The 144179-nt window shown below is 45.5% G+C and overlaps 2 protein-coding genes across 2 annotated transcripts in view; both read right to left on the reverse strand.

The window, feature by feature from the left end:
• The window catches only part of LOC115081094 (vomeronasal type-2 receptor 26-like), a 94426-nt gene extending 71676 nt beyond the window's left edge, over positions 1 to 22750 (reverse strand). The window contains exon 1 of the mRNA XM_029585605.1: positions 22596 to 22750. Within this exon, the coding sequence (XP_029441465.1) occupies positions 22596 to 22750 (155 nt within the window). The remainder of the gene's footprint in view (positions 1 to 22595) is intronic.
• A 15385-nt stretch (positions 22751 to 38135) lies between these two features.
• LOC115081095 (vomeronasal type-2 receptor 26-like) lies at positions 38136 to 107141 on the reverse strand. Its single transcript, XM_029585606.1, has 6 exons — positions 107131 to 107141; positions 106445 to 106736; positions 102247 to 103041; positions 77724 to 77951; positions 59159 to 59285; positions 38136 to 39049 (listed from the first exon to the last, which is right to left on the reverse strand). Exons 1-6 carry the CDS (start codon positions 107139 to 107141, stop codon positions 38136 to 38138), a joined length of 2367 nt encoding a protein of 788 aa, XP_029441466.1.
• Between the last annotated feature and the right edge of the window lie 37038 nt (positions 107142 to 144179).

Consider the following 144179-nt stretch of genomic DNA (forward strand, 5'->3'; position numbering starts at 1 on the left):
AAGGGAGAGAGACCCAGGCTTCCTACTTACAGGTATGGAGGAAAGGGTAGTCGGGGATGGCAATAGGCAAGGCTCAAGAGTAGGGATGTGAATCGGGTGCCCAATCGTTTTCACGTTCGGGTTTGTCTGATCGGGTATAAATATCGGTTTCCGCCAATCGGGAAGTTAGTTTTCGTCAAAAATTGTTTTTTTTTAGTGTGCACTAGCGGGAGTTAGTGCGTGCTGCGGCCGAGTTAGTGGGCACTAATGATGAGTTAGTGCGCACTATCCTGCGCATGCTCAAAACCGTTCCCCGCAGCCATTTTGTTACTTCACCACACACTAGCTTTTACAGGAGCCCTGGAGCAGAGCCAGAGAGCTGAGAAGTAGCAGACAGCAGACGCCGAGGAAAAGAAAAGAGTGAGTGAGCATCACATCAGAGACTGAGAGTGAGACTAGCATTGCATAAATTTAACCACTGTAAAATTACTAATACTATAAGCTTTTTTTTTTTTAGTTTTTCTATAGTATATTAATGTTTCGAAGCTCAGGTTGCAAGTTTCTTTATTAAATGTTAGTTTCACTAAAGTAGCATAAATATTATAAAATAGATATTAAATGGACAAGTACTTTATTTCATTTTATGTAAAGTTTCTTTAGAGGAAAAGAAAAAGTTTAATACACAAGTACTTCATTTTATTATGTGCTACTCTGTTATGGGAGTCTCAGTTTTAGTGGACTCTTGGGCCGACCTGCTGGAGACTGAGAAAGGTGGTCAATGTCTCTAGTGATAGCAGGCCGGGAGGCAGATGTTCGGGCAGGACGTAGATGCTCTTCACCCTGGAAGCTGGTACTCCCCCGGGAGGAGCCCGTAGGGGCCCGGCCGTTGGGACTTAGGCCGGTTGTGGATCAGGACAGGTAACTGGAACCAGACTAGAACAGTAGAGACACTGTAACTGAGCTCGGGTTCTGGAACCAGGCAGGATCTGTGGCAGGACTCGGGTACTGGAACCAGGCAGGAACTGTAGCAAGACTCGGGTACTGGAACCAGGCAGGAACTGTAGCAGGTAAACAGGAACCAGGCAGGCACTGTAGCAGGCAAGCAGGAACCAGGCAGGCACTGAAGCAGGCAAGCAGGAACCAAGCAGGTACTGTAGCAGGCAGGCAGGAACCAAGCAGGTACTGTAGCAGGCAGGCTGGAACCGAGCAGGTAGTGTAGCAGGCAGGCAGGAACCAAGCAGGTACTGTAGCAGGAACCAAGCAGGTACTGTAGCAGGCAGGCAGGAACCAAGCAGGTAGTGTAGCAGGCAGGCAGGAACCAAGCAGGTACTGTAGCAGGAACCAAGCAGGTACTGTAGCAGGCAGGCAGGAACCAAGCAGGTACTGTAGCAGGCAGGCTGGAACCGAGCAGGTAGTGTAGCAGGAACCAAGCAGGTACTGTAGCAGGCAGGCTGGAACCGAGCAGGTAGTGTAGCAGGAACCAAGCAGGTACTGTAGCAGGCAGGCTGGAACCGAGCAGGTAGTGTAGCAGGAACCAAGCAGGTACTGTAGCAGGCAGGCTGGAACCGAGCAGGTACCGTAGCAGGAACCAAGCAGGTACTGTAGCAGGCAGGCTGGAACCGAGCAGGTAGTGTAGCTGGAACCGAGCAGGTAGTGTAGCAGGAATGGAGTGACGAAGCAAAGCGAGTCACTCCGGGGCACAACACAACAGGGAACCAGGAGGCAAACCCGTTGCAAGGCCAAGACTGGATGGCCGCGGCCGGCTTATGAAAGCCACGACATCTGACGTCAGGATTTGGGTGGGAGTCACCACTGGCAGGAAACGGCCTAGAAAAGCGCCCAAGTGGCGCGCGCGTGCCTAGGAGCAGGGCGTCCATGGGAGATCTCGCAGCAGCGCAGCCCCAGCGGGGACGCCGCCAAACAGACCACAAACTAGGCCTTTGGAAGCGGGAGCAGGTCCGGAAGACAGGAGGTAAGGGCCTGGCCCCGGTGCTCGCGGCCAGAACCGCAACAACTCTAGTGAAAAAGAAAAGTTTAACACAGGAACTGCAGTGCAAACTTGGGCACAGTTTTCTCTGTGTGGCCCATCTGAGCTTCTGAATAGACAGCTGTCCTTCAGAGACGGGGAACTGCTCAGCCCTTCACACACCCTCCCCTCTCCCATATACCAGCCAGTGAATGGTGTGGGGAGGGATGTGAAGGTTGTGACAGCCCCCTGCATTTGAGCTTCTGAAGACAGCTGTCCTAAAGCACATACTTTTTCTTTCATCTTTTTTATTTTCTCATTGTAGATGGATCGTAGATGGATCATAGGGATAGGGAATCAGATTCCCCCCCACCGTCCTCCTCCAAGGCAGCTTACAGGTCCAGAAAGCCCTGCTTTACTCAGGCTGATGTGGACCTCCTAGCCCAGCTATGCCTCCTGAATAAAGAGAATCTCTACACCCGCCCAGGCTGCAGACCTAACCCGCAAAGGGAGTCTGCAGCCTGGGTGTCCCTTCAGGAGGAGTTCTGCCGGAAAGCCACTTACCCTCGGGAGATTGAAGATCTGAAGAAGAAAGGTGAGAGATAATAATGTTATCACTAGTGGTATATTAATATTATTTATATTTATCATTTGAAATGGTGGTATTTGGGAATTTGGAATGACACATTGAAAGATAGCTAAATATAAAAAAAATTGTATTTTTTTTAATTACTGTTGCCCCCTTCCTTCCCCCCCTGTAAATAGTCACCCATTTTATACCTCCCCGCACCCTAGCCCTTTGTAATTAACTCCTCTTACCCCGCCCCTTTTTGTTAACTATTGCCTCGGGCTCCCTGTTAGAGCCCTCTCTACTCTTGTTTTTGCTGGTTTATCCCCCCCACTTCCCCGTTCTATGTATTTTCTACCTGCTGTTACAATGTAAACCGACATGATGTGTATTTTAATGTCGGTATAGAAAATCTGTTAAATAAATAAATAATAAATAAATATTGCATAAAAAATAACCTAGTAGGTCAAGGCAAAACTTGGGCATGTTGTGTTTGTAATTAATTTATTAATCAATCAATGCTATTCTTTTTCCTTTATCCCTCTAATTCTCAGGTCGTCACCTTAGACTTCACGAGGGTGAGTAACTTCAAGAAGTCCGCAGAACCTTGTCCGTCCCTTGCCTGGTAGGTTTCAGAATACTACACAAGTACACAAATATTTTCTCAATTAATTGTAATGGAATTTGTGTTTAATAATGTTTGTGTCTGATCTCATTCCTCTTTTTAAATTTTAACTGTTGTTCTCTGAATTTTGATCTGTCTTGTACAGAACCACACGGCGGCAGGGACGAGGCGGGGCTTCCTGGGTCCAGCAGCAGCTACCACTGGAGGAGGACACAGGCAACAGCCAAACCAGTGGGCCAGGTAACATTATGATTATTATCAGATAAATGAGCCCTGACTGACGTGCCAAAAATGGGACTGAGGGGAAGAGGTGACAGTGAGGGAAGGGGTTTTCAGTGAGAGTGGAGGGAGGCAGTGGGAGAAAGAGGGTGAGTGAGGACAAAGAAGTGTAGAAGACAGTGCTGTGTCCATTTGTCCAAAAATGAACCTAAAAATGTAGCCCGTTTTCATGGGCTTAACGGCTTGTAATATATGGGCCACAGGGCCAGTAAGTCTAAGTACGTAATAGTAGTAGTACACTAGTATATCTGTCTGAGGCTGAAAAACAAAATTGTTGTATTGTTATGTTATATTATATTTTGTAATTAATAATTATCTAGAATGCTATCCCCTCCACTCTCCCCCTCTCTCCTCTCCGATGTTATAGAATAATAAGAATGTAGGCTCATTTTTCTAAAATCCTGTAATTTAGTAAAGTAAGGGGTAGATTTTATTTTAATATTATAATATAAACTTTCTGGCGCACGTACAATATTGAATATTTCAAATATATGTATTATGTTATGTATTGTTCTATTATATCTCATGTTGAATTTTTGGACATTTATTTACAGGGCAAGAGGATGCAGCAGCGGCAGCAGCAGCACCACCAGCAGCAACAAGTGTGCAAGCTGCAGCCGGGCCCAGCAGCACCACCACCACCACCACTGCTTTTGCTTTACTCCCTGCAGGATCTCCTAGCTGTGCATGCACAGCACACTGTGCACAGTTTACCAGCTGGAGGAGATCCTGCAGGGAGTAAATCACCTCAGGGCTAAATTGGATGCTCATTGCGAGGATGTGGAGAGGAGGCTGTCAGCCCTGGAGGAGGCCTTTCAGGAGCACAGGGCACAGGCATCTCCTCCTCACGAGATGCCTCGTGCGGAGGAGATGTTCCAGAGCAGGATCCTCCTCCCAGGTTGCCATCCTCCTCTCCACATGACCCTGGAATGGGTCCTTCGCAATGAGCATCCAATTTAGCCCTGACCGTGGCTAACCTCCCCCCCCCCCTTTTTTATTTTGAATATTTTCTGCATTTAATATTTATATATTTTTTTTTAATTATTAGATAAATATATACTTTGTGAAAAAATATTTGTTTGTTTTAATTTTAGAAATATTAGTGGACTCAGATTTGTTCTAATGTGGCAAATGCCCAGTTTATTTGATTACATTCATAGATGTCTTTCTATATTATTTATTACTATACTAGCGGTACCCGGCCACACGTTGCAGTGGCAGAGTCAGGTTCTTTACCCTCCCTCCCCCTTCCTCTTGCTCATTTATCTCAGTCACTCATCCTTCCACCTTGGTCACTCATCCCCCTTCCTTCCCCTGTCCCCACTCCAACTCACTCCCCTCACACTCACCTCTCCCCTCATTCTCCCTCCCCCGACACTCACCTCCCCCCTCATTCTCCCTCCCCTCACTGTCACCTCCCCCCGCCTACTGCCTACCCTTCAGATCAGAAAACCTTTGTCTTTCTATTTCTGTGGGAACCCCCCACCCCAACCCCCCCCAATCCCAACCCTTTAAATCAAATAATAACCCCCACCCTCCTGCCCCCTCCCAAGACCTGGGAAATTAAAATTGTTGGTGCTACATGTGGTCTGTCCCTGGGCGTCTGTGCGCGTTATGTAGCCAAATAGGGAGTGCCTAACCAAATTTGCACTTCCAAATTTGTTTTGTGGTCTGGGGAGGGCTATTTTGGTGCGTTCCCGAGATCGTGCAAGTTTAGTGTATGTATTTGTGTGTGAACCTCCCCCTTCCCCCAAAAAACAACCCTATGAGAAAAGTTCTCTTAAACTAACCACCCCACACTCTCCTGCCCCCCCTCCCCCAGCCCTGCGAAAAACAGTAGCTCCCCCCCAGCCCCCCCAGAGTCGCTGATTTATTTATTTATTTATTTATTTATTTAAAGATTTTTTTTTATATACCGGGGCACGTTAAAACATCACCCCGGTTCACATTGTAACATAACATAGCAACAAGCTTTACAATAGTTTAATGACAAGCAAACAGGAAGTAGTCTTTGGATAAGTCAATTAAAGAAAGGTGATTAAATATTAACTCTTAAAATGAGAGAAGAAGAAGAAGTTTAACTATCAACGTGATAAAAGGATATAAGCAGTGAACGCTTGGGATAAGGATGTCAGCAGGGATGAAGTGGGAGGAGGGTGGGAGGCGGGGGAACAGGGATGTAGGAGGAGGCGAGGATGAGAGGGGTGGGTCTGAGGTAGTTATATAAAGGTGTGTCAGTGTGAATGAAACCTGCCCCCCCTCGTGACCCCTCCCCAAGATGTTCGCAATAAATTCATTACCACCCCCCACCCTCCAGACCCCCCGAGACCTGATAAAAATGTCGGTGGAGCGGGCGTTCAGGAGTGGTCCGGGAGCAATGTATTGGCGTTGGTCCATCCGGCTGAGAGCACTGAAACGGGTTCAGACGACCCTTTGCCCTTACTATGTCAGTGGGGTGGAGCAATGGCAGCGGTAGGTCCTCTGACATAGTAAGGGCAAAGGGCCGCCGGCTTCCAGTCCTGAAAATGGTGCCGAGGGGCCCTCGCCCTTACTATGTCACATGGGCTACTGCCGCCATTGTTGTCCCCGAGTGGCATAGTAAGGGAAAGGGCCATCGGCGCCATGTTGATTGCTGGCAGCCAACGGCCGTAGTGCAGGAGATGTGTCCCAGACCGGTCCTGGCCCCCCGCTGGAGCCTCCCAGACTTCTGTCAGGTTTTGTTTGTGTGTTGTGAGGGCCTGGGAAGTAAATACATTTGGCATGTGTGTGGGGGGTGTGAGGAGGGTGGTTTTGTGTGTGTTGGGAGGGTGGGAAGTAAATCAATTTGGCATGTGTGTGGGGGGCGTGAGGAGGGTGGTGGGTGTATTTTATCTGTAAAGGAAATAGTTATCTTCCGGCGAAAAAGTGTGCAAATGTGTTAAAATGGAAGTGAAACGTGGACCTGGACTGGCAAAATGATTAGTGTAGCGTGTGTTAGTGTAAGGTATAACAGATGGCGCTTACGTCCAGCAGATGTCGCTGTCGCTGTTTTCTCAAAAAAAATTTAAACCTATTTTACCTGTCACAGGTGTGACATATCTGTAATGTAAGTACAGAAGAACCTTCCTGTATGCGAAATGAAGGTTGTGTTCAAATTTGAAAGCAATCAGTTCAGTGGTTTCTGAGATTAGCGATTTTGTCCAAACTATTTAACATTTTTATTTATATAGACTACTTAAACAAGTTAGCCGAATACACACGATATTCAGCTAGGTTAGCTAGATATATCAGCCCCTCCCTGGAACATCCCCGAAACATCCTTTTTTATCTGGCTAAATTTTATTTATTTATTTTATTTAAACATTTTTTTATACTGTCGTTCAGTTGTATTCCATCACAACGGTTTACAGTGAGGCACATAATATCTTTGGTTACTTGTGTAGATTATTTATTTATTTATTTATTTACGGGTTTTTTATATACCGGGGCACGTAAGTAACATCACCTCGGTTTACATTCAAACATTAATTCAGCATAGTGCTTTACAATATAACATTATAACTGAAAGAATACAAATCCATGTAAAACTTTGTATAATGAAAATAAATATCAGAATATGAGTGTCTGTGGGACTAAACTAGAATGCAAAGCAAAGGACTCAGTTCAAGAATAGTAGGCTTTTTCGTATAACCAGGTTTTTAAGTTTTGTTTAAATATTTTGTAGCAAAATTCTTGGCGTAATTCTGATGGTATGGTGTTCCATATTCTGGATCCAGCAATGATGAATGAACGTTCTTTTGTAGTGGAAAGATTAGTCAGGTTGGGTGCAGGGATCTTCAGTTTAGCTAAATGCTGGAATCTGGTTGGGCGGATTGATGTTTTGAATTGTAGGTGATCAGTGAACCAGTTCATATCTCTGTTGTGGATGGCTTTATGACTCAGCGTCAAGGATTTATATATTATTCTGGATGCCACGGGTAGCCAGTGTAATGATTGAAGTGCTGGAGTGATGTGCTCATGGCGGCTTGTGTCAGTGATGATGCGGGCAGCTGCGTTTTGTAAAATTTGCAAGGGTTGAATTGTAGTTTTAGGAAGACCTAGTAGCAATGCATTGCAGTAATCAATCTTTGATAATATAGTCGCCTGTAATACAGTGCGAAAGTCGTATTGGTATAAAAGAGGTTTAATACATTTTAGTGTATGTAGCTTAAAGAAACCACTTTTAACTGTATCCGCGATGAATTTTTTAAACGTGAAATTGCTGTCAATGATGACGCCAGGCTGCGTACTTGCTGAGTAATAGCAGGCATGTCATGTGAAAGACCAGCATAGCTCAGGGATGCATTTTTGGATGGTGAAACAATGATAAGCTCGGTTTTATTGGTATTAATAGCCAATTGATTGTCCATGAGAATTGTTTTAATTTCTAATAAGGCTGCATTCCAAGAGTTCAAGGCATTTGTGATAGTGCTGGTGATTGGTATGAGTATCTGAATATCATCCGCGTAGATGAAGTATTGAAGACGAAGTTTTGATAGTAGCCGGCATAGTGGTGTAAGGTAAATATTAAATAATGTAGAGGAAAGAGATGATCCTTGGGGAACTCCTTGAGAGAGATTTCTTGTCTTGGATTCACTTAGTCCACTTTTGACACTGTATGTTCTGTTGCTCAAGAATGACTGGAACCATAGTAGTGCTGAGCCCGAAATACCTATTTCAGAGAGGCGGATTATGAGGGTATTGTGATTAACCGTGTCGAAAGCTGCTGATATATCAAGTAGGGCGATGAGATATGATTTACCAGCGTCTAGAGCTTTTAGAAGCACTTCTGAAAGTGATATCAGAAGTTGTTTCCGTGCTGTGGTACTTTAGAACCCAAACTGGGAAGGGAAAAGTAGATGATGTTCATCTAGGTAGTCAGTTAGTTGTTTGTTGATGACTTTTTCCATAATTTTTGAGAGGAAGGGTAGGTTTGAGACTGGACGATAGTTAGCTGGATCAGATGAATCAAGGTTTGGTTTTTTTTATCATAGGAGTTATGATAGCATGTTTGAGTACAGAAGGAACTATGCCTGTGGTGATTGATTTGTTGAGAATCTTTGCAATGGGTTTTGCTATTGTTGAACGTATTAAGAGAAGAATCTTGGTGGGCATAATGGGGCGGATTTTCAGAGCCCTGCTCGCCTAAATCCGCCCAAAACCGGGCGGATTTAGGCGAGCAGGGCCCTGCGCGCCGGGAAGCCTATTTTACATAGGCCTACCGGCGCGCGCAGAGCCCCGGGACTCACGTAAGTCCCGGGGTTCTCTGAGGGGGCGTGTCGGGGGCGTGTCGGGGGCATGTCGGGGGCGGGCCCGGTCGTCGCGGCGTTTCGGGGGCGTGTCGGCAGCGTTTTGGGGGCAGGTACGGGGGCGTGGCTATGGCCCGGGGCGGTCCGGGGGCGTGGCCGCGCCCTCCGTACCCGCCCCCAGGTCGGCCCGGCGCGCAAGAGGCCCGCTGGCGCGCGGGGATTTACGCCTCCCTCCGGGAGGCGTAAATCCCCCAACAAAGGTAAGGGGGGGGTTTAGACAGGGCCGGGCAGGTGGGTTAGGTAGGGGAAGGGAGGGGAAGGTGAGGGGAGGGCAAAGGAAAGTTCCCTCCGAGGCCGCTCCGATTTCGGAGCGGCCTTGGAGGGAACGGGGGTAGGCTGCGCGGCTCGGCGCGCGCCGGCTATACAAAATCCATAGCCTTGCGCGCGCCGATCCAGGTTTTTAGCAGATACGCGCGGCTCCGCGCGTATCTACTAAAATCCAGCGTACTTTTGTTTGCGCCTGGAGCGCAAACAAAAGTAGGCTATTCGCGCTCCTTTTAAAATCCGCCCCATTGTCTGTGGGGTGGAAAGCTGGTTTCATTTTCTTTAGAATTGACTCAACTTCAATACCAGTAGTAATCTCAAGATTAATAAGCTTAGATTCGGATTTATTTTGCATGGCAGATGTAGCTTGGTTGGTGTGAGAATCGACGGTATAGGTAGAGGAATTGTTGATGTAGTTGAGTTGAAATTAATGTTTGAATTCGGTGTAATATGAGACTTGAATCGCATTAAAATAGATTGTATTTTGTTATAAAAGAATGTAGCTAGTTCTTCACATTTAGAATCATCGTTATTGTTTTGGTTAGTGTGAACTGGAGCTTAGTACTGTCACTAGGTTAACAAAGTTTCATAAAAAAAATACTATTTGTCTAGTGATATAAATCTTGTCCTTTTCTACATTTATCAGTCTTAGATACGTATATAGCTCTACCGTAATGTATATTTTGTTTTTAAAGACACACATAATGCACAATACAGGATGCTGCTGCTGATGGTCTGCTGCCAAATTTCATATTCCACTAGTCTCCGTTCTCTTTGTAGAAGGCTTGTTTGAAAAGCCAGGTTTTTAAACTCTTTTTGAAAGTTTGAAATCTCTCTGAAGTCTAGTTTCTAAGGGCATGGTGTTCCATAGTATTGGTCCAGCTAATGATAAAGCCCTATCTCTTACTTGGGTGAGTCTGGCTGTTTTAATGGACAGAATGGTTAGGAGTGCTTTGTTGGCAGATCTCAGGTTTCTATGTGGGGCATAAACACGTAGGGCTGTGTTCAGCCATTCTGCTTTTTCGTCATGAATCAATTTGTGATTGTGCAAAGTGTTTTATATTGAACTCTGTATTCAATTGGAAGCCAGTGTAATTCTACTAAGGTTTCCGTAATGTGATCATTTTTTCTTTTACCATGTGGCACAGTTTTTCTTTTACCCTTGTGGCACAGTTTTACAGTATTTGTAGTGGTCTTATTGTTGTGTATGGTAGTCCTAAGGAAAGGGCATTACAATAGTCGGTGCTAGCAAACATTAGTGCTTGTAAGACTGTTCTGAAGTTTGTCATTGTTAGTAAAGGTTTTAATTTCCTGAGTACCATAAGTTTGGCGTATCCTTCTTTGACTTTTAAGGATATGTGTGTTTGAGACTAAGTTCCGTATCTATTATTACACTGAGGTTCCGTACTTTTTCAGCTAATTCTATTCTGATTATTCAGCAGTATTGGGGTTTGGATGATCGTTAAGTTTTTACGTTCTAAATGTAAACATTCAGTTTTCTCTACGTTGATGACTAGTTCCATTTGGTTTAGTAACTGATGATGTCTAGGTACATGTTTGCTAGTTTTAGTGTTTTTTCTATTGTGTCTTCAATGGGAAGTAGTAGTTGAATGTCATCTGCATAAATGTAGTGTATGATTCCCAGGCCCACTAGGAGGTAGCATAGCGCAGCAGATAAATATTAAACAGGGTTGCATATAGAGCTGATCCCTGTGGTACTCCTGTTTTTAGGTTTACTTTTTCTGATAATACGTTATTTATAGCCAGATATCATTTTATCCACCTATCTGTCTATAATTTAGCCAGATAAGAGGCTGAATATGCCACATGTGCCATTTAGAAGGATAACTTCTCAGTTATCTATGTAAATGGATTTTAAATATGGACCTTCCGATGCATAAAAAATATATAATACTAGCGGAATACCCGTGCTTCGCTACGATGGAGTAGTTGATAGAAACGCATGAGTTTATTTTATGCAAGTTGCAAAGTAATTGTTTTGAGTGAGTGAGGGCGTTGGAGTTTATATCTATAGATGTAATGTACGATGAACTATTGCATGATTGGCATGTCATATCCTGCATTACGGAGTGCTATTCATATCCCATTCCGACGTGACCCTGGCGGGGTGTTGCGTTAGATGGCAGTATGGAATGAACCATCAAATGTAGGACAGTGTGAAGCAGTTAGGTTTTCCAAGGACATGATAGGGAGTGCCGGTGCCAAGTTTCAGCTTTGTAGGTACTCGGCAAGGGGAGAATTAGTGATGATATCCCATTCCGACGTGACCCTGGGGGGTGTTGAGTTAGATGGCGGTATGGAACGAACCATCAAATGTAGGACAGTGAGAAGCAGTTAGTTTTTCTAAAGACATGATAGGGAGTGCCGGTGCCAAGTTTCAGCTTTGTAGGTACTCGGCAAGTGGGAGAATTAGTGATGATATCCCATTCCGACGTGACCCTGGCGGGGTGTTACGTTAGAAGGCGGTATGGAATGAACTGTTTAAAACAGGCCTAGCGCGTAAATCTGGAGGACTTACGCATGTAACCCTTTTAAAAGCCGGTCCTATATTTAAAATGATCTGGAAAGGAATACGATGAGTGAGGTAATCAAATTTGCAGATGATACAAAATTACTCAGAGTAGTTAAATCACAAGCAGGAGGACCTTGTGAGACTGGAAGACTGGGAATCCCTATGGCAGATGAAATTTAATGTAGACAAGTGCAAGGTGTTGCATATAACTAATGCTGTAATTACATGATGTTAGGTTCCATATTAGGAGTTACCTCCAAGACAAAGATCTAGACATCATAGTGGATAATGCATTGAAATCCATGGCTCAGTGTGCTGCTGCAGTCAGAAAGCAAACAGACGGTTAGGAACTATTAAGAAGGGAATAGTAAATAAAACGGAAAATGTCATAATGCTTCTGTATCGCTCCATGGTACAGTTCTGGCCACTGAATCCCAAAAAAGATATAGTTGTACTAAAGAAGGTACAGAGAAGGGTGACCAAAATGATATAGGGGATGGAACAGGTCCCCTATGAGGAAAGGCTAAAGAGGTTAAGGCTGTTCAACTTGGAGAAGGGATGGCTGAGGGAGTATATGATAGAGGTCTTTAAAATTATGAGAGGTCTAGAACGGGTAGATGTGAATCAGTTATTTACTGTTTTGGATAATAGAAGGACTAGGGGTTCAGTCCATGAAGTTAGCAAGTAGCACATTTAAAACTAATTGGAGAAAATTATTTTTCGCTCAGTGCACAATTAAGCTCTGGAATTTGTTGCCAGAGGATGTGGTTAGTGCAGTTAGTGTAGCTGGGTTTAAAAAAGGTTTGTATAAGTTCTTTGAGGAGAAGTCCATTAACTGCTATTACTGGCATCAGTAGCATGGGATCTACTTAGTGTGTGGGTACTTTCCAGGTACTTGTAGCCTGGAATGGCCACTGTTGGAAACAGGATGCTGGGCTTGATGGACCCTTGGTCTGACCCAGTTTGGCAATTTCTTATGTTGTGTGGTGGGTGTGGCGCCCCTAGTGGCAGGTCCTTGGGGTGACTTCAGGCTTGGAGGCTTCCTCTCAAGGACGGCTGCAGCAGGTTCCTTTGTAGCCAAGTCAACACTGAAGTTTCTCCTGCGAGTAATGCTGACAGTGTAACCCTTAGGCAAGGAAGCTATTGGTTAAAGTTACTTATATAGGAAGGCCCTCATAAAGCTAGGGGATTGAGACTGATCTGTACTCATTCCCTACTGGAGGTCGGAGTCACCTTCCCGGCATAGCACCCATTTGCCATAACTTAAAATAAGATATTACACCCAGGCAGTAGCTTCATATAAGGCTCTGAAGTTTATTGAAACCAACTTCACAGAAGAGAAGTCACACACAACATATAAGCATTGCCTGAAGTACATTTCCCCCAATCAATGTGACCTTGGGTGTCCCCCCCTTTTAAACCAAGGATTTGTTAACATAAAACAGCCAGCTCCTTCCCTGTGCTCTACCAGGCTTTCCTTCAACATACCTGCAGGCAAAGCTGGTTTAATACAACCGTAACTCCTAATTCTCCCAGCTATAAAGTAGTACTGAAAACCCCATTAAAAGAGAGACTCCCTAGGCCAGCTACGTGGCCCTAATTACAATTCTCCACAGCTGCCATAGTTTACTACAACAACCCTTTTTCCCCAGGTACTAGCTCATGGAGCTGTTAACTCCCTAAGCATTTCCTTTTCTTCATAACGATTCCTACTTGGTTCCCAACCCAACAAATAAGTGCTCTCAATATTTAAATAAAACATTCTACCTTTGCTTCTTCAGTAAGAGACCTAGGCGCTCTAATTAACCCATAACAGTGCTAGAGACTCTTATTCAACAAACTGCTGCCCCGAAGTGAAAAAGGAAAGAGATTTCTTAGAGCTGACTTAGCTTTAGAATAAAGGTGGGCCTGGGCACTGTTCTCCTTCTGCCTCAGCCTCTCCAACCTCCTCGCCTTCCATTCAGCTCTCCTGAATTGCCTCTCCTTTTCTGGAGGGTTCTTCTCTTTATGTGAGATAGACTACCCCACCCTAGGAAGACACCGCCTCTTTGTTTCCCTGCCCCCAACCCTTCCTGGGGCTGACTACCAGGGCATCTGGGAAATGTAGTTTCCTTCTACTTCCTGCAACATAACCTTCACACCTATTTCCCTCCCCTTTCCCACTTCTCCTGTTCAAGGTTCATGAGCTCCGGCATCCTTGCAGCTAGTCACGCATACCACCTGTGACTTTGCTTCAGTCCTCCTTTGCGTACCCTGCGGGATGCAGGGTTGCATCAGTTGGTGTTCATTGTTTTGTGGGGGGGGCGTCTAGTTCGCCTTCCTCCCCGATTCGTTTTGTTCTGGGCTGAAATAGTCATAACCTTCACACCTTAAGGAAAACACCCAAAGTTTTACAGCACAGAGACTCACCTCTGGCTCAAATCACCACAGTTGTTATGTTCCTATGTTTACAATATCCATTGGGGGAAATCTTATGAAGAGGGAACTTTTGTCGAGTGCCCAAGCACATTTCTATAAAGGAGGCTGGGGGAATGTGCTGGAGCAGCTCATCACCCCCAAATAGGAAAGGTTCTGGGGAAGGAAGGAGGATTGTGTCAGCCCTAGAAAATGGTTCACATATCGGAAGGATTGTCTGTCTGAACTGGAGTGGGCTGTGCTGGGCAAAACTGGTCTTGTTTTCTAGCCAGCCAAGGAAGTTCTTTTGAACTATGCTTGAATTTCTGTGCTGGGCTACATTGACCTGGTTTTCTAGCCAGTCAAGGAAGCACAAGTGTAACTGAAGACCTTTGGACAAAGGACTAATTAAGCAAAAAGCAGCAGCCATGAAAAGCAGTGTTAAAAATTGGAAGCACAGCTGAATAGAGATGTGAATCGGGTGCAGGAATCGGTTCCGGTTTTGGGATCGTGGACCCGTGGGAAATTCCGTTTCCCACAGGTCCAGATGGCTTTTGTTTTTGGCTGTCCCAAGCCAAAAAAAACCACCCCAACCCTTTAAATCTAATTATTTAGAATCCCCCCTCCTGACCCCCCCAAAACTTTCCTAAAGTACCTGGTGGTCCATCAGGGTCCCGGGGGCGATCTCCGCTCTCAGAACTTCGGCTGCCAGTAAACAAAATGGCGCCGGTGACCCTTTGCCCTTACCATGTGACAGGGGCAAAGGGCCACTATTCCACTATTCCATTATTCACATGGTAGGAGCAATGGATGGCCGGCGCCATCTTAAAAAATGGTGCGGGCCATCCAGTGTGTGTAAGGGAGCTTGAGAAGAGAGCCTGTGTGTATGTGAGGGAGCCTTGGGTGTGAGAACCATTTTGTAAGGGAGAGCATTTGTGATTGAGGAAGCGTCTATGTGTGTGAGCCTGTGCGAGATAGCATGTGAGAGTGAGAACCTGCATGTGTGTAAGAGAGCTTCAGAGAGAAAGAATGCATGTGTGTGAGGAAGCATTTGAGAGAGAGCATGTGAGAGTGAGAGTGTGTGTGTGTGTGAGGGAGCCTGTGAGAGCATTATGTGTGTGTGTGAGGGAGCCTATGAGAGGGCATGTGGGCGTGAGAAAGCCTGATTGTGTGTGAGTGGCCTGCTCATGAGAGAAAGCCTGTGAGTGAGAGCCAGTGTGTGTGTGTGTGTGTGTGTGTGTGCATTATGTATTTATTTAGAGGTTGTATATACCATCGTTCCAAGTGAAAATCACACTCTACCATATGGATTCTGCCTATTCAGGCTTGAGAAAGCTGTGAAAAAGGAGGTCCTGTATGTATGCATGAGGGAGGCTGTAGGAGTGAGAGATGATTTGTGAGAGAGATGATTTAGTACTGTGGAAGCCTCTGTGTGTGCATTTGTGTGATAGAATCTGTGAAACTGAAAGCATTGTGTGAGTGAGGGAGTCTGCAAGAATGAAAGCATTGTGTATGTGTGTGTGTGTGCATGTGATGGAGTCTGTGAGTAAGAGCTTGTGTGTGTGTATGTGAGGAAGCCTGTGAGAGTGACAGTCTGTATATGTGTGAAAGAGAGGGAGTATGTGTGTATGAGGAAACCTGTGGGAGTAACAGCTTGTGTGTTAGGCACACCGGCCGCGGCAGATCCGTGGCTCGGCCCCCTCACCTCTTTCAAAGTAATCCAGTGGCTGGTCCCTCGTCTCTGGCAGCTGTGGGCCACCGGCTCCGTCCTTAGGCCTCCCCTGTACTTCCGGCACTGCTACAGCTTCTGGTGTTCTTGTGTCAGGCCTCTCCGCGTGGCCCGCGGGGAGACGCCATTCTAATCACGCGTGCACAGCTAAACCATAAATAGGGCCCGCGTCGGGAACTTAGCCGTGACCCCAGATGATGACGTCAGCGAGCTCCGGTATATAAGCCCGGGCTCCACTTCTTCAGATTGGCTTTGCAACAGGTCCCCTCACTAGTCGAGTGCTCGTTGCTTCGTCTGTTCCTGGTTCCTGATCCTGAGTATCTTAATTCCTGTTTCCTCGTTCCTGTGTTCCTGTTCCTCCTTCTCCCCTTCAGATTGCTGACCTGGTTTGACCTCTGCTTTGCCCGACTACTCCGTTGCCTCTCTCCAGCCTCAGACCTCTGCATTGCCTCTCTCCAGCCCCAGACCTCTGCATTGCCTGACTACTCCATTGCCTCTCTCCAGCCCTGGATTTCTGCTTCGTCTGACCATCCATTTGATTCTCTCCTCATCTAGACCTTTGCCTTGCTTGCCACCGCTTCCAGAATTCTGCCAGCCCTGCACCCAGCTTGCTCAACGATGCCTCTTCAGCCCTTGTCCTGGACGTGGCTTATTCAGTCTTCGGCCTGCTCTTGCTCGGGCGCCCCCAGTCAGACTGTGTTCCTATTGGCGCCCGGTCTCCGGGACTCCGCCTTGTCCAGTACAGGCTGATACCTATATCTGCTGCTGCCTCTGGGCTGACCTCGATCCACCCATTGACAACCACCGACGGAAGCCACCAAAGTCCAGCCGGCCCCAGCACCCAAAGGCTCAACCCGCGGGGAACGAGGTCTGGTATTGGTGAAGCACCAGCCGGCCTCTGACCATCAGCCCTCTCTGCCTGCCAACAGTGGAGACCCATAGGATCCCTCCTATGGGTAGCGTCAACCCCACCGCAGTTGAAGGGTCTACTTCTGGCGCAACAGATTGCAAAGGTCATGGACTCAGCGGAGCCGCATGCCCTCCAGGCTATTCCTGGCCTGGCCTTAAAGGTACAAGAACAGAACAGTTTCTCAAGGCTCTGGCCTCTTCCCTCGAGCATCTGCATACATGGCTAGATGCCATGTTCAGCAACCCAGTTCCAGCGACGGCTTCCTCTTCGCCACAGCCGTCTACTTCCTCCTCCAGCGCCTTACTGGCCCTGCCAGTGCCGCCCTCATTTCAACGGTGACTCCAAACTGTGCAGAGGGTTTATTAACCAGTGCTACACATGCAGTTTGCTCTTCAGCCTCCATCTTTCAGGATGAAATAACCAAGGTCACCTTCATCTTGTCTTGACTAGAAGGAAAGGTGCTGGCGTTGGCTTCTCCCTTGTGGGAGCGATCGGACATACTCCTACGGGAACTGTCTCGGTTCGTGGCCGTGTTCCGGCGAACCTTTGATGATCTGGGCGGCATGGCCGTGGCAAGTACTAGTCTATTACACCTTCGACAAGGCCAAAGAAGCCTCTTCGACTACACCATCGAATTACGGACTTTAGCATCTGAAAACTCACTTGGCAGGAAGACTGCCTGCGAACTATCTACCTGGATAGGCTCTCCCCCGCAACTAAAGGATGAATTGGCAGCATGAGAGCTCCCTTCCTCTCTCGAGGATCTTATTGATCTAACTGGCTGAATTGACCATCGTCTTCAAGAGCATCATGGGAGAATCGGATGTCCAAGAAACCCCCTCGGTTCCGTTCCTACTCGCCAGCTGCTACCAACTCTACTACTGGTGGGAATTCTGCTGTGGCTAAGACCGACAAACCCATGCAATTGGGTCGTGGGCTCTGTTCTGGAAGAGAGCCTCTGGCGGAGACAAACAGTCCTGTGCCTGTACTGCAGAGCACCCGGCCATCACCTACAGACTTGCCCAGTCCATCCGGGAAACTCCCTGGCCTAAGTTCAGTTGGGATCCTGAACTTTGGCGCAACACATCCGGCCCCTTAAATATTCGTGCCTGTTACCATAGTCTGGGACTCTCGATCGTTTCCTGTCCTTTCTTGGTAGATTTCGGAGCAGGTGGTAATTTTATCCTTAAAGACTTAGTTCAACTCATGGGTATCAATACCCATCCTCTCGAAACGTCCTTGTGCATTGCTTCAATCTATGGAGAACCGTTACCCGGTCGAATCGCCTACCACCCAGGAAAAAGATCTAGGCATCATAGTAGATAATACTTTAAAATTGTCAGCTCAATGTGCTGCAGCACACGTCCTAACTGCCTAGGTTCTTCTGTAGTTCCTTCAGAGAAAGATGAAGTATGGGGAACTGGAGAAGAAGAAGAGTGTGGAGGACAAGGAACTGTCATATGCCTGCTCAAACCCAGAGTCTCACGAGCCCTTTCTTGCAGATGGCGGTTAATCTTAGTTGCTAGTTCAATGATGGAGTTCAATGAAGAAGGGAGTTCCTGAGCTGCCAGCTTGTCCTTAATTTTAGCGGATAGTCCTTCAAGAAAGATGGTCCAAAGAATGCGTTCCTCCCAATGGAGTTCAGAGGCTAAAGTTCTGAATTCAATCGTGTAGTCACACACCTACTAATCATGTAATGCGTATAGGAAGGCACCTGAGAACCACTTTTTAATTTAGCTCTAGAATTCCAGGGTCAGTAAAACAGTCCCCAAGCAGAGAAGATATAAATTCATTGCCTCCAAAGACAGATGTGTTGCAGTTGTTTGTGTGTGAAATCATTTTAAATATCCTCGTCTCTCCGGCTTTCAAACTGTTTTATTTGACCTTTTTTCTGCCTCTTCCCTGGATACTTCCTTTCCAGACTATGAACTCTGTGGTGCATCTTTCTCTGGCTCTCTCGTGGTCTCTTCTGTCTGGCTTTCTATTTCTCATCTTTTTTTTTATCCTTTTCCTTCTCTCTAGATCACATCTTGTGCGTTTGATCGCTTTCACTGCTTATGCTTCACTTTGCCTTGTTTTCCCTTTTTCTTTCACTCTGTATCATCTCAGCTTCCTGCAATGAAACCAGGGGCATTGTGAGAGAGGGTGAGGAAATGAGGCTTTCTGATTGGCTGAATCTTCTGCTGTTCACCATGGGGGAAGCTCTAGCCACTGGATGCAAGCTGGAACTCCAGAAGATGACCCCCTTCACCATGGATGAAGACTTTGTCCTGGAGGGTGGTAAAGTTGGCTCATGCTGGTGAGGTTTACCCATTCCTTGACTTCAGAGAATCCCCTAAACCAGCACTCTGTGAGGGGTAAGACACTCCCGCTGAGAAATGTATGTGTTATGAAATGAGTCAATTAGTGGACCCTTGGGCCGGCTGATTGGAGACAGACCCCAAATAGATGATAAGGAGCCAAGGAGGCGGAGCTAAGCTTGGAGCGAACTGGCGAGGTCTTCACCCTGGAAACCCGAGGCCCCCCCAGGAGAAGCCCGTAGGGGTCCGGGTCGCTGGGACATTAGGAGATCCGGCGAAGTCCGAGGGTCGTTGGCTGGCTGAAGACAGGAGAATCGTGGAGAAGTCCACAGGTCGTGGCTGGCTGAAGACAGGAGAATCGTGATGAGAAGTCGAAGGTCGTGGACTGGCTGAAGACAAGGAGAGTCGTGAAGAAGACCAAGGGTCGCGGCTGGCTGAAGACAAGGAGAATCGTGAAGAAGACCCAAGGGTCGCGGCTTGGCTGAAGACAAGGAGAATCGTGAAAGAAGACCAAGGGTCTTGGCTGACTGCAGAGGAACACGCCGGAACCGGAGGCCGGAAGCTGAGCACGGCTGGACCAAGCAGGTACCGGAGCTGGAAGCAAGGCACGGCTGTGAGCAAACAGAGACCTGGCTGGAAGCAAGGCATGGCTGGGGAACAAGCAGGAACCAGAGCTGGAGCAAGGCACGGCTGGAACAAGCAGGAAACCAGAGCTGGAGCACGGCACGGCTGGACAAGCAGTAACCAGAGCTGGAGCCACGGCACGGCTGGACAAGCAGGGAACCAGAGCTGGAAGCAACTAAGCACTCAAGAGAGCGACCTCGTTGCAAAGGCAAGGTAGGAGAGACAGACGCAGGTTTAATAGGGGAGCCGGCGTCTGACGTCAAAAACGGGGCGGTTCAGCACATCCGGGTGCTGACCTACAAAAGCCGTCCCCTCGCGCGCGTTCCCCCGGCAGGGGGAGAAGTCAGGCACGGACCTCAGCGGCGTCTCCACATGAGGAGAGCCGCTGCCACGCGGTCGAGTCGGGCCCAGGAGCGGCGAATCGCGGCGGGCATGGGGGAACCGGAGACAAGGTAAGGACCCGGTCGCTAGCCTAGCGACCAGGACCGCAACAGTACCCCCCCCCCCTTTACGCCCCCTCTTCAGAGGACCAGACCTGTCAGGATGGTCTAAATGAAACTGCTGCAGGAGGTTTTTTGTCCAAGATATTGCGGGGCAGGCTCCCACGTATTGTCCTCGTTCCCGCCAACCCTCCCATGCCAGCAAGTACTTCCCAACGCCTGTTGGCAAATCGAGCATCCAGGACCTCTCGTACCTGAAATGTGGGATCCTCAGCTGTGGGAGTGGAACCATCTTTGAGTGGTTTGGGATGAAACCTGGAAAGAATCACTGGTTTTAACAAGGAGACGTGGAAGACATCATGGATGCGGAGAGTGGTAGGAAGGCGTAGACGATAGGACACTAACCCTATCCTTTCGGCTACACGAAAAGGGCCACAGAACTTGGGTGATAGCTTCTTGGAAGGTTGTCGTAAATGAATGTTTTTTGTACTCAACCAAACACGATCGCCAGGGAGAAACGAAAGAGCAGGTTTCCGGTGTCGATCATAGTAGCGCTTGGCAGTGCGTGCGACCTTCTGAAGTCGAAGTTGCGTAGAGGTCCAAAGTTTACCCCAGTTGATCAGCGGTTAACTGGGCGGCTGGAGAAGAGATGGGGTACCGATAAGGGCAGTGGTGGTTTAAGCTGCTTGCCATACACAATTTGGAAGGGTGACTCTCCTGTCGCCGTATGTACCTGATTGTTGTAGGCAAACTCTGCCCAAGGGTAGAAGATCCACCCAATGTCTTGTTTGTGGTTGATAAATGCTCGCAAGAACAATTTTAAGGAGCGATTCATGCGCTCTGTTTGGCCGTACTTTGCGGGTGGAAAGCGGGGTAGAGAAACTTAACTGGATCTTAAATTTTTTGCACAAAGCCCTCCAATATCTGGCCATGAATTGAGGGCCTCTATCTGACACAATGTCCTGAGGCAAGCCATGGATGCGAAACACATGATGCTTGAACAGAGAAGCCAACTCAGTAGCAGAAGGTAGTTTGGGTAAAGGCACGAAGTGAGCCATTTTAGAAAAGCGGTCAACCGTGACCCATACCACAGTCTTGCCTTGAGAAGGCGGCAGTTCAACCACAAAGTCCATGGCTATATGTGTCCACGGTTCCGTAGGCACCGGTAATGGTTGTAATAACCCTCTCTGAGGGCCAGTTAGTGGTTTTTGCAAAGCGCAGGTGGGGCAAGAGTTAACATAGAGCGAGACGTCTCGTCGAAGCCCTGGCCACCAATAGAAGCGCTTCATGAGGTCCAAAGTTCTGTGTCTGCCGGCATGTCCTCCGGATAATGAGTCATGCCCCCAAGACAAGACTTTTTTCCTGAGCCTTTTCGGGACCAGAGTTTTATTTATAGAGTCAAGTGAAGTGGTAGTTAGCTGGACGCATGCAGGATCCAGGATAGGTTGTGGCGAATCCTCCTCCTCCTCTAGCTGAGTGGTGCGAGACAGGGCATCGGCACGAATATTCTTTTCTGCTGGTCGATACTTGAGAACAAAATTGAAACGACTGAAGAAGAGTGACCATCTCGCTTGTCGTGGATTCAGTCGTTGGGCTTGAGCTAAATACAGTAAATTCTTATGGTCAGTGTACACAGTCACCGGGTGGTTGGCTCCTTCCAGCCACTGTCTCCATTCTTCGAAGGCTAACTTGATGGCTAAAAGTTCTTTGTCCCCGATGCCATAGTTACATTCGGCAGGCGAGAACTTTTTGGAGAAGTAGGAACATGGCATTAACTTGCCGGAGGTATCGTGTTGGCTGAGGACTGCTCCGACCGCCAAGTTAGAGGCATCGACCTCCACATAAGAACATAAGAAAACATAAGAAAATGCCATACTGGGTCAGACCAAGGGTCCATCAAGCCCAGCATCCTGTTTCCAACAGTGGCCAATCCAGGCCAGAAGAACCTGGCAAGTAGTCTATGCACAATGAAGGGGCGTCGTGGATCCGGATGACGTAAGCACGACGCCGCTAAGAATGCCTGTTTTAGTTCCTCGAAAGCACTGGCGGCGGTAGGAGGCCAATCGTGAGTGTTGGCTCCTTTGCGGGTAAGCGCGGTGAGAGGAGCTACCATTCGGGAATAGTGGGGTATAAAGTGTCTGTAAAAGTTGGCAAAGCCAAGGAAGCGTGGAGGGCCTTCAAGCCAGACGGACGAGGCCAATCGATAATAGCTGCAACTTTCCTGGGTCCATCTGGAAGCCAGACGAGGAAACAATGTACCCTAAGAACGGCAGGGTCTCGCATTCGAACTGGCATTTCTCAAGTTTGGCATACAAGTGATTGTCTCTAAGGGCTTGTAACACCCTCTTGACGTGTTGACGATGCGTAGAGAGATCTTGAGAATATATCAAGACGTCATCGAGGTATACTATGACAAAAGAATGAAGCATTTCCCGGAGTACCTCATTCATAAGGTTCTGGAAGACAGCAGGGGCATTACATAGGCCAAAAGGCATCACCAAATACTCGTAATGCCCATCACGAGTATTGAATGCTGTCTTCCACTCGTCCCCCGGACGAATAGAACCAGATTGTAAGCCCCACGTAGATCCAGCTTTGTGAACACCTTTGCTCCTTGTAATCAATCAAGTAGTTCCGGGATCAGAGGCAGGGGATACCGATCCTTCCTTGTGATGGAGTTCAACCCTCGATAGTCTATGCAAGGCCTGAGGGAGCCGTCCTTTTTACCCACGAAAAAGAAGCCGGCTCCTGCTGGGGAGTGGGAAGGGCGAAGGAAGCCCTTAGCGAGGTTCTCCGTAATGTAGTCTGACATAGCACGAGTTTCTGGTAATGAAAGAGGGTAGACCCTACCCCGCGGGGGAGTAGAACCTGGGAGTAGGTCAATGGCACAGTCAAAGGGCCGATGGCACGGAAGGAGTTCTGCCTTTTGCTTAGAGAAGACATCAGAGAATTCCTGGTACTGTAGAGGAAGTTCCAGAGCTGTGTGAGAGAGCAGTACCTCTGGCTTCGGAAGGGGGTCCAGGCAGTTTTTGATGCAGTAAGGACTCCAGTGAGCAATTTGGAGTGTATCCCAGTGGATCACTGGAGCGTGCTGCTGCAGCCAGGGGAGTCCCAAGACCACGGGATGCACTGATTTCTCGAGTAGCAGAAAAGAGATTGTCTCAGTGTGAAGTGTACCAGTTCGGAAGGTGAGTGGCATCGTGGTTTCAGAGATGTAACCGGGTGGTAAAGGGGTTCCACGAATGGACGTCACTCGTAGCGGGGGTACCCGACGCTTTGTAGATAGTCCCAACTGGTGTACTAATTCTTCCAGGATAAAGTTCCCACCGGCTCCAGAATCAATAAAAGCCAGGGTCCGGAAGGAGCCTCCGGGGTACTCCAACGTGACAGGAACCGTACATTGAGGAGCAGGATTAATACAGCCTAGGGGAATCTCCTCCCTTCTCTCTAGACTCGACCGTTTTCCCGGTCTCTCAGGACATTGACCCAGGAAATGGCCCTTGGTACCGCAATACAAGCAGAGCCCAGAGTGCGGCGTCGCTTCTTTTCATCTTCGGTCAAAGGTGCTCGCCCAAGCTGCATGGGCTCTTCCGAAGAATTGCTGGCAGTGGACTGTGTCTTGTGAGGCGCTGTTAGAGATCGGGAAAATGAAGGTGCCAGTGAAACCGGCCGACGGGGAACTCGACCTTCCTTGGCCCGTTGTTGCAAGCGTCGGTCAATCCTCCCTGCCAGATCGATTACTTCATTCAAGGTGGAGGGAATATCCCGGGCCATCAGTTCGTCCTTGATACGCGCTGCGAGTCCCTCCAGGAAAATCCCTCGCAAGCAGTCATCCTGCCAGCCGAGTTCCATTGCCAAGGTGCGGAATTCTATTGCGTAATCCGCCAGAGAACGGGGCCCTTGTCTTAGCTGTAGTATCTCTGTGGTAGCTGTAGTCGTACGGGCAGGTTCATCGAAAGTCTGTTTGAAATGAGCCACAAAATCTTGCAAATTATTAAGCATGGTGTCCTGGTGTTCCCACAAGGGCGAGGCCCATAGCATGGCCTTCCCATCCAGCAGTGACAAAATATATGCCACCTTGACGGCATCAGAGGGGAACTGTCCAGGTAATAACGTGAAATGGATGAAACATTGGTTCAGGAAAGCTCTACAAGACATAGCGTCCCCGGAGTAACGAGTGGGCACCGGAAGTTGAGTTTGCACAGTAGGCTGCGGCACAGGCGGAGGTGGAAGTTGTACCACCTCCAGCGGGTTAGCGTCCAGACGGCTTGCTAGCCTATCCACTGTAGCAGCCAATACCTCCAGGCATTGCTGCTGTTGCTGAATTCGTTGGGCCATTCCGGGAATGGCCTGCATGGGCGAAGCGTCCGCCGGGTCCATGGCCTTTGCAAACTGTTATGAAATGAGTCAATTAGTGGACCCTTGGGCCGGCTGATTGGAGACAGACCCCAATAGATGATAAGGAGCCGGGAGGCGGAGCTAAGCTGGAGCGAACTGGCAAAGTCTTCACCCTGGAAACCCGAGGCCCCCCCAGGAGAAGCCCATAGGGGTCCGGGTCGCTGGGACTTAGGAGATCCGGCGAAGTCCGAGGGTCGTGGTTGGCTGAAGACAGGAGAATCGTGGAGAAGTCCAAAGGTCATGGCTGGCTGAAGACAGGAGAATCGTGAAGAAGTCCGAAGGTCATGGCTGGCTGAAGACAAGGAGAGTCGTGAAGAAGACCAAGGGTCGCGGCTGGCTGAAGACAAGGAGAATCGTGAAGAAGACCAAGGGTCTTGGCTGACTGCAGAGGAACACGCCGGAACCGGAGCCGGAAGCTGAGCACGGCTGGACCAAGCAGGTACCGGAGCTGGAAGCAAGGCACGGCTGGAACAAGCAGGAACCGGAGCTGGAAGCAAGGCACGGCTGGAACAAGCAGAGACCTGGGCTGGAAGCAAGGCACGGCTGGAACAAGCAGGAACCAGAGCTGGAGCAAGGCACGGCTGGAACAAGCAGGAACCAGAGCTGGAGCACGGCAAGGCTGGACAAGCAGGAACCAGAGCTGGAGCACAGCACGGCTGGAAAAGCAGGAACCAGAGCTGGAAGCAACTAAGCACTCAAGAGAGCGACCTCGTTGCAAAGGCAAGGTAGGAGAGACAGACGCCGGTTTAAATAGGGAGCCGGCGTCTGACGTCAAAAGCGGGGCGGTTCAGCACTTCCGGGTGCTGGACCTACAAAAGCCGTCCGCGCGCGCGTTCCCCAGCGGGGGGAGGAGTCAGGCACGGGCCTCAGCGGCGTCTCCACGTGGGGAGAGCCGCTGCCACGCGGTCGAGTCGGGCCCAGGAGCGGCGAATCGCGGCAGGCATGGGGGAACCGGAGACAAGGTAAGGACCCGGTCGCTAGCCTAGCGACCGGGACCGCAACAGTATGTTTTTAGTTTAATTGCTAATCAGGAAAGAAACTAGGATATATTAGTTGGTAATAAACTGGGGACCAAGGTCCAAATCCAAGCAGCATGTTAGTATGAATGTCTTCTGGTGACTTTTAATTTGGTTTCTCTTTATGTCTCCAGATGTGGCAACATTTGGCACAACCATTTAATTCCTTGAATGTGATATATCATTTCTTTCTAGTAATATCCCCAAATTAAATCATTGCCTATCCATGCTTGTATAAAATATCTGAAACATCATCTACATTTTGTGTGGGTAAATTTGTCATGGAAAAAATGTGCGTAGACCTGAAAATGAGATCCATGTGCATTATTTGCCTATCTGGCCCTGTGGAATGCTTCCCTAAATGGGACAAATGGTTCTCATGCTGTGAAGCGCCACTCATACTCAGCCAGATAGAGAGAGGACAGTTATCAGACAACTGATTTATGTGGGTGAATTGCTATTTACCTATGCAAATAGCTTTGAAAATTGTCCTCATGCAGTAAAGGCATATGATAGCAGAAAGTCTAGCTGCCTCACTTAAAAGAGTTACAAGCCAAGAACTTCCTGAAAAAAACTACATGCTGAGTTCCAAAATTTGGTTGCCAGTTTTCACTAGTTGTCCCTAGGTGGCTAACTTAGGGGGTCATTTTCAAAAGCGATCGCACGCGATCATTAAATGGGGGTGGAGTCAGGGCGAAGTCGGCCCCAGAAGAGGAGTAGTCAGGGCGGCACAGGGGCCGACGCCGCGGACACATCGCTGGCGGCAAAAGGTAAGGACCCTTATCGCCGCCAGTTTCGCTCAGTGGTGCGATGGCTGCCGGCTTTCGCAGGCCCGCCCCCCCCCCACTTTGCCCCCCCCCCCCCCGCCCCCCATTATCGCTAGATTTGCTAAGGTCTGCGACCTTAGAGAATCCAGGCCTTAGGGACCTAAATGTGACTGAATAAATAGTAGGCCTGAATATAGGGGCCTCAATTTTAGGCTCCTAATGTTCAGAGCATTTTCAGCCATAAATTCAAGGTGTCTAAGTTCCACTAAAAATGTTGCCTAGATTTAGATGCCTAGGCCAATGTACACAGACTTCTTTTTCAAAATCAACCCCCACATTGTCTTAAGTATCCAAGAGGGTTATAGACAGATGTATGCTAAGGACTATTTAGGGAAGATGGAACTGGTAGGGCAATGAATAAAATTGATCAAGGTTCAATTTAGTTTACAATCAAAGAGAAACAGTTTTATGAACTGTGTAGGTGATATGGCACTGCATTAGACTACTTTTGGAGCCATTGAAAGGCATCTCTCTCAGAACTATCTAAAAAGTAATGAGACAGGACGTTTGTTGTCAGTTGTTTCAGTTGAGTGGACTGAAATCAACACAAGAGTATCTAGGCATTCGGAATGCCACTAAAGATGATTCGTAATCATTATTATCCTCTGTAAAAATAATTGGATAATGCAAATGGGATTGTTGGTAGGTTATAATTCCTTTCATCAGACTGGCACAGGAATTTAGTTAGTTACTTACATAGTTGGATTTTTAAATTGCCTTTCCAAAATGATGCTCAAAGCAGGTAACAAGACAAAACATTAAATCTCATTTAACAAATAAAAACAAAATGACAGGATTAAAACACACAATGAGAAGACAAATAAAAGAACAATATGTATTCTGAAAAACTAGTAAAATGGGACAATGAACCAATAAAATAGCAAAAGAATAGGCTCAGATAAATCTATTGCACTGAGCCTGGTGGTGAACAAATGAATGGAATTGCTGCTAAAACAGACTTTTAGCCCATAATGCAGTTTCTGGAATAGAGTGGATTGCAAGATCCAAGGAACTCTGCCTCTCCCAGAGGTAGGTCTTGTCAGATGAATCTGATCAGGTTCTTCGACTGGGTGACCGGAGAGTTTGATCAGGAGAGATTTGGGTCTTCGAATGCCATGGGCATTCTCGGGGGGGGGGGGGGGGGGGGGCAGGCACTAGAGAGTGTTGTATTGGGGGGGGATCCCCTTGGATGCCCCTGCCAGATTGATAGTATTTTTAATAAATTTCAGGTATTTAAAAGTCTGTATCATATCCCCTCCATCTCTCCCCTCCCCCAGTCTCTCTTCTTCTCTTGGGTAAACATATTTAGATCCTTAAGTCTCATCTCATATGTCTTTTGGTGCAGACCCTCTACCATTTTGATTTCCTTTCTCTGGACTCTGTTTATGTGATGTTTATGTTACTCAGTATATTTGTATGTATGTTTTATTTGATGTTGTCTGATTTATTTTATGTATGTATCATTTGGAACCCACCCTGGAGGGTGCGGGTAAGAAATATTTTAAATAAATACATATACTATCCTATCTTTTTTGAGACATGGCCTCCAGAATTAAACCACCAGTGACCTTTCCAGGGGCATTATCATCTGCCTTTTCCTGTTGATTATGCCTCTTTCTGTGTAGCATAGCATCCCTCTGGCCCTAGTCACTGCCTTGTCTCATTGTTTCTCTAACTTCAGCTCATCAAACTGTTGCGTCCATCGGTCACAGATGGCAGCGACTGCTCTGCCTTACCTCTTTCTCTCTCCTTGGGCAAGATGGCTGCCTCTGGTGCCGAGTGCCGAGGGTCTCGGTGTTTCCAAACCAGCATGGGCATACCAGTCCACCTTGCTCACTCCCATGGCCTCCTAGGGGGCGAGCGCACACACCTCCTACGTTCAAATACACGTCATGGCGGGAACTTCAGGGGCGGCCCCACCGCATGACGTCAGTACCTCTGGGTATGTCTAGCCTCCCCTTCCACTACCACCTTGAGTTAGCAAATACTTCAGTTAAGCTACTCTGACTGCTCTAAGCTGCATGCTTAGATACTGCTTTCACTCCAAGGGCCTTGCTCCAGTAGAAGCTCTAGACACCCGCTCCTCGGGGGTCTCTCACTTCCAACTACCCTTCGGGGTCCTCACTAAGACAATCGCTCCTCGGGGGTCTTTCTCTCTTCTACATTTCAGGATATCAGACTATCGGGTACTCGCTCCTCAAGGGCCTATCTGCCTTATATCCTGCACCACGGACCTTCGGTCCCACCATTCCACCACCAGGAAGAAGCCTTCATTCCTGTGAGTACCTCTATGATCCGGTGCTCCAGCTCCACCCACCAACTGCGGCATTACCTGCACTGCGGACTCCCGCCTATCGTGAACATCTGGGTGAGACTATACATGTGAGCCTGTTGAACATACTGGCACTTCGTGGATCAGTGCCTTACCTTCCTGCTTCTAACATCTATCTACAGCAGTACAATAAAGACTCTATCCATTCTATGTCTGCGGTATGACTGGCAAGAGATATTCAATTTCTCCTATTTTGAATACCATACTCTTCCACCATCCCATCCCACCTTCCTGTGTCCAACATCAATTCTAACTTCTGCATCTTGTCTCTAAAGATATTCTCAAACTGGCTACAGGAAGGGATTCATACTAGTTAATCAGTCCTCTAATTCCCCAACAAATTGTCCACCACTCTAAAGAATCCCCTCATTTTATTATCTGCTCGCTATGTATGCCCTGAAAGGGCATCTTTATTCTTCCTAATAACCATCTGTATTTATTTGCTTCAGTTCTCTGATCTCACATCTCTGTACTGGAGAAGGCTTTCATGTGTAATAATTCAGATGGACTGAATCAAATCACGGTGAATCTAGAAGATGTGGTAGACCTGATTGACAAACTGAAGAGTAGTAAATCACCTGGACCGGATGGTATACACCCCAGAGTTCTGAAGGAACTAAAAAAATGAAATTTCAGACCTATTAGTAAAATTTTGTAACCTATCATTAAAATCATCCATTGTACCTGAAGACTGGAGGATAGCAAATGTAACCCCAATATTTAAAAAGGGCTCCAGGGGCGATCCGGGAAACTACAGACCGGTTAGCCTGACTTCAGTGCCAGGAAAAATAGTGGAAAATGTTCTAAACATCAAAAACACAGAACATATAGAAAGACATGGTTTAATGGAACAAAGTCAGCATGGCTTTACCCAAGGCAAGCAAGCCTTGCCTCACAAATCTGCTTCACTTTTTTGAAGCAGTTAATAAACATGTGGATAAAGGTGAACCGGTAGATGTAGTATACTTGGATTTTCAGAAGGCGTTTGACAAAGTTCTTCATGAGAGGCTTCTAGGAAAAGTAAAAAGTCATGGAATAAGTGGCGATGTCCTTTCATGGATTGCAAATTGGCTAAAAGACCGGAAACAGAGAGTAGGATTAAATGGACAATTTTCTCAGTGGAATGGAGTGGGCAGTGGAATGCCTCAGGGATCTGTATTGGGACCCTTAATTTTCAATATATTTATAAATGATCTGGAAAGAAATACGACGAGTGAGAATCAAATTTGCAGATGATACAAAATTGTTCAGAGTAGTTAAATCACAAGCAGATTGTGATAAATTGCAGGAAGACCTTGTGAGACTGGAAAATTGGGCATCAAAATGTCAGATGAAATTTAATGTGGATAAGTGCAAGGTGATGGCATATAGGGAAAAATAGCCCATGCTATAGTTACACAATGTTAGGTTCCATATTAGGTGCTACAACCCAAGAAAGAGATCTAGGCATCATAGTGGATAACACATTGAAATAGTCGGTTCAGTGTGCTGTGGCAATCAAAAAAGCAAACAGAATGTTGGGAATTATTAGAAAGGGAATGGTGAATAAAACGGAAAATGTCATAATGCCTCTGTATCGCTCCATGGTGAGACCGCACCTTGAATACTGTGTACAATTCTGGTCACCGCATCTCAAAAAAGATATAATTGCGATGGAGAAGGTACAGAGAAGGGCTACCAAAATGATAAGGGGAATGGAACAGCTTCCCTATGAGGAAAGACTAAAGAGGTTAGGACTTTTCAGCTTGGAGAAGAGATGGCTGAGGGGGGATATGATAGAGGTGTTTAAGATCATGAGAGGTCTAGAACGGGTAGATGTGAATCGGTTATTTACTCTTTCGGATAATAGAAAGACTAGGGGGCACTCCATGAAGTTAGTATGTGGCACATTTAAAACTAATCGGAGAAAGTTCTTTTTTATTCAATGCACAATTAAACTCTGGAATTTGTTGCCAGAGGATGTGGTTAGTGCAGTTAGTATAGCTGTGTTTAAAAAAGGATTGGATAAGTTCTTGGAGGAGAAGTCCATTACCTGCTATTAAGTTCACTTAGAGAATAGCCACTGCCATTAGCAATGGTAACATGGAATAGACTTAGTTTTTGGGTACTTGCCAGGTTCTTATGGCCTGGATTGGTCACTGTTGGAAACAGGATGCTGGGCTCGATGGACCCTTGGTCTGACTCAGTATGGCATGTTCTTATGTTCTAATTTTCTAACCTCACACCACTTCTGACTTAGTTCATCATCAAATGAAAGCTAAGTGCAACGGGAATTCTTAAATGTATTCATTGCTTAAAAACAGCAAGCACTTTATCATAAAAGTTATTTTATAAAAGGAAAGTTATTGCCTGCTAAGAGGTTTAGTATAACAGTGTTTTGTAGTTGGATTGTACAATATTTTATAAGAAGGAATGTTCAAGGTCTATAAATAAGAACAATTAGATGGTTCACAAAATAATATAAAAGATCAGTGGTTTCTAACATTTTTTTAGAAAAGTGCAAAATCAATATTACAGAAACATAGTTGAATAAATAAATGTAACAGTAGATTTCCCATAAAATCAAAAATAGGTTTTTCTGACTAATGATTTTGCCCTCTACCAAATCGATAATTGAACAATTGTTGATTTGGTATCTGAAGTCTTTTCCTCCTTTACAAAATGTGCTTTTTAAATAACAATCCAAGAATAATTTATTAGTGGATGTGGTTTAGATATTGGGGTGTGATTAATTGGATAATTAAATACTAGAGATTAAATACTAGACGGCCTACGCACTAAGGACCTGATTTTCAAAAGCATTTACATACTTAAAAATGGGTTTTACACATGTAAATGTACTTTACCCATGGAAGTGGGTTTTTGAAAATTGCTAAAATATCTGCCATTGAGTTGCACATATGATTTGCCCGCATAAGTGCATTTTATGCAGGTAAATGGCTTTTGAAAATTGCTACAATAGCAGTTGCATTTGCACATGTAAATCCTTTTGAAAATTACCCCCTAAAGACTCAAGTGCATGCTAAGGCCATTAAAGGAGTCATAATCAAACCTTCCGGCTGGATTTTAAAACACCCCCGCGCGTAAAAAAAACGGGAGCTATGCGCACAAGAGCCAGGCATCTGTGAAGGGGCAGTCCCGGGGGGGGGGGGGGGGGAAGCTTGGGCCGGGGTTGTGAGTGGGGCCGGGCGGGGTAGCGCCATTCCTCGCTGTCCTGGAGCCTCGTGCACCGGCCAGCTGTCGGCGCATGCGAGTTACTTCGGGTCGGACCCTGAAGTAACTTGCCGATTAAAAGGTTAAAAAAAAAAAAAGGGGGGGTTTTAGAGGGTGGGGAGGAGAGGGGAAGGGGAAGGGAGGTTAGGGTAGCGGGTAGGAAAGTTCCCTCTTAGTCCACTCCTTAATTGGAGAGGTCTGGGAGGGAACTGGGGAAGGCCACAATGCATCATCGCGCAAAAGTTGCCAAATTCTACCCCCCCTTGCGCGCGCCGCCCCCTATTTTATAACACGTGCGCACCAGCGTGCGGGTCCATGTGTGCATGCCGGATACCTCGCACACATGGACGCGCACGCATATTTTTTTTTTTAATCTACCCCTTTGTATGCAGGTAAATGCATATTTATCTGCACCCAAAAGATGTTATAATGTCACCCCCATCCTCAGTGCTTTAGCCTCCCAGGCCCGTTTTCATCCATGCAAGCTGTCTGCTGGCACAAGTTCAAAACCAACAATGTTAAAGCTCTTTTTGACCTGTCGCTCTTGCTTCTTGCTGGCTGTGTCACAGAGCAAACACCTGGTGGGCAGCAGCACCACAGCCAATCCAATCCGATCCGGAGGGAAAACAAGTTCTGACTCTCTGCAGTGCCTGCTCCACTCCTGTCTCCTGCATGGGCTCCCTGTTGCTCTAAGGACAGGAGAAGGGTGGCACTAAAGGAAAAATATGAGGGGAGAGGAGGTAATGAATGATGAGGGGTAACAATGCGGGATGAATGCAGAAGGAGGGAGATGAGGAGGGCTGAATGTTTGGGGATATGAAAAGGAGAAATGAATGTTTGGCAGTGAATCTTAGGGATTGGGGAAGAGATGAGGAGTGAATGAGTGGGGATGATGGGAAGACAGTGAATGTTAGGGGTCGGGGAGTGAAAAGGACTGAATGCTATGAAGGAAAGGCAATGACCCGGGCCTAGTGGATTCAAACCTCCTCCAGGAGAGGCTTCTGTTCCATCAGTCTCTTTTGACAGTGGTGATACTCAAGAGCCTGCAAATGTGACTATTGTAGATGTCTGGAGGATCTTGGCTAAGCTGGAAAAAACTCTGTCTCATAATTTTGCTTCTGAATCTAGGTCCAGATTAACTGAGCATGGGAATCATTTAAAGTAACTTGAAAACTCAATAGCCTCAGGGCAGGTGAATCACATATTAAGGAAAGTCTGTATATCCAGAATCAGACTGAGATGTTAGACAATCAGATGAGATCCAAGGGGCCACTTTGACATTCAACGTGAGACGTGTGAAGATTTGATAGAGGAAACTCACTCAAAGATGAGATTTTGGCAATGTTCTCTCCACCTAGCTTGATGTTACGCAGGTAGAGAGTCCATCAAGCTAGGTTGAGAGAACCTTGCACAAATATCATCTTGGAGTGAGTTTCCTCACTCCGTAGGTCATCAAATCTTCACAAGAGACCTCTGTTCCAGGGGCGGATTGAGGGAAAATAGTGGCCCGGGGGATTTTTCTCCATACTGGCCCATGGGTACCCAATTACATATACAATATAATTTACATATTTAATTTACATATATATGTACACACCCCTATATTTCAGCATGGTCCTCCCGTATCACAGTACTATTTGCCAAAACTCAAAGAATAACAACCCCACCTATGAAAAAGAATACCACAAATATTACACCAGAATCTAAAATATCAATACACCTCCTATCAGGAAAACAGAACAGGCCAAGCTACTACAGATCCCTACAGAGAAACCACATGCTAAAAGAATGCTTCCTCTCAGTCTTTGCATGCAGAACACAAACTCTCACCAAATACACAATAAAGCCACATAAAGTATAAATGGAAATGTGCAGACAAAAACTAAACTGTAAAACATATCATGCCAGACTCTATACAGTGCAACAATGAAAAACAAAAATGTCACCATTCCTCATGAAACAATCAATAAAATCAAGATATATAAATCATGAATCATAATTATAAAATCATACTAATAAAATAATTTCAAAACAGCTGATGAATAGAATATCCAATAATTAAAGACTCAAGGAAATTTTGAAACCTTTTCCAAACACCAATAAAATATTTCAAACAGCAGACACATCACATACTACCCAATAATTAAAATGGTAATCAAGAAAAATGAACTTAAAAAGCCACCTTTACTTACCCTCTCCAGCAGTTCTCCTACTCCTTTCCCTTGCAGGCGATGCCAGAAGCAGCAGTAGCTGCTGAAGCTGTCCTCGTGGTCCTCTTTCTTAGGGACCACAACCAATCTCTTCTCTCTCTCTCTCACACACACACATACCAGTCATACCCTCAAGACCAGTTTCTGTCTCTCATACACCAATCATCTCCCCAACCAGTCTCTCTCTCTCTCTCTCTCACTCACTCACACACACACACACACAAGCACTCACGAACACACACATACCAGTCATCTCCCTGATCAGTCTCACACATACACATGTCACCTCTCTGGCCAGTCTCTCTCAATCACACAATGCTCTCGCTCTCTCTTACTTACACAAAGGCTTTCAATCACACACATGCTCTCTCTATTTCACTTCCACACAAGCTCTCAATTACACACATGTTCTATCTCACAGCCACAAGCCAGCCAAAAACATGCTCCTCTCTTGCACACACACAGAAGCACCCTCCCTGTCTCACATACACATTACACTCACAGAAGCACCTTGCTTTCAGACTTGCAGCATTTTTCACTTTTACTAAAGGTGAAAGTGATGATCCCAACCATTAAATAAGAAAACCACATTCCTATCAGAAGGCGAAATGACACCCTTCCTTCAGGTTCTAATCTGTCCTCCCAAGGGGCAGCTACCCACACAGTACAGCTTCTCTTGTTTTACGCTTCCAGGCAATAAAGCAAGTGTCTTTCTTCAAACTATCAGTCGTATGATTATTCATGTGGGAGATTATGGAACCAAAAGACATCCTTAGTCAACTTCCCTTTTAAATGGGAAGATTACAGTCTTAGTCATTTAAAAATATACATTTTCTAAAGGCTTAAAAAAAATAGCAAAACCATTTCAGATTGGAACTATTCTAGTCTTCATGCTTAAATTATGCTAAAAAAAAACAAAACAAAAAAAACCTGGCATCAGTATCTTAAATTTGTGATTTTGTTGAGATGAACATTTTAAATATTTTAATTTTTTTTTTGCTTTAGTATTTGTCTCTACCCACTTTGCTAAATTTTATTTTCTAGAAGAGGGATGCTTAACATTCAGTAATTTAATCTTTCATCCAACTTTTCAAAATTTGCACTACCAGCACAAAATTTTTTTTTTTAACTGGCAGATTCCTCTCTCACATACACACCGTATACACACATACAGAAGCACCATTCCTTTCTCATACACACACACACAAGCATCGTTCCTTTCTCACATAAATACAGAAGCACCCTTCCGATCCAAGGTTCAACAGCTGGTCTCCGGCGGCGGTTAGCAGACCGGTGTTCACTTCTTCGGCCCCCGCCGGCCTCGATTTTAATTTCTTCAGCCCTCTTGGTCTCCGGCGGGGGCTGAAGAAATTAAAATCGAGGCCGGCGGGGGCTGAAGAAAAGAAGATAGGCGCTGCCCAGCCAGCCCCCGCTTGAGGCTGGCTGGGAGGCGCCCATCTTCTTTGCTTCGGCCTCCGCCGCCGCCGCCGACCTCAATTTTAATTTATTCGGCCCCCGTCGGCCTTTGGGGGCCGGCTGTCTCCGGCGGAGGCCGAAGAAATTAAAATCAAAGCCGGCGGAGGCCGAAGAAAAGAAGATGGGCGCCGCCCAGTCAGCCCCCGCTTGAGGCTGGCTGGGAGGTGCCCATCTTCTTTTCTTCGGCCCCCGCCGGCCTTGATTTTAATTTCTCCGGTGGGGGCTCGCTTGGAGGTTCCCATCTTCATTTCTTCGGCCCGCGCCGGCCTCGATTTGTATTTCTTCGGCCCCTGCCGGCTTGGCCTCCGGCAGGGGCTGGCTGGAAGGCGCTGAGGCTGGGCTGAAGAAGATCCACGCGGTCGAGACCACGTGACCAGGTAGACCGGCCCACCGGGGGATGCCCGATCCCCCTGCACTAATGCCTAAACCTCACCTCGAGTTACTAGGTGGGCCACCCATAGGGATATAAATACCTATCTAGGGAGAGGACATTATAGATAGTTTTTCTCTCTCTCTCTCTTTCTCTCTCACAACAATGGTCCCCCAGTGGTTGAATGCAAGAAATACACAGGTATGGCACTTATTATAAAGTCTGAAAATGTTATTGTAATATGAACTAACTTAGCTCTTTGCGTAGGTAATTAGCACAAATTGCTATAAACTGGATATTAGCATAAAACACACCACTTTTACTATCGCATGTGATACTTATCGCATTTTGATAACTCCAGGCCAAAGTTTGAACCTTTGGTTAGTGTTTGTCCTTTAGCTCCTGCCCTTCCTAAAGTAAGGTGGAAATAGGGACCCCCAGAGAGGTGACCACCAAGAGTAGCCAGCCTGGGAGCTAGTAGGCCCAGAGTCCCTCCCAATAGGGGTGAGACCCTGTAAGGACTCTTCCTGTCAAGGGGAGCCCGAGTAACTCCTCCCTAGGAACTAACTAGGAGGTAGAAGTGAGAATGGACCAGGAGGTGAAATGCAGAAGAGGCAATCCCTTGCTCTTAGGGAATGATACTGGGGAAATGAAAATTGTTTCTACAATGCTGTTGTCCAAAGAACCTGCACTAGTAGGACAGTTATGCAGAATCTGGAGGGAAAGTCAAAGTGTGAGTAGAATGGGAAGTTATATTTGATCCCCTTTAGATGTGAATTTTGTTATGGGTATGTTACAGAGAGAATCCGATTGTTTAAACAGGGTTGAGACCGAGGTATAATATAAACAGAATTGTAGAATTCAGAATGAACCTTAAGGTTGGTCCATAGTAAAAATAGAAAATAAAGTTTTTCCTTTGGAAGTTTTATGTCTGCTACACTTATTTAGCCCTTACTGGGTGAGGCATAGGCTCAGAGTTCATGAAGGGGAATTGATCAGTATCCTTCCTGTCCATGCAAGCTGTTGAATATTAAGGTCCACTTCACCATTTGCAGGACAAAACGCCAGAACCCAACATACAAATTTGGAAGGGAAGACCCTCAATCGAGATGGAAACCCCTTTGAAACAGAAGGTGATATTATATGTTCTTACTTTACAGCACATTTCTTGCACCCCCTCCGATGTAAGGAATTTTCCTATGGAAATGAGCTTGCCATCCATACTAAAGGCTACACGTGCCAGCTCTGTGGCTGCTCAATCACCCAAAACAAAAGAGAGCAATTTGCCTCCTTTGAGATCTCTTCCATGGCCCTTCTTCCCTCAGCTGCCATGATACCTGGAGACTGAAAAGGTGATGTGAGAAGCAGATCCAATGGCAGAGATACTCAGGCAGCCATAGCACTCATGGAGCTGGCATCTATGCAAAAGGTAATTGGGTCCCCAACTGGCTCCATTGATGTTTGACAGGTTGATAAAATCATGTCTTTAACTCATTGCCTAAGAAAACAAATACTATGAGGCCATACATTTAAAGGGAGTAAGACCAAAACTGGATAGGTCTGATCAACAGAGAGTAAATAAGCAGATCAATATTCTAATGTCCCAACTCTTCATATGATTCATAAATAGTAAAGGCCGAATTTTCAAACGGTCGTGCACATAAAAATCGGGACTTGCACGCTTGGCTGGCCCGCGTGCATTTTCAAAAGGGCCCAGCCACGCACATAAGTCCCGATACATGCACAAGTGCCAGGCCCTGAAAAAGGGACAGGCTGGAGAGCATTGTCTCGGTGAGGAGGGGTGGGACAGGGTGGGACAGAGGCTGGCTGGGACAGCGGCCATTAGCCGCTGTCCCGGGAAAGCACGTGCCGGCAGCCAGCTGGTGCGCACAAACTACTTCTGATCAGGAGGAGCAGTAAGTCGAAAAAAAAAATTTCGGGTAGGTAGGTAGGGGTTAGGGGTTGGGCTGGAGAGGGGAAAGGGAAGGAAAGTTAGGAAGGGGGGTAGGGAAATTCCCTCCGCGGACTGGGAGGGAACTGGGGAAGGCCCGATTGTGTCACCACACGTAATTTACTGAATTTCACCCCCCCTGCGCGAGCCGCCCGCACATGCACGCGCATGTTATAAAATCGACACGTCCATGTGCACATGCCGGGAACCACATGCACATGGAAGAGTGTTCCTTTTAAAATCTACCCAAATTGTTTAATCTGTATTTTTGCATGTATGTACTGAATGTAAATATGTTTGCATTGTATGAGAAGTGAAATGTAACTGCAGCAAAATTCACAAATTATTTTGGTTATTATAGGATTACTTGGTTTTCCTTTATGAAAATATTGCTATTATCATTTCTAAGACACTTCAGTCATTGCATATTTTGTCAGGTACTTCTTATTGTTTCTATCAGGCCTCAGCAGAATGATATAGCATTTGGGGATAAAGATGCAGCCCAGAAGTCCAGCGCCAGAAGCCTGGATAGCAAATATCTCCACCACCACCATGTACTTGCCCCTGGTGCTCAGGTACGTTGGGATGAAGGACACCCAAACACTGCAGAACACCAGCATGCTGAAGGTGATGTACTTGGCCTCATTGAAGCTGTCAGGCAGATTTCTTGCTAGGAAAGCCACAATGAAGCTGACACCAGCCAGAAGTCCCAGATAACCCAGAACACAGTAAAAAGCAATTATTGACCCTTCATTACATTCAATTAGAATTGCTCCAGTTTCTGAATGCATATTAAGATATGGGAATGGGGGAGCAGTGCCCAACCAGGAAAGACACAGAACAGTCTGAATAAGGGAAAAGGAAAGGACAATAGAGTTTGAGACCCTGGAACCCATCCATTTCCGGAGCTTGCTTCCAGGCTTGGTGGCTTGGAAGGCCATGACCACTGTGATGGTTTTTGCCAGGATGGAGGAGAGAGAGATGGAGAAAGTGATCCCAAAGACAGTCTGTCGGAGAATGCAGGTTATGTCCTTAGGATGTCCAATGAATATGAATGAGCAGAGGAAACAGAGCATGAGGCAAACAAGGAGAATGTAGCTGAGTTCCCGGTTGTTGGCTTTCACTATGGGAGTGTCTCGGTAATTAATGAAGATTCCCAGAATAGCACCAGTGATGAGAAAAAAGAAAATGCTAATGACAGTCAACGCTATCCCCAAAGGCTCCTCATAGGACAGGAAGGTTATCACTTTTGGGATGCAGGCATCTCTCTTCTCATTGGGCCACTGATCCTCTGGGCACTTCCAACAGGTGTCCATGTCTGAGAAGAAAGAATATTGCTTCAGTATCTCATAGAATGCATTAGGTTTAGAGCAGTTTGAAACCAAGCTTTCCATATTTATGGATAATTTTTCTCCGTAGCATTGCCTGTACCAGAATGTGCAGTGTTGTAGTATCTTAATGAGGAATCTTGGGATATAATATTTTCATGTTCATCAGTCATGGCTGATAGACATTTATTTCTCAGAGGATTTTTTTAATCCATTTCACTACATTAAAACTTAGAAGAGCATTGGAAAGATATACATTCAATAAATAAATAAAAATAAATATTGGAAGGATTGGCAGAGTTGCCTGCTTACCTCAGCCATTTGCCCACATATATTTTTTTATTTGTCCAGTTTCTAGATATGAGCAACCCACTCACATACCTGGTGCTGGGCAGGGAAGAGGAAAAGCTTAATTCTATATGCATGAAGAGCTAAGATACAGTATATGAATAGAAAGAACTCTTAGGGGTAGATTTTAAAAAATTGCGCGATCGCGAACAAAAGTACGCTGGATTTTATAAGATACACGCATAGCCGCGCGTATCTTATAAAATCCGGGGTCGGCGTGCGCAAGGGGGTGCACATTTGTGCAACCTGCGCGCGCCGAGCCCAGCGCGCGCTGCCTGTTCCCTCCGAGGCCGCTCCGAAATCAGAGCGGCCTCGGAGGGAACTTTCCTTCTCCCTCCTCCCACCTTCCCCTCCCTTCCCCTACCTAACCCACCCCCCCGGCCCTATCTAAACCCCCCCCTACCTTTGCGCGCGCCGGTCGGCAGCCCCGCTCCGTGTTCCAGTCCCTGGGGCTGGTCTGGAGGCTGCGACCATGCCCCCGGAACACCCCCGGGCCGAAACCACGCCCACATCGCCGCCCCCGAAACGCCGCGACATGCGCGGCGCCACCCCCAAAACGCGGCGTCACTCCGGCCACACCCCGCCACGCCCCTTTTAGAAAGCCCCGGGACTTACGCGCGTCCCGGGGCTTTACGCGCGCCAGCGGCCTATGCAAAATAGGTGCGCCGGCGCGCGAGTGCCCTGCGCGCGTAAATCCGGAAGGATTTACGCGCACAGGGCTTTTAAAATCCGCCCCATAGACTTTAGCTGTGAAAATGTCCTCTTGATCAGGACTAAGCTGGCATATTGTTCCTTGTCAGATAGAGGAAGTGTTTAAAGCCATGGATCCACTCATAGCCCACAACTTTCACTGGCTTTTTCTGTTATGAAACAAAAACCAGGAATAACAGTCCTGTATCTCTGCTTTAGCTGCCAGCCCTTTATTATCTTCCTTGTTGCTGCTAAGATATTCACTGAGGTATGGTTCTTGTCCATCACCTGGGTGTGCAGAGCAGCCCTCCTGTACCCTGCTGCTCTGTCCATGCTTGAGCTGCTGTCTGCCCCTGCCTCAGACACAGAAAAAGCAGCGAGGGCCTACTGAGCTGCGATGATAACATGGGGGAAACAGTGCGTGGAATAGGAAGTAAGAGAGATAGAGAAAAGGAACGAGAGGTTTAATAAAATTAGGCAGGAAAGAGAAGGGTAGGAGGAGCTAAACATAAAAGGGGGGGTTAACGGTCAGGTTCAAATTTGGGTAATTTGATAGGGTAGAGAGGGTGAAGTAGGTTAGGAAGGCAGCAGAAGCAGAAAGCGGCGAGTGGGAGAGGAAGCTAACCAGCTTGTTGTCCCACGGCCAGTGATTCCGTGGTAAAAATGCGGAAAGGTGGAGATAAAGGAGGCAGAGGGGGCAGAGGAGGCCCCAGTAGAGCGCTCGGAAAAAAGCAGGGTTGAGGTGCAGCGGTCGGAGCCTTACTGCATAGGGAGGAGCTGGAAGGTGAGGCCATACAACCGCCCCCGGTAGTGGGAGTCAATTCGGGCCTGAGTCTAGCTGCGGAGTCAGGAGAGAGCGGCTCAGAAGCGGAAAGTAGCGATGAGAGGATGGATAGGGAGGAAGAGGCCCCCTCGAGCGCCACGGGGCAGTTAGAGTTATCACTGTATGCGTTGGGCTCAGACGTGGAATCGCCATACAAGCGGGCGATAGTGGAGGGTAGGCAGGTTGGGGCGGCGAGCAGCAAGACACGGCGGGAGATAGTCGAATATGTTGCAGCAGTGGGGCTGACTCCAGGGGGGCCAAAGTGGCACTCGAATGGAGGCGTTAAGGGGAGAGGAGATACGGAGGCGGATGGAGCATGCCAATATCGCCGATCCGGAAGGAGGGGACTCACCAGTTCTGGACCGCGACATCGGATACCCGGGTTGGATGAAGAGCGACTGGATCATGCGAGAAGGAGAAGAGAAGGAGTCGAGGTGCGGCAGAGGATGGCAGTCGGGAGCACAGAGGAAGTGAGCGAGACGGAGAGCACGAGGTCCAAATGTGCGGTGAGTGCAGCAGGAGGCCCACAGAGCGTGCGCGCGAGGTTGGTGCGCGCCTTGAGGGCATGGGAGCGAGAGCGAAGGAATACCCAGTGGGAAAAAGAGGTTTTGGGGAGGGATCAAGGGGAATGGCAGCATGCCAGCGAACTCACGGCAGGGGCAGGGAGTGAGGTGGGCAAGTTGGCAAGATGAAGGGAAGGGTAGGGAAACGTTCCCACAAGCGCAGCAGACAGGGGACATGATGCGCGTGCGATGTGCAGCTAGAGATGAGCGGATGGGTGCTGCGGTCAGTATGTTTATTGTTTCAGATGAAGAGGAGCAGATCGATTCAGGGACCTCGCAGAGAGCAAAGCGGAGAAGCAGGCAGGCCGAAGGGGCCTATGGAGCTGGGACGGCATGCGACGGGACCAAGGCACCGAGTCCCAGAGGAGGAGATGTTACCATGGGGCCTAGACAAGGAGAAGGTAAAGAGCACACAAGTAAGGCAAGTAAAAGGCAGAAAAGGAAGGGTAAGAGAGCAAGGTCAACATCAGATAGTTCGAGTACTGACAGTAGCTCAGAATCAGAGTCTGAGTCTGCGTCCAGCAAGGATAGTCGGGTATTCCGGCGCAGAGAGGTTGGGCCATCCCAGGACATGGGACACCCCGCGTTGGCATCGCTCACGGAACTGTGGGAGTGCCCAGTAAGTTGAAGAGAAGAATAAGAAAAAGGAGATATGTTAATATCTTTCAATTGCTTGAAGGTAGAAGGGGTGGAAAAGGTAGGAAGAAGAAGGGTAACAAGAAAAGGAGAGCTATGGAGCCTGGTCTCAAGGTGGCCAAGAATATAGTGAATTGGGTGAGGGGGTTTTTTTCCGTCTAGCCAGTTGTAGTGGGTCATTATCAACCAGATTTGCATGGGGCACTGTTGTCATACGGTGACAGCATTTTAGGAGCGTTTAAAGATTATGAAGGTTGGGCGAGACTCAACTATGATGAGAAATTCAGGGAAAAAATGGCGGGCAACAGGTTTATGTCTGGGGGCACTCAGGACATTAACCTGTGGCTGACCCAAATGACCAACAAGGGGGGAAGGCAAGGGAAGGAAGCCAGCGGGGGGAGGGCTGGCCCGGAGGCAGGGACAGAAGGACAGAGTAGCTCTGTAGGAGGAGATAAGCATATAGTCAAAGGAGGGTCAGCGAATAAAGATAGCAAAGGTACGGATTCACAGAAAGACGTATGCTGGCAGTATAATAGAGCCACCTGCTTATTTCCGGACTGTAAGTTTAGAAACGCATGTGGGACTTGTAACGGTGCCCATCCAAGCACGAAATGTTTACAGGGTTCTTCCAAAGTGCAGTAGACAAGTGCGAACTAAAAAATAAAAATGCCGGGAGGTTTTTCTTGTGGAGAGTCCTCTCCCTGTGAGAGGTTGTGGCCGGGACTGAGACCGAGGCTTGCAGCCCTACCCGGGCTGAAACCGGAGGAACTACAGCTGGGTGATTTCCCTGACGCTCCGCCCCCCCTGTGAGGTCATCGTTGGGGGACGGAACTTGGCTCCCATAAGAGGGCAGAAGCTGCGGTGCTGAGCTGGAGGTTTTTCTTGTGGAGAGTCCTCTCCCTGTGAGAGGTTGTGGCCGGGACTGAGACCGAGGCTTGCAGCCCTACCCGGGCTGAAACCGGAGGAACTACAGCTGGGTGATTTCCCTGACGCTCCGCCCCCCCTGTGAGGTCATCGTTGGGGGACGGAACTTGGCTCCCATAAGAGGGCAGAAGCTGCGGTGCTGAGCTGGAGGTTTTTCTTGTGGAGAGTCCTCTCCCTGTGAGAGGTTGTGGCCGGGACTGAGACCGAGGCTTGCAGCCCTACCCGGGCTGAAACCGGAGGAACTACAGCTGGGTGATTTCCCTGACGCTCCGCCCCCCCTGTGAGGTCATCGTTGGGGGACGGAACTTGGCTCCCATAAGAGGGCAGAAGCTGCGGTGCTGAGCTGGAGGTTTTTCTTGTGGAGAGTCCTCTCCCTGTGAGAGGTTGTGGCCGGGACTGAGACCGAGGCTTGCAGCCCTACCCGGGCTGAAACCGGAGGAACTACAGCTGGGTGATTTCCCTGACGCTCCGCCCCCCCTGTGAGGTCATCGTTGGGGGACGGAACTTGGCTCACATAAGAGGGCAGAAGCTACGGCGCACAGCCGTCGGCGCGCAGCCTAAGCCGCGCGCCCCTCCAGCGAATTTTTTCCTTGCTATATCAAACCTTTTATGGGCAGAAAGAGGAAAGTTAAAGTTTGGACCTCATCTCCGGGACTGCCTGTGAGGGGACCTATGGACTCCCACATAGTAAGAGGGGTGAGACAAAATAGTTCAAGGATAATTCCTGATATTTCCTTTTCATCGGGATCCCCTGAAGTTCCTGAGGCTCAAAGGCCATTGCAGATGACTCAACCAGGTATGGACTCAGTATCACCTACACACCAAGGTTTCATTGGACTGAATGATTCAGTAAATATAAATAAAGATGTTGTTCCCTTCTTTAATGTAAAAGTAGGGCAACATTTGGATTCGAGACCGCAGGGTGCGACTAACGAACCAACTGTTCCCCAGAATATTACCTTAAATGATGTGTGGGTAGCTGTAGATAAACTCCAGAAGATTATATTTGATTCTATAGAGCAGAATAGAATAACCACTTCTGAAATTAAAAATGTTTTGGAAGGACACAGTAATCGTTTAGTATATGTTGAAGAACAAACAAAGGTTATGTCCTCCCAGATAGAAATTCTTAAAGAGGTAAATAACTCCTCAATAAAAGATGGTATAGTTATCCACCGTCAGATGGAAACTTTGGAAAATCAAAGTCGGAGTAGAAATTTAAGGTTTTTGAATTTTCCAGAAACTAGACTAATTTCTGCCATTGAGTTACTTAAAAAGTATTTCTCTGAAGTTTTGTCTATAGTAACATTAGATGAGACTAGTATATCTAAAATATACTATGTCCCTAAGACAAGGATAAGGACTCAAGAGGGTCAGGAGGATATGGATGTTGTCCAAAAATCTCCTAATTTGACTTCATTTTTAGAAGCCTCCCAGGATGATATATCCTTAAGATCGACCTTATTAGTGACTTTTTGTAGGGAGAGAGATAAAAACTTAGTTATGCAAAAATATTTTGAAAATAAAGAATTAAATTTTTGTGGACAACGCATCCAAATTTTTCCAGACGTTGCTAGAGCAACTCAAATAAGACGTAAGCAATTCTTGACACTTAAGCCTAGAGTGTTAGCCTTAGGTGCATTATTTTATTTAAAATTTCCTTGTAAGTGCTCAGTAACGTACCAAAAGAATAAATTTATCTTTCAAGATCCTCCCCACTTGGAGTCATTTTTGCTTGATAAAGAACAAGTGTTGAGAAATGTATCTGCAACAAATTGATATACTCTCCTGCTGTAAGAATTTAATTACAGATTTACTATGAGAATATTATTTGTATAAGACCTCCCATAATGTGGACTATATACTGAGGTATAAATAATACTATGTTAGGCAATGTTAAGTTCTTTATGTTTTATATTATACAGAAGTATTTTCCTGTATTTTTTACAATGTAACAATTGTTGAAAAATTCAATAAAATGTAAATAAAAAAAAAAAATAAAAAAAAATAAAAATGCCAAAGGTACAGGGGGTAGGGTAGGTGCGGGGTAGATTGGGGGGGGGGGGATGGACAGGGTGGGCAGAGATGGAGGCAGTAAAAAAAAAAAAAAAAATTCCAAACAGGATATAAGGGGCAGGGAGGTGACAGACCAAGGAAGGGTGGGTAGAGCAGGGGTTACAGGTTTCCTAAGTTAGGCAGGCCATGGTTCATACTTTCCTTCTAGGTAAGGTTGGAAGAGTTCACGGAGAACAGGAGGATTCTTAGTGATGACTTGCAGACATGAAGAAAGAGAGTTAATACAAATCTCTGTCGCCCCTAACACGTGGAAGAGCTATGCCAGAGGCAACGAGGCTGTGTCAGCTTATTTGCGGGACATGGCTTTGCAAAGAGGACCGGCGACAGATGATTTATTAGTGGGATTTGTGTTAAAAGCAAGAAGGGAAGGGGTTTCAGGGGCACGGTTGCCGCACAATTAGCGGGATATGCCTTTTTTCAGAAGATAGCAGGCGGGGGGACTCCGACGAGCAGTTTTCGTTTACGGAGAGTGTTGAGAGAATGGAAAAGAGGCTCAAGGGAGCAGGTGGATAAAAGGTTGCCTATTAGATATGAAGATTTAAGGGAATTTTCACTGCGTTTACCTCAAGTTTGTTGGTCCGAATTTGAAGTTGCGTTGTTCCGAGTAGCTTTTTCATGGGCTTTTTTCGGGGCCATGCGGGTTAGTGAGCTAATAGCCAAATCTCGTTACAGTATGGAGAGACAAGGTATGGATGTCAGTTGCGTACGGGTGGGTCAAGAAAGTATCACATTGCTGGTACGGAAATCCAAGACGGATCAAACAGGGAAGGGGGCCTTTATACGATTAGTGAAAGCGGAGGATTGGGTAGTATGCCCAGTACGCACAGCCAGATTTTACTTACAAGTGCGTCCGATCACGGGTGGGCCTTTTTTGGTGCATGCGGACGGATCAGCGCTCACACAATATCAGTTTTCTAGGGTGCTGAGGTACGTAGCGCAGACGGCAGGCAGGGATCACAGATGTTACAGTTCGCATTCGTTTCGGATTGGCTTGGCTACTTCAGCGGCGGAAGCGGGCGTGGACGAAGAGGAGATTCAAAGGATAGGTAGGTGGAAGTCGAAGGCAATTAAGGGTTATATTAGGCAACAAAGCAAAGGCAAGTAGACAGGTGACCGAAGGGGAATATAAGGGTGAGGTTAAGAGGGAGGCGGGTGGCGGGGATGGGTGCGAGAGAATTTGTTAATTATTGGTCTTCTTATTTCAGAGAGCAGGGGATGCATGTACGGGCTTGGATGTGCCTGGATCGTGGGCCATTCATATATTCATAGAGCGCAATGGCGGGCCTTGAAACGTCCATATGGAGAACATCTGGAATTGGAACGGAAAGGCTGGAAGTTAGCTTGGTTCAGTCAGAGAGGAATGCGATGGGACGATCTGAGATCCTTCATACAAGACCGAATTGACATGTGGGGGGCCCCGAACATACTAGTGATACATTTAGGGGGGCAACGATATTGGATCAAGGACGTGCCGAGCTCTGCTCACATGTATCAAAAAAGACCTGGCATAATTAATGATTAGATGGCCCCAGATTCGAATTGGGTGGTCAGATATAATAATTCGTTTAAAAAATAAAGAGGAACTGATATGGAATTCGGGGGTAAAGAAACTGAACCGTCAAATGGGAAAATGGATGGGTTGGGAAGGGGGGTTTTGGATAAGGCATCCGTGGTCATGGCAGTGCGAGGTGGGTCTCTTTAGTGGAGACGGCATACATTTGTCGGAGGTCGGCATGGACTTATTTAATAACATGTTACAGGAGGGTCTCGAAAAAGAAATTGCGAAATGGTAAAGGGTTTAGTGGAACGAGAGGAAGTTAGGCCGCAGTGGGGGAAACATACCGACTAGGTCGGTAGTTTTGTGGTGGTAAACCCGAGCCCAGTTCATGTTTACTGTTAAAAGGGGTGTTGGGTTAGGGCAAAGGGGGGGGGTGCCCCGTGTAGTTGGGGGGGCTGCTACACGGGAGGATCGCAGAACCGTGAGGCCAGGGTTCGCGGTCAAGCTTGCTCTCGCTGGTACGAGGCAGAGCAGGTAGGGAAAAGGGGGAGGGGGTGGCTCCACCATTAGGGTTTAAGGTGGTGGAGAAACGGGGCATAGATGGGGGGGGGGGGAAGGAAAAAGTGGGGGATGCAAAAGGGGTTATTGTTCTTGTTATCATTAGGGCTCGGGTTATGTTGGTAATAAACTGCGGCCAATTTAAAAGCCAAACAGTGTTGAGTTTTTATTGGGGTACATGGGGGGGCAGATAACCGAGCACAAGTGTTTCATCCCTATGGTACTGCCACAAGTGTGCAGTCAAGGAAAGATATGCACATGTAGCCTTCTGTCTATTCCAGATGCTGCTAGTGAAATGGGTGATTCCCCTCTCCTCCTTGGCCATCTGTTCCTGCATGCTCACATGGCACTGAGTGTACAAGCTGGGTATAATATACCTACTCAATGATGTATGGGAGAATATGTTATAATTAGTGGATAACAGCAGAGAGAGTGTCATGTCTGTGTGTGTCTATGTACGTATGAGAGAGAGAGCATGTCTGTGTGTGTTTGAGAAAGCATGTCTATGTGTGTGTATGTATGAGAGAGAGGGTATGTTGTGTATGAATGAGAGAGAAAGCATGTCTATGTGTGTGTATGTATGAGAGAGAGCATGTCTGTGTATGTTTGAGAAAGCATATTTGTGTATGTGCATATATAAGAGAGAAAGCATTTGTGTATGTGTGTGTGTGTGTGTGTGTGTGTGTATGAGATAAAGGACTCGTCTCTGTGTGTATGTATGAGAGAGAGCATGTCTGTGTATTTATGAGAGAGTATGTCCGTGTGTGTGTGTATGAGAGAAAGCATGTATGTATGTCAGAGAGAGCATGATTGTGTGTATGTGTCAGTGAGCAGGCATGTATGTACATATGACAGAGAGAGGATAATGTTTGTGAGCAACAGCCCCTCTCCTCTCCCCCTGCTAATCCACAACCTCAAGGCATCTGGAATTCAAAAGATCACAGGTATAGACAGCAGGGAATTTTTAATCTTTATTCATTTTAATTATTGTATGCTGTTTTTAAAGAGTTTATTGGTATTTTGAAAATGTGTATGACTTTTAAATTATTAGTATGGTCTTATTCTATTGAAAATGTATCATTCTTGATTTTATTGTTTGTTTAATGATGAATGGTTATGTTTCTGTTTTACCATTGTTGCACTGCATTCAGTCTGGCTTCTTGTGGTTTCCAGCTCAGAGTTTTCTACATGTTTCTATTTAAGGTTTATGGTGTCTTTATGCTGTATTGGGTGAAGGTCTGTCTGTGTTCTACATGTATGACTGAAGTGAGATATTCTGCTGGTTTGCAGTTTCTGTGTAGGAAGCTATAGAAGCCCAGCTTGTTCTATTTTCCTAAAAGGAGGTGTATATGTGTTTTAGAGGCTAGTATAATTTGCAGTGTTGCATTTTAATAGGTAGAGTTATTACTGTCTGAGTGCTGGCAGTTGGTCTGTTTTGGTGTGGGAGGCTAACTGAAGGCCAAGCCCACAGCCAACAAATATTAAAATAGGCCTAATACCAATTACAAGTCTCCTTTTTACTTTTTTCGGCAGGGTTTTCTGGTTGCCACCACAGGACTGCATGTAAATATAATATACATGTTGTAAGTGATATTTTTACCTCAGAAGATTGTACTTTGAATGTCCTTTTCATGTAAAAATATTATACATGCATACTTTTTAATTGTGTGTGGGAAGGGTGTGACCCGGGAGGGCTTGACAGGGTGTACGTTTTGCCTAATACCTGTGTCCCAGCCCTGCCCCCCACCCAAACTTCTCCACCACTATAGACCGTTCTATCTCTTCTGATTGTAAGAAGCCCTCACATGATTCCACTGAATAAGAACTTGCTTGCAAGATCTGCTGCAGACCTTTCTCAGGCGGCATCAGGGAGGAGCGCTAAGAATATATATATTTTTTTTTAATTTATTAATTTCAAAATATATCCACAAAGAATAGACTTTGCTACAAAGCACTCCCCCACCCAAGTTAAAGGAAAATTAGGTTCTTACCTTTGCTAATTTTCGTTCCTGTAGTACCATGGATCAGTCCAGACAGCTGGGTTATGCCTCCCCTCCAGCAGATGGAGTCAGAGAGAAAACTGAAAGCACCCCCTAGATATACTGGTGTGCCACCTGCGGTCCTTCAGTATATGTGATATCAAAGCAGACAGGAATCCAACTATGATAAATGCCACCCCCAAAATTTTCCATAAACTCAGAGTGTATGCCAACCTAGAGGCCAGATCAAACAGGAACCTCCAGAAACACAGACAAACAAATAGAACATCAAAAATGTACAGGTAACATGCAATAACCGAACAGGGTACCGCGAAAACACGCGTCATCTGTGGCGTGGACACGAACCGGAAAGAAAACACGAGCGGACTCCCAGAAGAAGAGGGCGGGCGTCTGGACTGATCCATGGTACTACAGGAACGAAAATTAGCAAAGGTAAGAACCTAATTTTCCTTTCCCTGTACGTACCAGGATCAGTCCAGACAGCTGGGATGTACCCAAGCCGCCTTAACTGGGGTGGGACCCTGAGAGTCCCGCTCGAATCACGCTGCTACCAAACGACTGTGAGGACGGCCCCCTGACATCCAGGCGATAGTGCTTGGCAAACGTATGCCAAGATTTCCAAGTGGCCGCCCTACATATCTCTTGGGAAGAGACCAATCGATTCTCCGCCCACGAAGTCGCCTGAGCACGCAACGAATGAGCCTTGAGCCCATCCGGAACAGCTTTACCGCAGCCAATGTATGTGGACGCAATGGCCCCCTTCAACCACCGAGCAATCGTAGCCTTAGATGCCGGCAGCCCCTTCTTGGGCCCATTCCACAACACGAAGAGATGATCCGACTTTCGAAATTCGTTGGTAACCTCCAAATATCGCAGGAGAACTCGCCGGACGTCCAGACGTCGCAAGTCCTTACCTGGAGGAGACCGCAAGTCCTCCGCCGAGAAGGAGGGTAGCTCAACCGTCTGGTTGACATGAAACGCCGAGACCACCTTAGGTAAAAAGGACGGCACGGTTCGCAAGGAAACACCCGAATCAGAAATACGCAAGAACGGTTCCCTGCAAGAAAGAGCCTGGAGCTCCGACACTCTCCGAGCCGAGGAAATAGCCACAAGAAAAACCGTCTTGAGGGTCAGATCCTTCAACGAAGCCGAGTGTAGAGGCTCAAACGGAGCCACACACAAACCACGTAGAACCAAATTCAAGTTCCAGGAAGGACAGGGAAGCCGAAGAGGAGGACGTAAGTTCCTAACCCCTCGCAAGAACCGAGCTACATCGGGATGACACGCAAGGGAAGACCCGTCCAACCGACCTCTTAAGCATCCCAGAGCCGCCACCTGGACACGAAGCGAATTATAGGCCAACCCTTTCGTCAGGCCCTCCTGCAAGAACATGAGGATCTGAGGGACCGTCGAACGCTTAGGTGTGATACCCAATCCGGCGCACCAAGCATGGAAGACCTTCCAAACCCTAGCGTAAGCAAGAGTAGTAGAAGACCGACGCGCTCGAAGCAGGGTAGACACCACCGCGTCCGAGTAACCACGTTTCCTCAACTGTTTCCGCTCATAAGCCAGGCCGCCAGACAAAATCGATCCGCCAGCTCGAAAACCACTGGACCCTGACTCAGAAGGTTGGGAAGATGACCTAACCTTAGAGGGCCGTCCACCGCCAGGTTGACTAGATCCGCGAACCATGGACGACGTGGCCATTCCGGAGCCACGAGAATCACCGGACCTTGATGGGACTCTATGCGGCGTAACACCTTCCCCACCAGGGGCCACGGTGGAAACACGTACAGAAGGATGTGACGGGGCCACGGCAGTACCAGCGCATCCACTCCTTCCGACGCGTGCTCTCTTCTTCGACTGAAAAACCGCGCCGCCTTCGCATTTGCTCGAGTCGCCATGAGATCGAGGTGTGGAATCCCCCAGCGCTGCACGATGAGCATCATTGCCTCCGGCGAAAGCTCCCATTCGCCGGGATCCAGATGTCGTCGACTGAGGTAGTCTGCCTGCACGTTGTCTACGCCGGCAATGTGGGAGGCCGCTAGACGCGAAAGGTGGCGTTCCGCCCAAGTCATCAGCAGCGCGGCCTCTATCGCTACCGCACGACTTTTCGTGCCCCCCTGCCGATTTATGTACGCCACTGTAGTCGCGTTGTCTGACAGAATTCGGACCGCCCGGCCGCTTACCAGTGGAAGGAGGCGACGCAAGGCTAGACGCACCGCTCTGGTTTCCAGGCGGTTGATGGACCACGTGGACTGGCGTGCTGTCCAGGTGCCCTGAACAGCTCGGGATTGGCAGACCGCCCCCCAACCAGACAGACTGGCATCCGTAGTCACCACCAGCCAAGATGGGGGTTCTAGGGTCACTCCTTGGAGCAGGTTGTTCGGATTGAGCCACCAGGCGAAACTGGAGCGGGCCTCCTCCAGTAGAGGGAGTTCCAGACCGAAATCCTCTGATCTGGGATCCCATCGAGAAAGCAGAGATCTCTGTAAGGGCCGCATATGCGCGAAGGCCCATTGTACCATCTCCATAGTAGATACCATATGACCAATAAGCTGTAAATGATCCCACACCGTAGGAGATGGGAGATCCCGCAAACGTCGGACCAGGGTCATGAGATTGAACATGCGCTGACGAGGAAGAAAAACCTTGCCCACCGAGGTATCGAAGCGCGCGCCCAAAAACTCCAGTTGTTGTGTCGGTTCGAGTCGGCTTTTCGCGAAGTTGACTACCCAACCCAACGACTGAAGTTGAGTCACTACCAGGGAAACCGCCCGTTTGCAAGCCGCGTGCGACTTTGCTCTGATGAGCCAATCGTCGAGGTAAGGGTGCACAAGTACCCCCTGCCGACGAAGAAAAGCCGCGACCACGACGAGCACCTTGGTGAACACGCGCGGCGCGGTGGCCAGACCGAAAGGAAGGGCGCAGAACTGGTAATGGGACCCTAGCACCATGAAGCGTAGAAACCGTTGATGACGCTCTCGGATACCGATATGGAGATAAGCCTCCGTCAAGTCCAAAGAAGCCAAATATTCTCCCTTGTGGACGGCCGCAATAACAGACCGTAGAGTCTCCATCCGAAAGCGAGGCACTCGCAGGGCCTTGTTTACCCCTTTGAGATCCAGGATGGGTCGGAAAGTACCCTCCTTTTTGGGAACCAGAAAATAAATGGAATACCGACCTGTTCGCAACTGGTCCGGTGGAACCGGAGTCACCGCCCCCAGAGCCTGTAAGTGATCGAGCGTCTGAGCTATAGCCAGCCTCTTTTCCATCGGACCGCACGGCGATACCAGAAAAAGATCCCGGAGGGGACGTACAAAATCCAACTCGTAACCGTACCGGACCACATCGAGGACCCATTGATCCGAAGTTATCTTGACCCATTCCTCCCAAAACCGGGACAGCCGTCCTCCGATAACGGGAACGGAGGAATGGGCCTGCGCACCTTCATTGCGCGGGCTTAATAGCAGCAAAACTTTGCGAGGAGCCTCCACGCTGAGGCCTCCTGCCCCGAAAGGAAGGAGACCAAGATTGGGTTCTCGTGGTCTGTTGCCGCTGGGAAAAGGAACCGCCTCGTCCCGCACGAAAACGTCGTTGACCACGAAAGCGAGCCCTTGCATTCCCAAACGCCCGAGCTTGGCGCGGCTTATCCTCCGGCAACTTATACACTTTGTTGTCGCCTAGGTCCTTAATGAGCTGATCCAGCTCCTCACCAAAAAGCAGCTTGCCCTTAAAGGGAAAGGAGCCCAATCTTGCCTTTGAGGTGGCGTCCGCCGACCAACGACGGAGCCACAGCAACCGCCGAGCCGAGACAGCCGAGGACATGATGCGTGCCGACGTACGCAACAAATCATATAAGGCATCTGCGTTATAAGCGACTGCAGCCTCCACACAATTGGCCTGCTCAGCCTCGCCCGGAGGAAGCTCCTGCGTGGTCAGCAACTGCTGGACCCATCGCAGGTTGGCCCTCTGTACGAGGCTGCTGCACGCCGCTGCCCGGACACCTAGAGCCGCCACATCAAAAATACGCTTCAGTAAGACCTCCAGCTTACGGTCCTGAAGATCTTTCAAGGCTATCCCACCCGTGACGGGGATAGTCGTATGCTTAACCACTGCCGTGACCGCCGAATCCACCGCCGGTGTCTTTAGGAGTTCCAAGGAATCTTTAGGCAAGGGATATAGCTTTTCCATAGCCCGAGTGACCCGCAGAGAGGATTCAGGCAGCTCCCACTCCTTGGAAACAATCTGTAAAACCTTATGATGGAACGGAAAGGTTTGAGGAGGGGCCCGGATCCCTGCCATCGCGATATCCCCCGTCGAGGTGTCAGCGTCCTGGGGGGGCGCCGTGAGCTCAAGCTCCTGGAGGACATGCAGAATTAGTGAGCTTAATTCCTCCTTACCGAATAAACGCAGCACCTGGGGGTCGTCCCCCTCCACGGGCAACTGGTCGTCAGCCAACAGCAAGTCTGACTGATCCTGAGAAGCCAGAGCAGGATCCGCGGCCTCTGTGCCCTCAAGCCCCCCCCGTGGGCGGGGAACACTGGCCCCTGCGGACCCCATTCCCAGTGGCTGTCCCTGAGGTAAGGAAGGTTTAGAAACCTTAGGGGGAGAAGGGGCTTCTGGCTGCCAACCCGCTTCAGCCTGCAAAAAGGCTTTGTGCATAAGCAGCACAAAATCAGAAGAAAAAGGGACCGACCGTTTTAAATTTGCCCGAAGGGATCCCGAGGGAAGAGGGACTTGAGGGCTATCCGAAACGGCTGGAGACCGCGTGTTTCGCCCGCCAGGGGAAGGGGGAAGGGAAGCCTCATCCTCCGAAAGCTCCGGGTCCGATTGCCGCGTGGCCAAGATGGCCGCCGCACTCCTCCCCGAGGGAGGAGGGGCCGGAGAACAGCTAGCAGGAGCGCTGCGATGCCGCGACGGGGAATGCAGCCCCGAATCGCTGCGGGCAGCGCTCGGCCCCCGGGAGGGTCCCTCGTCCCCGGGAAGACATCGGGGACAAAGGCCCTCCCGCGAGAGTCGCGCCCCCGTTCCAGCACAGGCCACACAGGCCGAAGATCGCGGCATTGCAGGGACAAAAAACGGCACCAGGAGAAAAAAGGCGCGAAAATCGAGGTGAGTGAATTCCTCACACTAGCACAGCTCGTCGGGTGGCCAAGCCACCCCCTCCGGGGTCTGAAGAGGCTCTGGCAGGCCGGGGTAAACAAAGAAAACCACTGCCTGTGCCCGACAGGACTAAGGTGGAGAAAAAATCAATCTCTTTTTTTTTTTTTTTTTTTTTTTATTTATTTTAAAACCCCCTTCAGGGTTGGGACCCCTGGAAGTGGGGGGAGGGTGACCGGCCCACCGGTAAGCTCTCCCCCAGCCTCAAAGACACCTATCCCGGGAACTGTCACAGGGCAGAGCCCTATGTGCCTGCCCTAAAGAGCTGAAAACTGCGCTGCGCTGAAGGAGAAAAAACACCAACACGGACAGACAGGAGTGAGGACAGAAAGATACCCGATGATCTTGTCCCTCTGTCAAAAATTCCCCTTATTTAATTAATTTTACGGTACAAATAACCTGACCAGACCAGGACCGCAGGTTATGCCTCTCAATCTGCTGGAGTCAGAGAATATACTGAAGGACCGCAGGTGGCACACCAGTATATCTAGGGGGTGCTTTCAGTTTTCTCTCTGACTCCATCTGCTGGAGGGGAGGCATAACCCAGCTGTCTGGACTGATCCTGGTACGTACAGGGAAAGAGTGATTTTTTTCACATGGGGGAAACCAGGGCACAAGCAGCGTCAAGCAAGATATAGGTAACTCTTGAAGAACATGTGCTACCGGCTGCCACTGTTTTCTCTTTAGTTAGGAGTCAGTGGAGGGTGGCATTGGCACTGACAGTGGTGGGGAAAGGGAAAAGATTATAGTAGGAGTGGAGCAGTCAAAATATTCTTAGCGCGGGGGAGAAGAGCTAAGATGGCGGTCTAACGCCAGCATTGCTCTGCTCGGCGCCTCACCTACACTTTGTTTCCGCGATAAAAATAACTCCAAAAGGAAGGGTAAAGTTAAAATCTTTCCCTCGGATCCCCCTGCCTTCTCCGGGCAACAGACAATCACACAATGCACCTAAAGTTCAAATCTCAGTGACTGAGATTTGAACTTTAGGTGCCTTTACAGAAGGAAGAAAAGCTTTTCCTCTCCCTCTGTCATTGTTACCTCAGTATCTTCCAATCCCAGTGCCATGATGGAAACTAGACGCAGTTGTCACTAGCAGTGTCCACTGCAGTGAGCACTGTCTAGTGCTTATTGCAAGTGGTTTGTCTTTTTACAAGTACTGCAGTGTTAGCATGAGTACTTCTCTTTTCACTACTCTCTCACACACTGAAATAAGGAAAAAAAATATTCCTAGAATACATCTTTGTATCCATTAGACCCCAATCTAAGGGGGGGGGGGAGGCAATAAGGAGAATACAGGAAACAAATATATGAAATAACATAGCATAACACCGCTACATATATGAAGTTTCTGTCAGAACATTAATCCCAACAGATGGTATCAGCTTCCTTGACTCAATGAACTTTTTTAGTTGTTCCAGGGCAATAAAAACAAAATTATCTCCCCTGAACTTGACCAGGCATTTACACGGATATCTTAGAAAAAAAAGACGTCCCTAGGGCCAGGGTTTCCTGCTTCAAGGCTAAGAAACCCTTCCTTCTTTCTTGAGTAATCTTGGAGAAGTCCGGGAAGACTCTCACTAATTGTCCCATAAATAAGATTAGATTTCTTGAAGTATTTCTTCATGACTGTGCTTAAATCACTATCAGTCAGAAAAGTAACCAATACATAGAAACATAGAAACATAGAAAATGACGGCAGAAGACCAATCGGTCCATCCAGTCTGCCCAGCAAGCTTCACACTTCTTTTTTCACACACTTATCTGTTTCTCTTGGCTCTTAGTAACCTTAGGTTCTATTTCCCTTTCACCCCCACCATTAATGCAGAGAGCAGTGATGGAGCTGCCTCCAAGTGAAATATTAAGTTTGATTAGTTGGGTAAGCGGCAGCATAGCTCTCTGCCGTTGAAGCAGAGAGCAATGCTGGATATGCGTGAAGTATTAGTTTTTCTTCTCCCCTGTCGTTGTAGCAGAGAGCTATGCTGGATATGCATTGAAAGTGAAGTATGCCTTGAAGGTCACATTAACTATCATCTAATATTGAAATGCCTAATAATTGGTAATTGAATAAGCCTAATAATTGGTAATACCTATAGCCCATGAACCCATCCCTGTTTTTTTGTTGTTTTTTTTTTCTTTTTTTTAATTTAGAGATGGCAGCCCTCCATCCTTCCACTCCGTGAAGGTGGAACACCAACCACTGGCCACTGGCATCCCGCTCCGTGAATGCCTCTGTGGCTACTGCCACTCCGTGCAGTGTTTTGCTGCCTCCTCTTTATACGCTTCCTCTAGACCTGATGGATCCACAGTGTTTATCCCACGCCCCTTTGAAGTCCTTCGCAGTTTTGGACTTCACCACTTCCTCCGGAAGGGCATTCCAGGCATCCACCACTCCCTCCTTGGAGCCTCAGCTCGTGACCTCTGATTCTGCTGAATTTTTTCTGACGGAAAATGTTTGTCGTTGTCTTTGGATCGTTAAAGTTTTTCAAGTATCTGAAAGTCTGAATCATATCACCCCTGCTCCTCGTTTCCTCCAGGGTGTACATATTTAGATTCTTCAATCTCTCCTCGTATGACATCCGATGAAGACCCTCCACCTTTCTGGTCGCCCTTCTCTGCACCGCTTCAATCTTGTCTCTGTCTCTTTGTAGATACGGTCTCCAGAACTGAACACAGTACTCCAGGTGAGGCCTCACCAAGGACCTGTACAAGGGGATAATCACTTCCCTTTTCTTACTCGATATTCCTCTCTCTATGCAGCCTAGCATTCTTCTGGCTTTTGCTATCGCCTTGTCGCATTGTTTCGCAGACTTCATATCATTAGACACTATAACCCCAAGGTTATTGGGGTTATAGTTAGACACTATAACCCCAATAGTATAGCTCTTTCTGTTACTTCATAATTGGAAGATTCCAGATAATCTGTAAGATTGTTCAAATCTACAACTTGTGTCTGCGCTTGAGATCTTGAGCCAGATGGTAAAAAATACACTTTATCCAAGGGGGGGGGGGGGGATCTCTTCTGAAGAAAATTCTAGAATTTCAAGGAAATATCTCTCTAGAGTAAAACGTGGCAATTCCCCCCACCACCCTTGGAAAATGTAAAAGACGCAGGTTCAGATGTCTCAGCCCGTTTTCAACGTACTCAGTTCTTCTATTCAGGGTGTCACCATCCTGAATTAGGGAACTTTGTACTCCTTTGATTACTTTCAGTTCTTCTTCTATATGATTAAACTTTTCCTGATTTTCTTGATTTTGAAGCTGGTTATTCTTGCAGACTGTTTCCAACTGCTGAGATAGTGTAGAAATTTTAGAAGAACAATCAGCTATAACATTGCCCATATATTTATAACTAAATCCCAAACTGAGTCAAGAGTCACTGTAGCTGGTTTCTGGATCAACGCGAAGGGTTCTTTGGCTTCCAACAGCCTCTCACCTTCTCCTCCACCGTTAACTGAATTAGATGTTTCATCGAGGGAGAGCCAACTTGGGTCTCCCATTTCAGATCCCAGCATTTCTGGAACGGAAAAAATCCCCTGAAGCTCCCTTGGTGCTCAAAGCACTGAGATTTGAACTTTAGGTGCCTTTACAGAAGGAAGAAAAGCTTTTCCTCTCCCTCTGTCATTGTTACCTCAGTATCTTCCAATCCCAGTGCCATGATGGAAACTAGACGCAGTTGTCACTAGCAGTGTCCACTGCAGTGAGCACTGTCTATTGCTTATTGAAAGTGGTTTGTCTTTTTACAAGTACTGCAGTGTTAGCATGAGTACTTCTCTTTTCACTACTCTCTCACACACTGCATGTTCCCGGTTATGGTAATTTTTATCTACAGATTTTGACACAGTTTATGGAAAAAGAGCATCACCATCACACTTTCCCCCCCCCTCTAAGATGAAACTAAGAGAAGTAAATATTGAAGCTTGGCTAATTTTCTCATTTTCCAAGTCAGTACACACACTCTGCAGTGTACACCTTTAGTTATAAAATCACTGGGTCAGTACTCTGAATATGGCACCCAATACACTTCCACTGAATTTTCTTCTGGGCCACTTTTGCACCTTTACAGTTACACTGTGTCTGCTGTTTTCCTGCAAGGTAGACAAAAGAGTTTTGACACACGGTACGAAACTGTGCGTCTGACAAGAGGAAACAGCAGAGCTAGAACCCACCTCACTTTTCACATCTCCTAGTCCCTATCCTCTCTCAATGCTTTCTCAATATTTTCAGCTCTCAGAGCTCAAAATCAACCCACGCCTTCCTCCCATCCAGAGACAAATACGCTCAAAATGGTGCTGCCTGCCTGATTTACCTTTCAGTTTCAGGTTGAAGGAAAGGGGAAGAAATCAATGTCAATCCATGCAGATGCCAACTAGAATAAAGTTGGCATCTGCATGGATTGACATTGATTGTGATTTTAAAAATGCTACCATTTGGTCCTGCTTTCTGGCTTCTTTCCCATACCTTCCTGTCACAGCACCAATCAGTCTACGGTCAAAGTGTGGCATCACTAGTGGCTAGCTACTTTGAAAAGAAAATAGTCCTGCAGTTTTGGTTTTGGGGTTTTTTGTTTGGCTCATAGACTTTAATTGGAAATGAAATAAATACAAATGAGAATGCTGTAAATTTTGTCATTTGTATTAAATTTTCTTGAACCAAAACCAATCTGCTTGATTTGGCTCAGATGGCTTTTTCATTTTATGTAAATGAACTTCCTAGTAATCATGTTTTCTAGAGATTTGTATCCTGCATAATTTCGCAGAGCAGGGGCCAAAATGAACAACCTGCATTCATGTGCACCCAACATGCCACATGATATCACCCACCAGTTTTGTTAGAGACCTCTCCCTCTGGACAGGGAATGCAGTCATAGCAGCAAACAGGCTTTTCTTTCTTGGTGGATTTCCTGTAGCCAGGAGGGCAGCTCAAGCTGCATTTGGACCGTGGAGGTATCTGTGGATTGAGAAAAATAAGCTATATCACTTAACTGAACACTGAACAATTACAGCATTCCTCCTCTGACCTTTCATTTTCACATCACAAGTTGGCCAATTAGGAGGTAATTTTAAGACTGACCTGTAGACTTTGTTCTAATTTTCAAAGAGAAAGTATGCACTTTCCAATAGAGTCTATGCATATACATTTGAAAATGCAAACATACTCAAATATTTCCTTACCCTGCCACCTTTTTGTGAGTAAAAGAACATATACATACTTTTACCTGCATAATGAGCAGATAGTTTTCTAAAGCTGATTTCTATTGGTAACAGGCTTTTTTACCTAAAGAAATGTCTTTTAAAAATGCCTTCCTTGGTGTCATTTTACAAAAGTATCTAGCTTACAAACTGACTAGATCCAACTGGCTGAAAAGTTTCCTCTGTGCATCAGATAATGATAGCTGCCTTCTTTTTCTGTGAAAGTTGGTTTATCTGGGGCCATATTTAGGCTATGGGGAAAATAGCCAACTAATTCAATTTTTAACTTCTAACCTGGGTATTTGCCTAGGTTGAAGAATGCCCAAAGCCTAAACAATGAGATGGGAGCATTAGAGCATATGGCACTATATGAAGATGTTGACATAATAGACATCTCAGAGGTTTGGTGAAAAATGGACAACCAATGGGACACAGTGATTCCAGAGGGGTGGCACTATATGTTAAGGATTCCATAGAATCAGGTAGGATATAATTCTAACAGAATTAAATGAGCTCTGAAATCTCTGAGGATAGAAGTTCCATGCATGACTGAGAGAAGGAAAGCAGTGAGGGGTATTTAAAACCAGAATGGTGAAACAGATTGTGAACATCTAACTGAGATTAAATGAACTACTAAGCCGGGAAACACTATAAAATTGGGAGATTTCAATTATTCCAGTATTGATTGGGTAACTGTCTTATTACAGCATGTCTGGGAGATTAAGTTTCTAGACAGCTTAACTCACCGCTTCATGGATCAATTAGAGCCAAGCGAGTGGGGTAGAAGGCTACTTTAGATTTGTTCTCACTGGAATTCAGGATCTGATGCAAAGGGTAACTCTGGTAGTACCACTTGGCAATAATGGTCACACTGTAATCAAATTTACCAATGACCTCAATAGAAATGGTATCCATGAAGTTCAAAAAGATTTCCAAAATCTAGACATGATAAGTAATGTTATGGGAACCGGCAACGGAGGTCCGTAGCTGGACCCCTTCACCCACCGGCCTTGCTCCAGCATCTCAGTCAGCCCAGGGACTCTGATGGCGGCTGCCAGCCGCGACAGACGCGTCCTGCCATGCGCTAAACTTCCACTGCCAGCACAGCCCTCTTAACGTGGCTGAGGCCGCCCAGCTTCCTCTGCCTCTCGGCTGCCTTAGGCACGTGCACATGCCACTTGCTCTCATTTAAAGGGACCTTGCCAGGAGGTGCCCTGGCTCCCCCTCCTGACCCCGGCCTATATCAAGGCAAGGCCTGCTCCCAGACCTTGCCTTGGCTTTCTAGCTCATGCTCCTGTTCTTGGAGGATCCTGCTCCAGATTCTGCATTCCTGACCTGTTGGACCCTCAACCCAGGGCCAGTGCAAGGGAATTAGGCGTCCTAGGCGAGCCTTCTCCCTGGCGCCACCCCCCCCCCCCCCCCCCCCCCCCCGTTGTGCCACCATCCCCCGGTCTCAGCCCCGATTCCTGCCTCATTCTCAATCACGCCCGCTGACTGTGGTTTTCTGGGTCACGAACAGGGTGGGCACTGCTTGCGGCCTGCCAAATCTCCACTCCTCTTTGCCACCACTTGCGGCCCCATATGGTTCGCACCCAGTGGCGCACCAAGGGTCTCCGGCGCCCGGGGGCCAATGCATTTGTGTGCCTCTCCAGCATCCCCCCCGTAATCCTTCTTGTACTAATGCTTATGGTCACAGAAAATCAATGGCATCTCTAGACAGAAGAATTTTGGGGGAGAGCCAAAATGACATTTCTTCATCGGGCCATCGGCTGCCAGTAAACAAAATGGCACCGATGGCCCTTTGCCCTTACCATGTGACAGGGGCTATCTGTGCCATTGGCTGGCCTCTGTCACATGGTAGGAGCAATGGACAGCCAGTGCCATCTTTATAAATGGCGCGGGCCATCCATCGCTCCTACCATGTGAAAGGGGCCAGCCAATGGCACAGATAGCCCGTCACATGGTAAGGGCAAAGGGCCATCGGCGCCATTTTGATTAGTGGTAACCTATGGCCCGAGAGCGGGAGATCACTCCCAGGACCCCTGCTGGACCACCAGATACCTTAAAAAAATTGGGGGGGGGGGATTCGAATTAATTAAATTTAAAGGGTCAGGGCAGGTTTGGGGGTTGGTTTTGTGTGCCCTTTCTTCCCGCCCCCCCCCCCAAAATGATAAGAGAACCCCACAAAAGATTTTGTGGGGTTTTCCTATTGGGTTCAGGGCTGACAAGTTTGAAAATATTTTCCGATATTTTCAATAGTCAGAAAAATGATTCACATCCCTACTCTCTTCATCAATGGCGGGGGTGAAAGGTAACTAGAACCAAAAAGTTACTAATAAGGGCCAAGAGTAACAGATAAGTATGGAAAAAATAAGTGTGAAATGGAGGTGGAAGGTAACTAGAATCAAAAAGTTACTAATAAGGGCCAAGAGTAACAGATAAGTATGAGAAAAAATAAGTGTGAAAGCTTGCTGGGCAGACTGGATGGGCAGTTTGGTCTTCTTCTGCCATGATTTCTATGTTTCTATGTTTCTATGCGTACTGTTTCCAAATCTCCTCTCTCAACCAATTTGTGTCCTTCAAATACACGTTACAGGGGTCACGATTTGAAGCTCCAGGGAGGAAGATTCAGAACCAATGTCAGGAAGTATTTCTTCACGGAGAGGGTGGTGGATGCCTGGAATGCCCTTCCGGAGGATGTGGTGAAGACCAGAACTGTGAAGGACTTCAAAGGGGCGTGGGATAAACACTGTGGATCCATAAAGTCAAGAGGCCGCCAATGAAGAGTGGGTGACTCGCCAGAATGATGGCTACTGCCTGGAGACAATACCCTTATTAAATAAACATACACATGCTTACTGTGACTCCAACATCGCTCTAAGCTTCAACAGCAAGAGGAAATGTGGTAAAAAGGATTCACACTCACAAAGAGGGGAGTAACTGGCTTGTTACGGCGGTTACTACCCCAAATCAAATAAGCCTGATACTTCACTTTCAATGCATATACAGCATAGTTCTCTGCTTCAACGGCAGGGGAGAAGAAAAGAGGGTTCACACTCACAAAGCGGGGAGTAGCTGGCTTGTTACGGCGGTTACTACCCCAAACCAAATGTGCCTGATACTTCACTTTCGATGCATATCCAGCATGGCTCTCTGCTTCAACAGCATGGGAGAAGAAAAACAACCAATAAGGGCTGTATAACATAGTCTGGGTAAAACAAATAAGCATGGGTGTAGCTTGCTTATTGCGGTGGCTACTACCCCTAACTAATCAAGCTAGATATTTCACTTGGATGCAGCTCCATCACTGCTCTCTACATTAAAGGTGGGGGTGGAAGGGAAATAGAACCAAGAGCTAAGAGAAACAGATAAGTATGAGAGAAAAAAATGTGTGAAGCTTGCTGGGCAGACTGGATGGGCCATTTGGTCTTCTTCTGCCGTCATTTCTATGTTTCTATGTTACTCCTTTATGTCCTCAATCATCTCCAATGGGACCCGTCAAAGCCGCATTTAAATTTTTATAACGTTTTACCTTTTTTCACTCATCTTAAATTTCTCGCCTCTTCCTGATACCAGAAGTGACGCTAATCATGGTCTCTACATACATGTAGTAGTATCCTGTACATGAGAGGGTGAAACAGAGAATTCTTTGTCGGACAATATGAAGATTTGGGAGAGTGAACTTTGAGAACGAGGAAGACATTATATCTGATAGAAAATTATTTCTATGAAAAATAAGATGATTTATAACATTTGTTTGAAGAACATTGAATGACATTTTATATTAAAGTCATTTAGTAGAAGAGATAAAATTGTTTAGTGATGATCAAGAGGTAGACTTACACGTTTTGAATATCATTATGTAATACAAGGTATTTTTAATTTGTGTGAATGGGGAGTGATGAGTGTGATAGTTTTTTTTTAATGTGTATAGTTAGTATTTCATATTGAATAATGATTATGTAAATGATTATTTTCTCTGGGGGCTGGTATTAGGTAAAAATAAAATCCAAGCAACTGAACTGCAAGGAAAGTGGGGTAGAGAAGAAGCATTATGGGCCATCCTAAAAAAAGATGATAGTGCATCCATTTTTACTAGAGTAGTTTATAGGCCTCCAACTCAAATGGAAGAACTAGACAGAGATCTGATCAAAGACATTAAAAAGGTGGGAAAGAAGGGGGAAATGTTGATTGTTGGTGACTTTAATCTGCCGGATGTAGACTGGAGCTTCACCTGTACCAGCCCTCTTTCCTCTTAGGTTGAGCCCTCGGGTGCCGGAGCCAGAAGGACTTAAGCACAGGCCTCTGTTGATAAAGTGGAAGTTCATGAAACAGGCGAGTCACAGGCCAGGGTCCGGGGCAGACTAGGTACAGGTATAATCAGAGACAAGCAGTGGTCAAGGCAGGCCACATTCAGCTCCCCTATGAGGAAAGACTAAAGAGGTTAGGACTTTTCAGCTTGGAAAAGAGACGGCTGAGGGGGGATATGATAGAGGTGTTTAAAATCATGAGAGGTCTAGAACGGGTAGATGTGAATCGGTTTTTTACTCTTTCGGATAATAGAAAGACTAGGGGGCACTCCATGAAGTTAGCATGTGGCACATTTAAAACTAATCGGAGGAAGTTCTTTTTCACTCAACACACAATTAAACTCTGGAATTTGTTGCCAGAAGATGTGGTTAGTGCAGTTAGTATAGCTGTGTTTAAAAAAGGATTGGATAAGTTCTTGAAGGAGAGTCCATTACCTGCTATTAATTAAGTTGACTTAGATAATAACCACTGCTATTACTAGCAACGGTAACATGGAATAGACTTAGTTTTTGGGTACTTGCCAGGTTCTTATGGCCTGGATTGGCCACTGTTGGAAACAGGATGCTGGGCTTGATGGACCCTTGGTCTGACCCAGTATGGCATGTTCTTAGGTGTGGTCGAGAGTCAGGCAGTGGTCCATGGCAGGCAGAGTTCAATCGTAGCCAAGTGTCAAGCAGGCCAAAGTCAAAACCATGTGAAGACAAGATAGGCAGGCAGGGAACTGAGGAACAGCACAGGCAGGCAGGAGAAGACACTGAAGAACTGAAGACTGACCACAGGACAAAGATGAAGAACTGAAGAGTGACCACAGGATGAAGATGAGGAATTCAGAAAAGATCAGGTACTGCCAAGACAATGACCAGGAATACAGAATGAAGACCAGGAACACAGGAACGAAGACCAGGAACACGCTGAGGCAATTTGTTCTACCCAAGGTAGTCAACCTATTGCCGAGGCACCGGTTGCAGGGAGCAAAGGCCTTTTAAAGAGAGAGAGGAATATCTAGTAAGACAAGGGAAGGGATAATCCCATTGCACAGGTCCTTGGTGAGGCCTCACCTGGAGTACTATGTTTAGTTCTGGAGCCCGTATCTCAAAAGGGACAGAGACAGGATGGAGGAGGACCAAAGATGGGTGTCCAAAATGCTTGGTGGTCTCCATCAAATGACTTATAGGGAGAGATAGAAGAACCTAAATATGTATACCCTGGAGGAGAAGAGGTGCAGAGGTGATATGATACAGACCTTCAGATACTTGAAAGGTTTTAATGATCCATGGTCAACAACAAACATTTTTTATTGGAAAGAAATCAGTAGAACTAAGGGTCATGATTTCAAACTCCAGAGAGGAAGACTCAGAATTAATGTTAGGAAATATTTCTTCTCAGAGAGGATAGTGGATGCCTGGAATGTCCTTCTGGAGGAGGTGGTGAAGGATTTCAAAGGGGCATGGGCTAAACACTGTGGATACCTAAAGGCTAGAAGATGGGAATGAAGAAAAGAAGCATGGGGGTAGCTTGCTTATCCAATATAAGCCTTCATACTGTTAATGCAACGCCAACATTGATCTCTGCTTCAACGACAAGGGGAATGTGGAAAAGAGGATTTACATTCAGACAACAACCAACAAGGACATTGAACTGTACAGTCTGTGTAAACAAGCATGGGGGTAACTTGCTTGATATGGCGGATACTACCCTTAACCAATAAGCCTGATACTTCACTTTTGATGCAATGCCAACATTATTTTCTGCTTCAAAAGCAGGGGGTGGCGGGAAATTGGACTCAAACAGTAACCAACAAGGGTCCTGACCTTGGCAGTTTGTGAAACTGATAAGTATGGGAAACAGATAAATATGGGAGCTTGCTGGGCAAACTGAATGGGCCGTTTGGTCTTTTTCTGCTGTCATTTCTATGTTTCTACATAATAACCCTGAGCAATAAGGAACGGGACCTACTCTTTTGAATCCACCGGGAACTTCCTAAATGACCTGGTGTGGCAAAGGTTGGGACAGGATGCTTTGCTTGTCTTATCCATCATTGTATATATGTTCCTATGTACCTGTAGAAAGAGCAGGTAGTCTGAGCAGACAACAGTCATTGTAGTGTTGCATTTTCAAAACTATGTGAAAATTGCCCCTACAAACCTGATGTGCAAATTTAGCTAATTAGATTATTTCCGGCTAAGTGTATGAAAATGTTCAATGGCAACTGGACCAACCCGATTGTAACTGGAAATGATCTTATATGTATGTGGCTATAATGTAGCAGCTATCTCACCATTGAACAGTATATTGACAATTCACCCTTTGGTCTCTATCTTCCTATCCAGTATATATTGGAGAGGCTTGGTTCTTATTTGTAAAGTAAAAGTGAAATGTTTTTTCATCAGGAGTCTGAAATTTAGGTGGAGCTGAGAATATCTTGTCTACTGTGATCAGCAACTGTGTGGGTTACCTTTAAAATGAATACTAAATGTAAATATAGTTTCTATGATCCTGAGCAATGAGAAAGGTTCCTCCAGAATAGGGTCTCAGATAGTTATGATGCTATAATTATTGCCCAGGCTTAGGGTATGGCTCGATTTCCTTTCCTTCTTTAATGCTTCTTTCTCCTTCTTTAGTTGTCTACGTATTGATTGAGCATGTGGTTTTTTTCTTCTTTTTAATTTTACTGTATTGTAAATGATCTATTTGATTCTTATGTCTAGTGTTTCAAAACCTGGTGCAAGGAAGAAAGTTTTGGATATATTAGGAGCCAGGGCCATGTATGGAACAGTAAGAGGTTCTATGTCAAAGATGGCTTACATCTGTCTGTGGCAGGAAAAAAGATCCTAAGTGATAAATTCAAATCCTATGCCATAAGGCATTCAAACTAGAGGATGGGGGTGGCAAAAGGAAATTGAAATGACATCCCCAACATCTCCAAGAAGTGGGTGGAGAAATTAACAAAAATCAGCTGAATAGAGCAAAAAAGATGTCCAAGGAGAGAAGCTGGAAAGTTGTGAGCAGTCTGGCAGTAAAATCCCAGACCTGCAGGCTCTAATGATGGAAGCGGATTTGGATATTGTTACTGTTACAGAGACATTGTTCACCGAGTCTCATGATTGGGATATGGCCATCCCTGGCTATAACTTGTTTAGGAAGGACAGAGTACAGAAAAGGTGGAGGAGTAGCTCTTTATGTCAGAAACAATATCCAAGCAACTGAAATGCAAGGGACATGAGGTAGGGAAGAAGCATTATGGGCTGTCCTAAAAAAAAGATGATGGCGTTTCCATTTACATCAGTGTGATCTACAGGCCTCCGACTCAGACAGAAGAACTGAACAGAGACCTGGTTAAAGACATCCAAAAGGTGGGAAAGAAGGGAGAAGTGTTGTTAGTTGGAGATTTTAATCTGCCAGATGTGGAATGGAGCATCCCATCTGCAAAATCTACAAGAAGTAGAGAGATAGTAGATGCTTTTCAAGGGGCTCTGTTCTGGGTAAAGCCATGCTGACTTTGTTCCATTAAACCATGTCTTTCTATATGTTCTGTGATTTTGATCTTTAGAACACTTTCCACTAATTTTCCTGGCACTGAAGTCAGGTTAACTGGTCTGTAGTTTCCCGGATCGTCCCTGGAGCCCTTTTTAAATATTGGGGTTACATTAGTCACCCTCCAGTTTTCAGGTACAATGGATGGATTTTAATGATAGGTTACAAATTTTAATTAACAGATCTGAAATTTCATTTTTGAGTTCCTTCAGAACCCTGGGGTGTATACCATCCGGTCCAGGTGATTTACTATTCTTCAGTTTGTCAATCAGTTTCTTCCACTTGACCAACATCTTCCTAGAGGAAGAACTGGAAGCCTGAAAGAAAATAGGTGAGGTGGACCAACAGTGGGCCAAACTGAAAGGAGCTATTACAAAGGCAACAAACCTGTATGTTAGAAAAGTTAACAAAAGTAAGAGGAATAAGAAACTGATCTGGTTTTCAATGGAAGTAGCTGAAAAAAATAAAGGCAAAAAGGACAGAGTTCAAGAAGTATAAAAGACCCCAAAAAGAGGAGCATAGGGAAGAATAGCTGGTGAAACTGAGGAAGAGGAAGAAAGAAATCAAGAAAGAAAAAGGTCACGTGGAAGAAAGGATTGTCAAAGAGGTAAAACAAGGTGACAAAAAATGTTGAGATATATCAGAGAAAGAAGGAAGATCCGTAATGGTATAGTGAAATTGAAAGATGACAAAGAACAATGTGTGGAGAGAGACAAAGAAATGGTAGAAATATTAAACAAATACTTCAGTTCGGTGTTCACTAAAGAAGACCTTGGAGAAGGACCATTGCTCATAGACAAGATCATAGATGGGAATGTGGTAGATGAAACTCTGTTTACAGAACAGAATGTATGGGAAGAGCTAAGCAAACTAAAAGTGAACAAAGCCATGGGGCCAGATGAAATACATCCCAGGTGTTGTGGTTCCGGTTGCGACCCTCGCAACCGGATCCTTACCTTTCCGGGCCAGGGGAACGCCGGCGGGACCCGCGAATCATCCAGGCCTGCTTAGGCCTACACAGCAGCGTCTCCACGAGGGAGACGCTGCCAAACGCTGCACTGACCCCGCCCCTTAGGCCCGCGCTCGCGCAGAGGGACCCCTTTTAAAAGGCATCTGGCGCGAAAGCAGAGCCGGCCTCCTGCGCTGACGTCAGACGCCAGGGGGGATTTAAACCCGGCATCTGATCCCGGATTCTCGCCTTGCACCACGGTCGACTCTTCAGAGTGGTGAGTTGCGTTCCTGTTCCTGCCGTGCCTGCCTGCCTGCCTATTCCTGCCGGTCCATCCGCTTGCCTGTTCCTGCCTACTCGTTCCTGCCCCCCAGCCTTGGCTCTCTGCCACAGCTGTTCCAGCCCAGGTTCTGGAGATTCCTTGGATTGCCTTCTGGTTCTGATCTTGGTCTGTCTCCCGGTCTTGCCTTCTGCTGCCTGCCTCGATCCTGGTCCGTTCTTCCGCCTACGCCTTTTGTCACTCTCCTAAGTCCCAGTGGCTGACTCCTCATGGGCTCCTTCCCGGGTGGAGGTCGGCTTCCAGGGCGAAGACACCTAAGTCCCAGTGGTCCGGGTCCCCACAGGCTTCTCCTGGAGGGATCGCGGACTTCCAGGGTGAAGCTCCTTTGCCTTCAGCTGCCACGCCGCCTACCGACCGGACTCTACTAACGGAGACCTCCTTCATCCAATCTCCAATCAGTCAGACCAAGGATCCACGTCTCAGTTCACAACAGTTTGCAAGGCCATGGATCCGGCGGACCTTGCAGGCCTCCAGGCCATTCCCGGAATGGCTCAGCGTATTCAGCACCAGCAGCAGTGTTTGGACGCCTTGACCGCAACGGTCGAGTGCTTGGCTAACCGGCTGGACACCCCGCCTCCAGACCCGGTCTTGGTACCAGTTCCACCTCCAGTGGTGAGCGTAAATACTCTGACCCAGCTACCGGCCCCGTCCTGCTTCTCAGGAGAATCCTGAGTATGTCGGGAATTCTTGAACCAGTGTTTCATCCGGTTCTCGTTACTTCCTGGTCAGTTTCCTATGGATTCAGTCAAGGTGGCCTATATCCTCTCTCTTTTGGATGGATGGGCTCTGAGCTGGGCGTCGCCCATGTGGGAGCGGAGAGATCCTATGCTGGACAACCTTGATCTGTTTTTGGAGAATTTTAAGCTGGCCTTCGACGAACCGGCACGTATGCCACCACCACCTCAGAGCTGCTTCAACTTCGTCAAGGAACTCGCCCATTGGCGGAATATACCATTGAGTTCCGCACCTTGGCACTGGAAGTAGGTTGGCAGGACGACTGTCTTCGCGGAGTATTCCTGGAGGGACTCTTGCCAAGGATTAAAGATGAATTAGCCGCCAGGGACCTCCCAGAGGATCTCAATGTGCTAACTGATGTAGCAGGACGCATCGACCAACGTCTCCAGCAGAGAAACAGGGAGGGGCGGCCCCCGCGCCGGATGGCTCCGTTGGCTCCAGCTTTCTCTAGGCCATTAACACCAACAACCAAGACCGCCTCCGCTCCTCCGGAAGGTTCAATGGAGGAACCCATGCAGCTCGGACGTACGTCTCTTTCTTCCAAGAAGCGACACCGTCACGCCTTGGGGTTATGCCTGTACTGTGGCGGGAAGGGCCATTTCCTAGCCCAGTGTAAAGGGTGTAAGGGCGGAAAACACCAAATCCTAGAGGAAACCGGGGAGCTTCTCCTAGGCTATGCCAACACTGCTCTTCAATGTACTGTACCTGTGACCCTGAGGTACCCGGGGGGGTCTTTTGAGACTCTAGCTTTCATTGATTCCGGGGCAGGGGGTAATTTTATTCTCCTGGATTTTGTGAAACAACTTCAGATTCCCACGTTACCTCGCAAGCCTCTGCTGCTGATCACGTCCATATGGGGTACTGTTCTTCCTGGGAATATTTCAACGGTGACCGCCCCGCTCACATTACAGACTGGAATTCTACATTCTGAGGAGATTCCCTTCCTAATTCTAGAGAAAGCGGTACACCCAGTGGTTCTCGGACTACCCTGGTTGCAACAATACTCCCCGGTAATCCATTGGGATTCTTTACAAATTGCCCAGTGGAGTTCTCATTGCTTCAAGAATTGCATTAGCAGACCCGTGGTTCATCGAGTAATGCTGGCACATACTGACGTGTCCCTGCCTATGCCCTACGCGGAGTTTGCAGACGTTTTTTCTAAGGAAAAAGCAGAGATCTTGCCACAACATCACCCGTTCGACTGTGCAATTGAACTCCTGCCCGGAACCACGCCACCCCGAGGAAGGGTTTATCCCTTGTCTCAACCAGAGACACGAGCAATGTCAGAATACATTGCCAAGAACCTAGCCAAAGGGTTTATTCGTCCCTCCAAGTCTCCTGCCGGGGCGGGATTCTTCTTTGTAGGGAATAAGGACGGCTCTCTAAGACCTTGTATTGACTACCGAGGCTTAAATGCAATTACCAAGAAAGCATACAACCTAGTCCGAATCCATCCCGGGGATGAGTGGAAGACCGCCTTCAACACCCGGGACGGACACTATGAATACTTGGTAATGCCCTTTGTTGTATAATGCTCCGGTGGTCTTCCAGCACTTAATGAACGAGGTACTCCGGGAGTTGTTATATTCCTCGGTGATTGTGTATCTGGATGACGACCTCATCTATTCCTGAGACTTGACCTCCCACCGTCAACACGTCAGACAAGTGTTACAGCTCCTCAGGGACAATCACTTATACGCGAAGTTGGAGAAATGTGTGTTTGAATGGGAGTCCTTGCCGTTTTTGGGATACATCATTTCTGCAACCGGATTTCACATGGACCCGGACAAAGTATCAGCTATTAAGAAGTGGTCCCGTCCTACGGGTCTGAAGGCTCTGCAACGATTCCTGGGGTTTGCGAACTTCTATAGACATTTTATACCTCAATACTCACGGTTAGTGGCCCCGTTGACCGCTCTGACTAAGAAGGGGGCAGCTGCCCGAGTATGGTCTAATGAGGCTTGTCAGGCCTTTGAGAGCCTCAAGGAGGCTTTCCTGCTTGAGACTTGCTTACACTATCCGGATCCCCTTCGACCCTTTTTTGTGGAGGTAGATGCATCAAATATAGCAATAGGAGCTGTGCTATACCAAACCTCCAGCACCGGTCGTTTACTACTTTGTTCATACTTCTCCAAGACGTTCACCCCCACGGAGTGCAACTACAGTATAGGGGACAAAGAACTGTTGGCCATCAAAAAAGCAATGGAACTTGCTCCCACCAGACCTCAGGCTCGAACAATGCCTGAGCACCTTCAAAAAAAGACTTAAGACCTGGTTGTTCAACCAAGCCTTTTCTTAACTCAGCTCTCTTATCAAATCTACCACTAATAGACTACGCCCTTAGCTAATCGCTATTTATGCCTTCGTTCTAGCAAATCCGCCGTCTTAACACCTAATCACCATGCCGCTATTTGTACCAACGTTCTAGCTCCAAATCCCGGTGCCCTATTCTTAATCTCCTTCAGTACACCCGGCTAGCATTAGGCTAACCGACCAAGTCTCTTCCTCCTATACATTTTGTTAAACCCAGTTCTTTGTTCCCAAGTTTGTTTATCCTGGTTCAATGTAAGGCATTCTCATGTCATGGTTATTGTTGGAATGTAAACCAAAATGATTGGTAACTTTGTTACTTGAATATCGGTATATAAAAGTGCTAAATAAAATAAATAAATAAATAAATAAATAAATAAACTGGCATTCGAAGAATGGAGACAGTGGCTGGAGGGAGCCAGCCATCCCATCACAGTGTATACCAACCACAAGAACTTGGAGCTCCTGTGCCAAGCCCAATGATTAAACCCCAGGCAGGCTCGCTGGTCTCTGTTCTTCAATCAATTTGATTTTGTGCTCAGATACCGACCAGCTTCTAAAAATGTCCGGGCGGAATCATTGTCCCGCAACTCTATATTGGAGGAGAAGGACGATCCTCCCCAGTACATCATAGATCCTGCCAAGATCAACTTGTTCAGCACCACGGTAACTGCTCACAGGAGAACGGTCGTTTCCCGCAGAGATCGCAAGAAGGTCTTAAGCTGGGCTCATGATTCCCTCACGGGCGGTCATGCGGGTAGAGAAAGAACCCTCGACCTTCTTAACCGCTATTACTGGTGGCCAAATGTGTGACAAGATGTTCGGCTTTACGTGGATTCTTGCCCTACATGTGCCAGGCAGAAGCCATTGAATGGGCGTCCCTGGGCCTCTTACAACCCTTGCCGGTGCCCACAGAGCCCTGGACTCATATAGCCACCGATTTTGTGGTAGACCTGCCAGTCTCTGAGGGGAATACGGTTATTTGGGTTACAGTAGACCGTTTCTCTAAAATGGTTCACCTGGTTCCTCTGCCCAAGCTCCCTTCTGCACCCAAACTAGCTCTACTATTTTCACAGCACATCTTTCGAGCCCACGGTCTCCTGCAAAGCATAGTATCCGATCGCGGGCCCCAGTTCACTGCCCGATATTGGAAGGCACTATGCAGGAAATTCGGAGTACAGTTAAACCTATCCACAGCCTTCCACCCTCAGAGTAATGGGCAAATAGAGCGAATGAATCAATCTTTAAAGACCTTTCTCCGCAGCTTTGCCAATGAAAAACATAATAACTGGACTGCACTACTTCCATGGGCTGAATTTTCGTACAACAACCACACCCACTCTGTTACCGGGAAATCCCCTTTCCAGGTTGTCTTTGGACGGCAACTCAGGCCTCCAGTCCCGGTGCCGATGTCTGTCTCCTCTCCGGCAGCCCAATCATCGGCCCTCCAGTTACATAACCTTTGGAGGACCGTACAATGGAAGCTATAGAAAGCAGCTATTCTGGCGCAGAGAGTGGCCGATCAACATCGGCGCCCCGCACCTGTTTTTCTACCTGGCGATAAAGTCTGGTTGTGCGCTAAGAACCTTCATCTGCGAGTACAGTCGCGGAGATTGGCACCCAGATATTGTGGACCATTCCGTGTTGCAGAAAGAGTGGGCCTGGTATCATACCGACTTCGCCTGCCCACCACATTGCACTTCCACAACGTTTTCCACATATCCTTGTTGAAGCCTGTGGTACTCTCCAGATTCCATCATCCGTTACCTGACCCAGCCTCTCCTCCAATACAGGGCGACGCCACTTATCAGGTTCGTGAAGTACTGGATGTTCGCTTCTACCATTGTCGTTGGGAGTACCTGTTGGCCTGGGAGGGGTGTGGCCCTGAGGACAACACCTGGGAGCCTGCTCGAAATATCCTGGATAAATCCCTGTTACTCCAGTTTCACCAGGATAACCCTGAGAAGCCGGGTCCTTTACGGAGGGGGCGTAAGAGGGGGGGTACTGTTGCAGTTCCGGTTGCAACCCTCGCGACCGGATCCTTACCTTTCCGGGCCAGGGGAATGCCGGCGGGACCCGCGAATCATCCAGGCCTGTTTAGGCCTACACAGCGGCGTCTCCACGAGGGAGACGCCGCCGAACGCTGCACTGACCCCGCCCCTTAGGCTCGCACGCGCACAGAGGGACCTCTTTTAAAGGGCCTCTGGCGCGAAAGCAGAGCCAGCCTCCTGCGCTGACATCAGATGCTGGGAGGGATTTAAACCCGGCGTCTGATCCCTGATCCTCGCCTTGCACCACGGTCGACTCTTCAGAGTGGTGAGTTGCATTCCTGTTCCTGCCGTGCCTGTTCCTGCCGTGCCTGCCTACCTGCCTGTTCCTGCCTGTCCATCCGCTTGCCTGTTCCTGCCTACTCGTTCCTGCCCCCCAGCCTTGGCTGTCTGCCACAGCTGTTCCAGCCCAGGTTCTGGAGATTCCTTGGATTGCCTTCTGATTCTGATCTCGGTCTGTCTCCCGGTCTTGCCTTCTGCTGCCTGCCTCGATCCTGGTCCGTTCTTCCGCCTATGCCTTTCGTCACTCTCCTAAGTCCCAGCGGCTGACTCCTCACGGGCTTTTCCCGGGGGGAGGTCGGCTTCCAGGGCAAAGACACCTAAGTCCCAGCGGTCCGGGTCCCCACAGGCTTCTCCTGGAGGGATCGCGGACTTCCAGGGTGAAGCTCCTCTGCCTTCAGCTGCCACGCCGCCTTCCGACCGGACTCTACTAACGGAGACCTCCTTCATCCAATCTCCAATTGGTCGGACAAAGGATCCCCTTCTCAGTTCACAACACCAGGATACTGAGAGAGCTCAGAGATGTGGTGGCGGGTCTGCTGTAGGACCTTTTCAATAGATCCCTGGAAACGGGAGTTATGCCATGGTATTGGAGAAGAGTGGCGGTGGTCCCACTTCACAAGAGTGGTAGCATAGAGGAGGCTGGAAACTACAGGCCGGTTAGCCTCACATCAGTGGTGCGAAAATTCATGGAGATGCTGCTGAAAGAAAGGAACTATCTACAATCCAGTGGGTTGCTGGCCCCAAGGCAGCATGGATTCACCAGGGAAAGATCCTGTCAGACAAATCTGATTGATTTTTTTGATTGGGTGACTAGATGATTGGATCAAGGAAGAGTGCTCTATGTAATCTACTTGGATTTTAGCATAGCTTTTGATATGGTCCCACATAGGAGGATTGTGAATAAAATGAGAAGCTTGGGAGTGAGCGCCAACGTGGTGGTGTGGATTACAAACTGGTTGACCAATAGGAGACAGCGCATAATGGTAAATGGAACCTACTTTGAAGAGAGATCCATGTTAAGTGGAGTGCCACATGGATCGGTGTTGAGACCAGTTCTGTTCAATATCTTTGTGAGTGACATTGCGGAAGCGATAGAAGGTAAAGTATGTCTATTTGCGGATGATCCTAACTTCTGCAACAGAGTGGACATGCCTGAAGGAGTAGAGAAAATGAAATATGATTTAAGAAACCTGGAAGAGAGGTTGAAGATTTGGCAGCTGGGATTCAATGCAAAGAAGTGCAGAGTCATGCAACTGGGATGCGATAATCCGAAAGAGCTGTATGTGATGGGGAGTGAAAGAATGATGTGCATGGATCAAGAGAGGGATCTTGAGGTGATTGTGTCTGGAGATCTGAAGATGGCGAAGCAATGTGATAAGGCGATAGCTAAAGCCAGAAGAATGCTGGGCTGCATAGAGAGAGGAATAACCAGTAAGAAAGAAATACGACGAGTGAGATAATCAAATTTGCAGATGACACAAAATTGTTCAGAGTAGTTAAATCACAAGCAGATTGTGATAAATTGCAGGAAGACCTTGTGAGACTGGAAAATTGGGCATCCAAATGGCAGATGAAATTTAATGTGGATAAGTGCAAGGTGATGCATATAGGGAAAAATAACCCATGCTATAATTACACGATGTTGGGTTCCATATTAGGTGCTACAACCCAAGAAAGAGATCTAGGTGTCATAGTGGATAACACATTGAAATCGTCGGTTCAGTGTGCTGCGGCAGTCAAAAAAGCAAACAGAATGTTGGGAATTATTAGAAAAGGAATGATGAATAAAACGGAAAATGTCATAATGCCTCTGTATCGCTCCATGGTGAGACCGCACCTTGAATACTGTGTACAATTCTGGTCGCCGCATCTCAAAAAAGATATAATTGCGATGGAGAAGGTACAGAGAAGGGCTACCAAAATGATAAGGGGAATGGAACAACTCCCCTATGAGGAAAGACTAAAGAGGTTAGGACTTTTCAGCTTGGAGAAGAGACGACTGAGGGGGGATATGATAGAGGTGTTTAAAATCATGAGAGGTCTAGAACGGGTAGATGTGAATCGGTTATTTACTCTTTCGGATAGTAGAAAGACTAGGGGACACTCCATGAAGTTAGCATGGGGCACATTTAAAACTAATCGGAGAAAGTTCTTTTTTACTCAACGCACAATTAAACTCTGGAATTTGTTGCCAGAGCATGTGGTTCGTGCAGTTAGTATAGCTGTGTTTAAAAAAGGATTGGATAAGTTCTTGGAGGAGAAGTCCATTACCTGCTATTAAGTTCACTTAGGGGTAGATTTTCAAAAAGCGCGAATAGGCCTACTTTTGCTTGCGCATCAGACTCAAGCAAAAGTACGCCTGATTTTAGTAGATACGCGCGGAGCCGCACGTATCCACTAAAATTCCTGGATCGGCGCGCGCAAGGCTATTGATTTTGTATAGCCGGCGCGCGCCGAGCCGCGCTGCCTACCCCGTTCCCTCCAAGGCCGCTCCGAAATCGGAGCGGCCTCGGAGGGAACTTTCCTTTGCCCTCCCCTCACCTTCCCCTCCCTAACCCACCCGCCCGGCCCTGTCTAAACCCCCCCCTTACCTTTGTCGGGGGATTTACGCCTCCCGGAGGGAGACGTAAATCCCCGCGCGCCAGCGGGCCTCCTGCGTGCCGGGCCGCAACCTGGGGGCGGGTACGGAGGGCGCGGCCACGCCCCCGGACCGCCCGGGCCGTAGCCACGCCCCCGTACCCGCCCCCAAAACGCTGCCGACACGCCCCCGAAACGCCGCGACGACCGGGCCCCGCCCCCCCGACACGCCCCCGACACGCCCCCCTCCGAAAACCCCGGGACTTACGCGAGTCCCGGGGCTCTGCGCGCGCCGGTAGGCTTATGTAAAATAGGCTTCCCGGCGCGCAGGGCCCTGCTCGCGTAAATCCGCCCGGTTTTGGGCGGATTTACGCGAGCAGGGCTCTGAAAATCCGCCCCTTAGAGAATAGCCACTGCCATTAGCAATGGTAACATGGAATAGACTTAGTTTTTGGGTACTTGCCAGGTTCTTATGGCCTGGATTGGCCACTGTTGGAAACAGGATGCTGGGCTTGATGGATCCTTGGTCTGACCCAGTATGGCATTTTCTTATGTTCTTATGTTCTTATGTTCTTAAGGAGGTAATAATGCCCTTGTAGAGATCCTTGGTGAGGCCTCATCTGGAGTATTGTGTTCAGTTCTCAGCCTGACATGGGACGATGCTCTCATTACATGTTGATTTGCATAATGGCGTCTGCCAGAATTGATGTCAACATTGACATCATTTCTGGCAGACAGTCCCGTGTTGGGCTGAGACTAGATTGGCATTTCCTGAAATTATATTCCATGGTGGCTATTTAGTGTTCACACCTACTATATTCTATGAAAACACAAGATAAGCTTTTGGACTATATTTTGCTACTAAATGCAATATTTTAATTGCAAAGAAAACCCCAAAAAACTAAATAAAAACAAATTATTTGGTTCACAGCTACAGACCAATGATTATAAATAAGGCAGAAGTAGGTATAAAGTGTTAATAACATTTTCTCTGATGATGCCTAGTACGATGGTCTGTTTAACATAGTTATGTTTGATTGATGAGGAGGAATATTGTTGTATCACATAGTTCATTCCTTCCACCATGCTCTAATATAACTTAGTTCTGACCTGGGTGAATGTGCTTGCCCACACGATTGCCTTCTCATTAATGGTGAAATCTTGCCCGGAAGGAGCGTAAGGGTTAATGCTTCCAACAATTTCATTATTCATCATCCCATTAGACAAATAAACCACATTTATAATATTATAGCCAATTGCAAGATCTCCATTCTCATCAAAAAAGATGTCTTCCCCCAGAATGTTCTTAAAGTGGACGTTCCTCAGATATTGATGCAGCTAAGAAAGGAGGGGAACATCTTGAGTAATGCGTCTAATTGCCATATTGATTGTTCAAAAACATTTCTATGCTACCTAGGTGGCATACAATAAGAAATATGGATAAAATAATATCGTTAGACACAAAATGACACAACTTAAGAACATAAGAAAATGCCATACTGGGTCAGACCAAGGGTCCATCAAGCCCAGCATCCTGTTTCCAACAGTGGCCAATCCAGGCCATAAGAACCTGGCAAGTACCCAAAAACTAAGTCTATTCCATGTAACCATTGCTAATGGCAGTGGCTATTCTCTAAGTGAACTTAATAGCAGGTAATGGACTTCTCCTCCAAGAACTTATCCAATCCTTTTTTAAACACAGCTATACTAACTGCACTAACCACATCCTCTGGCAACAAATTCCAGAGTTTAATTGTGCGTTGAGTAAAAAAGAACTTTCTCCGATTAGTTTTAAATGTGCCCCATGCTAACTTCATGGAGTGCCCCCTAGTCTTTCTACTATCCGAAAGAGTAAATAACTGATTCACATCTACCCGTTCTAGACCTCTCATGATTTTAAACATCTCTATCATATCCCCCCTCAGCCGTCTCTTCTCCCAGCTGAAAAGTCCTAACCTCTTTAGTCTTTCCTCATAGGGGAGCTGTTCCATTCCCCTTATCATTTTGGTAGCCCTTCTCTGTACCTTCTCCATCGCAATTATATCTTTTTTGAGATGCGGCGACCAGAATTGTACACAGTATTCAAGGTGCGGTCTCACCATGGAGCGATACAGAGGCATTATGATATTTTCCGTTTTATTCACCATTCCCTTTCTAATAATTCCTAACATTCTGTTTGCTTTTTTGACTGCCGCAGCACACTGAACCGACGATTTCAATGTGTTATCCACTATGACGCCTAGATCTCTTTCTTGGGTTGTAGCACCTAATATGGAACCCAACATTGTGTAATTATAGCATGGGTTATTTTTCCCTATATGCATCACCTTGCACTTATCCACATTAAATTTCATCTGCCATTTGGATGCCCAATTTTCCAGTCTCACAAGGTCTTCCTGCAATTTATCACAATCTGCTTGTGATTTAACTACTCTGAACAATTTTGTGTCATCTGCAAATTTGATTATCTCACTCGTCGTATTTCTTTCCAGATCATTTATAAATATATTGAAAAGTAAGGGTCCCAATACAGATCCCTGAGGCACTCCACTGTCCACTCCCTTCCACTGAGAAAATTGTCCATTTAATCCTACACTCTGTTTCCTCTCTTTTAGCCAGTTTGCAATCCACGAAAGGACATTGCCACCTATCCCATGACTTTGTACTTTTCCTAGAAGCCTCTCATGAGGAACTTTGTCAAACACCTTCTGAAAATCCAAGTATACTACACCTACTGGTTCACCTTTATCTACATGTTTATTAACTCCTTCAAAAAAGTGAAGCAGATTTGTGAGGCAAGACTTGCCTTGGGTAAAGCCATGCTGACTTTGTTCCAATAAACCATGCCTTTCTATATGTTCTGTGATTTTGATGTTTAGAACACTTTCCACTATTTTTCCTGGCACTGAAGTCAGGCTAACTGGTCTGTAGTTTCCCGGATCGCCCCTGGAGCCCTTTTTAAATATTGGGGTTACATTTGCTATCCTCCAGTCTTCAGGTACAATGGATGATTTTAATGATAGGTTACAAATTTTTACTAATAGGTCTGAAATTTCATTTTTTAGTTTCTTCAGAACTCTGGAGTGTATACCATCCAGTCCAGGTGATTTACTACTTCAGTTTGTCAATCAGGTCTACCACATCTTCTAGGTTCACCGTGATTTGATTCAGTCCATCTGAATCATTACCCATGAAAACCTTCTCCATTACGGGTACCTCCCCAACATCCTCTTCAGTAAACACCGAAGCAAAGAAATCATTTAATCTTTCTGCGATGGCTTTATCTTCTCTAAGTGCCCCTTTAACCCCTCGATCATCTAATGGTCCAACTGACTCCCTCACAGGCTTTCTGCTTCGGATATATTTTTAAAAGTTTTTACTGTGAGTTTTTGCCTCTACAGCCAACTTCTTTTCAAATTCTCTCTTAGCTTGTCTTATCAATGTCTTACATTTAACTTGCCAATGTTTATGCTTTATCCTATTTTCTTCTGTTGGATCCTTCTTCCAATTTTTGAATGAAGATCTTTTGGCTAAAATAGCTTCTTTCACCTCCCTTTTAACCATGCCGGTAATCGTTTTGCCTTCTTTCCACCTTTCTTAATGTGTGGAATACATCTGGACTGTGCTTCTAGAATGGTATTTTTTAACAATGACCACGCCTCTTGGACATTTTTTACTTTTGTAGCTGCTCCTTTCAGTTTTTTTCTAACAATTTTTCTCATTTTATCAAAGTTTCCCTTTTGAAAGTTTAGCACGAGAGCCGTGGATTTGCACACTGTTCCTCTTTCAGTCATTAAATCAAATTTGATCATATTATGATCACTATTGCCAAGCGGTCCCACCACCATTACCTCTCTCACTAAGTCCTGTGCTCCACTGAGAATTAGATCTAAAATTGCTCCCTCTCTCGTTGGTTCCTGAACCAATTGCTCCATAAAGCTATCATTTATTCCATCCAGGAACGTTATCTTTCTAGCATGTCCCGATGATACATTTACCCAGTCAATATTGGGGTAATTGAAGTCTAATAACCAGAAATGTGGAACCCAAAACAATTCGATTGATAGCCTATGAAGGTGTCAGCAAGCCTTGACGTTATATGTCACTTTCAAGTAGACACTAACCGGTCTTATCTATCATCCACCTTCATCATTACTTTAATGCAACAAAATATTTTTTCTTTTTTCAATAAATTAAAACAGTCCTCCATTCATGTAAGCAGGAATGACTCTTTCATATGTAATTAGTAGAATTGCCCTACACTGGCCGGTGTTTCGCTGGGTAAGCTTCCTCAGGGGCATATAGAAAGGATTCTAACAAGAGCCACATATCTAAAATGAATGAAAAGAAAGGTTGCACATTTATAATATGAAAAGAGGTAGAACCAATACTTATCTGAAAACACCATGGCTACCTTCTTAGACGGGACCAGACGTCTCAACCATCTTGTAAAGGAAACAAATGGAGGAACCCGAACCGAGGCTGGCGTCCCTTTAAATACGGAATTATTATTGTAAATTGAAAAAATGCTCCAATAAAATGATTTTATAGCATTTGTAGTTTCATTGTCTATTTTTTATTTTTATTTTTTAATTTTTTAATTTTATTTTTAACTTATGTTATAACTTTTTACTATTTTTGTAATCTGAAGACAATAAGACTGCTTAATTGTTATTGTGAAAGTGAACTGCATCAGCAAGCCAGTCGGTGTCGGACCAAAGATTTTTATGGTGAGCGCCCGGTCTTCTCAATCATTTGCAGTCACTTGTATAGCTACATTTCATCATTGTATTTAAGCAAGTAAAGTTTCAAACTGATACAAACACTTCCAAAAGACGACGATGAATATCAATAAATGTCTTTGAGAACGGCTCAACTGCGGCCGAAGTTTCGCTGTAAGAACAGCTTCATCAGGAGCCAGGTTTAAGTACAATTTTCACAGGTTCCGTCTCTGAAAGAACAGCTGATGTTGCGTCTTCATAAAAGAGTGTTTAAATATAAGGACCGCAAGGTCTCTTTACTGCACTTCTATATCCATAACTTCAATATTATCACTAAATGAAAAGACAAAAGAATATAAGACTAAAAAGTTTCTCTTATACTTATCTTAACACGGAGCAGGTAATCGTATCCTTACTCTGGACGCACTGGTCTCACCCTTGATTTCAAAATGGACAGAACGCTATCACTGATTTCTTCACCACTGTTATAGGGCCACTTGGCCCTTACGTGACCAATGAAAACTCAATGATGTCATTACGTGCTGAATCGAAGAATCTGACGTCATTGTAGACTGAATTCAAAGAAACACCTGTAAGTCTGAACTTGCATTTAACCCTTTGGGCTGTAGAGTGTCCAAACGGTGTATCCAGCGTTGTTCTAACTGGAGGAGACGGCAATCATAGTCACCTCCTCGCCAAGACGGCTTATTGATTCCAAAACGCAAACCCGTAGTTGATCAAACGTATGTGTTGAATCAAGACAATGACTCACCATTGGTGCAGTTATACGAGCATGTGTTAAACAGGAGCGATGCTCTATCAGACGTGTTTTTAAAGGTCGTTTTGTCTTGCCCACGTAGACCTTTTCACAAGGACATTGGACCATATATATGACTCCCGAAGAATTGCAGGTAGTGATGGATCTGAGAGTCAACGTAAAATGAATTGAAGCAAGGTGTAGAACCGTGACATTCATCATAATATGGCATACCGAGCATTGTCCGCATGCGCGATGCGAACCCTCCTCAGTAATTGACAACCGCGGGGAAGAATCTGTATGAACCAATTGATCCTTTAAATTGGCTCCTCGAGTGTAAGTGCATAAAGGCAACTGTGTAAATACTTCATGACAACGCAAAATATGCCAATTTTCCAAAATTATGGTTTTAACTGTGGATGACATTGAAGAGAAGGGGATCACACAGGTTAAAGTGTCCGACTTAATTGTGCTGTCTGATCGGGGTAGAAACAGCCATTCACGATGTGTATATTTTGCACGGGTGTAAGCTCGCCTTATGCATCTTGTCGGATATCCACGATCCGAAAAACGTTGTGTAAGTACTTTAGATTGATTTTTAAAATCTTCCAAAGTTGTACATAGGCGACGTGCTCTAAAAAATTGGCTGGTAGGCAAATTTTCTTTTAGCTGTCTCGGGTGGGTGCTAGTAAAATGCAGCAAGGTATTGCTACTTACCGGTTTCCTATACAACTGTGTAGTAAAACTATTTGCCTTTTTTGTTATAAGTATGTCAAGAAACACAATCTGTTGCTCCTGAAAATTTGCTGTAAATTTGAGATGAGGAATTCAACGAGTTGAGCCAATTAAAGAAAGACTCAAAATCAATTTTAGTACCTTGCCACAAGATGAATACGTCATCTATATAACGGTGCCAGGATCTTATATACTGTGAAAATGGATTGTTGTTATTGATCCATGCCTTTTCGAACTGACCCATGTAAAGGTTAGCCAGATCAGGTGCCATGGTGGCCCCCATGGCGGTACCCCGTATTTGTTGAAAAAATTTTCCTTCGACAGCAAAATAGTTTTTCTGTAAGGCCATTTGTACCAAAGACAAAAGGAAAGTAGAAGGTATCCGGTGTGGACGAGGTCGCAATTCAAAATGCTCAAAAGCAATGTCTATGGCCTCTGTCTGGGGTATGCTCGTGTAAAGGGATTCCACATCTAATGTAACCAAAAAAATTTTTGTCATGTCACAATGAATGTGTTCCAGTAGCGAGATCATTTGCTGGGAGTCCCGAACGTAAGAAGGTAATTTAGGGACAAACGGGGCAAGAAAAAAATCAATGAACTGAGAGAGTGGTTCAAGAGCTGAATCTCTTCCTGAAACAATTGGTCTGCCCGGTGGGTTGTGCAGGTCTTTGTGTATTTTTGGCAGCACGTAAAATAGAGGTACCTTCGGATGTGGGCGCATCAAAAATGCCGCTTCTTTATTGGTCAGAAAACCGAGTTGACTTCCACGTGTAACTGTAGCTTCAATTTCTTGCATAATCTGTTCTGTTGGATCCTGAGTCAAGGGAAGATAGAAACGAGAATCTTGTAGCTGACGTTGAACCTCTCGTGTGTATTGTGAATGGTCCATTAGTACAATTTTACCTCCCTTATCTGCGGACTTTATGATTAAGTCTGTGTTGTTTCGTAATTGTTGAATGGCAGTGTATTCATCTTTTGTCATATTTGAATAGTTGTGTTGTGTGGAGAAATTATTACGTATTTGATTTAATATAACCTGGTGAAACGTGTAAATGACAGGGTCCGGTATACCCGGAGGGCACCACGTGGATCGATTTTTTAATATTGACATGTCCATATTAATGGAATCTTTGAAAAATTGTTTCAAATACAGTTTTCTAACAAATTTGAAAATGGCAACCTCCAAATCAAATAAATTTGCTTTCGGGGTTGGTATAAAGGACAGACCTTTTTCTAAAACTTGGACCTGACAAGTCGTTAATGTGAAACTAGAAAGATTTAGAATCAGAGATCCCTGTTGTTTTATGGACGATTCTGTCGAGTGTTGTATGGACGGTCGGACCAAGGTTTGTTGCCCCCTCTGGTTCTGAGGGGTCTCCGACCCCCGCGGCCACGATTCTCTAAAAAACGATTCTCTCCTGAAGTGGATTGTGTTGCTGGAGCGGTGCCTGATTTTTTAGTTAGTTCATCGCCAGAAGATTCATCACTATTTGTGTCAAAAGTTACTTTGCGGTTATATGTTTTGACTTTCTCCTCACACATCCAGGGGTATACATAGCCCGTAGTGTAATCTTTTTGGTCATGGTTCAATTTTTCTAGTTTGGTCTGTTTTATATCTGAACGAAATTTGTCAATGGATTCTTGTAATTTTTCCATCTGATCTTGGAATGCATTGATGTCAATAGCATTTGTGGAAATGTCGGTTTTTAAATTGCCAATCTCTTCTTGTAATTCAGTTTCGTTAGATTGTGCTCTTTTTATAATTAGGATCATAAGATCCAAACTACATTTGTTTAGGATCGCATTCCAATCGTTTAAAAAAGCCGGGTCTTCCTTGTACAAATGCGGCTCCTTATTTATTCGGAGACCTCGAGGAATGCGTTGGCAACGGCCTTTACACGAGCATACCCCAGACAGAGGCCATAGACATTGCTTTTGAGCATTTTGAATTGCGACCTCGTCCACACCGGATACCTTCTACTTTCCTTTTGTCTTTAGTACAAATGGCCTTACAGAAAAACTATTTTGCTGTCGAAGTAAAATTTTTTCAACAAATACGGGGTACCGCCATGGGGGCCACCATGGCACCTGATCTGGCTAACCTTTACATGGGTCAGTTCGAAAAGGCATGGATCAATAACAACAATCCATTTTCACAGTATATAAGATCCTGGCACCGTTATATAGATGACGTGTTCATCTTGTGGCAAGGTACTAAAATTGATTTTGAGTCTTTCTTTAATTGGCTCAACTCGTTGAATCCTCATCTCAAATTTACAGCAAATTTTTCAGGAGCAACAGATTGTGTTTCTTGACATACTTATAACAAAAAAGGCAAATAGTTTTACTACACAGTTGTATAGGAAACCGGTAAGTAGCAATACCTTGCTGCATTTTACTAGCGCCCACCCGAGACATCTAAAAGAAAATTTGCCTACCAGCCAATTTTTTAGAGCACGTCGCCTATGTACAACTTTGGAAGATTTTAAAAATCAATCTAAAGTACTTACACAACGTTTTTCGGATCGTGGATATCCGACAAGATGCATAAGGCGAGCTTACACCCGTGCAAAATATACACATCGTGAATGGCTGTTTCTACCCCGATCAGACAGCACAATTAAGTCGGACACTTTAACCTGTGTGATCCCCTTCTCTTCAATGTCATCCACAGTTAAAACCATAATTTTGGAAAATTGGCATATTTTGCGTTGTCATGAAGTATTTACACAGTTGCCTTTATGCACTTACACTCGAGGAGCCAATTTAAAGGATCAATTGGTTCATACAGATTCTTCCCCGCGGTTGTCAATTACTGAGGAGGGTTCGCATCGCGCATGCGGACAATGCTCGGTATGCCATATTATGATGAATGTCACGGTTCTACACCTTGCTTCAATTCATTTTACATTGACTCTCAGATCCATCACTACCTGCAATTCTTCGGGAGTCATATATATGGTCCAATGTCCTTGTGAAAAGGTCTACGTGGGCAAGACAAAACGACCTTTAAAAACACGTCTGATAGAGCATCGCTCCTGTTTAACACATGCTCGTATAACTGCACCAATGGTGAGTCATTGTCTTGATTCAACACATACGTTTGATCAACTACGGGTTTGCGTTTTGGAATCAATAAGCCGTCTTGGCGAGGAGGTGACTATGATCGCCGTCTCCTCCAGTTAGAACAACGCTGGATACACCGTTTGGACACTCTACAGCCCAAAGGGTTAAATGCAAGTTCAGACTTACAGGTGTTTCTTTGAATTCAGTCTACAATGACGTCAGATTCTTCGATTCAGCACGTAATGACATCATTGAGTTTTCATTGGTCACGTAAGGGCCAAGTGGCCCTATAACAGTGGTGAAGAAATCAGTGATAGCGTTCTGTCCATTTTGAAATCAAGGGTGAGACCAGTGCGTCCAGAGTAAGGATACGATTACCTGCTCCGTGTTAAGATAAGTATAAGAGAAACTTTTTAGTCTTATATTCTTTTGTCTTTTCATTTAGTGATAATATTGAAGTTATGGATATAGAAGTGCAGTAAAGAGACCTTGCGGTCCTTATATTTAAACACTCTTTTATGAAGACGCAACATCAGCTGTTCTTTCAGAGACGGAACCTGTGAAAATTGTACTTAAACCTGGCTCCTGATGAAGCTGTTCTTACAGCGAAACTTCGGCCGCAGTTGAGCCGTTCTCAAAGACATTTATTGATATTCATCGTCGTCTTTTGGAAGTGTTTGCATCAGTTTGAAACTTTACTTGCTTAAATACAATGATGAAATGTAGCTATACAAGTGACTGCAAATGATTGAGAAGACCGGGCGCTCACCATAAAAATCTTTGGTCCGACGCCGACTGGCTTGCTGATGCAGTTCACTTTCACAATAACAATTAAGCAGTCTTATTGTCTTCAGATTACAAAAATAGTAAAAAGTTATAACATAAGTTAAAAATAAAATTAAAAAATTAAAAAATTAAAATAAAAAATAGACAATGAAACTACAAATGCTATAAAATCATTTTATTGGAGCATTTTTTCAATTTACAATAATAATTCCATCTTTTTCTACGACTAGCGTATTTTTTGACGGAACTCTTGAGCTTTTTTTATGAGTCCCTTTAAATACGCCATTTTGTAATGACGTCAGCCATCATTGATAAAATAATACATCAGCCAAGAGATAATCTGTCAATAGTAATAGAAACAGAAATTAGCCCAAAAAGACATGTAAGTCTAGCTCGCTGTTCAATCCTGAATGGTAAACAGTTTTTAGGCGATGGATCCAGCGTTGCTCAGATTGCAGTAAAATGCGTTCTCGATCACCCCCACGCCAATGTGCAGGGACGTGATCGATAGCACAAAAATGCAAGTCCTCAAAAGTGTGTCCCATCTCTGTGCAGTGTGAAACTAAAGGTTCATTTACTCTAGCATTTCTGATGTTGGATCGATGTTCGATCATTCTCGTCTTCAGGAGACGTTTTGTTTTCCCAATGTAAAGTAGGGAACAGGGACATTCAATCAAATAGATGACCATAGAAGAATCACAAGTTGTATCATGTCTCAAGGATATTTTGTAGCCAGATGATACGGTCAGTTGATCTTTAATCGTCATAGAGGATTGACAAACTGAACAGGTGTTACAAGGATTATGTGAAACTGTTGACATATGCGACGTATATGACGTCAATGAGCTGTCAGATTTCACCAAAAAATGTTTTATATTCATGGCACGTGAAAAGGTAATTCGTGGAGGTAACCTAAAAATAGCATTGGTTTGCAAAACATGCCAATATTTAAGTATTGATTGACGAATTTTAAAGGCCACAGAGGAATATGGTAAAATGCAGGTGTGGCGTGAAGAATCCTCCACAGACCGAGGAAGAAACAGCCATTCACGATGTGAGTATTTAGCCCGTAGATAAGCCTTCCGGATACTTGAATGGGGGTATCCTCTGGCTGTAAAACGGTTGCATAGAATCTTAGATTTTAATTCAAAGTCCGCTGTAGTAGTGCAGAGACGTCTCAGACGAATAAACTGACTGACAGGTAAATTGCATTTGAAATTCCTTGGGTGTGCACTGGAGTAGTGTAAGTAGGTATTAGAGCTAACTGGTTTACGAAAAAGAGATGTCACAAATTTCCCAGCAATAATAGTAATCTGTATATCGAGAAATGTGATGGAATAAGAATCAATAGTAGCAGTGAATTTCAAATGAATGTTCTGAGAATTTAGCCAACATAAAAAGGATCCAAAAGTATCTTCATCCCCTCTCCATAACACAAAAACGTCATCGATATATCTTTTCCACACCAGCAAATATCGCTTATAGGGATGATCATTTAGCCATTGTTCCTCAAAATGATGCATATAGAGGTTGGCCAGGTCTGGAGCCATGGTGGCCTCCATGGCAGTGCCACACGTCTGAAGAAAAAAATTTTGATTAGAAGCAAAAAAATTTTTCTTTAGGGCAATTTGCAGCAATTGTACCAGAAAATCACTAGGGATTCGATGAGGTCTTGGTCGTTGCTCAAAAAAGATTTCTGCTATGTCAATTGCCTCATCCTGTGGAATGGATGTGTATAAGACTTCCACATCTAAGGTAGCCATTTTTAAATCAGTAGTGTCAACCTCTAAGTGTTCCAAAAAGACAATCATATCTGATGAGTCTCTAATGTAGGAGGGCATCAAGGGAACAAAAGGGGCTAAAAAGTGATCAATAAAACGAGACAAGGGTTCTAGCAATGAACCACAGCCAGATACAATTGGGTGTCCTGGAGGATGATCAACATTTTTATGTATCTTGGGTAGTGTGTAGAACACAGGGACACGTGGATATTTTTTAGTCAGAAAATTGGCTTCTTTCAAAGTCAAAAAACCAGACTTAACACCAATTTGTACAGTAGAAGCAATTAGATTCTGTATTTCAGAGGTGGGATTTAAATCCAGACGTTGGTAGAACCGAGTGTCATCCAGCTGGTGCAATATTTCAGTTTCATAGTCAGTTCGATTTTGTACAACTATCATACCACCTTTGTCAGCTGGTTTTATTATTAGATCTGATGCTGATTGTAGTATCCGGAAGGCTTATCTACGGGCTAAATACTCACATCGTGAATGGCTGTTTCTTCCTCGGTCTGTGGAGGATTCTTCACGCCACACCTGCATTTTACCATATTCCTCTGTGGCCTTTAAAATTCGTCAATCAATACTTAAATATTGGCATGTTTTGCAAACCAATGCTATTTTTAGGTTACCTCTGCGAATTACCTTTTCACGTGCCATGAATATAAAAAAATTTTTTGGTGAAATCTGACAGCTCATTGACGTCATATACGTCGCATACGTCAACAGGTTCACATAATCCTTGTAACACCTGTTCAGTTTGTCAATCCTCTATGACGATTAAAGATCAACTGACCGTATCATCTGGCTACAAAATATCCTTGAGACATGATACAACTTGTGATTCTTCTATGGTCATCTATTTGATTGAATGTCCCTGTTCCCTACTTTACATTGGGAAAACAAAACGTCTCCTGAAGATGAGAATGATCGAACATCGATCCAACATCAGAAATGCTAGAGTAAATGAACCTTTAGTTTCACACTGCACAGAGATGGGACACACTTTTGAGGACTTGCATTTTTGTGCTATCGATCACGTCCCTGCACATTGGCGTGGGGGTGATCGAGAACGCATTTTACTGCAATCTGAGCAACGCTGGATCTATCGCCTAAAAACTGTTTACCCTTCAGGATTGAACAGTGAGCTAGACTTACATGTCTTTTGGGGCTAATTTCTGTTTCTATTACTATTGACAGATTATCTCTTGGCTGATGTATTATTTTATCAATGATGGCTGACATCATTACAAAATGGCGTATTTAAAGGGGCGCCAGCCTCGGTTCGGGTTCCTCCATTTGTTTCCTTTACAAGATGGTTGAGACGTCTGGTCCCGTCTAAGAAGGTAGCCATGGTGTTTTCAGATAAGTATTGGTTCTACCTCTTTTCATATTATAAATGTGCAACCTTTCTTTTCATTCATTTTAGATATGTGGCTCTTGTTAGAATCCTTTCTATATGCCCCTGAGGAAGCTTACCCAGCGAAACACCGGCCAGTGTAGGGCAATTCTACTAATTACATATGAAAGAGTCATTCCTGCTTACATGAATGGAGGACTGTTTTAATTTATTGAAAAAAGAAAAAAAGAGAAAAAAGAAAAAATATTTTGTTGCATTAAAGTAATGATGAAGGTGGATGATAGATAAGACCGGTTAGTGTCTACTTGAAAGTGACATATAACGTCAAGGCTTGCTGACACCTTCATAGGCTATCAATCGAATTGTTTTGGGTTCCACATTTCTGGTTATTTGATTTTATGTTGTGGTTAACCGCTGACTCCCTTGTGTGAGTAAGGTAATTGAAGTCTCCCATTAGTACTGCACTACCAATTTGGTTAGCTTCCCTAATTTCTCTTAGCATTTCACTGTCCATCTCACCATCTTGACCAGGTGGACAGTAGTATACTCCTATCACTGTAGTCTTCCCCGACATACAAGGGATTTCTACCCATAAAGATTCAATTTTGTATTTAGTCTCATGCAGGATGTTTATCCTGTTAGACTCTATGCCATCCTGGACATAAATCACCACACCTCTTCCCGAGTGCTCCTCTCTGTCATTGCGATATAATTTGTACCCCGGTATAGCACTGTCCCATTGGTTATCCTCTTTCCACCATGTCTCTGAGATGCCAATTAAGTCTATGTCATCATTCACTGCTAAATAATCACAACAACCAAAAAGAAGCAGCTACCTCTCTAATTGATCACCAACTAAATACAAGGAGAGAGGAGACAGAATATAATCTATAACTCCACAAACCGTTTTCACATAATTCTTAATCTCACCAAATGACAATATCATAGATCTTAAGCTCTATTGAACTTTAATATGCAGCCTCTCGCCACGCAATGGGCCGCAGGCTGTATTCAGCGTTTAGAGCATTATTCTTTTTAATCATTTATTGTCATTTGTATCTTCACACTGTTACTTTATTAATTTAAAAGTTTTTAGTCAAATCTTATACTATTATGTTCAACGTGTCTTACACTCTATCACCAAGCACCAAAAGTAAAAAGAATACTTAGCCAACAAATCTGTTATATCACCCAGCTATGCTGTTTCTAGATGCCCCCAACATGAATCATGTTTCAACTGAATGTCAGTCTTCTTCAGGGGAATTATTTTAATTTCATCTAGGCCAAAATATTCTGTTAATCCTAAAAATTAAAACCAATCAAATTAGACACTCCAGCTTCAATAATAAATCTTTAAACCCCTTATATTTGTGCAAAAATGCTTCAAACATACCATTCCTAGCTCCTATTCCAATATACACTCACCCGGACACACATTCAGCGTCTCTAAAAGGATTCGAACATGGTGCCTCAGCGTCTCGGATGTCAAATTCGAACTTACCCCACTAGTTTAAATATGTCACTCAAACTTCGTCACAGGAAATCCGGGATAATTCCTCAATGTGGAAACTACAACTCCCACAATCCTCAATTCAAAGATGCAGCACCACCCAGCTAAAAAACAGACCAATCAATATCTTTATTTAGTCCTTTAGGATCAACCGTGTCAAAAAAGTATATCCACTTCTGTTCCCTTTGCCGTAAATAACCATCAAAATCACCCCCACGATTACAGGGTAATGGTTTTTCTATCACAGCAAATCTTAGATCGTCAAATGTGTGATGATGCTGTAGACAATGTTGTACTACTGGTGCTTCAACTTTACTTCGCACAACAGCACTCCTATGCTCTATCATCCGGGTCTTGAGACTCCATTTAGTTTTGCCAATATACAAACGGGGACAAGGGCACCACAGCCCATATATCACACCCTTAGATTCACAATTTGTAAATGCCTGGAGCCTAAATTTACCATTTGCAAAAAATGGTAAAACCTCACCAGAAAACGACTGGGTGCAAACAGTACATTTACTACAGGGGTAATGCCCCTTAACATTCACATTATCAGACATCACTTGCATCCTTTCATCTGCAAATCAGAGTGAATAATCATATCTCTCAGGTTTTTACCCCTTTTTAAGGCAAATCTCGGCAATTCATGTAATCCATCATGTAGCATCAACACATGCAGTATTTCTTAATGAGAGAATGGTAAAACACACATGGTTCTATTCAAATCCTGTTGCTGATTAACGGGCAAAAAAAAAAGACACTCTCTATTTACCCACCGGGCTCATTTGTAGGCTTTCCTAATTGTCTGTAAAGGATAACCCCTCTGTTGAAAATTTTGGATCATAGTTTGTGCCTTTACTTTATAATCTTGTACATCAGAGCACAATCTCCTCAACCTCAAAAATTGCCCATACGGTAAGTTAGACCGCAAATGCTGTGGGTGACAGCTGTCATATCTTAGAGTATTTTTGTCTGTTGGTTTACGATAGATGGAAAAGTTAAATCCCCTGGATTGTAATGTAATCAAAATATCAAGGTATGACATGTTCTTCCTATCAAAATTGTAGGTGAACTTTAAATTTGCATCACATCTTTCTAACCAGGACATAAATGCTGTAAACTCACTTTCCTCCCCCTCCCACACCACCAGGATGTCATCGATATATCGCCTCCATAACTTAACATGGCTGCTAAAGGGATTATCATGTAAATATTTCTCTTCAAAATTCCCCATGTATAGATTCGCTACATCTGGCGCCATTGTAGCGCCCATAGCCACCCCCTTTTTTTGGAGGAAAAAATTGTTATCAAACATGAAGAAATTATTCCTTAAAGCAATCCATGCCAAGGATGATATAAATTCTGATGGAATACATGATGATACACCATTCAATTTAGCCTCAATAATCTCAATGGCTTCTGATTGTGGGATATTCGTATATAATGATACCACATCAATAGTAGCCAATGCCAACGATTTATTAGAAAATAGCTATAAAGTCAATGATTCCAATTGTAAAACCAAATCGGAAGAATCTCTAACATATGATGGCAAAAGCTTCACCATTGGAGATAAAAATCTATCCACAAAGATAGATAATGGCTCTAACAATGAACCCTTAGTGGATACGATAGGTCTCCCCGGGGGTTTCTCTAGTGACTTATGCACTTTAGGTAGCATATATAATACCGGTGTTTGGGGAAAATCAACAGTTAGAAACCTTTTCTCACGTGATGTAATCCAGAATCTAGCAAATTCAGTTTCCACCAAGGAATCTATCTCCTTCTTCAAATCATTAGTAGGATCTTCTACCAATCTAGAGTAATATGTTGAATCATTCACTTGTCGAGCCACCTCTTCGCAATAATCAGCGGCATCCATCACCACCACCACTCCTCCTTTATCGGCGGCTTTTATTACGATCGAGGAATCTCTAGCTAAATCCAACAATGCACCATTCAACTCGGGATATATTTGACTCAAATTCTAATGTATTAAATCTCTTCAAACCTCGTATCTCTTTAATAACTAAATCTCGAAACGTGCTAATAGACGGGTCCATAGCTCCAGGAGGACATGTTACCAGGCGATCCTCACGCCCACCAGCCACCCAGCTATCTACATTCCTAATAATCGAATCACCAACTATGACTGCCAACCTAACCCTTCCCTCCTGGGCAGTAGGCCTTGGGGAGATATCCTCAGTGCGAAAGGACAATGCATAACCTGGAGAGCAGGTCCTTGCTACAGGATCCTTTCCTGCTGCACCTGGTTGATGCTCTCCCATCATGAGACCTTCTTCCTCCAAGGCAGCACCAGGGCTGCCAGTCTGAAGTTGGGACTTGACTACTATGTCCCTGAAGGTCTCATCTATATATCTCTCTGTCTGCCTCAGCTCCTCCAGGTCTGCCACTCTAGCCTCCAGAGATCGGACTCATTCTCTGAGAGCTAGGAGCTCTTTGCATCGCATGCACATGTACAACTTCTCACCGGAGGGTAAAAAATCATACATGTGACACTCTAAGCAAAAGAGTGGGAAGCCTCCCTCTTGCTGCTAGACTGCTGCCTTCATCTCAATTTTGATCAGTTCCTAGTTAAGTTTTAGGTTGCTATGGGAGTAGGAAAGTGTCTAACTTCAATAAAATATATAAGTTAAATAATTATGGTTATATGTTTTTTTTTATCTTTCTCCTGAGCAGATGGTCATCGATAGTATATCTAAGAAAGGACATTAGGGCAGCCAAATAACAGGCCTCATATCAAACAGCATCCAGGAAAGCTAACTAAAATAAATGAGGTAAATATTCAAAGCTGGCCATTTAAGTAACTTGGCCAGATATATAAGTTATCCAGCTAAGTTACAAGGTATATTCAGAGGCACAGCTATGTCACTGAATATACGCATATAGGGGTAGATTTTATAAAAGTCCAGCCTCTTAAGAACTCCCCCACCAAACGTGGGGGAGTTCTTAAGAGGCTGGACCAGACGCACCCTAGAAGCGCACCCTAGAAGCACTGGGTCCAGGTTGCAGTAGGGGTGAAGAAATAGCTTTTTTTAGGTACTGGTAGAGTTGGGGGGGGGATGGGGGGGGCGAGGAAGAGGACTGGCACTGGCACTTTTTGAGGAATTGGTAAAGGTCCAAGGACCAACAAAAGAGGATTCCAACCACATGTTTTAAAATGTGGCAAGGGATGAAGGGGTTTGGCCCAATCGTGCCATTTTTTAAATATTAGGGGTGGGAGTGGGAATCATATAACAGGTTGCTCATTATTAATATTTTTCTCTAAACAATACCACCTAAATGTATATCTTTTGATGGTATTCAGATAAGTGACTTGTTATCTGGCTAATTTAGCCAGATGCATCAGAAAATCATCTAAGTTTCAAGGATAACTTAGGATCGCTCTCCACATCCCCAGATAACTGTTATGCGCCCCGCCCGCCCGCGGGACCGCTCACCTTCAGGGTCATCCAGCAAGCTCTGGTCCTGTCTCCCTCGCAGCCCTCGCAAACTCGGCAAGGCCCCGGCATCCCGTGGCGGCGGTCGCCGGGCCTTCTCTCGCACACCAGGACCCACACCGGGCCTCGGCGTCCCAACAGCTAGCCATGCCCCTACGTGCATGCGCGGACCAGCCACCCTGATATGGTGTTGCGTTCGTGCCTGTTCTCGCCCTCGCTTCACCCTCTCTACCTTTGTGGCGACTACCTTCTGGTCTGACGAACAGATGCTGCCGCGGCTTCTCCTTGCCTCTTCGCTCAGGAATCCCCGGGCTGGCTTGACGCTGCGGATCCACCATGTTCCTGATGACGTAAGGGCGCGCGCGCGCTCCAGACTTTGTACCAGCAAGGGCGCGAACCTCGGGGGCGTCCCCCCCCGTAGTGACGTCATCCGCTTCCAACTTAAAAGGTCTTTGCTTGCAACTATGAAACGAGTTAGCAAGGGGAATTCTTTCTCCACTGCTCTGCCTCTACAAACTTACCTAGGGGTACCCGCTCCTCGGGGGCCTCGCTCTCTCTCTTCTTGATTTCAGATTGCTAAGACGGGATCCGGTACTCGCTTCTCGAGTGTTGCGATCCTGCCCGTGAGGAGTGCGGGCAGGCTTCTCACCTCCATGCGGCCAGTCGGGCCGCTGGCGCTATCTTCTTCGCGGCGGGTGTGCCTCCGTCACTGGACTCCTCCCTGGTTGTCTCCGACCCTGCGTGGCAGGGTCGGACCGCCGGGGGCTCTCTCATGCGGCTGGGGATGCCGCTGTCGCTCCGGCTCTGCCGACTGTTCCTCTTTGTGGCAGGAGCCGCTGCCGGGGTCTTCAGCCGGCAGGGAGGCCTTCCCTGCCGGCGCCTGCTTCAGCCCGGGTCCTTGGCCGGCAGGGAGGCCGTCCCTGATGGTGCCTGCAGCCATTCTCTGCTTCCTGCAGCCTTCTTGCTTCAGTCTTCGCGGCTGGAAGCCACTCATGCAGCCTGCCACCTCTCCAGCTTCTGGGCAGGGATGCTCCACTACCTGCCTTGCTTCCTTGGGCCTTCCACATGGCTGAGGACGCCAACAGCTTCCAGCTCTCTCTTCTCCAGCTTCCTTAGGTGCGGGCGCATGCCTCTCTCCAGCTTTTCAAGGGCCAGCCAGGTGTGGCCCTCTGCTGACCCCTCCCTGGGCGTTGTCCTCTTCAGCCCTATAAAAGGGCTCAGCGTCCATTCCAGCTTTGCCTTCGCAAGGAGTTGGTCACTCCTGGGATCCTGCTGTCCTTCGCTCCAGGAGTCATCCTTGTTCCAGCACTTCTTCAAGGTCCTGTGTTTCCTGTTCTTCGTTGGAGCTCCTCGTCTTGTCCTATAGTCTATGTTCCAGTCCAGATGTTCACCTGCTGTTCTTGATGTCCGTGTTCCAGCCCTAAGGTCTGTCTCCTGATCCAGTAATCTGTGTTCCAGTCCAGATGTTTGTTCCTGATGTCTATGACCCAGCTCTGATGTTGCTTCTCCTGATCCTGAAGTCCATGTGTCTGTCCAGCTGTGCTGTACCCCTGGTTCCTCATGCCACTCTTCCTGGCAAGCCATGACGTGTTCCGCGACCAGCCCCACGGGCGGGATGAGTAGGGCGCTTCATCGTGCAATGCCTACCTCACTTCTGCAGCACTAGCCTCCAGGAGACTTCCGCTTCTGTACTTATCCCTGGTCTACAGAGTCCCTAGTGCTTGCTCCGTCCATGCCAAAGAATCTGCCAGAACCTGTACTCCCAGCGTGGTCCACAACCAGCCACTGGCAGCTGAGTAGGGCATGCCTTGGTGCAGGCCTCTTCAGCTTCTGAGGCATGTTTCATTCATTGCTCCATATCTCGTCTAGAGGCTCTTGAAGTCCAGCGTGGTCCGTGACCAGTCCCACGGGTGGACTGTGTAGGGCACGCTGCATTGCAGTCTCATCCCAGTGCTTACCTGAGTCTTCTGATTATCTTGAGCTTTGCCTGCGTCTTCTGATTACCTTGAACTTTGCCTGAGTCTTCTGAGTACCTTGTTCCTGAGTCTCGTCTGTGCATCCAAGTACCTCGTTCCTGAGTCTCGTCTGAATCTTCATGTTCCGGTCTTCGCTGCCCTGGACTCCATATGGCAGGACCGAAAGGGCTTGGAACGGTCGGTGGACTGTTCATAAGACCACCATTGCGTTGTTGGTCTTCCGAAGCGTGCAGGTCCGGAGGAGGGTCAGTATCTCCAGTCATCTCTCTTCAGTCCAGCCTCGCTCCTGTCCAGCCCATGCGCGGGCATGCCTCGCCTACCGCGGCACCTCTTCGGAGTTCCTCTGGGGTTGATCCATGGCCCAAGAACACACATCTCCTGGTAAGCGGAACGCTCTCCTAGCGCTCCACAACACTCGAGGGCCTACGTCCCTGAATGCTCAGAAGACTCCTTACTGCCTGGAAGTGATCGCAGACGTGAACACTGTGAGTTCTATTACAGATAGGAACCGGTACTCGCTCCACAAGAGCCCATGTTCCTAATCTCTGAAGACTCCCTTCTGTCTAAGACGTTATCGCAGGTATATATGGAGATCGTGAGTTATTAATGCAGATTGCAGATAGGAACCAGTACTCGCTCCATGAGGGCCCATGTTCCTAAAACCCTTTACCGACTCTCTTCCATCTCAGAAGTTATCGCATACCTATATCTTATGAATTACTATTACAGATTGCAGATAGGAACCGGTACTCGCTCCACGAGGGCCTATGTTCCTAAATCCCTCCAAGACTCTCTTTTATTCCAGAAGCATCTCATACACAGCTATTATGAGTTCTTTCTTCAGACTGCCTATAGGAACCAGTGCTCGCCTACGGCTCCTGTTCCTGAATATATTGAAGACTCTCTGTTGCATAAGAGGCCATTACAGATATCTACTACTGGTTATGTATCCAGCATACCCTGTCTACTCACTACCTATAGTCTCTCTTTACAGCTCAGCAACCCAGAGATCACAATTCCAGTACCTGAGGGACTTCAGCCCTGCCGGGCACATCAGCTCACTACTGCCACCTCTGGTGGTTCAACTTCCAGTCTAATAAAGAACTATCTGTGTTTGTCTCATACTCCAGCCTAGCTGGTGGTCCCTCTCAGGATCTCCTCCTGAGGGCGCTGTCATCTGCCATCGGCCCAAGGATTCACCATTTCTACTAAGTGTTTATTCCTTACAATACTAGAGCAGTATCATACCGACTGCCACTCTGTGGGAGCCATCCCACATTAGATCACTAACTATGCCTATGGAGTATTACATATCGCTAGCTCCTCTCCTTGGGGAAACAGCATTCTACAGAAGACTAACTCCGCCTCCCTGGCGGTCACATCACTAACAGATTGCTACTCCTCTCTCTTCTCGAGGAGTGATCTACAACAGATTGCTAACGCCTCCCCTCTGAAGGAGCTAAGCCATACGTATTGCTAACTTCTCCCTCCTGGCGGGGTGAGTGTTTACAGATTACTAACTCCTCCCTCCTGGCGGGGTTATCCATAACAGATGCTAGTTCCTCCTTCTACAGGAAAATCCAGCAGCTAGATCGATACCAGATTGCTAACTCCTCCCCTCTGGGGAGCAGATCAATAACGTATGGGTTTGAGGACGGGTCCTACTTCCGTGGCGCACCCTGATTGAAGGGAAGTTAAAAGGAATATCCTGGCCTCACTTCCTTGCCTTGGAAATCAGGTCGGTTTGTTCCTGAGATTGCCGTTGCTCGTGTATCTGCTTGCCTGTTCCTAGTCTCGTGCCAGGATCCTTCTGTTCCAGTTCCGTTCCTGCTTGTACTTGCTTCCTTGCCCCTCTTGTTCCAGTGTTCATTGTTCATCTCCCTGGTCTTACCTCAGACTGACTTTCTGCCAAAGACCTCAGCTTGTTCCTGGCCTGCCTGTCTGCCTGCCGCCTGCCAAAGACCACAGCCTGTTCCTGACTCGTCTGCCTGCCTGCCGCCTGCCAAAGACCACAGCCTGTTCCTGACCTGTCTGCCCGTCTGCTGCCTGCCTACAACCTCAGCCTGTTCCTGACCTTGTCTGACCTCTGGATCTTGACCCTTGCTTCGTTGACCACTCCTTGGACTGATTCCTAGACTCTGACCTTGCTCGTCTGACCTTGCTTGATTCTGGATCTGTCCCTAGCCTTGTCATCACCAACGTTCTTCTGGTTCTCCTATCTCCAACCTGTTACCAGCCTAGAAGCTGATAGCGCTCCTCCTGCCTCTGTTGGCATGCCGAACTCTAACTCTCCCAAGAGACCTTGCGAGGCCCACCTAAGTCCCAGCGGCCCGGGTCCCTATGGCAGCCGCTGGGAAGACCGGCACTGGTGGAAGGAGTTGCGAGGTGAGCAGGTCTGGTCGCTGGTGGAAGTCTTGGAGGAGATTTTTGTCCAAAATGTGGTGAGAGGGCTCCCATGAATTCTCTTCTGGGCCGAAGCCCTCCAGCGAAAATCTGGCTTCCTAGACTTCACCATGAGATCAATTCAATTCACCTTTCACTATCCTGGCTCCCTAATTTTCCTAATTAAACTCTGATTGTTACCCCATTTTCTGCTAATGTAAGATGAATGATTACAAATCCCTGTTTACCTCCATCAATAGCTGTATATGTGACGCTGGAGGTGGACCCTTGGCCTGGCGCAGGATTTGTACGGCCCTCTGGTCGGACCCAGAGAGCGCCTTCCACCAGGAGCCAGAGCACACGAGGAGACAGAGGCTAGCTGGAGCTTCACCAATAACAGACCGGGGTTTCCGCAGGTTGAGCCCTTGGGTACCCGGACCACCTGGACTTAGGTTGGCCTCAGGTGATCTCCCGGACAGATAGTGGCTGATGCAAAAGGTGCGCGGCTGATGCAAAGAGGAGAGACCAGACCCGAAGTGGAAGCTCCGGAGACCTCAGGGAGGTAACAGTTCAAGAAGGCCCTCTGGGCAAAACAGGCAGTGCCTGCGGCACTGGTCGGATGAAGGCCGCGGATGGAATCCAAGCAGGATGGTCTGGTCGTTACAGAAGGCCAGAAGAGAGTATCTGGGTGCAGAACAAGGGTCAAAGCCAGAGTATCATTCCAGAAGTGGTCAGCCAAAGCAGAGGTCAATACCAAGGTCAGTCCGAGCGTAGTCAAGGCGAGCGAGGGTCAGTTCCAGGCAGCAGATAAATAGAGTAGTCAGGCAGGCAGAGGTCAGTACCAGAGATCAGTCCAAGAAGGTACTACCTGAGTAGGGACACAGGAACACAAGGAGACGCTGGAACAAGGAGACACTGGAACACGGAGAAGGCAAACTCAGAACACCACGTTGTCGACCCGATTGCCAAGGCGAGGTCCTGGGGACAGGGCCTCGCTATTTATAGGGAGTTTCATGTGACGTCACTGGGTGGCGGCCGAGCCGCGTTTCCCGCATGCGTGCCTAGGGGCGTGGCTAAGGCGGCCGAAGACACGGAGCCCTGACAGGAGCTCCGCTGTGAGGCCTGCGGCATGGAGGAAGCCGGAGAGGGCCACGGAAAGCGTTGGGGACGCGGGGAGCTAGCAGCCGCAGCAAGACCGGTACTGGTGGAAGGAGTTGTGAGGTGAGCAGGCCCGGTCACGGTACCCATGTGGCCGGGACGCACAACAGTATATATCACCCCTTCATGATTGTTTCTATGCTACTGCACACTGAGACACAAATGTAAGGAATATTTATTATATCTTGTAATCTGGATTGAGAGTAGCTTAGATAAAGTTGAAGATCAAATATTGTTAGAAAATGAATGCACATCCCTAGCCAGCTGAGCATTTGTTTGCGCTGTTTCTAGGATCTAAAGGAAAGAAGGCTCCCTGATGATCTTGGAGATTTCTGTTATGGGTGTGAACCCTTGGGATGAGGTGGAGTTGGCGCAACCTACAGGGAAAAGCCCTGCAGGTCCCCACTATCAGTTGGCAGAGCTGGCTGTGGCAGAGGCCCAACTGAAGCTTCACCTATACCAGCCCTCTTTCCCCTTAGGTTGAGCCCTCGGGTGCCAGTGAAAGTAAGTGTGAACATGTAAGAGTGCTTATGAGAGCAAATTTATGAGAGCAAATTTGTGAGCATCCGGTCCAACTGTGCAGTTGCCCTCCCCCCGTTAACCCCTCTACCCCCCCCCCCCTGCTAATCCATGGTAATCTCAGGGTGACTGGAAGTCAAAAGTTCCCAGGTATGCTCATCCTAATGTGCAGACAACAGGAGGAGGGATGTGATCCTTCAGCGTACAGAACAGATACAAACTGTGCTAATTCAATGCCTTTTTCATGTCTGTCACTAATTTTTGCCGCCTTTCTTCAAGGACCTGAGGAAGGGGAGCACAGCTGAGGGTATAAATCAGTTTTGGAGGGAGAAGAACAGCTACCGGTTGAGGATTTCTGGGGTGAAAAGGAAGAAGAGTGTCTTCAGCTCCATGTTTGTAATAATGTATGTGTGTTTGGGAGATAGCGTTCACAACCAGACCTGGCCCCAACCCATCACACACATCACACCTGGCCCAGACACCCTCCCGCCCCCACCAGCTCCATAGATCCACTTCCTTTTTATCTACAAATTAAGCCCTGCTTCCATTTCATTTTTTAAAACCTCATAGCATGAAATAGGAAATGCTGCTGAGACTTCCTATTTTGTTTCAAACGAGTGCACATCCATCCCTAGTAGAGAGTTGGCTTCCTCTAGGCTGACCTTTCTGCCAGGCCTCTTCCTGGTCATCCTGAGGCCTTTGCCAGCTTCCTCCGGGCTCAGTCTTCTAGGCTTCTTTTGCTGACTTACATGCCTGATATATCGACCACTAGGCCCAGTCAGCAAGGGTTTTTTAGTATATTTTAGCATTTGATTAGGGTAACTTTATTCAAGGCCTGAAATCTAGCCTGTGAGAGGAGGGTGTTTAACTGATTGTATTAGTTACATAATTTTATTTGCCTAATATTATTTGGTGGGACTTATCAGATCTTCTTTACGTATTTGTACTCTTCCGTTCAAGTTCAATATCCTGCTGTCTTGGAAACAGCCCCATGTGAGCTCTGAGGTTCAGGCCTGGCTCGTGTTTTACATTGATTTGTTCCTTAATCTGAGTACCTTGTAGTGGAGCGAATAATTAATTTTTTAAATAAATAAATAAATATAGACCTTCACTTCCTTACCACCTGTGTGCTGCCACTGCTTAACCTCCTTTCTGTCATATGAAGTAACTGTCTCTCCTTTTATCCTGCCAGCTGAGAGTGAATTTAATATCTCCTCCTCCCTCCTACCTCAGTTTCTCTTCTGGCAGAGTTGCCAAGGCTGAGCAGCACTCTGAGGTCATGGGGACTGAGCATCTGTGTGGCCTTCGAGTCTCCACAGCACTCTGCCTCCTCCTCCAATGAAAGCTTTCCTTTCACATTGTGCCAGGGTATGACACTGCTTTTTTTCTGAACTAAACATTCCCCAAACAAATTAAATTACCTTCCATGGCAAACGATCCAAAAATCTCCAACTTTCTCCACGCAAAGTGGTGTCATTTCCAGAGGCAGCCATGACCATGTCATGCAGTGCGTGTGCCAGGGCGTACACCGCATTGTATACACTATAGCTGCTCCCAAGGTATTTGTCGTAACAGTGATACATATCGGGGAATGTTTTATTAGTGCTGCAAGATCTTCTGATGCTTTGGGGGCACCGACTGCCACACAGGCTCATCCACCAAAAGTCACTGAAATCATCTGGAAGCAGGATAGGATTCACCTCACGGACAAATTTCAAAAAGCTTGGAATACTCTTCTTTACCACATTGAATACCAAGATGTTGTTCTTTATATCCATTTCCATTGAATAAGATGATGAAAAGTCCATTTCATTTATGAATATCCAAACCTTACCAGGTATCTTCATAAAGTCTATGTTCCCATGTAGAGTCCATAAATACTCTTTGCTACAGTAGAAAATAATCACATTAGTTGATGATGCAGAGATAGTCTCAGATATTTTATGTTTCTTCTCAACTGACATGACAGTAGTGTGACTGAAGGTTTCCATGAATTCTGTGCAGCCCCCGTTCTGCTCAATCCCTTCCTTTAGGATCTGGACAGCTTTCATGCTGCTGTCATCGTCAGAGGCAATGATACCAACCCAGGTCCAGCCAAAATGCTTCAGAACCCTAACTATCCCAGCACAGAGGATTAGCTCACTGGGAACAGTCCGGTAGAAATAAGGAAACTTCACTGAGTCACTCAAAAAGAGATTCTTCGAGATGAAACTGATCTGTTGAGAAAAGAATAATGAATGCATCATCAGCTTTACCATTGTGAGCTAATATTTAGTTTATTTATTTATTGATTTATTGATTTATTTGGGTGTTTTCTATACCATCATTCCATGTGAGAATCATTAGTTCACAACAGTGTACAGGTTAGACACTCATAAATATATGATGTGTTACAAAGGTAGCATACAGTTAGTAAAATAGGTAAACATTCATCAATAAAGAGTGTATTTCAAAGGCAGACATACAAAATGAAATCTGATTTATAGGGGGAGGTTAGAGTGGAGGGGTATTGTTCAAGAGAAATTTTGGATATCTGAGTCAAGGAGAACTGGAGATTTCTGTCAAACCGTAGGCATTTTTGAATAGCCATGATTTCAACTCGTTCTTAAATGTCTTCTTCGTCTGTTATTGTTCATAGTTCCTCTGGCATGGAGTTCCATAGTTTTGGGCCAGCCATTGATATCACTCTCTCTCTAGTTTGCACTAAAGGAGAATTTCTTATGGTTCTGTGATCTGAGAGTTCGGGGGGGGGGGGGGGGGGATTGTGTAGTTTAAATGTTATTCCCAGCAGATCATTGTTCGGATTAATATTATCCATAAGATATCGGGCTTGGAGTGTGTCCGTCAGTGATCGCGGATGTTCCGAAGCCCGCCGATAGATGGCGCTATAATATTTATTTATTTATTTAAAATCTTTTCTATACCATCGTTAAGTTAACTCACCATCACAGCAGTTTACAAAAAGGCACAAATAGTATTAAAAGTTGATTATAAATTACATATTATAGATGTGCCATTAGTGAACAGTAACATGTTTTTTATAATGTAAAAAGCTATCTGTTGATTTTGCTTATATGTTGGTTGAAAAAACTTCTTTACGGTTCCTATAATACATTTAACACTCTAATATGTATTAGGAGATAGGAAAGAAAATTTTTAAAAACCGATTGCTTGGTGCTTACTTATGCGCTCATTTGTTTTCTTCGTTCTCCTTATAAAAAGCCTGTTTAAAAAGCCAGGTTTTTAGACTTACTTTGAAAAGTTTAAACTTTCTCTGCAGTCTAATTTCGAGTGGCATCGAGTTTCCCAGCCCACCAATAGGTGGCGCAGGCGGTTCAAACACGGCACAGGTAGGAAGGACAGCGGCCATCGCGGGAGAGGCAGTATATAGCAGAGGAGACCCCGGCATGCCGCGAACAGAGCGCGTCCCGCGGCACACGTTCTGTTCGCGGTGAGGAGGAAGGCCCAGTGCGCCATTGGTGGTGAAAAGGGAAGGCCTCCCTGTGCCGTGATCGGCGCACCCGGGCCTTCATCTTCGCTGCAAACGGAGCGTGTGCCACGGGACGCGCTCCGTTCGCGGCATGCCGGGGTCTCCAACAGGCTGTGGGGTCCCCAGGAAAGGTCTAAGATGCCCTGATTTAAGCACTTCTTTCCTAGCAAATCCAATTACCACCAGATGGAGATGTAGTTTTTGCTGTAAACACTATCACAAGAGAGAAGATTATCTGCTTCCAGTCTTGCATTCTGTGCATCTGGGATAATTTCTGTTGATACTCCCATAAATGTAACTATTAGATCTGCTTGAACAGGTTAATAAAGAGCTTTGATGCCATCCTTGGGGACTTGAATCCAGGAACTGGAATGTTTTTTCAACATGTCTATTGGGATGGAGCACCAACTCATCCTGGCCAATACTGACGACTGAAATCATAAGTGACTAATTGGGCCAGCCATCAGGGTCCTGCAACTTTCAGTCATCCAGGAATAGGGGTGGGGATGGGAAGGGGGGTTGCAAGCATCTTGCTCTTACTATTAAGGATTATCATTCCTCTGGCTGTCCCTCATATTCTTCTCCCTTCACTCCCAATTCCAACCCCTTTTGTAACATATCGCCTGCATTGTTTTCTAGCACCTGTGAGAGTTCTGGCAGTCTCTGACATCAGCTCCTTGTCTGCTTCCTGCTTGCCTTAGCCTCTATTTATTTCCTGGTTTTATAGGGCCAGCACCCTGGACTTCCTGTGGCTCACCCTGATGATGTTTCTGTTGTTCAGGCATACTGAATAAAAATGCTCTCTGTTGGATGATGCCTGGTCACGCTGGTCCTTTTCCAGCGTGACCTGAGTCTTTAAGCTTTGAATCCATGCCCTGTTTGTCACATGCCTTGACTTTGTCCTGAGATCTTGCCTTTCCTGCCACTTGCTCAAACTCAACCTGGAACCAAACCTCAACTTGCCTGCTGCCTGCCTCGACCCTTGCCTATTCCTCAGACTTCGCCCCCTATGGCCTGATGTGGCCAGCTTAGCTAGGCGCTTTTCTGGGCATCAGAATGCGACCAAATAAGCGCCTAGCTCAGTGCCTGAGCGGCAACGGTAGCTAGGCGCCCAGAAAAGCTAGGGCTTTACTGGGTTGCGAATGTATGTCGTCAGATGCCCAGAAAGGTGCCTAGCTACCGTTGCTGCTCGGGTGCTGAGCTAGGCACTTACTTGGTCGAACCCGAGGGGCAATGGTAGCTAGGCGCCTTTCTGGAAGCCTGGTCGTGCAGATTGTTCTGCCACAAACAGAGCACGAGCGGCCTGATAAGTGCCTGGCTAAGTGCTTATCTTGGCTTTTGAGCGACCAGCTTTTCGCGGCATCCGAGATAGGCGCTTCCCTGGGCGGACAGATACATGGCCAGAAGAGCAGCAAGATTTTGTGAATTCGCATCCATGAAAATATTTCCCATGTTTTCTGCAGCACAGTTAATTGAAACATTAAAAATACTTTCCAGGGTCCTACTTTCACTTAATACGGAAACCCGTTTGTTCGCTCACTCGCTTTTATGCGTGGATTATCGGTGCGGGTTTTGAGCGTGGATGCGGCTGCTATTACATAGGCCCTTACCGCGCTTAGCTACGTGCACTTTTCCGTACGTGTGTGGATTTCTGCGCGCAAGTCATTTGCATAATTTATTTTTTTTACATCCCACGGAAGCGGCAGCTTCAGCCGCGCGCGGTGATCAAAACCCGGGCTCATAGCGAGCACCTGTTTTGCCGCGGGTCTTATTACATTGGCCCCTTTGATTCTCTTCCTTTCAGCTTTTATTCTCTCCATTCTAAACTAAAAAACCACTGGATTTTGGGTTAGGACCTTGTAAATTTGGACCAGAAGTCTGAACTCTTTGGACTAGATTTTGCTCTGGTTCCAAACCTAATTAAGCTTTAGGTGTCTTGGAAATAGCATAACAAGTTTTTCTACTAATTATTTTTACATTTTTTTCTTAATTACCATCCTTTGATGTATGCAGTTTGCCCCATTTCAATGTGTTTTGATAATACATTTAATTAATTTTGAGGAAGGATAATGTTTTGTAGGCATGGATTCTGCAGCAGGGTGTAAAGTAAAATTGAGAAGTCTTCTGACCTGTGGGTAGTGGAAGATCCTGAACACATTGGATATTTGAGATGAATCCTCAGCTGAGAGGCCTTCAATGATTGCTGCCAGTGTACCAGATGTTTCACAGCTGTAATTTGGGATCCAGCTGCCCATTCCTGAGAAAATATTAATGGCAGCCACAAAAAGAAAGAGAGGATTGTTGTAAGGCTCATAAATCTCGAACCCCAATGTGAGGTTGGGTAAAAGCTCCGAGCTGTTGTTAATCTCCTCCACTGCAGAAATCAAGGCTAGGAAGTTATAGAAGCTTACTGGAGAATACCTGCAATGACATTCATTGCAGATAATGTAAAACTAAATGATATAAAACATGGATATTAATTGCAGACTTGTGTGAAATGGTTGGAGCTTTTAACAAGCTTTACAAATTGATCTGATAGAGTTTGTAAGGTACATCCTCCAGATGTTGCACAAATTGGGACAGATCTTAAAAAATACGCACGGGCATAGATTTGTTTGCCCAACCCGGCGCGAACAAATCTACACCCGATTTTATAACATGTGCACGCAGCCGCGCGCATGTTATAAAATATGGGGTCGGCGCGCACAAGGGGGTGCACATTTGTGCACCTTGCGTGCGCCGAGCCCTAGGGGAGCCTTGATGGCTTTCCTTCCGCTCCCCCCCACCCCCCAGCCCTACCTAAATCCCCCCCTACCTTTGTTGCATTAATTAGGCCTTCCTCAGGCAGGCGTAACTTGTGCGCGCCGGCCGGTTGCTGGCGCACCATGCCCCAGCACAGGCCGCTGTGCAGGAGCACTCGGCCCTGCCCCGGAACGCCCCCGCACCACCGCCACGCCCCGGCCCTGCCCCCAGACCGCGGCCACGCCCCCTCCCCCAGACTGCCCCTTTTTTGAAGCCCTGGGACATACACCTGTCCCGGGGCTTGCGTGCGCCACCGAGCCTATGCAAAATAGGCTTGGCGCGCGCAGGGGCAGATTTTCTCAGGTTACGCGCATGCGTTATGCGCATAGCCTTTGAAAATCTGCCCCATTATGTTTTCTTCCCTTTTTCCAATGGGCCTTCACTTCCCTCATCAGGTATCTGCCATGCTCCTGGGCCACATGGAATCCTAGCTTCACATATATGGCATTAATCCCTATACCTCTATCTCCTGGACTCCAGTACCTCTCATCTGCTGTATATGGATCTACTCCTGATGCATGCATGCAGATGGACAGATGGAATGTCAACTAATGGATGGACAGACAGACAGACACAGTGATTACAATAAACATATTGCCTTTGTTCTCTAAACATGTCTGTAAAGCATGGGGGGTGTCTGAAGATATATATTTAGACACACAATAAATTAAGGATTCTGGAGCCCGGGAGATATGAAATGCCACCAGACAGCTCTTTTTCACAGGATCCTTCAGATACAAGACTGCACGTGACTGGAAGTATGAACGCTCTGGAAACACTTATACATAGAAGAGAACTAATCTCCTGAGATGGGATCTGAATATATCATAATATTGAAGTAGATTAGATGTAAAAATAATTAAATGCATTTCACTAAGCAGATATTCAGATTTGTTCTGGAAATCAGAGGTACATATCCAATCATTAGTTTAAACAGGAAAAAGCGTAATAGATGTAATGACAGCTGCTTAACATCTGGGGAAAATTACCCTGGGTAGAAGCTATCTTAGTGATCCTGTAGGAAAGGATTTTTCATACAGTAAATAATGGGATAGAGAAAGCATAACATTTCTGATGGAAGCCATACAAAATAGGGCAAGGTAGGAGATGAAAGAAGTTCAGTGACAGTCAAAATTTGGGAACAGTATATGAGATCTATAAAGATTAGGCTTATTATGATTTAGGTAGATTTTGCTTGCATGGCATTACATAAGAAGTCCGCACAAAAAGACTGAAAGGTGTATCCCAGCTACATGATTGCAAACAATATATACCCCCCACCTGTCCATGCAGAAAACATTTTTTTTAATTTAATAATTTTTTAAATAATGTTTTAATATATAGTTATTAAAAATTAATCATATAATTTGTATCTTGCTAATATATGAAACAACCAGAAGTCCAATATACAGACACTATTATAAGCAATGGAATGAGAGAAATGATATAATCAGGGGGAAAAAAACCTCAGACAGCGCACCCAATTGAATGTCACACCAAGACAATGTCTAACGGTGCAAAAAAAGCCACTTTAGGCTGCCATCACTGGACAAAAACCCCTTTATGTGTTTAAACACCACCGTAATTTTCACCTTTATAGTCCAAAACACTTCCTTTTATTTTTAGTGTAATCTTGAAATCTAGTTCATTTAAACTCTGTACTTATCTTTATATAAAGGCTTTTATAGACTTCTGGAAAACAAACCAATAACACCGACATGGCCATGTTTCACGGCTTCAGCTGCTGCTTCAGGGCATTCCGTTCAGTGTTCCATTTCCGGCCACTAAAACAAATCTGAAACAAAGTTTGTTATAAAGACTTGATAGACTTGTCTTTTTGCCAATCAGAGAATTCCAAAGTCCTGTTGGACCAATCAAACTGATTTAAAACCCCAAAGTTGTCGATCCCAATAATTTTAAAGCTCCCTTCTAATCAAATTCAAAAAATGCTGAAAACAATTATTATTTGAAAAGATGCCATTCGATGGTGACATTCAACTCAGCAGGAGACAGAGCCCAATCAAATAATCCAAAATTGTTCACGCTGCATAAGATTCAAATTGTGATTTTTTTTCCCAGCAGATTCAAATTGTGATTTTTTTTCCCAGCAGATTCAAATTGTGATTTTTTTTCCCACCAGTTCCAATCCACAGCCTTTAATTTCCTCAAATGTATGGCCCTTGGCAATGCGATGTTGGACTAGAGGTGCTTCAATGCTTTGATTGATCAGACAGCTCTTGTGTTCTGCTAATCGAACTTTAAATTTTCGAGTGGTTTTGCCCACATAAACCAAATTACATGGGCAAATCAATGCATACACAATATACAAACTGTCACAATTGGATGTATGGTTCAGTACATATGCGCAATTATCTCGTGGATTTACAAAACATCTGACCTCCATCATATTATTACAATATTTACAGTTTCCACATTTCATGTGTCCTCTATGCTGCTCTTCCCGAACTGAATCATCCTTCAGCATCGCCGACACTAAAAAATGTGGACAGTTTCTACCTCTAGTAAAAGGAAAAAGCAAAACAAATTGAAGTTCGGAAACATTCATGTAAAGCAAAATGTTCCAATGGTGTCTGATGATGGAACATATTGACCTAGAGAGATTCAAAATTCTCAATGGACATATGAAGTTATCTGCGATGAATTTCTCTTGATTATTACACTGTAACAAAGTGTCCCATTCTGAGTACAAAGCTCTCTAATAGATCTGTTTTACAATTTTAAATGGGTAGCCACATTGAATGAAATGATCTGCCTTTAGCTGAGCTTGTTGTTTAAACTCTTTTAATTCCAAACATAATCGATGGCAACAAAGGAACTGAGAAAAGGGTAAATTCTTCCTTAGATGAAACAGATGGAAGCTTGTGAAATGTAGACTCATATTTCTATCTGTGGGTTTGCGATACACTGAGGTGCTAAAAGCTCTCCATCCTTACTGATCAAAATATCTAAACATGCCAACTGTACAGTACTATGTTGTACTGTAAACTTAATATAGGCATGTCAGGTGTTTAACCAATCCAAGAATCGAAAACATTTTCCATAGTATCGCCCCAGATTAAGAATATATCATCAATGTTGTCTTTACATGAATGTTTCCAAACTTCAATTTGTTTTGCTTTTACTAGAGAGAGAAACCTTTGGGAATTTTTAGTGGCGGCGATGCTGAAGGATGCTTTGGTTCAGGAAGAGCAACATAGAGAACACATGAAGTGTGGAAACTGTAAATATTGTAATAATATGATGGAGGTCAGGTGTTTTGTAAATCCACGAGATAATTGCGCATATGTACTGAACCATACATCCAATTGTGACAGCTTGTATATTGTGTATGCATTGATTTGCCCATGTAATTTGGTTTATGTGGGCAAAACCACTCGAAAATTTAAAGTTCGATTAGCAGAACACAAGAGCTGTCTGATCAATCAAAGCATTGAAGCACCTCTAGTCCAACATCGCATTGCCAAGGGCCATACATTTGAGGAAATTAAAGGCTGTGGATTGGAACTGGAAAGAAATTGCGGTTTGAATCTTATGCAGCGGGAATAATTTTGGAATTTTAAATTAGGTTTTGTGTCTCCTGCTGGGCTGAATGTCACCATCGAATGGCATCTTTTCAAATAATAATTGTTTTCAGCATTTTTTGAATTTGATTAGAAGGGAGCTTTAAAATTATTGGGATCGACAACTCTGGGGTTTTAAATCAGTGAACAGTTTGATTGGTCCAACAGGACTTTGGAATTCTCTGATTGGCAAAAAGACAAGTCTATCAAGTCTTTATAACAAACTTTGTTTCAGATTTGTTTTAGTGGCCGGAAATGGAACACTGAACGGAATGCCCTGAAGCAGCAGCTGAAGCTGTGAAACATGGCCATGTCGGTGTTATTGGTTTGTTTTCCAGAAATCTATAAAAGCCCTTATATAAAGATAAGTACAGAGTTTAAATGAACTAGATTTCAAGATTACACTAAAAATAAAAGGAAGTGTTTTAGACTATAAAGGTGAAAATTACGGTGATGTTTAAATACATAAAGGGTTTTTTTCCAATGATGGCAGCCTAAAGTGGCTTTTTTGCACCGTTAGAAATTGTCTTGGTGTGACATTCAATTGGGTGTGCTGTCTGAGGTTTTTCCCCCCTGATTATATCATTTCTCACACCCCGTTGCTTATAATAGTGGACTGTATATTGGACTTCTGGTTGTTTCATATATTAGCAAGATTTAAATTATTAATTATTAATTATTAATAACTATATATAGTTATTAAGTTATTTTGGACCTCTGCAGATGGTCCAAAACGCGGCGACAAGAATACTCACGAATACCAGAAGAAGAGACCACATCTCACCCATCTTAAAAGATCTCCATTGGCTCCCTATTCACTTCAGAATCATCTACAAATCCATTACCATATATAAGTCCATCCACCACCTTACGTCACTTGACATTCAATACCCGCTCAGCCCACACAACTCCCTTAGACTGACCAGAGAAGCCTACAGAGGATCCCTCCAGATACCCAATACGAAATCCACACGGCACATAATCTCAAGAGAACGGGCTTTCTCGACAGCTGGACAATCACTCTGGAACTCCATCCCCATGAACCTTCGCCAGGAGCCTTGCCTGCCAACCTTCCGAAAAAGATTGAAAACTTGGCTATTCAAACAAGCCTTCCCTGACCACACCTGAATCACAACCTATATACTCAAAGAATGTAGCCATTCCGGTTCTGTAAATAATTATTAATTTATGATGTTAACCTTCTTCTGCTTTTTTCTCTCGTGTCCCAGTTCCATTACCCCTGTTTCATTGTAACTGCAACTCCTCTGCACTAGATTCAGTTATTGTATTTTTTGCACACCTTTGTTCGAATGTAAACCGGCATGATGTGATTTTATCATGAATGCTGGTATATAAAAAAACCTAAATAAAATAAAATAAATATATATATACAATAAAATATATAAAAAATAATATATATAAATAATATATATATAAAAAAATAATTAAATTTAAAAAATAATTCCTGCATGGATGGGTAGGGGGTGTATATTGTTTGCAATCAGTTACATAAGAAGTTCCATGCTGGGTCAAGACCAATAAGCCCATCGAGCTCAGCTTCCTGGCTCTGATTCATTAGGTGGTACATGGCAGATCCTAATCAGGAAAATCTGTTATTGCTGTTTACTCTGAGAACAAGTAAAAGATGGTGTTTCCCCCAAATAAATAAATAATAGATTAAGAAACATATCAATAATATAATAAAAGAAGGTTTCTTTAAACTTCAAATTTTAAAATGAATTAAACCTCTTCTACACTTTGAAGACAGCTTTACAAGCCTTAATTTTTTCAAAACTAGATTACTGCAATGCAATTCTCCTAGGTCTTCCAATTTCAACTATAAAGCCTTTACAGCGTCTACAAAATGCAGCAGCTAGATCTTTGTCCAACTGCAAAAGAACAGAACACATCACTCCGATCCTTAAACAACTTCATTTTTACCAATCTCTCACAGGATAATATATAAAACCCTAACTCTGATCCACAAAGCTCTCTATAATAATAAAACTGAATGGATGAAAGACACACTTCTTTTTAAAGACTCACTTAGAAACTTACGTTCACCATCAATTTACAAGAGAGCGTGCTTTTTCCATTGCAGGACCAGCTTTATGGAGTACTTTACCCACAGAAATAAGACTTGAAGAAGCTACTAAAACTTTCAAGAAAAAAATAAAAACTTGGCTTTTCATAAAGCATTTACAATGTCTTAAGATCAATAACCCTTCTATTTCAATTATACCTTTCCCTTTACTCCCCTTTTTCCCATCCCCCTTCCTTCTATTTTATCAATCACTACACTCTTTAACCCATCCCTCTCTTGTTTCTCCCTCTTCTCAACCCCCAAGCTTTCACTGATCACACTCCTATTTTTAACATATATGATAATTGTATATTGGAATACATATCCCATTTTTCCCCCTCATTTGTTATATTTTATTACATTGTATCCATTTTTTAGTTAAAATTGTTATATGTAAACCGACGTGATGGCATTAGCTGAATATAAAAGCAAATAAAATAAATAAATGTATCTGGCAATAATTGTTAAAGGGCCTGTCTGAACACTTTAAAGCCCAGCTATCTTATTAACCTTGGCCATATTCTTCGGTGACAAATTCCACAGTTCCGATGATCACACGCGTAAAGGACATCGACAAAGTGGAGGGGCTGTTCAAAGGAGAGTAATAATATAGTTCAAGACCTCTAATATTAAGCCATTCATAGAGCGCATGATGCAATGAAAGACGAGCTCTAAAGATGGAAGAAAGGAACGTGGGACATATGATAGAAACGTTCAAACACAGTCAGGTGCCAGAATGTAGCACTTTCCATAGGGATCACTGTATGAATCTAAAGGAGGGAGGTTTACACAAGGAATTGGGAAAAGACTTTGCTTTTTCACAGAAAGTTTGCTAGCTATGAGCAGGCCAGTTAGCACGGGGGGTATCCTTCCCTATCTCAGCAAGATCAAGACCCTTCATGGTAAAAAAAAATCCCCTAAATCAGTGGCCTTCACTATTTTTGTAGCAGGGGCCACTTTGAATCCGATGGGGCTGGAGCAGAGCTAGGGTGGGAAGGATTCCTTTCCTAATATTGTGCTGACTGGGGAGGTGGGGGTCCCTCTCTAATGTTATAGCTGACCAGTGGGGTTTACTTCACAACTTCCCATTGGCTATCACCTCCACCTCTACCTCTCCCCTTCTGCTGCTTTTATGCCCTCTCTCAAATTTCACTGGCTCACCTTGCCAACAGCTAAGACACTGAAAAAGTGTACTTATTCTACAGTCCTGTCCTTTCTCTATTCCCTATGCTGCTGCTGCTGCTGGCTGCATTGTGGTTGACCCTCTGCCCCCATACTGTGCTCTTCCTGCTGCTGGCTATGCCATGCTCCCTGCTCCTCTGGTTTCAAAAGGAGGGGGGCCTTCCAATTCCCATGGCCAGTGGGACTTCGGTGCTCCTGCTCCTCTGGTTCTCAGTGGACTGCATGACCAGCGGGGGCAGGGCTCAGTCTTTGTAACACCGCAGTTTGCCTCTTCTGCTCCTCTCGGACTTACTGTGGACCCTAGCTGAGCCAGGGATGGTGTTCCTCTTCGCAGTTACGGTCTGCCTCTCCTTCTCCACTACAACTAACTGCTGGACCAGACTAGGGGTAGCGTAGGGGCAGGGCTTTTTCTGCTCCTCACCAGCTGTGTGGGGAGTGGAGATGAGGCATGCACAGGGTTGTTTTTTTCCAGTGGCAGTGGACCAGGGCCACCTTCGGGGTCCATGGCTGCTGCCATTGCCCCCTCCCAGGTCTTACCTTGAAGAACACTGCCCTAGGCCCCCCCCCACCTTTCTGGTAGTAATTACAAACTCCCACCAGCAGAGAAATCCCTCCCATCCCAACTCATCAAAACGCCTATCCCCTGCTGCAGAGGAAGCCCTCTCAAACCGCTGCTTCCAAGGAGTCCTTCTCTCTGACTGTATCAACCCTATGTTGAATCTAAAGTATGTGCATTATAAATGCTGGATATTTTGCAATGGCTCTTGCATGGGTGGTAAAGGAGGGGGAGGAAGAGCAAGTTTTCTTGGCTAAAGGTGCAAGACCACAAGTATTTTTAGTTCAGAGGGAAAGTCATTTTCAAAGGTTTTTAACATTGGAAAACAGTTGCAAAAAGCCCCATTGAAAATTACCCATCCCTTCTGCAGGTTACGGATCACTCGCTGGTTAAGCATGGGTAGTGTTATTCACCGGAAAAAAGGAGTGAAGTTGAAGCAGAGGAAGGTTGGGGTAGGGAGTATAGAAATGGGGCTTTTATTCTGAAAGCCTGCAGGTACTTTACATAGATTAATTTGCCCTGCATCAAAGCAGGTTCAAACATATGTGCGTATATTCGACATTCTGTCTGCGGACACTGGGATTTTAAAGGGAAACCCCAGTTAGGGTTTCCTGAAAATACACTTGCAGTACCCATTGGACTGCATATCCTGTAGTAGTTTAAAAATTGCCCCAAAAAATGAATCTACAAAAAATTCCAAAGAATCTATAAAATGTTAACTCTTATTGTATGGTTGTTAACTTTACCCACTGTAGTTTTCATCCTGTTTACATGAACAATGTATATGCTGTATTGCAACTAATTCATTCACAGACTTTCTGGGAACATGAAAACCTGAGAGCTAAATTAAACTCTATAGCATCTCATAGGACAACGGCAGGAAAATGTAAAATTCCAGGATCTAATTTTCCTCTCTCATATACAAGTTACATCTGTAGTTCATGTCGGCAGCCATACAAAATAAACCTCACAAGCTTATCTCTGATAAGAGCAAAACCATAAGGCTACTTACATCATATTTGTTTTCAATTTGGGAGACATGAAGGAGATAGGTTCCGTTATATATAAAATGCTCACACTTATGAGTCCTCCAATTATGATGTCCCCATCCCTGTGGTATCCTGGGTCTGAAGTCAGCTTCCATCCTTGTGAACATCGGCACTCGGCCGTCTTCCACAGGTCGGCATAAATTATCAGTAAAATCAGAGCGGGAGGACTTCCCATCTTTCAGGTTGTGAAGTAGCTGCTCCTTCTGCTCTGTGGCTGCGGTTAATTTGTTGGCATGGTGGGGGAGGCTGCACAAGTCTTGCTGACCCTTGCATGGACACCAATCACATTAAGGATGGAGCAGGTGATCCTTCTGCTGAACTCTGCTCGGAGCTGGGAAGCAGCAGCTGTGAGGGCAGCCTGGGACCTTTATAGGGCTCTGCTCCTCAAAGGTTCAGCCTCGGGGGATCTCTGCTCCTGACCTGTGCATTTAATATTAAATATAGGCTGTCATTAAATATCACCTGACAGAAGTCATGCCTTCATTAATTGAAAGACAAATATTAATTTGATGGCCGTGCTTGCTGAGGAGTGCAATAATACTAATCAAAAGGAATTGTGCATTTATAGAAACATATAGAAACATAGAAATGATGGCAGAAGAAGACCAAACGGTCCATCCAGTCTGCCCAGTAAGATTTCACACTTATTTTTTCATACTTATCTGTTACTCTTGTCCCTTTTAAGTAACTTTTTGGTTCTGTTTCCCTTCCACCCCCGCCATCGATGTAGATAGCAGTGCTGGAGCTGCATCTAAGTGAAGTATCTAGCTAATTGGTTTGAGGTAGTAACCGCTGTAATAAGCAAGCTACTCCCACACTGGTTTACCCAGCCTGAGCAATTCAGTCCATGTTGGTTGTTTGAATATAAATCTTCTTTTCTTCATTCCCCCTGCCGTTGAAGCAGTGAGCTGCGCTGGATATGTATTCCAAGTGAAGTATCAGGCTTGATTCGGGGAAGTAACTGCCGTAACAAGCAAGCTACACCCATGATTATTTGTTTTATCCAGACTATGTAATTCAGTCCCTGTTGGTAGTTGTCTGAATATAAATCATCTTTTCGTCATTCTCCCTGCCGTTGAAGCAGAGGGCTATGCTGGATATTCATTGAAAGTGAAGTATCAGGCTTATTTGGTTTGGGGTAGTAACCGCCGTAACAAGCAAGCTACTCTCCTGCTTTTTTGTGGATGCAAATCCTTTTTCCACATTTCCTCTTGCCGTTGAAGCATAGAGCAATGTTGGAATTGCATTAACCATGTGTATGTTTATTGAATAAGGACATTAGCCGTGTGTATGTTTATTGACTAAGGACATTAATCTCCAGGTAGTAGTCGTCATTCCCGCAAGCCACCGCCATGCCTCTTCTCTTCATTCACATCCTCTAGACTTTAAGGATCCACAGTATTTATCCCACACCCCTTTGAAATCCTTCACAGTTTTGTCTTCACCACTTCCTTCGGAAGGGCATTCCAGGCATCCACCACCCTCTCTGTGAAGAAATAGTTCCTGACATTGGTTCTGAGTCTTACTCCCTGGAGTTTTAAATCGTGACCCCTGGTTCTGCTGATTTTTTTGCAATGGAAAAGATTGCGTTGTCTTTGGATCATTAAAACCTTTCAAGTATCTGAAAGTCTGTGTCATATCACCCCTGCTCCTCCTTTCCTCCAGGGTGTACATATTTAGATTTTTCAATCTCTCCTCATAAGTCATTCGATGAAGACCATCCACCTTTTTAGTCGCCCTTCTCTGGACCGCCTCCATCCTGTCTCTGTCCCTTCAGAGATACGGTCTCCAGAAATGAACACAGTACTCTAGGTGAGGCCTCACCAAGGACCTGTACAAGGGGATAATCACTTCCCTTTTCTTACTTGATATTCCTCTCTCTATACAGCCCAGCATTCTTCTGCCTTTAGCTATCGCCTTGTCACATTGTTTAGCCGACTTCAGATTATTAGACACTATCACCCCAAGGTCTCTCTCCTGCTCCGTGCACATCAGCCCTTCACCCCCCATCAAATACAGTTCTTTCGGATTTCCACACTCCATATGCATGACTCTGCACTTCTTGGCATTGAATCTCAGCTGCCATATCTTCGACCACTCTTCCAGTTTCCTTAAATCCCGTCTCATTCTCTCCACTCCTTCTGGCATGTCCACTCTGTTGCAGATCTTAGTGTCATCCGCAAAATGCAAACCTTACCTTCTATCTTGTCCACAATGTCGCTCACAAAGATATTGAACAGGCCCAGTCCCAACACTGATCCTTGTGGCACTCCGCTCAACATCGCTCTCTCTTCAGAGTAAGTTCCATTTACCATCACACATTGTCTTCTGTCCGTCAACCAGTTTGCAATCCAGGCCACCACCTCAGCACTCACTCCTAAGCTTCTCATTTTATTCACCAGTCTCCTGTGCGGAACCGTATCGAAAGCTTTGCTGTAGTCCAAGTAGATGACATTGAGCGCTCTTCCTTGATCCAATTCCTTGGTTACCCAGTCAAAAAAGTCAATCAGATTTGTCTGATAGGATCTTCCCCTGGTGAATCCATGCTGCCTCTGGTCCAGCAATTCTTCCGACTGTAGATAGTTCACTATTCTTTCTTTCAACAGAGACTCCATTAATTTTCCCACCACTGAGGTGAGGCTAACCTGTCTGTAGTTACCAGCCTCTTCTCTGTTTCCACTCTTGTGAAGCAGGACCACCTACCGTTCTTCTTCAATCGCTCGGCACTACTCCCGTTTCTAGGGATCTATTGACCAGGTCACACAGCGGACCCGCCAGAACATCTCTGAGCTCCCTCAGTATCCTGGGATGAACCTCATCAGGCCCAATGGCTTTGTCCACTTTCAGTTTCCACAGCTCTTCCCATACATTCTCTACTGTAAATGGAGTTACATCTACTCCATTCCCCTCCAGTTTCTTATTAACTAGCGACGGTCCTTCTCCAGGGTCCTCTTTAGTGAACACAGAACTGAAGTATTCGTTTAATATTTCTGCCATTTCTTCGTCTCTCTCCACACATTGATCCTTTTCACCTTTCAATTTCACTATACCACTTTGAACTTTTCTCTTTTCACTGATGTATCTGAAAAATGTTTTGTCACCTCTCTTTACCTCTTTGGCAATCCTTTCTTCCGCTTGACTTTTTGCCATCTTGATTACTTTCTTTGTCTCCCTCAGTTCTACCAGATATTCTTCTTCCTGCTCCTCCCTTTGGGATCCTTTACATTTCTTGAACACTGTTCTTTTAGCTTTTATTTTGTCAGCCACCTCCTTTGAGAACCAGATAGGTTTTATTTTTCTTTTGCTTTTCTTTACTTTTCTAACATTTCAATTAGTTGCCTTGGTAATTGCTCCTTTTAGTTTGGTCCACTGTTGTTCCACATCTCTCTTGTTCTCCCAGCCTTCTAGTTCTTCCTCTAGGTACTTCCCCATTTCATTAAAGTCCGTGTTTTTGAACTGCAAAACTTGGGTCTGTGTGCTTCTTTTCCATATCCTTTTTGTGATATTAAACCATACTGTTTGATGATCACTAGTGCTGAGGTAGGCGCCCACCTGGACATCAGAGACATTATCTCCATTAGTGAGCACTAGGGATGTGAATCGTTTTTTGACGATTTAAAATATCGTCCGATATATTTTAAATCGTCAAAAATCGTTAGGGCCACGATACAATACCAATTCCCCCGATTTATCGTCAAAAAATCGTAAATCGGGGGAAGGGGGAGGGCAGGAAAACCGGCACACTATAACCCCCTAAAACCCACCCCCGACCCTTTAAATTAAATCCCCCACCCTCCCGAACCCCCCCCCAAATGCCTTAAATTACCTGGGGGTCCAGCGGCGGTCCGGAACGGCCTCCTGCAATTGAATCGTGTTGTCTTCAGCCGCCGCCATTCTGCGCTGCCATTTTGCAAAATGGCAGCGCAAAATGGCGGCGGCCATAGACCAACACGATTCGACTGCAGGAGGTCATTCCGGACCCCCGCTGGACTTTTGGCAAGTCTTGTGGGGGTCAGGAGGCCCCCCCAAGCTGGCCAAAAGTCCCTGGGGGTCCAGCGGGGGTCCGGGAGCGATTTCCTGCCGCGAATCGTTTTCCGTACGGAAAATGGCGCCGGCAGGAGATCGACTGCAGGAGGTCGTTCAGCGGGGTCAGCCGGGGTCCGGAACCTCCCCTGAACGACCTCCTGCAGTCGATCTCCTCCCGGCGCCATTTTCCGTACGGAAAATGATTCGCGGCAGGAAATCGCTCCCGGACCCCCGCTGGACCCCCAGGGACTTTTGGCCAGCTTGGGGGGGCCTCCTGACCCCCACAAGACTTGCCAAAAGTCCAGCGGGGGTCCGGAACGACCTTCTGCAGTCGAATCGTGTTGGTCTATGGCCGCCGCCATTTTGCGCCGCCATTTTGCAAAATGGCGGCGCAGAATGGCGCCGGCTGAAGACAACACGATTCAATTGCAGGAGACCGTTTCGGACCGCCGCTGGACCCCCAGGTAATTTAAGGCATTTGTGGGGGGTTCGGGAGGGTGGGGGATTTAATTTAAAGGGTCGGGGGTGGGTTTTAGGGTGTTTTAGTGTGCCGTTTTCCTGCCCTCCACCTTCCCCCGATTTAGCTACGGACCGCCGCTGGACCCCCAGGTAATTTAAGGCATTTGGGGGGGGTTCGGGAGGGTGGGGGATTTAATTTAAAGGGTCAGGGGTGGGTTTTAGGGGGTTTTAGTGTGCCGGTTCACGATTTTAACGATTTTCACGATACTCTAAACACCCAAACGGCGACGATACGATTCCCTCCCCCTCCCAGCCGAAATCGATCGTTAAGACGATCGAGGACACGATTCACATCTCTAGTGAGCACTAAATCGAGTATAGCTCCCTCTCTCTTGTGGGTTGTATTACAATTTGTTTGAACAAAGCTCCTTGCAGAGCATCCAATATTTCTCTACTATTGTTAGATTCTGCAGATGGGATTCTCCAGTCTACATCCAGCAGATAAGAAGAACATAAGAACATAAGAAGAACATAAGGAGATTAAAGTCTCCAACGATCACCACTTCTCCCTTCTTTACCATCTTTTGGATATCTTCAACCAGATCTCTGTCAAGCTCTTCCTTTTGGTTTGGAGGCCTGTAAACCACTCCAATAAAAATGGATGTCCCATCTTTTTTTAAGTTGGCCCATAGTGCTTCTTCATTGCCCCATCTTCCTTGCAGCTCAGATGCTTGGATATTGTTTCTGATATAAAGAGCCACTCATCCCCATTTCCTATCCTCTCTGTCCTTCCTTAACAAGTTATAACCCGGTATTGCCATATCCCAATCGTGAGATTCTGTGAACCACATCTCCGTGACAGCAACAATGTCCAAGTCCGCCTCTACCATTAGGACTTCCAGATCTGGGATTTTATTGCCCAAACTACGAGCATTTGCACTCATAGCTTTCCAGCTTTCCTTGTTCAGGTTACTGCTGTTCCTGGACTCCCTTTGTAAACTATATAGTTGAGTTTTGTTGTCCACTTCTCCCTTTCCCTTTGCATTTGTGCAAAGTAAAATAATAGTGCCTTTGATGACAGATTCATCCAGCACAATGAGCTTTTTCCTTTGGTTACTGATCTGGAATTTCTGTATGCATTGAGTTTCTTCTTTCTTTTCAGATATCACTTCAATCTTTTTCTCAAGAACTTCTTCAGTATTTAATACAGAGAAGGCTTTTTGTACTTGTTGCACTTGATACAGTGTGTGTGTCTCTGCATCACAGGTTCAATTCTACCAGAGCCCACTGTAACTTGTTGTTTATTGAGTTCCTTAATGCCCTGTGTGAGTGGGGGGGGGGGGGGGTAGACTTGTGGACTGCACAGCTGTCAAGAATGGGTGCCTGTGGGTCACGGATCTTATCCTACCTGAGCCCACTGTAAATCTCTTTATCCTTGACTTTTGTTTTTTCTGTGGTAATGGGGAATTAATTCCTGAATATTGTACAGTGGGTGAGCCTTTCTTCATTGAAGCTAATTCAGCTTTAACTTCAGCAAGTTCCTTTTTCAAGAAAGAGAGTTCTGAACAAATGGGGCAAGCCCTAAGTTTCCAGATGATTTCCCTCAGAATAAAGGCTCCACAATAATTACATTGGATAGTCCTCATTTTGGTAATTTATTTGATGGTTAACACCTAAGGGGCGGATTTTAAGAGCCCTGCTCGCGTAAATCCGCCCGGATTTACGCGAGCAGGGCCCTGCGCGCCGGTGCGCCTATGTTCAATAGGCCTACCGGCGCGCGCAGACCCCGGGACTCGCGTAAGTTCCGGGGTTTTCCTAGGGGGCGTGTCGGGGGCGGGCCCGATCCGCGCGGCGTTTTCGGGGCGGGACGTAGCGTTTCAGGGGCGGGCTAGGGGGCGTGGTTACGACCCGGGGCAGTCCGGGGGCGTGGCCGCGCACTCCGGACCCGCCCCCAGGTCGCATCCCGGCGCGCTAGCGGCCCGCTGGCGCGCGGGGATTTACGTCTCCCTCCGGGAGGCGTAAATCCCCCGACAAGGGAGCGGCCTCGGAGGGAACGGAGGTAGGCTGCGCAGCTCGGCGCGCGCCGGCTATACGGAATCGGTAGCCTTGCGCGCGCCGATCCAGGATTTTAGCGGCTACGCGCGTATCTACTAAAATCCAGCGTACTTTTGTTTGCGCCTGATGCGCCAACAAAAGTACACCAAATCGCGCTGTTTGAAAATCTACCCGTAAGGAAATACCAATTTACTAATTTATCTTGTTGCCAATTATGAATTTAGGCAAACTATATCAGAAAAACAAACCCAGGGGTGGGTGGGTAGAGGGGTAGGGTAGGGTAGGAGGGGTAGGGTAGGAGGGAGTCAAACAGTTAACTCTTGGTCACGGATGTTCTCAGGACTCTGTATCTGCAATTGAGTTTCATAAGACCTTTCCCCTGATTGGCTTACTAAGTTAAATCTTTTCTTAGCTGGAAACAAGAATCGTTAGTGCTCCCTGGCTCCTCACTGTGCACTGCCCACAATGGATCTGCTGGTTGTCAGAGTTAAGCAACCACAAGCTCTGAGACAGCCACACCTGTTAAGCTCTCCTCCTCCAGAGGGTAGGAGTTAGCAATCTGTTATCGCTCACCCCGCCAGGAGAGCAGAGTTAGCAATCTGTTCTGCTTTTCTCCTGAAAGGGGGAGGAGTTAGCAATCTGTCATTATCTGTTCCTCCAGAGGGGAGGAGTTAGCTATCTGTAGTACTTACCCTGCCAGGAAGGCAGAGTTAGTAATCTGTTAGTGAACTGCTGATAGATGCTCCTGTAAGGGAAGGAGGTAGCAATCTGTTATGGATCAACTCCCCAGGGAAGAGGAGTTGGCAAACTGTACAATGATACTCTTCTGAGGAGAAGAGGTAACAATAGGTATATTGTACTTCGCTACTGAGATAGCAATCTATCATGCCTCCGCTACGGAGTAGCAATCTGTTATATATAGGCTGCTGGCAAGTCCCATAGAAAGAGAAGGTAGCTATCTATATAATACTTCCATAAGCGGTGTTAGTGGTCGGTAGTAGTTGGCTCCCACAGAGTGATAGTAGTGTAAGGAATGACCACTTGGAGGAAATGGTGAATCCCTGGGCCGATGGCAGATGACAGCGCCCCCAGGAGGAAATCCTGAGAGGAACCACCGGCTAGGCTAGAATATGAAATAAACACAAATAGTTCTTTATTAGGCTGGAAGCTGGACCACCAGTGGTGGCAGTAGTGAATTGATGTGTCCGACAAGACTGAAGTCCTTCTGATACTGGAATATAATCTCTGGGTCACTGAGCTGTAGAGAGAAACTAGAAGTAGTGAGTAGACAGGGTATACTGGATACAAGATGGTACACTCACAATAGTAGATGTCTACAATGGTCTCTATGCCACAGAGAGTCTTCAGTATATTCAGGACAGGAGCCGTAGGTGAGCACTGGTTCCTATAAACAGTCTGTAATAAGAACTCACAATAGCTGTATATGAAATGGCTTCTAGAGTAGAAGAGAGTCTGTAAAGGATTCTAGGAACATGGGCCCTTGTGGAGCGAGTACCGGTTCCTATCTACAATCTTGCCAATATAACTCTCGATCTCCGTACCTGCGATAACGTCTTGGATGGAAGGGAGTCTTCAGAGATATAGGAATGTAGGCCCTCGTGGAGCGAGTACCGATTCCTATCTACAATAGAACTCGTGTTCACGTCTGCGATCGCTTCCAGGCAATGAGGAGTCTTCCGAGTATTCAGGGACGTAGGCCCTCGAGGAGCGAGTACCGGATCCCGTCTTGGCAATCTGAAATCAAGAAGAGAGAGCGGAGCCCCCATGGAGCGGGTACTCCTGGTAAGTTTGAAAAGGCCGAGCAGTGGAGAAGGATTCCCCTCGCTGACTCAGATCGTTGTTGCAAGTATCGTGGACTGCCGAAGCAAGTCGTGTTGGAGTTCCTTGCTAACTCGTTAGTGGTTAGCAAACAAAGACCTTTTAAAGTGGAAATGGATGACGTCACTATGGGGGGGGGGGGACCCCGAGGTTCGCGCCCTTGCTGGTACAAAGTCTGGAGCGCGTGCGCCCTTCCATCATCAGGAACATGGCGGATCCGTAGTGTCAAGCCAGCCCGGGGACACTGGGACCAAGAGGCAGGGAGAAGCAGCGGTTGCATCTGTCCATCAGAGCTGAAGGGAGTCGCTCCCAAGGTAGAGAGGGTGGAATGAGGGGCGAGAAGAGGCACGAACGCAACAACACCCAAGCTAGGTAGATCAGGACACTTCTGGAAATTTATTTGTCCTTTGTTTTAAATTCTTTTTACTCAGCTCTTTATGCCCCAATATTAATTTCTAAACAGAGATTATTAGTGACAGCTAAATCCAAATAAGAGATTCTATCAGGTTAAAAGCTGGAGTGTTTTGTTTTTTTTTGGGGGGGGGGGATTTGTTTGTTTGTTTGTTTTTTAATCTTAAAGAAACTGTAGAGCAGAGAAACCAAACAGTAAATTAATATACTATAATATCAGTCTATAATGAAATGAAATCACAGACAGTAATATATTATATACAGAAGCCTTCTACACTAATTATAAGTAATAAGCAGGTATAACTTAGTTGCAATGAGAAAAGTCAGCCTCCACTCTGTGCACTGCCCACAATGGATCTGCCACATTTGGTCCATAGGTCACAAAAAATAAGCAAAGGAAGAAAAAAAGCCAGTGAGACCAGAATCTGCCAGATATATGATGGCATGCAGGACAAAGCAGGAGTCACTGCATAGAGATTAATATTTTCAATCTTAGCATTTGATCTATCAAAATTATTCCCCATTACCCCAAAAAGGGCTTAAGCGACTGGTGCCTAACTTTAGCTGGATAATTTGTCTGCGCATCAGTTCACTGATGATTGGTCTCAATAAGAATCAGAATAAATAAAATTAAAATATTTATCGTTATTATTTGCTTTACCAGAAGTGTGCTCAAGGCATGGGACAAGAAGTTAGAACAACTAACGCTCTCTCCGGCCCATCTCTTTCTCTGGCTTTCTTAAACAGCCGATACCATGGAGTTTATTTACTAATGGATGTTAGACTGATGAAGGACAGTTCTGTGGGTCAGTGTCCATTGTGCGTAATATTACAGGCAATAAGGAGAGGCATTCCCGGGGGGGGAGGGGTTTACAAGTATGCATCTTCTTTTGCATTGTGCCAGGAAATAGCCCAGGCAGAAAGAAGCAAGGGATTGTTTTTCCAGCTGAAAATTGGTGCCAAGTCCCCAGATACTTTGTACTTGTGTGGCGCAGTTATAAAATGCCATGACAAGTTAGCAGTTAGCACAGATGAATGGCCTTTAACATGTATTTGATACCATTCATGCATGCGTCACTTATCTCCACATTTGCTGAACATGTTTACTCTCCCAGTTTTGCCTGTCCTTGAGTATAGTGTTGAAGCACTCCTCCTCACCAATCCACTGGGAAGTGGCACAGGTCCTGGGTTCTGATCCACGGCACAGTGTACTGCTCAAGCAGCCAATTTCATAACATACAGAAGTCTCTGAATCACTCTGAGATTGGGCAGGGAGCACCTCTGAAGATGTCAAAAATTCTGGAAAAAATTAAATGTTCAAGGTGAAAGAAAAGTATGATGTCCATATTCCGTGCCACTTAGTCGGATATGTTTTGACTTATGTGACTAAGGGCTGGTGGCTCTACATCTGCCTAGGATCCGCAGGCAACATTTAGCCAGATAACTACTTATCCAGCTAAATAATCAACCAAGGGCCAGGTGAAGCATGGGATGTAACAAAGAAGAATCAAATTAGCTGAATAACTTATCCGGCTATCTTGAATATTCAGTTAGCTGGATAATTTATCTAGCTAGCTCTGGTCGAGCTATAGACCTGTCCTAAAGTTAGATGAATAGACTTATCTGGCTAAATTTTAGATTGCTGGTTGTATTCAGTGGCTGCAGGCTAAGTTGGGCTGCATTCATCATTCTTCACAGAATGAAGAATCCAGCGAAAAAGGGGGCAGGGGGGAAAAAGCGGGGTGGGCCTGCGAAAGGCCGCAGCCATTTGCACCCCAGCGGTGCGATTTCGCCGGCCGCAGTGCAGCCGGCTGCAGACTTTTGCACAAATAGCGCCACCGTAAAAGGTGGTGCTATTCGCCTCGCTACTGCCGGCGAGAATGTCTCTCACATTATCGCCGGCAGCGGTGCCGTGGCTGACTCCTCCCCTCCAGCTAATTAACATCCTATCACACGCGAAAAGCCCCTTATCGCAGGCGATAGGGGTTTATCATGTGCAATAAGACCCTAACGCACGCGATAAACATTCAGAAAATAACCCCCTTAGTTGGATAGGTTTATGTGGTAGCTAGCTCAGTCACATAGCAACTGAATATGGACCTCACCAATATTTATTTTCACAGCATATAATATAGTCAAAATAAATGATAGAATCCTTGCTCCCAAACACTTTTTACTTACATAAAAGGTGGATATTCAAAGCGTTTAGGTTCCTAATTTTTAGAGCTAGGGTTCTAAATTAGCCCTTTTGAAAATCTGCTAGAGTTAAGGGCCTAAGTTTAGGATCCTAAAAATTAGGTGGCTAGAGGGTGGAGTTTGGAATCTTACAGGCCAATGTTCAAAAAATGCAGCGTCCCTAAATTTGGGATCATGCGTGTGGTGCTAACTTTCAGCTGAATTAAGGAGCTTAATTGGGTCAGTACTTCAATTGGATTGTCCAGAGAGCAGTCCTAATGTTAGCCAGGTAAAATTATCTGATTAACTTTGATATGGCCGAGTATATTCAGCAGTGTAGCTGTGTCACTGAATTTCCCAGCAATGTTAGCTGGATAAGTTTATCTGTCTAACTTTGCCAGCTGACTGGTGTCTGAAAATTGATCCCAAAGTTTTCAGCCGACAATTCACCTAAACTTAGGACATAAAATTTAAGGGCTGGCTAAGGGGGATTATTTTCCAAGTCGCGTTATGGCATGAGAAAAACCCCTTAACACATGTAAAAAGCACTATAATGCATGGTGCGAGGCTAATTTCTAAAAGGGGAGGAGTTTTTGGAAAAGTGGATTGGCTTTGTGAAGCCATAACTTTTACATTAGTGTTAAGCTGTGTGATATGGGCAAATTGCACTTAGTGCTTTTGTCATAAATTGAGAGAGAGACAGAGACAGAGACTAGCGATAAGGGGCTTCTAGTAGTTGGCTATTTATATCTCTAGAGGAGGCCCACCTAGTAACTCGAGGTGAGGTTTAAGTAGTAGTGTAGGGGTTAGGGGCCACATTGACATGCAGAGTGAGACGTACAAACAGAACAGTACCCTCCTGTGAAGATTTGATGTCCTTAGGAGTGAGGAAACTCACACAAAGATGAGATTTGTACAATGTTCTCTCATCCTAGCTTGATGTTACCCAGGTAAAGAGTTTATCAAGCTAGGTTGAGAGAACATTGTACAAATCTCATCTTTGTGTGATGTCCTCACTCCCATGCAAAGCGGTAAAATAGCACGCATGGCAATAAATAGGCTATTCAAACACGAAAGGAGATGCAAACAAATAGGTACAGTCCAAGCGTCAGAAACAATTAAAGAAATTATCATTTTAAATCATTTATTTTTTATATTTTTACAACGGCAACTCCATTAAGAAAATAAGAACATGCCATACAGTGTCAGACCAAGGGTCCATCAAGCCCAGCATCCTGTTTCCAACAGTGGCCAATCCAGGCCATAAGAACCTGGCAAGTACCCAAAAACTAAGTCTATTCCATCTTCCCGTTGCTAGTAATAGCAGTGGCTATTTTCTAAGTCAACTTAATTAATAGCAGGTAATGAACTTCTCCTCCAATAACTTATCCAATCTTTTTTTAAACACAGCTACACTAACTGCACTAACCACATTCTCTGGCAACAAATTCCAGAGTTTAATTGTGCATTGAGTAAAAAAGAACTTTCTCCGATTTAGTTTTAAATGTGCCCCATGCTAACTTCATGGAGTGCCCCCTAGTCTTTCTATTATCTGAAAGAGTAAATAACCGATTCACATCTACCCGTTCTAGACCTCTCATGATTTTAAACACCTCTATCATATCCCCCCTCAGCCGTCTCTTCTCCAAGCTGAAAAGTCCTAACCTCTTTAGTCTTTCCTCGTAGGGGAGCTGTTCCATTCCCCTTATCATTTTGGTAGCCCTTCTCTGTACCTTCTCCATCACAATTATATCTTTTTTGAGATGCGGCGACCAGAATTGTACACAGTATTCAAGGTGCGGTCTCACCAAGGAGCAATACAGAGGCATTATGACATTTTCCGTTTTATTCACCATTCCCTTTCTAATAATTCCCAACATTCTGTTTGCTTTTTTGACTGCCGCAGCAGACCGACGATTTCAATGTGTTATCCACTATGACGCCTAGATCTCTTTCTTGGGTCGTAGCGCCTAATATGGAACCCAACATTGTGTAATTATAGCATGGGTTATTTTTCCCTATATGCATCACCTTGCACTTATCCACATTAAATTTCATCTGCCATTTTGATGGCCAATTTTCCAGTCTCACAAGGTCTTCCTGCAATTTATCACAATCTGCTTGTGATTTAACTACTCTGAACAATTTTGAATCATCTGCAAATTTGATTATCTCACTCGTTGTATTTCTTTCCAGATCATTTATAAATATATTGAAAAGTAAGGGTCCCAAAACAGATCCCTGAGGCACTCCACTGCCCACTCCCTTCCACTGAGAAAATTGTCCATTTAATCTACTCTCTGTTTCCTGTCTTTTAGCCAGTTTGCAATCCACGAAAGGGCATCGCCAGCTATCCCATGACTTTTTATTTATTTATTTTTATTTATTTATAGTTTTTTATATACCGCGGCACGTATATAACTTTTCCTAGAAGCCTCTCATGAGGAACTTTGTCAAACACCTTCTGAAAATCCAAGTATACTACACCTACTGGTTCACCTTTACCTACATGTTTATTAACTCCTTCAAAAAAGTGAAGCAGATTTGTGAGGCAAGACTTTGTTCCATTAAACCTTGTCATAATTGTTGTTAAGTTATCAACGGATCCCGTGTTTCGCCAAACGACTGCGTCAGGAGGGAGTATTGCAGTATGTATTTTTCACAGCTTAATTAAAGTCCATAAGCTGTGAAAACGGAGTTGCCATTGTAAAAATATAAACTAATTAAACTCAGGGCAACCTTACACACACCTTCTCCTAATATCACTCATCTCAACACCACGAAAGAGCGGGCTCTATCCATTGCAGGGCCCACAATCTGGAATTCTATGCCCCCTGACCTACGCCAGGAGCACTGTTTACAAAAATTTAAAAAAAAACTGAAAACCTGGCTATTCAAACAGGCATTTTTAGGATCCTCCTTTATTTACTTGCCCACCCCCCTCAAATTCCACTACTCCCCCAACATACCACTCAACCCCTTCCCCTTAACACCCATATCTGCCTTCCCGCTCTCTCTCTCCTGCTCCTCCCACAACTCATAATCCTCTCCTTCTATTTGCCATGTAATTATGTTAAGTTAACACATATTGGGGTAGATTTTATAAAGTTGCGCACGCGCGAACAAGAGTACGCGGGATTTCAATAGATACGCACGTAGCAGAGCGTATCCATTAAAATCCGGGGTCGACGCGCGCAAGGCTGCCCAAAATTGGCAGCCTGTATGCGCCGAGCCGGCGGCCTCGGAGGGAACTTTCCTTCGGCCTCCCCCCAGCCCTATCTACACCCCCCCCCCTACTTTTGTCACGAAAGTTACGCCTGCTTGAGGCAGGCGTGACTTGTGCGCGCCGGGCTGGCTGCCGGCGCGCCATGTTCCGGTCCGGGGGCTGGTCCGGAAGCCACGGCCACGCCCCCGGATGGAACCATGCCCGCGGCCCCAACTCGGATGACGCGCCGGCCGCGTCACAGCCCCCAACACACCCCCTGATGATGCGCCGGTCGCAATACACCCCCCGCTACGCCCCCCCCCCCAGGAAAGCCCCGGGACTTACGCGCGTCCCCGTGCTTTGCGCGCGCCGGAAGCCTGTGCAGGGGGGGTTTGGGTAGGTTTTCGGGGGTTACGCGCATAACGTACGTGCATAACCCTCTGAAAATCTACCCCATTCTCACAGTTTTACTTTATCTACTCAATCAGTTCAAGGTTATTGTTTTTTCTATCGTTATTTCTAAAAACAGTTCTCTGTAAAGCTTACATGTTGTTTTTTGTTGTATGTAAACCGATGTGATGTGCCAAAGAATGTCGGTATAGAAAAACTTTAAATAAATAAATAGATAAAAAATAAATGATTTAAAAAGATAATTTCTTTAATTTTTTCTGACTCTTGGACTGTACCTATTTGTTTGCATCACCTTTCGTGTGTGGATAATTTTTTGGAGTGCACTTTCTTTTTCTCCTGTGTTTATTTTTTGGATTGAATAAATAGGCTATTACCATAAAGCACACCCTATTACCATAAAGCACACCCCTCTTCCTATCTAGCCCTAAGTTAGCTGGTTAAACTTATTTATTTACAGGACTTGTAGTCTGCCATCTTACCAGATGAACTGTTCATGGTGGATAACAAAATAGTCTCAAAACATCAAACAACTAGAACATCAATACAACATAAAATCATCATCAAAGTCTGAAAATTAACTATTAAAAGCATCACAAAATGAAGTTTTTAGAGCTTTCCTAAAACATTCAAAATCAGAAATTGATCAAAGATCAACAGGAAGATTATTCCAAAGAGATGGTGCCACCACAATCCAGTGGAAGCACTGAGAGGAGAGGATCACCTTGCTGGTGGCTGAAAGGAATCAGTAAGTTTTGCTTGGGTAATTTTATTTTTTAATAGGTATTGGGGCAAAGTTAACTATTGGGGAATATTATTTAGTGAATAAACAGAAGTTAGACTGTTTTAGGAAGCTGAAAACCAGAACCTCCAGGGTAGCATTCTCTGAAATGCTCCCTGTTCCACGCGCAGGTCACCAGAGGCAGGCAGAGCTCCGGAGTCTCAATGCGTGGATGAGACGATGGTGCAAGGAAGAGGGATTCAGTTTTGTTAGGAACTGGGGAACCTTTTGGGGAAGGGGGAGTCTCTTCCGAAGGGATGGGCTCCACCTTAACCAGGGTGGAACCAGACTGCTGGCACTAACCTTTAAAAAGGAGATAGAGCAGCTTTTAAACTAGAACAAAGGGGAAAGCCGACAGTCGCTCAGCAGCACATGGTTCGGAGACAGGTATCTTCAAAGGATACTAATGATGCATTAGAATTAGGGCATCCCGACAGTGAGGTTCCAATAAGAAAAGTAGTCCAAAACTCACCTGAGCTAAAAAATTCTAACTTATCCCTATCAATTAAAAAGCAGAATGAAAATACAAACAAAAAACAAACTTTGAAATGTTTGTATGCTAATGCCAGAAGTCTAAGAAGTAAGATGGGAGAATTAGAATGTATAGCAGTAAATGATGACATAGACTTAATTAGCATCTCAGAGACATGGTGGAAGGAGGACAACCAATGGGACAGTGCTATACCAGGGTAAAAATTATATCGCAATGACAGAGAGGAGCAGTCGGGAGGAGGTGTGGCGCTTTATGTCTGGGATGGCATAGAGTCCAACAGGATAAACATCCTGCATGAGACTAAATACAAAATTGAATCTTTATGGGTAGAAATCCCTTGTGTGTCAGGGAAGACTACAGTGATAGGGGTATACTACCGTCCACCTGGTCAAGATGGTGAGATGGACAGTGAAATGCTAAGAGAAATTAGGGAAGCTAACCAAATTGGTAGTGCAGTAATAATGGGAGACTTCAATTACCCCAATATAGACTGGGTAAATGTATCATCGGGGTATGCTAGAGAGATAATGTTCCAGGATGGAATAAATGACAGTTTTATGCAGCAATTGGTTCAGGAACCGACGAGGGAGAGAGCAATTTTAGATCTAATTTTCAGTGGAGCACAGGATTTGGTGAGAGAGGTAACGGTGGTGGGGCCGCTTGGCAATAGTGATCATATGATCAAATTTGAATTAATGACTGGAAGGGCTCTCGAGCTAAACCTTCAAAAGGAAAACTTTGATAAAATGAGAAAAATAGTTAGAAAAAAAACTGAAAGGAGCAGCTACAAACGTAAAAAGTGTGCAAGAGGCACATTAAGAAAGGTGGAAGGAAGGCAAAATGATTACCGGAATGGTTAAAAAGTGAGGTGAGGAGTCACGTGATGTGGTGATCTGGGATAGACGTGTCTGCCCCAGCTCCAGGTGACCACCTCGAAATCTCTACTAAATCTCTGGCATCCGCAGCTTTTAAGACACATCAGGACATCTGTGAATTCTGCCTATGAGTATCGATCGATATATGAGTGTTATATATATAACATATATATATATATATATAGTGTTGCATATATACATATGCAACACTATATTTTATCCTGTTACCAGATTCTACCAAGTTCAATGTTATTTACTTACTTATTTACTTATTAACCTGCTTTTTAGTTATTAACTGGTTAACCATTTTATATACTTCTCTCAAATTAACTATTTATGTTCATTTATGTTTATTTATGTTTCATTATGTTTTTCTCAAATTAACTATGTTCAATGTAAACCGCTAAATGTTCAATGTAAACCGCTAAATGTTCAATGTAAACCGCTAAATGATCGTTTCCTTAGCGATAGTTATGGTTCCTTGTAAACCGGGGTGATATGTATACTATACAGGAACCCCGGTATATAAATTCTTTAAATAAAATAAATAAATAAATGAGCAAATCGCCGGTCACCATGCCTCCCAAATTGGTGAAAAGAGACAAAGAAAAAACTAAGCCGGGAGAGGACAAAATGGCCGCCGCAGGGGAAAGACCGTCCGCTGGCCTAGCAGATGAGGAGGCGATACTGGCTTTAACCAATGCGGTAACTGCGGCCCTGGCTCATAAATTGGACAAGATTTCTGAACAATTGACTACGCTGCAAACGGCGCTAGCTGAACTTCCCCCGCGAGTGGAAACTCTGGAACTACGCGTGGGAGTTGTCGAAGATGAGGCGCTAGTCACGGTGGGTAAGATTCACAAAATGGAGAAACAAATCCAGACACAAGAAGATCGCATCGAAGATATGGAGAACCGATCGAGGCGCAATAATTTGCGCTTCGTTGGGATACCAGAATCTGTTTCGGACCTGGATCTGGCAGATCAACTCACCCAGTGGCTTCCCTCGGCGCTTAATATTCCAGAGCAGCTGGCTTCTTTAAAAATAGAATGGGCCCACCAACTGGGAATAAAGGCTGGCCCGAATCAGCGTACACGTGTGGTGATAGCCCGCATTTTGGACTTCGCGGATAGGCAGAAGATCTGGCAAGCGTCCCGGAAGATCTCACCTCTCAAGTTTCAAAATGAACCCGTCCGCATATTTCAAGATTTTTCGGCGAAAGTCGCGGCGAAACGCAAGGAATTTGGCCCTGTGTGCTCACAGCTTGCAGCTAAACAAGTGCGGTTCGCGCTGCAGTTCCCCGCTAAATTACGCATTTGGCACGAGGGGCAGACACAGGCCTTTGACTCGGTTCCTGAAGCGAAAAAGTACCTTCAATCTGCTCACCTCATGACACGAGAGGACGCCGGGGCGACAGCTTCATCTTGAGCAGCAGCAGCTGCTGACTTCTCGGCGACACGTCCTGATGATTGCAGGTTCTTTTGCTGATGTGCGGGCCTGGCCCAGGCACGCTCAAGGTTGCTTACGGTTTTCAGTTTAACTTGGTTACCCTGGTGCGTTCCCGGGGACCTTATCCCGGTGATTTATAATGCAAACTCATAGCTGCAGTGGCGGCTTATTTTCTTGTTTTCTTTTTCTTTTCTTCTCAATAGACTTTGAGATACTGGCCCCGGGGCGCCTTTTTCTGCGTTGATATGCTACTTTTTCATTGGTTCCTTTGGGAATCGATACCAGTGAGGATACTTTCTTTTGATATTTTTGGATCGGATGCGGATCTTTGACTTTAATTTTTTTTTTCTCTTGATTAAGAGGTGGTCACCTGAACACATGGTTTGGCTCCTACTCTCATTACTGAGAGGCTTGAATGGTGTGGAGTGTATGTTGGGGGGGGAGGATGGGGCGGATACGGGGGGGGCGGGAGGGGGGAATAGGCGCTCAGGGGAAATTTCAGTCCACATGGCAGCGGGTGCAGGGGTTAATGTTTTTACTCTTCTTGGTTTCCTGCATTGTCCCTTTACTTTGTTTATCTGCTCGGGGGATGTGCTCAGCTGGGGAGCACTCCCTTTCCTGCATTGTTTGTGCCTATATGTATAAATTGATTTTCTGTGTTTTACTATGGCACCTAAGGTGAATTACTTGAGCTGGAATGTTGCAGGGCTGGGTACACCGGTCAAACGGGAGAAAGTGCTAGCCAGGTGTCACAGAGATAGGGGGGATATTATCTTTCTACAAGAAACGCATATGGTAGATAGTGAACATAATAAATTGAAGAATAAAAAGGGGTACTCTCAAGTTTTCTTTTCTTCCGGGTCCAGCAAACGAAATGGTGTTGCCATTTTGATCAAGGGCTCTGTTCCTTTTCAATTGGAAAAGCAATGGTCAGACACTGAGGGAAGGTACATAATACTTAAAGGTGTCTTGTATGGAGCCCCTATTTTACTAGCATCCATTTATGGTCCCAATAAATATGATCATGGGTTTTTTGCTCAGTTAGTGGCCCGGATCTCAGAGGCGGGTTCCGATTCTGTTATCCTAGCTGGTGATTTCAATTGTTTGGCGGACCATATATGGGATAAATGTTCATTAAGTCATACTTCTCCTTTGGGTAAGGGGAAGGGTATTTCCTTCTTATGTCGTACATTGCAGCTTGTTGATGTGTGGCGGGCACTTCACCCTTCTGAAAGGGATTATACTCACTATGCTAGAGCCCATCCATCTAAGTCCAGAATCGATTATATATTAATCTCAGAGTCCCTGTTCTCTGCAGTTGAGACTGCGACGATCGGGACCTTGGCTATATCTGATCATTGCCCTGTACTCTGCTCTCTGGGTAATTCCGCCACTGCCCCCTCCTTGTTTCAATGGCGTATGCCGGAGTGGCTTGCCACGGATACAGCCTTCAAGGCATTTTTGCTTGAGAAGTGGGGACAATATGTTGAGTATAATGGGCAACACGTGGAGACTCCAGTCCTTTTCTGGGAAACGGCTAAGGCTGTTCTCCGAGGTGACATTCTTCAATATGCTATTAGGAAAAAGAAACAGCAGAACGCTCAAATTTTATCTTTGGAGCGGCAATTGAAATATTACAAAAATCAGTGGAATAAGGAGAACTCTGCTCTTTGGGAAGCTAGATTTCGACAAACTCAGGTAGTTTTAAATGATTTATTACACCAAAAGGCCACTGGAAACTTATTTTCCTTTAAACACAAATTATTTTTACATGGCAATAAGCCTGGTAGGCTCTTAGCCCGTCTGTCCAAAACAAAGACCCCTTCTAAATTTATTTCTCACATTAAGAAACCAAATGGCTCACATGCTGTCACCACGTCTGAAATTGGGTTGGTGTTCCAAAATTTTTATAAACAGCTGTATGCTGCGGAACCTCCAAACGATTTTAATCAGACGGCCTTTTTTCAGGATTTACAGTTGCCTGTACTTTCTGATGTACAACGAGCCTCTCTTAATAGACCCATTACGTCCTTGGAGGTAGCGAAAGTAATATCTGATCTCCATTTACACAAATCCCCAGGGCCTGACGGATTGACCTCCTTGTTTTACAAATCCCTCAGTGACCAGGTTGTACCGCCTTTGACCACACTTTTTAACCACATGATCACTAATGGGATCTTACCTGATACAATGAAAGTGGCAGCTATCACGATATTGCCTAAACCTGGGAAGGATCTGGCGGAACCGGGGTCATATCGCCCCATCTCTTTACTTAATCAGGATATTAAAGTGTATTCCAAAATTTTAGCAAACAGATTAAAATTCGTTCTACCTGACCTTATTTCTCCTGAGCAGACAGGCTTTGTGTATGGTAGACGCCCAGTGGTGAACATTCGCCGCCTCCTGGTTGCTCTAGAGAGTTGTCATGCTTCGGATATGGTTGATCCTTTATTGGTCAGCTTTGACGCTGAAAAAGCGTTTGACCGGGTGGCCTGGCCGTATCTCTTTGCAGCCCTGGAGAGGTTTGGCTTTTCGGGATCTTATTTGGCAGCGGTTCAACTATTGTACCGGGACCCCAAGGCTTTTATTTGCATGAATGGTTCCACGTCTCCCTTATTTACACTGGAACGGGGCACGAGACAGGGGTGTCCCCTATCCCCTCTTCTATATATTTTATCCCTGGAACCTTTAACCCAGAAAATACGCCAGTCTTCTGGTATCACAGGTATTAAAACAGGCCCTATAGAACAAAAGATGATGTTATTTGCGGATGACATGTTAATGTTACTTTCCAATGCCCGGATGACTTTGCCTCTCTTGCTTGAGACAATTCAGACCTTTGGCACATTCTCCGGCCTGAAGCTTAATTTCACTAAGTCTGAGGCTCTAGATCTCACAGGTTCGCTTCAGTCAACTTGGCCAGATTTCCCCCTCCTTTGGGCACAAGACACGATTAAATATTTGGGCATCAAAATACATAAAACCCTATGTATTGGTATAGTTGTAATATTACACCCTTATGGCATGCCTTTCAGTTAAAACTCCAAAGTTGGAAACCGCTTCCCCTATCCCTCTCAGGTAGAATTGCCTTGGTGAATATGATTTTGCTCCCTAAGCTTCTCTATATCTTGCAGATGGTTCCATTTTATTTGAAATCCAAGGACATCCGTCTCTTATATAAGTTCTTGGGTGCGTTTTTCTGGAATTATAAAAAAGCCAGAACTGCTTTTACCACATTAATTGCCCCAAAATCTGAAGGGGGTTTAGGCGGGGCTAATATACGATATTACAATATTGCTTGTTTACTGCCTACTTTGCGGGAATGGCTGGGTTATAGCGGATCATCGGACATCTTACGGTTGGAACAAGCAGCTTACCTTCCGAGAAATTTGGCTTATGTATTGCATTCTCCTGGGGAGAGCCTTCCTAGGAGTGTTTCCCAAGGCCTAGTTATAAGGGGATTGCGGAACTGTTGGAAATTTCTTAGACAGTTCTTACATCTTGACTGGAAGGTATCCTATTGCTTGCCGTTGATGCATAACCCAGACTTACCAGCGGGTATCCCTGTTAAAACTTTGTCTAAATTACATGCAAAAGGTATTGTGGATTTGCTTCCATTCATGGATTTGCAAACTAATCGCCTTCGTTCTTTTAGTTTTTGCTGTGATAACCTTGGTTTTTGCTCCTCTGAATATCTTACTTATCTCCAAATTGGTAGTTATATCCGGCATATGCTACTCTCCTGTAAGAGGGCAATCACCAATGGACCTTTTCAGAGATTTATCCATCTTAGTGGTCTTAAAGTGGTAAAGCTGTCTATGTATTATCGTTACTTGCATGAGTCTTTTCGCTATACTATATATGACAGTAGTTCTGCGACCTGGTCCACGGAACTAGGATGTGAAATTACGCCCAAGGCCCTGTTACTCAGTACCCAGATTGTTCAAAAGGCGGTTTTCAGTGTCTACATGCGAGAATTACATTTTAGGATTGCTCTCCGGCTGCTTTTTTGGCCAAGGAGGGCTTTCCTTGCTGGGATTGTCCCATCCGGGGCGTGTCCCAAATGTTCGCAACCCCATGCCTCTTTATTGCACTGTTTATGGGACTGTGTGGTTGTACGACAATTTTGGACTATGATCTCCCATTTTCTTTCTGAACCTTTCACGGCGAGCTTTTGTCTGTTGGGAATTTGTCATGCGCAAGGAACCAGGAGACCACCGCGGACATTGTTACTTCATAAAGTTCGGCTGACGGCCCTAAAAATTATTTTACGTCATTGGATCTCCGCTACACCTCCATCACTACCTGAGTGGAAAGATGCCATGTTGGACCTCTATCTATTAGAACGTAAATCGTTTCCACAAGCTTCACTGACTCAGCGGACCAGGCTACACAATATTTGGTCTCCCGTTCTTAAGATGCTCCCTTTACCTGCTTCTGTTACCTCACTAATCTAATTGTTATTCTTAGTTTGTGGATTGTGGGACAGTGAACTGCTGCTCGTTTATGTTTATCTTTATGTTTATCTTTATATCTGCATATCTTTATACCTATATGTATCCTTAACCCTTGTAGTCTAATGAAGGTTGGGACTGATGAACACCTGAGCGCTATGGGAGGGGGGAGGGAGAGGGGCTGGGTGGGGACAGGAACGGGGGTGGTGTGGGTGGGTTGTTTTGTTGCTTGATATCTACGAGGGTACACAATTGTTGATGATTTCTTTTTTTTTTTCTTGCTATTGTACGTTGTATGCCTCGTATCAAACTTTAATAAAAAATATTACAAACAAAAAAAAAAAGTGAGGTGAAAGAAGCTATTTTAGCCAAAAGATCTTCATTCAAAAATTGGAAGAAGGATCCAACAGAAGAAAATAGGATTTATTTATTTATTTATTTAAGGATTTATATACCGGAGGTTCCTGTATAATATACATATCACCCCGGTTTACAATGAACAGTAACTATCGCTTCAAGTTAGCGGTTTACAATGAACATAGTTAATCCAAGAAACAGAAAAAAATATATATATATAACAATGCTAACAATTAATAAATAACAATTAATAAATTAAAATAAATGCAATAACAATTAATAAATAATTAATAAATAAACAACAATAAATATCAATGAAAAATGGCAATAAAAAATGACAATAAATAAAATACAATAGCAGTTGGTAAAATAACATGAGGGTTAATGAGAAAATAACATGGTTAAATAACAAGGTTATGTGAAATATGCTGGGGGATATTGCATAAGCCATTTCATAAGGATTGCATAAGGATAATGCATAAGGATTGCATAAGGATAATGCATAAGGATTGCCATTGCATAAGGATAATGCATAAGCGTTGGCAAGTTAAATGTAAGACATTGATAAGACAGGCTAAGAGAGAATTTGAAAAGAAGTTGGCCGTAGAGGCAAAAACTGACAGTAAAAACTTTTTAAATTATATCCGAAGCAGAAAGTCTGTGAGGGAGTCAGTTGGATGGTTAGATGATCAAGGGGTTAAAGGGGCACTTAGAGAAGATAAGGCCATCGCGGAAAGATTAAACTATTTCTTTGCTTTGGTGTTTACTGAAGAAGATGTTGGGGAGATACCCGTACTGGAGAAGGTTTTCATGGGTAAAGATTCAGATGGACTGAATCAAATCACGGTGAACCTAGAAGATGTGGTAGGCCTGACTGATAAACTGAAGAGTAGTAAATCACCTTGACCAGATGGTATACACCCCAGAGTTCTGAAGGAACTCAAAAATGAAATTTTAGACCTATTAAAAAAATGTGTAACCTATCATTAAAATCATCCATTGTACCTGAAGGCTGGAGGGTGGCTAATGTAACCCCAATATTTAAAAAGGGTTCCAGGGGCGATCCGGGAAACTACAGACCAGTTAGCCTAACTTCAGTGCCAGGAAAAATAGTGGAAAGTGTTCTAAACATCAAAATCACAGAACATATAGAAAGACATGGTTTAATGGAACAAACTCAGCATGGCTTTACCCAGGGCAAGTCTTGCCTCACAAATCTGCTTCACCTCCCTGGATTTAAGCTTTCTACCTAAAAGCCTAAGTTTGGCTTCTAGAACTGCCCTCCCACATGTATCACGACAACTGGCTCCTCCCTATTACTGTATAAAATCCTATCTAGGTGATGCGTGAGGTCCGCCACCTTTGCACCAGGCAGGCAAGTTACCAGGTGGTCCTCATGACCACCAGCCACCCAGCTATCTACATTCCTAATAATTGAATCAGCAACTCAGATGGTTGTGCTAACCCTTCCTGCTTAGGCAGTAGCCCTGGGAGATTCTTCCTCTGTGTGAGAGGGCAACACATCACCTGGAGAGCAGGACCCTGCTACAGGATCACTTCCTGCTACACCAGGGTGATACTTTCCTCTACTAGGAAACCTATGGGTGCCTCCCTGTGGAGAAATAAGTGAGCTTGTAACGTGGAGGAAACAGCAGATGGGGGGGGGGGGAGAAAAAAGGGGAACTGGATACAGACAAAAACCAACATGTGTCCTGACTTTAATGGTCAGGCGTATTGATATGCAGGCATAGAGAGAAAAGCACAGGATGGCTTCTATGGCAAAGTCTCAGAGAAAAGAACTTCAAGCAGCATTTTCTGAATTAGAAAGAAGGCTCCTCACCCAGTCAAAATGTTGCTTGGTTTCGATTATTTGTAAATATTATTACCCTTATCATAAGGTTTGGGGCTAACTGTATGGAGCAGGAGTTACTACCCTTGAGAGAAACATGGGGGTATTATAGTGGCCCAGAGCTGTAACTGGTGGAAATGGCGACTCTTTTCCACTATGATTGGTGGGAGTTTCTGAGCGGTACTGGAGTCCAGTTGTAACTTAATGGGTTCCACACATTGCCCTTTTCCTGACTGGGTAATTTAGAAGAAATGGGAAATCCCACCCAGCCAGTGGATCTCCCGGAGGTTGGGAGAAAAAGCAGGGAGTAAGAAAGATATTATGTAGGAAAGAATTATTTAAAATTACGTCCCAGTATATAGAAGGAAAAATGGTGTAAAGTCACTTTTCACTGATTCAGTCCACCCTTTCCCCCTTTTTCCCTTTTGGCTGAAAAGCTTCATACTGGGACTAACTGGATTCAGAGCTATGCCACACTCATGCACTTAATTCTCCCCTTCTGCATGAAAGCTTAACTTTACAGTTTTCCCAGTAACATTTTAACTTGCAAATTACTCCTGAATAGAACAGGTAAGTTCCACATTCCTGTTCATGTAATTATCTTTAACTTTGTCTGTACTTCTTCCTTACCTTGACAGTGGATTTTCTTATTTTCACAGTCTCATCCACTCTTTGACTTGTTCATGCTTTAACCATACTAGAGTTTCCCTCTCTGTTCTGTCTCAAACAAGCAGGGTTTTCTCCTTCTACCCTGATTCCAAGGCAGAGCCCCACCTGTAAGCTCCTGCCTCTGCACAAAACCAGTCTCCTGCTTTTCGCACGTGGCTTTTTTTTCCCCACAAGGAGGATCACTGCCCTGGATGAGGTCACACAACAGAAAATAGTTCTTCACATAATATATACTCAAACACTTCTTACTAGACTCCTTTATAACCTCCTTAAGGTGGCAGACGTCTGACAATTAATATCATCCAGTTAGAACTTCTGTTAAACACAGTACTAAACTTTTATGAAACACAGTCAGCTCACAGCTCCTTGGTCCTTGCACAGCCTTTCACAATAAAAACTAAGCACAAGGCTTTCCTTGCATAAGAAACTGATGTCTGTGTCCATGCAGATTAGCCTGTCACAGGGGAACTACTGACACGTGGAGCCTTGTGGTGCCAGCTGAACGTGCAGCTCCTTGACCTCCCATAGATTTGTATTGGCTCCAATTACTTTCTGTGAAACACCATCCACCTTTAGCTTCTAAAACTTTTTTAAAGCTTTATCCACTATACACAACCTAATATACAATAATGATTCAATCTGGTTATGTTCACTGTTACGAATTTATAAACCGTCCAGACAATTACGTTCATTTGACAAATGTTTACTAGAAATTCCTAATGTAAAAACTGTTAGCTTATCCCTGACTCGTAAACGCGCCTTTTCAGTTGCAGGTCCGACATTATGGAATGCTTTACCAGACTGTATCCGCTTGACTTCTAACCGTAGAGATTTCAAAAAATTACTGAAAACTAATTTATTTACTCAAGCTTTTCATCTGTAATAATTTTCATAATTCCATGCACTGTATTTAACTTTTTGTTTTAAAATTGTTTGTGATTCTGTTTTAAATTATGTATGTGCTTTGACCACTTGTAAACCGCCTAGACGGATATATATTTATCTATTGTGCGGTATATAAAAACTTTTAAGTAAATAATAAATAAATAAATACAAATGATACGAAGGGATTGCTCACTCAATGCTGGCTCACATCTAGGCTGGCACTGGTTTCAATACTTTTGTTCTGGTTTTCACCGAATGATTTACATTACTGGAGATCTGGGCTGATGTCACTTCCTTTCTCCTTTCCCTGCAGACCCGGCTGATTCAAAAAGGAACAGTAACAGCCCAGCTACCACTACAACTTTCTCCATGCAGTCTTTTTTTGTTTTCCTGTGGGTCCTGCTTTCAATCAGGACCCACAGGGTCCTGATTGAAAGCAGGACCCTGTGGGTCGCCTCGCCTCGGAGCGCCGGGAGAGCCGGCGCTCCGAGGCGAGCGCCTGCTCTCCCGACGCGCGCCCAAGCACCTCTCCTGGGGGCGTGATTCTTTATTTAAATTAGGGCCCGTGCTAATAAGGAGGCCCTAGGGACACTAGCATGTCCCTAGCACCTCCTTATTGGCAGAAGCGACGGCTGTCAGCGGGTCTGACAACAGACACTTAATTTTACCGGCATCGGTTGTCGAACCCGCTGACAGCCACAGGTTCGGAAAACGGATGCCGGCAAAGTTGAGCATCCATTTTCCAACCCGCAGACCACGGGCAGATTTTTTTTTTTAATTTTTGGGGCCTCCGACTTAATACCACTATGATATTAAGTCAGAAGGTGTACAGAAAAGCAGTTTTTTCCGCTTTTCTGTACACTTGCCCGGTGCCGTCTGAAATTAACTCCTGCCTTTGGCAAGTGCTAATTTCTGAGAGTGCTTGACCGCACATTTTACTTTCTGTATTGCGGGTGACTAATAGGCTCATCAACATGCATTTGCATATGATGAATGCTATTAGTTTCTGGGGGGTTGGCCACGCGTTTTCCACACGCTATTACCCCTTACAGTATAAGGGGTAATAATAGCGTGTCAAAAACGTGCAGCCAAACGGGAGCTGTATCAGCCTGTCTGTAATAAAAGAAGCTGAATCCCTTCTGCTCTGACTTTTGATGTGTCTGCAGCCTGCCTTTGCTGTCCTTTCAGAACCATAGAAGATAATCAGGCATGGATGAGACAAGAACACAGCTTTAACCACTGCAGCATTTCTGGAATTTCTTTCAACTCGGCACATAGAATGCAAGTATTTTTCACTTCTTTACAGCATCCTGCACAGAGTGGCAGATACTACCATAAGAAGCTTGCTGGGCAGACTGGATGGGCTATCTGGTCCTTTTCTGCCATCATTTATATGTAAAAAAAGACCCCTTCACATGACCAAATCAGTATCCACAGAAGCAAGGCTCCCTGTAGAAGCAAGTTTGCTTTAGGTGATGGCTAAAAGCTTAGGGACTTTCCTCGGGTAACAGGTCATGTTGTAGGCAGCTTATCGAGCCATGAAATTATTTACATAAGCCCCAAAGTGTCCTTTAAGGGCAGACTCGAATGTGTCTAAAGACGTTTTGACCTCTTGGGGTATGCTAGCTATGTACTCGAGCTTCTTCGTTAAAGTTCCAAGGGAGGAGAGCTATCTGGTCTTTTTCAGAAGCAGCACATAATATGACATAAACCTCATGTAGCCTTGCTAGGTCCTGCAAAATATCTGAACCAGAATTTTTTTTTTGAAGCAAGCTGTCAACTATTGTCAAAAGGAGCTTAATTTGTTTTGTTAGATTTGGAGCTCTCTCTAGTGTTTGCTAGTGGTAAGTCAGCCGGGGTGGTGCCTTCAGATCCCAGCACCCTTGGTTGGTTGGCTCACCTCCCTTCTGGGAAAATGGGAAGGGCACCCCTTGCTCTTTCTCCCAGGCTGTGAAAGGGGGAACAGAGGTGTGTGTGCTATGCCTTTGCACTGGGGAGGGGCTGCAGCTCCGTCTGGAATCTAACATCTTGGCCTCACTCCATACTCTAAATTTTTCTTTTTGTAGCATTCTCTTAAATGCCTGCCTCTGAGGACCTGTGCGTGGAATGCTTAAATTCCACGCACAGGTCCTCAGAGGCAGGCAGAGCTCTGGAGTCTGTTTCCTGTCTTTTTTAGCCAGTTTGTAATCCATGAAAGGACATCACCACCTATCCCATGACT

Source organism: Rhinatrema bivittatum, chromosome 19 (assembly GCF_901001135.1).
Source record: "Rhinatrema bivittatum chromosome 19, aRhiBiv1.1, whole genome shotgun sequence".
Lineage (NCBI taxonomy): Eukaryota > Metazoa > Chordata > Amphibia > Gymnophiona > Rhinatrematidae > Rhinatrema > Rhinatrema bivittatum.

Excerpts from the sequence above, each read along its gene's own strand:
- LOC115081095 (XM_029585606.1), bottom strand. Across the intron at positions 103,042-106,444 it reads GGATCTTCCACTACCCACAG|ATCAGTTTCATCTCGAAGAA; the intron begins GTCAGAAGACTT and ends TTTTCTCAACAG. Across the intron at positions 39,050-59,158 it reads AGAGGTCTCTAACAAAACTG|ACATGGACACCTGTTGGAAG; the intron begins GTGGGTGATATC and ends CTTTCTTCTCAG.